Source organism: Pinus tabuliformis, chromosome 3_1 (genome assembly GCF_031772625.1).
Source record: "Pinus tabuliformis cultivar Carrire ecotype Pingquan chromosome 3_1, CPIR1, whole genome shotgun sequence".
NCBI lineage: Eukaryota > Viridiplantae > Streptophyta > Pinopsida > Pinales > Pinaceae > Pinus > Pinus tabuliformis.
In genome coordinates this window covers 36,479,074-36,623,252 of record NC_142301.1, presented here as the reverse complement: position 1 = coordinate 36,623,252, position 144,179 = coordinate 36,479,074, and the positions used below count along the sequence as shown (strand labels likewise).

General features: G+C 39.1%; 1 protein-coding gene and 1 pseudogene across 1 annotated transcript; one reads left to right on the top strand and one right to left on the bottom strand.

Moving 5' to 3' along the window:
* Nucleotides 1-44,443: 44,443 nt before the first annotated feature.
* On the bottom strand, nt 44,444-127,870 carry LOC149185650 (Methylthiotransferase). Its single transcript, XM_089410757.1, has 3 exons — nt 127,321-127,870; nt 67,041-68,101; nt 44,444-45,514 (listed from the first exon to the last, which is right to left on the bottom strand). Exons 1-3 carry the CDS (start codon nt 127,701-127,703, stop codon nt 44,928-44,930), a joined length of 2,031 nt encoding a protein of 676 aa, XP_089266883.1. The 5' UTR covers nt 127,704-127,870; the 3' UTR covers nt 44,444-44,927.
* Nucleotides 127,871-132,689: 4,819 nt separating this feature from the next.
* Nucleotides 132,690-140,196, top strand: LOC149185649 (FT-interacting protein 3-like; annotated as a pseudogene).
* The last annotated feature ends 3,983 nt before the right edge of the window (nt 140,197-144,179 follow it).

The window sequence follows — 144,179 nt, the reverse complement described above, 5'->3', positions numbered from 1 at the left end:
TGTGGAATCTTCAGCGGATAAGTTCTTCCACTTGATAAGGTACTCTGAAATTGATCGATTTCGTAGCTGTCGAGTTCTTATTTCTATAACTGCTTCCGGTTCCAATATAATTTTTCCTTCTTCGTCAAGTTCTGGCAATATTGTTTGAACTGGGAGCTTGTCGCCTATAACCTTCTTTAAGCATGAAACATGGAAAACTGGGTGCAATCGAGAAGCTGCAGGAAGCTCCAATTTGTATGCCATAGTACCAATCTTTTGCAACACCTTGTATGGACCATAATACTTTGGTGATAATTTATTATCCTTCTTAGCTTGCTTGAGGGACATTTGCTTATATGGTTGTAGCCGTAGGAATACCCAATCACCTACATCAAAACTTCTTTCACTGCGATGCTGATCTGCCTGTTGTTTCATTCTATTCTGTGCCAACACAAGGTTATCCTTTAAGAGTTGGAGGACTTGTTGTTGATGTTCGATGTGATGTTCCACTGCCTGAACCTTAGAATTTTCTCTTAAATATGATGTGATGGATGGTGGTTGATACCCATAAAGTGCCATAAATGGGGTCATTTTTGTTGCTGTATGAAAGGAAGTGTTATACCACCATTCAGCCAGAGGCAACCATTTGACCCATTGTGTCTGTTTATCAGATACAAAGCAACGAAGGTATTTCCTGTGTATTTCTGTTATTTGGTTGACAGCCAGAGGAAGGAAAAACAACTGGGTTTTCCTGCTTGCCTATTCTTTTCCAATTGTAAACGGGTTCTTGTGAGGAAAAAGTTGGGTTCTTCAATGATGGAGGACTATAATCGATGCATGATAAAAACACAGAGAGTACAAATTCTGAAGGTAGCTGAAGGTTGCCGAGGGAGCTAGAGGACTGAACAAGGTCGTTGGAAGGTTGCTAAGAGTCGCTTGGAGGTCAAGCGGACTACAGAGGCATGCAGAGGCTGAGAGAGAGCTCAGAGAAGACAGAGCCAAGAGCCAGAGCCAGAGCTAGAGCCAGAGCCATGAGCCAGAGCCAAGAACCAGAGCCAGAGCCAGAGTCGAGAGCCAGAGTTAGAGCCAGAGCCAGAGCCAGAGCTAGAGCCAGAGCCAGAGCCGAGAGCCAGAGCTAGAGCCAGAGCCAAAAAGCCAGAGAGCTTCAGAGCCAGGGAAAAGATGGTGTTCTAAGCCCATTGTGTTCTATGTAAACCAGTGGAGTTGAGTGTGGAGATTGTAAAAGGACTTTGCCATAATCCCAGAGGGCCTAGTCGAGTTGACTAAAGCTCAAGGAGACTTAGCCCAAGAGTTTTGGGTGAACTCCATATTATATTGTTGTTATGTGTGATTGCTTGTTGCTGCATTGTATCTGTTGCTTTATTTGTTATTATATGCTTTATATCAGTTCAAGAAAATAAACTTCAAACACATAAACAGTTTAAAACCAAACACAAGCATACACCAATTTTCAAGCATTATTAATTCTGCAATTAGTTAATCATAATATCTTGGGAATATCTAAGCTTTGGAAGTGGGAGAGGTTCTTGTAAGCTTGACAAGAAGCCTTTAGTGCCTCATTTTCAGATTAAGTGGTATCAGAGCCTAAGATTGGTTAACCCCACCTTCAAAGAAGGTTACACCAGAATGCTTGATTGACAGAGCAAAGATTGCTTGTCTGAAAGGTGTTTAAACAGTCAGAGGTTGATTGTATACTTGTTTGCAGACTGACTATTGTTGGAGTTTGTAGAGGTGAAGGGAAAGCTAATGATAGCTCAGTCTAAGAAGGACAAGAAGGAAGAAGGGTTGAAAGCATTCTTCTATCCCAAGGGACCTCAAGGCAATCCTTGAAGCACAAGAGTTTTGTTGCAAAAGTTTGCTGAATAAGCTCTTTATTAATCTTGTTTGAAGTTCCTTTGTTCATTGGCATAATGAAAACTTCTACAAGTGAGTCCTCAAATTCTTCTTTCTTCACAAGAGTCTTTGATGAAGACATGAAACAACACTTGTCCACCATGATGGATATGGTGAGAGAAATGTATGAGGATGGAAGGAAGAGCAACATACTTAGAGAGCAGTTGAATTCCGTGGAGGAAGAGAAACAATTGCTTTCTGACAAATTGCAAGAAATGGAGAGGCAACTTCATATTGCAAATATGAACCTAAAAAGAATGCATGAGTTAGAGTCACAACTCTTTGTTTCCAAGGAAGCCTTGGTCAGGTATCAGCTTGAAGAAGAGGTACACCATTCTAGTTTGTCTTTAAATTCTTCTAAGAATGCTTGTATTGGTTCTTTTGAAAAACATACTAGAGACATAGGTTCCAAGCTAATGTCCAAGATGGGCTATGAAGGAAAAGGCTTGGGTAAACATGCACAAGGTATTATTGAGCCAATATTAGTTGAGGAAAGGCCTAAGTATTTGGGTCTCGGCTATGGACAATCTTATGGAGAAAGTTCCAAAGCTGTCATGAAGGCCATTGAAACAGCTCCAAGAAGGAGTTGCATTGCAGGTCTTCTATCTCAAGAGTGTGAAGATTGTATTAAGGAGGAATGCAATGGCTTGAAACATCATTTGCATGATGCAGGTGTTCAGAAGCACACACTTGAACCAGAGAGTTGTGGAAACTCTAACAACGTTGAAGAGATTGATGGTGTTCCAAGGGAGCCACTTCTTCATTTGCTTCACCTCCTCATGAAGGCAATAAAGGTGAAAGAGAAAGGTATAAATCTAGTTCTAACCATATTCCTTTTGATTTCGTAAAGCATGATAAATTTCCACATAGATATGGGAAAAGAATTGCATGTTCCTTTTGCGGTTTGGATAACCATAATGTTTCTAGATGTTGGAAGAGGATAGCCACATGCAGGAAACTTTTGAAGGAAAGGAAGAAAGAAGCCAAAGGTCCATTGGACAAGGAAAATCATGCTGTTAAGAGGATGCACATGTGTTGCACTTACTGTAGTAAGCAAGGGCATCTTGCTAAAAGGTGTTGGACTCTGAGTCCAGCAATGCTTCCACGAAAATTGAAGAAGGTGGTAAGAGAAGATGGCAGAAATGGAAAGGAAGTTTCCATGAATGATGTGTTTCAGGATGATTCACATGTTGATGCTGACGTGCAGACAAAGGAGAGACCTTTGAAAGGGATTGGTGAGAAATGGTTAGAGTTCTTATCCAATTAAGATTGCATGTCTATTGATGCATCTGTTTGCATTTCTTTGTTAATGGAATGCAAGTTGCAGGATTTTACCAAGAAGGTGAATGGAGAAGTTGAGTAGGAGACTCACTTTGTTGCTGCAACATTATATTTCATTTCAACTTCAAAAGTACAGTGTGCTTAAGTGAAAGTTGAAGGATGAAATGCATGCGTGAGGATGATATGCATGAACACAGGGATGTTGATGATTTCCTTGTATTTGAACATGTATGTGTAATTAACTTGAAGGGTTGATTGCTTTGTTGTAACATGCATGTGGTGTTGACTTGGGAAAAGTTAACTTGGTCTCTAAAATGGAGATAATGATGGAGTGCTTCACCTTTTGAAAAGAATCCTTGAGATATTTTCTACATGCTTGACTTGAAGGGTCATTTGTTTTAAAGGCATGTTTTGTGGGCTTGTTATCTAGTTCGTCATTTGTATGTAGATGTAAAGACATGGAGGTGTTCACAAGATGTGAAATCTGTTTTTTTTTATTGAAGCAGGAGTTTAGGCCATCCAGTTGTTGTCTGTATTTATGTTGTTGTTAACAGTTATTGTTGACAGCTTGTCAAACAGGGACAAATGAAAATTTTGTGGAGAAAATGAGACTTCACATTGGTTTGAGCCACCTTGGATCAATGATCAAGGCAGAGAAGTTCAAACTACCTTTTGTGACCATCTCAGCAGGAGTTCTGCATGAAGTCAAGAACGAAAACAGTTCTTCCCCAAGAGGACCAACACATCCAGGAAGGAGAGTGGTCAAAGGCTTTGGTTTAGAGGCACTATGCAAGGCAAGTGTATGGAGGCTGAAAGAAGAGGGTGCTATTACTCTCATTTACTGTTTAGATCAGTATGTCAGTATTTTGGAGACCAAAAGTTCTTTTAGTGGGAATGTGTGATCCAAAATGGATCTTGAATAGACTTCTAAGCCTAAAGTGTTCCTCACAGAGGAAAATTAAAGTCCAAGGATGCTCTTGGAAATAGCCCCATTGCGTAGATATTTCATTCTAAATCTACTACAACTTGAATGGGCTAAAATGGACTTCGGATGAAGAAGTTATCGCAAAAAGAAGTTTGCCTTTGTCCTTTGAAAAGGAGGCAAATTCTTATATAAATGGGACTTAAGGGAAAAAATTGTTTTTTAACATAAAAACCCTTAGAACCCATCGCATCGCAATAAACAAAGGGAAAGGACTTAAAACAGGTGCAAAGGCCTTTGACGGACCCAACGGATTTATAAATCAAACAGGTGAACCTTTTGAATTCCAAAAGGAAGGTCGTAAGTGGTATTTCAGGCAGGCCTCGAGCAGTAAGCAGTATTGGACAGGCTCCGCCCGATTCCATACACTGACTAACGTGTCGCACGACAGAGGAAAGAGGAAACCGCTCTTTTGGGAGGTTAAACCCTGTGTAAGTTATGCGCCTGAAATCGAATGTGAGCCGTCGGATTAGTGACCGCGAATCAACGGTCAGGATCTGATCGGCAGATCGGCGATCGGCATGACCAAAGGAAAGACCCCCAGGCCAATGCGATAGTGATATGCGACGTACGATATCAGCCTCCGAATTGGGAAAGGAATGGATGGTCCAGATTTAATCAGCGATCGGTGATCCTCGATGCCAGGGCCAATACGATTGCGATTGCGATAAGCGATTAAGGTCTGGACCCAATGGGAATTATAAGCTTGATTGTATAATATTTGAAATCCAGAAATTCAGATTTTCAATGTATTTTTAGTGTAAATGTGTTTTTGGCCATTTGGCCATACAACGATGCGATTGCGATATTGCAATGGATAGCGGACTCGAAAGGGATTATAGACCCGATTTCATAGATTTTGAAATCCAGGAATTCAGGATTTCTGTGTATTCCCGTGTATTGAGGTTTTTATACCTCCCACCTAAGCGATAGCGATAAGCGATATTTGGACGGACCCGATAGGTTTATAGGGCCGATTCCATAATATTTGAAGTCCGAGCTAAAGGCCCATGATGTATTTTGCATGCGTTTCCTATGTATTTTCGTTATTTGGCTGACATGGCCAGAGGAAGGCAAAACAACCGGGTTTTCCTACCCGCCTGTTCTTTTCCAATTGTAAACGGGTTCTTGTGAGGAAACAGTCAGTTCTTCAATGATGGAGGACTGTAACCGATGCATGATAAAAACACAGAGAGCACAAATGTTGAAGGTTGCCGAGGGAGCTGGAGGACTAAAAAAGGTCGCTGGAAGGTTTCTAAGAGTCGCTTGGAGGTCAAGCGGACTACAAAGGCATGCAGAGGCCAAGAGAGAGCTCAGAGAAGCCAAATTCGAGAGCCAAGAGCTAGAGCGAGAGCCAAAACCAGAGCCAAAATGAGAGCCAGAGAGAGAGCCGGAGCCAAAAAGTCGGAGAGCTTCAGAGCCAGGGATAAGATGGTGTTCTAATTCCATTGTGTTTTGTGTAAACCAGTGGAGTTGAGCGCGAAGCTTGTAAAAGGACTTTGCCATAATCCCAGAGGGCCTAGTCGAGTTGACTAGAGCTCAAGGAGACGTAGCCCAAGAGTTTTGGGTGAACTCCATATTGTATTGTTGTTATGTGTGATTACTTGTTGCTGCATTGTATCTACTGCTTTATTTGATGTTATATTCTTTATATCATTTCAAACAAATAAACTTAAAACACATAAACAGTTTAAAATGAAACACAAGCATACACCTATTTTCAAGCATCATTAATTCCGCAATTGGTTAATCATAATATCTTGGGAATATCTAAGCTTTGGAAGTGGGAGAGGTTCTTGTAAGCTTGACAAGAAGCCTTTAGTGCCCATTTTCAGATCAAAGGTGCGGGAAAAGAGAACTAGTACAGGAAGGGTAGAGTTGGTGTTGGAACAAGAAGAGGTACCTGATGAAAGTTTTTGCAAAGTTGACAAAGTAGCATAAAAATTGAAAATTACAATATGCAAGTGCTACAAGTTGCTAAGGTATTCAAATATTTCAAGGTATATATAGTATATTGTTTTAGTGTTATGATTTAGTTGCAATATTGGATGAGAAGTTAAGCCCCAAGGTATTAATATAGTATCACCTTCATAAATGAGTTATGCATGCCAGTCACATACATATGAAAGTAACTTTAATTTTTGGTACATGTGATATATTGGTGCACTTGATATTTGGCAAGTATCTTACATTTTATTAGATATGGTGGATTTCCTGATTTTATAAAGTAGGATAGAAACATTGATTTTGATATATGGTGACTTGATACTATTGTCAATGCTTATAATAAGCATGGTGACCTTGATAGCAATGATGTGGCAATAAGATTGATACTCAGGATTTTCTTACTATCTTCTTGTTGATCTTGCTAAGGTTTTGATAAGTTGTAATTTCCATGATAACTTAACAACATAGTAAATTTAACTATGTGACAAAAATGGATTCCTTGACTTGATGATGTTAGGATTCTGAAGAAAAATAGTTGAGTAATGTGATAAAGAAGTGATGTTGTGATTGTGATCCTTAAAGTATGAAGATAAACTTATCAATTGCCCTAATTATATGACACTAACCTTTGATAAATGTTTGACGACATGTTCATATGTGAAAATGAAGCAATTGATGATGGCTTGTCATGACTATGATATATATGAGAACCTCATATAGTTCGACTCTGTGATCTGAAAATTTTGTTGATGCATGATCTTCCTCCAAGTGATCCTCCTGCCAATAAGATACCATATTGACTTTGCGATATGTTACAAGATGTTGAGATATATGTTCCTACCAAAAAGGTCCTTTAGAGAAAGCAAGAAGCCATGTTGATACCAGGGATACATTGTACCAATAAGATCCATCATTCAGGCTGAACCTTCTACCTTTAAGTAATTTGTGACATAATAAGTTTAGAAGGATGCCATGGTTGAAGAATATGAATCAATTATGAAGAATGATGTATGAGGTGTTGTTCTGAGACCTAAGGAAAAGTTTGTAGTAACTTCAAAATGACTATTCAAAATCTAGCATGAAATTGACAGAAGTATTGTGAAGTACAATGCAATATTTGTGGCCCGAGGCTCCTCCCAAAAAGATCGAGAAGACTATGACAAAATATTTTTCTCCCATTTCACGCTATAATTCTATTAGATCAGTCATTAACCTTGTTTCTAGTCAAGGATGGACTCTTCACCATATGGATGTAAAGACGACATTCCTTCTCGAAATACTAAAGGAAGAAGTATATGTTGAGGAGCTTCAGGGATTTGAAGTATGGGATAGGAAGATTCACATTTGCAAGTTGAAGAAAGCATTATAAGGTTTGAATCAAGCTCCCCAAACCTGGTATGCTCATAATGACAGTTACCTGGTAAATATTGGATTCACAAGAAGTAGTATTGACTCCAACCCCTACTTTAAGGTGGTCCAAGGGATGCCTTTGATTTTGGTTTTATATGTTGATGATATATTCTTGAAAGGTAGACAACCTATGATGATCGAGTGTAAGAGGGAGTTGGCCTCTGAGTTTGATATGTAGGATCTTGGTATGATGCATTATTTTTTGGGACTAAAAGTTTAGCAGAGACCTGGAGAGATTTTCCTTTCTCAAGGAAATAACGTTGTGAAGTTATTGGAAATATTTGGAATGTCAGAATGTAAATCCTTGGCCAACCTGATGGACATGAACTTCAAGAATTTATGTGGAGATGTTGTTGGACCTGACCTGAAGAACCCCTCTAAGTACCGACAGTTGATTGGGGCATTTGTTGGGCGCGGGATCCCCCAAGGCAAGTTTTGGGGCTTAAAGCCCAAATTTTGACCAAATCCAATGTAAAGACTCTGCGCTTTGCGGGCCCAGAACGCGAGGATTGTAAATGAGTCATAGGGTTGTCTGCCCTCATTTTTGTAATGTAATGTTGGATTTAGAGATCTACCCATGGTTCGTGGACCATGGGATTGTATAAATAGAGCGAGGCTCTAAGTTGTAAAAGGGAATAACCACGGAAGTCTGTAAGATCTAATTATGATGAATTGAGTCTAAGTTGAAGTGTAAAGTCGAGTCTTTGGGTTGTAGAGTAGGAGAAGGCTCTGTAGCTAAGTGCGCAGAGGCCTAGTAGTCCACAGTTGAGTGCGAGGACACCTGTAGTTGAGTGCGCAGGGTGAGTCGAGTCTGTAACCATTGGAGAAAATAATAAAGAGAAGTGTCTTATCATTCTATGTGTCTTTTTCCTATTTTATGCATTGAAGTATATTGGGTATGAATTGCAAGTTTATTGTTTATTTGTTGCACAGACTTATATGAATGTATTGAATAAGCGAATATAAGATAAGTATCTGTTTACGTGAAGTTAACTAACAATTATAAGAAGATAAGTAAGCTCCGCAATGTAACTTAGGGAAAGAGCTCAGACCGCTTCCTTAGCATCGCGAAATCTCCTCAGCCCCTGATTAGGGCTGCACGAAGGCGATTATAACAGAGCACGAAGGCCTCGCTGGACAGGAGAGTGTGTGAAGTGACTTGCGCGAAGGTATTCAAAATTGGACTAAACCGACCCCTCAGACATCTCAAGGGTGCGAAAACTTGGTTCCAGCATCCCCCCATACTGCTTTGAGTAAGACCTCAGTCCGGGCTCCGCGAGCTGTTGCTAAAAGGGGCCAGTAGTACAGGGATTTGTTTGGCTAAATAACTCTGAACCTGGGTTAGGCCCCCTCAAGCCAACAAATGGTTTCGTTGTCGGGACCAGAATCTGCATAGAGATGTCCGATGTCGTATCATTGGAATCCAACTAAGAAGGAAATTGAAGGTTGGTTAGATAGGAGAATTCACGAGTTTGTGGCGCAGGAGAACAGGAATCCACGACTGAAAAAAGAAGAGTGGTTAGACTGCTACCTATACACAGAGATCCACGAAACTTTCTTCGCATCTTTCCCTATTGAGTTGTACGAGTGGATCGCGAATCTAGCAAATAGCCAAGGAAGGTGGAAGCTCGAAAATCCTATTGTGTGGACCCCAGAGTTGGTGCGCAGATTGGAAGCATCAGAGGATAAGATCATGCATGCTATTGATCACTGACTCGATCAGATTATAGGAGGATTCATTACTAAGTTTGCGGTGGATACTTTAGTTAGCTATAGCGAGGTAGAGTGACGCTTTCTCAAAGGACCGCGAGGTAAGTACGTAAAGTCTCTGAATACTTGGATTAAAATGTTATTGGGTGAAGAGAACTTTATGCAATTACCTTGATGTTCGGAGCTATGCGAAGTGGAAAAACCTACAGAAACGAAGGAAGTAAGGGACCAAAGGATAGTCCTTTGATTTCACCTCTACGAAGGGACAAGGAAGAGCTCGCAAAGGTCTCACCGCGAAGTGCGATCAATTTTATTAGGCAGAGGATTCCACGCATACCACCACCAGCTTCACTGCCTTCACCTCCATCTTCACCCGTACCACCTCCGCCATCACCGCGAGTCAATATGGCAAGTGCAATAAAATTGTCTGTGTTCAAGGGAGGAGGAAATGAAGATCCAGACCAGTTTTGGTTCGTGATAAGAGCCATATGGGAAGCGCAGGGAGTTACAGATGATAATATAAAGAAACCAACGTTGGTCAGCGCTCTGCAGGATTGCGCGCTGACCTGGTATATTAAGAATTATAATGACAATCCGAATGCGGGGATCACAGATATCCAAATTGCGCTGAACAGAGAATTTAGCAGGATGAAGTCAGAGGCGTAGTCGATCATTGGATTCAAAGAGATCACAATGCTACTAGGCGAGACTCCTTGGGAGCTGGATCAGAGGCTGAAGTGCACGATTCGTGAAGCTAATATGACTTTGATGGATGGACAACACCGCAAATGGTTTGTAGCATCGTTGACGCCGCATTTGAGGAACGCGTTGTTGCAACAGAGGTTAATGACTTAGGCAGAGGCCTTGGAGATCGCGATGAGGCTGCATGAAACCCCGATACAGGATCCTAACTTGGGAGTTCAACAGATCCACGCGTAGTTGAAAAACTTATGCCTTGAGATGCAGAGTTTGAAACAGGACAGGACAACCCGACCAGAAGTGCGCGAAGAGGTATGGTGCATTAAATATAAGGGTCAAGGTCATGACAAGGACCACTGCCCGGTATCCGCAAATTACCGCGCGGGAGGAGGAACGATGTCGTTAATACTGGAGACACAAGCAAGACCTAGCGCGACGCCTGCTTTGTGGTGCGCGATTTGTCAAATAGGAGGAAAGCATGCTATGGACAACTGTAATTTGTTACAGAAGTACAATCATAATTCACAACAGTTGTTCTGTAATTTTTGTAGATCGGTTGGACACGATGAGCGCACTTGTAGAAGCTATGAGCTGATGATGGATAGAACTTCTACCTACAGAGTTCAATGTGAATCGCGGCCCCTTAACTAGAACGCAGGAATGGCGTGAACCAGATTTCAGAGGCGTGGATGAGGCCAAGGTGGAGGAGGACCTGGAAGAGGTCGTGGAAAACTGATATGCTACAATTTCGGAGGGCTAGAACATTATGCCCGTGGTTGAACGAATCCAATGCGTCCATCATGTCTATATTGTACCTTGTTTGATCATGAGACAGAGGATTGTCCTACACTGACAGCTAGGATACACGACAAGGGAGCACTACCACCTCCCCCGACTCAGAACCTGTAGATGATGAGGTCTGAGCCGCGCGAGGAAGATATAAATGTGAACATTGTGCTCCGAAGTGGAATTGCGACGGGAGATGATAAAGGCAAACAACCCGAAGATAGTACTTGGGTTCGAAAGGCTCCAACGAAAGAAGTAGAGTTTGATTTGGAGCGCGCTAAGGAAACCTTCATGGAAGCTAAGAAGAGCTTCGTTGATGCCTCCACTTCAGGAAGCAAGGATAGATCGGAGCTAGAAATGGACCCATCTATGCTTACAACGTTCCTAGAAACATGCATGAAGCTATTGCACGACAGTAAGGCTGTAAAGGGATTGCAAGAACTCATTAACAGATGCGCTGGGACCGCGCCAGGAGAACCGCGTGTAGTCCGGAAGATTGGAAAGCATGTGACGAGGATGGGAAGAGAAATGAGGTTGACCGTGCAGATTGGAGAATATGAGATGGACCAAGTAATTCTGGACCTAGGATCAGACGTGAACATTCTGCCGAAGCAGACATGGGAGCGCATGGGAAGACCTACGCTGCAATGGTCTCCTATCCAACTGCAAATGGCGAACCAACAAAAGATAATACCTATGGGGAGATTGCAGGGAATCACCGTGGATATTGAAGGGGTGAGCGCGCTAGCAGAATTTGAAGTGATAGAGATTGTTGATGACAACAATCCCTACCTTGCGCTCTTAGGAATTGATTGGGCCACTGACATGAACGGGGTGATTAATCTGAAGAAGCGCAAGATAATTTTTGAGAAGAAGTCTCTGCGCGTAGTTATACCCTTGGACCCCGCTGAGGGATCACGCTATACAGAGCTAGTGCGCGACTATGAAAGCGATGACGATTTGGACTGCATCTACAAGATAACCGCGCGAGAGAAAGATTTGGTAAATCCCACCACGGATGGACGAATCTCATGAAAGTGTGAAAGCTCCTGTACGTCGGATTTGGATGAAAAGATATAGCGATGGTAGAATCGGTTACACGAGGTAAGCATGCTGAACTGTAATATGATGACAAGATTGTTGCGTTGTGTATCGACAGAAGTGAGGGATCTACCTACTTATGATGGATTAGGTGAGGTATATGCTTTCTTGGACAGATTTGAAAGGGAGGTGCCGAAAAAGCAACATTTCCAGGCTTTGAAGTCGGTATTGCACGTTATGCCCGCGAGGTGGTGGGGTACGCACCAAGGAAGCTTTGAGGACTGGCTCGAATGTAGGAAAATGATGCGAATGCGTTTTGGGAAGCTTAGAGTGCGATTAATAGAAAAATGCAATGGGAAGGATGATCCACGCACGCATCTGGCTAAGTGGACGCAAGCCTATGGGGAAAAGCCACAACCTGAGTGGGCGCATCTGTTCTGTCACACCCTGGATGTTATACCAATGAACTCGTATATAGAAATAGAGCTCCGCCACAGAAAAAACGAATCGGATGTCCTACACGAAGGGTTCGTAATGACTTTCAACTTTGAGGATGGATGGGATAGTATTGATGAAGCGCTACAAGAAGTAAAAGCAACCATATTTAGGATGTTGCAGGAGTCAGTAGAGATGATTTAGCCTGACTGGGTTGCTCAGCTAAGTTGCACGCTGGAGTGTTATAATGTAACTACTGAGGAAGAAGATGAAGATCCGAGGAACATTGATATTCCAGAGACAAAAATCTAGCGCGAGGTTCAAGGACCTTAGATCGAGAACCCTGACATAACTGCGCCAGTAAAGACTAAGTAGGTAAATATTGGTACAGAGGTGAAACCTAAATTTGCGAAGATTAGGGACTACTGGGACTCTGCGACAGTGGATAAGGTCGCTAAACTACTCTGCGAGTATCAAGGCTTATTCCCGACCAAGTTCACGGACTTAAAGGGAATAATCGAAGACTTAAGGGTAATGCAGATCATGTTAAAACTTGGTGCGAAGCCAGTGAAGCAGAGACCGTATCGCTTAAATCCAAAATACAAGACGAAAGTCCGTGTAGAATTAGATAAGATGCTCGTGGCAGGCATTATCAATCCTGTCGAGGAATCCGATTGGGTAAGTCCGATGGTGGTACAATAAAAGAAGCAGAAGGATGAAATAAGAATATGCGTTGATCTCAGAAAGTTGAATGACGTGTGTGTACATGATCCATTCCCAACTCCGTTCACAGATGAGGTGTTGGACAATGTAGGCAGTCAGGAAGAATATTATTTCACTAATGGGTTGTCAGGGTACCACCAGATTAGGATCACACCGGAGGATAGAAGCAAGAAAACCTTCGCGACGGAGTAGGGTTTCTTTCAATACATTGTCATGCTGTTTTGCCTAAAGAATGCGCCGAACATATTTTCGCGTGTAGTTGTTGCGATGTTCAGGGAATATATTCATAAACTCTTGGAGGTCTATTTTGATGATTGGAATGTATTTGGGTTTGTTAGGAACCATGTAGCGAACCTGTGCTTGATGTTGGATACATGCCAAAGATACCAAATCGCGCACAACCTTAAGAAATGTATGTTCCTCGTTCCTTTTGGGAACCTCTTGGGGCATGTGGTTTGTAAACAAGGGCTGATGGTAGACCCTGCGAAAATTGCGGTGATCCTAAATTTGGAAGCACCACGCAGTGTGAAGTAGCTGCGCGCTACCCTGGGACATACGGGGTACTACAGAAAGTTTATCAAGAGTTATGCCCAAATCACCACGCCGATGGAAAAGCTATTAAAGAAGGATGTCATGTTCTGCTGGGACGATGACTGTAAGAAGAGCCTAGATATATTGAAGGAGAAAATGGTTACCGCGCCAATTCTTGTCTTCCCAAACTGGAAGAAAGAATTTCATGTTCATGTTGATGCGTCATGTATAGCGTTGGGGGAAGTACTCACACAAGAAGGTGGAGAAGGCTTGGATCACCCTATCGCGTTCGTGAGTCGCAGACTATCTAAACGAAAAATAACTATTCCACCACTGAACGTGAGGGACTGTCTATGGTGTACGCACTCCAGAAATATCGGCACTATTTGCTAGGGGGATACTTCAAGATGTATACAGCTCATTCCGCGTTGAAATACTTGGTCAATAAGCCTGTGTTGAGGGGGCGCATATGCAGGCGGCTTCTATTGTTCCAAGAATATGATTTTGAAGTTGTTTTGAAGCCTGGACGACTGAACGCGGGACCAGATCACCTATCACGCATTGAGACAGGAGAGGAACCTACTAGTCTGGAGGAAGGATTACCTGATGCAAAAAATCTTTGTTGTGCGCATAGCGGATGGATACTTTGAAGATATAATCCACTTTCTCACAACTAGAACTGCACTGAAAAGATAAAATGTGAACAGAAATGAAAATGGAGATGTAGTCACAGGTGAGGCCTACACCTGGAGACTACACTCAGAACAAAGAGATCACTCTCGTACACTCTATATTCATGAATGAAAGAATACATCATTTAAGTACAACACTAGGAATTAGGAAGTTGCAACCAAACCCCTAAACTCTAGGAACTAATCCTAAACTAGGGAGATACGTTACAACTATGTAACCATTTTCTCCATTAATACAAAATAAAATAATTATTTTCAACTCCCCCCCTTAATGGAGAAAGGATTATCCTGGTCTCCTAGCATCCCTCTAAACAATTCAAACTTTACACGCCCAAGAGGCTGAGTAAACATATTAGCCATGTTATCACAAGTTTTACAATATGCAACACATATCTCTTTTGATTGTAGTTTCTCTCGATGAAGCAGAGCTACAGTGTGCTGCTTTTTACTGCTCCATGCTATGACCCCGGATCCAATGTTGAATGCGTAACCTGTGATAGATCTTCGATCATCCAAGTTACCTGCCCAATTGGAATCTAAAAAACCTGCTAGAATAACCATTATGAACCTTTCCAACAAGCTTCTGGCATACTTTCCTTGAGTAAGAAAGGTTTGTCCAGAGTCTTTCCATCTCATACACTTGTGACATCTGATTTCTTTGATCAGATTGTTAGCATTCCCTGTTGCAATCATATCATCTACATACAAAGAAATCAAACTAATTTGCCTCTGTTTATTAAACTTGGTATACAGATTTGGATCATTCAAGCTCCTATGAAAGCCATGTTGTACAAAAAATGAGTCAGTTTTCTCATACCACGACCTGGGTGCCTGTTTTAAACCATAAAGTGTCTTTTTCAATTTACACACAAGATGTTCCTGCCCCTTTTTCACAAAACCTTCAGGCTGTACTAAATAAATTTCTTCCTTCAAGTCATCATTCAAAAATGCAGACTTAACATCTAGCTGGTGTAGCTGCCATTTGTGTTTTGTTGCTAAGGAAATTAGCATTCTAATGGTGTTTAATTTGGCTACAGGAGCAAAGGTGTCATCGAAATTTATTCCCTCTTTCTGTGAGTAACCCTTTGCTACCATTCTAGCTTCAGGTTTCTCTATACTCCATCTGCATTTATTTTTGGTTTATACAGCCATTTGCATCCTATGGGGGTTTTAACTTCAGGCAATTCAACCAAATCCCAAGTATGGTTTCTATTTATTGATTCTATTTCCTCATACATTGCAGCCCTCCATACTTCAGATTTACTTGCTTCCTCATAATTTGCAGGTTCTACAATGTTTAAAAACTTTGACATTAAAGCATAGTCTCTCAATTTTAATGGTAATTGAGTCTTCCTACCAGATCTCCTTGGTAGGGGACTTACCTCAAATTTGTCAGCTCTAAATGGGCTTGCTTTATCACCTTTTTCCTGTTCTTCTTTCTGCTCTTCTTGTTTCTGCTCCTGCTCTTCATCTTCCTTACTGTTTTCTCCCATTAGCAATGGAATGTGCCAATCACTGTTAGAGTCATCCTTTCCTTCTTCAATCTGTTCTAGTTCTAACATTGTAAATTCCCCAGGATTCCCAAGATTGAAAGGACCAACATGTTCGCCCTCCATAAGTTGCATAAGGCCTTCAACTTGATCAGAAGCGAACTGGAAGCTTCATGTATGTTCCCCATTTCCATAGACTGTCAAAGGCTCCTTATGAAAAGCCTGAGCAAAAAAATTATTTACAACTCGACCATCATCACGTCACGTTCGCGGATTAAAAATTCGAGCACTCCGAACCTCAACATTTTCTCCCATAGTCAGAGTTTCGGTTGTTCTCTTACCCTCATCATCAACCTCCAACAATAAGGGTTTCACAACATCATGTTCAAACCTCAGATTGCCAAAATGATGCAAAACATTCTCCTTCCTCCCTGTGAAGAAATTGTTGACAACAATAACACTGTCGCCTCTTGCCATGAGCCTGTCAGCTCCACCCGTCACGAAAACTTGCAGGGACTTTCTCTTCAAACTTAGGATCACTCTAGCCCCCGAATTCACCATCGAACTCGAATGATACTGAGCACACCGAGAAACAGGCATCTCATAAACAACCCGATGAGGTTTTTTGGGCACAAACCTTTCATTTTCATTAACATTAGAAGCCAAAAACGACGCTGAAGGATAAAGAAAGTCGATGTGATGGCGATTCCTATCAAAATTAACAGCAACCGTTGCTCCCTGAGTAAATAATCTACTGGCCTGATAATAGACCACGTCTTTTCTGGCTTAAGAGAGTACTCATTACCGTTATTCATATTGGACTAATAAATTTATGATCCTCTGATGAATAAGTCTTCAATGCGCCACCACCGGGCAAGTCTGATCTGCTGCCACGGAACAGATCAGGAACTCCAATGCGCCACCACCGGGCAAGTCCGATCTGCTACCACCGAACAGATCAGGAACTCCAATATGCCACCACCGGGCAAGTTCGATTTGCTGCCACCAAACAAATTAGGAACTCCAATACGCCTCCACCGGGCAAGTCCGATATGCTACCACCGAATAGATCAGGAACTCCAATACACCACCACTGGGCAAGTTCGATCTGCTGCTCTCGTGATCTACTCATTGATTCAGATACGGCAATATCTGACAACTCAGCAAGATCAATTCTGCTCCGATGAGAAAATTCGTCGTTTTTCAATACAGCCAAAAAATCGATCTGATCAAAACTGATCTGATCTGCCTCTCCTGGATAGATCTGCAACTTCTCTGATCTGCTCCCTTCGCAAATTTCCAAACGAAGATGAGACTTCCCACAGATCTCCTTGAAGGTAGGTTGGCGCGTTCCCGAGCGAAAAATCCGCGCCAAGAAAAAATCGGTGTAAGTAAAATTTGCTGGCGCGATTTTTCCATGATTTTCCACGCCAATCGGGTAATTTGGCGCTCTGGCGCGATTAATAGACGAACAGTCGCGCCAATTCTGCTCCTGGCGCTGCTGTCATCGTGAAAAGCGCGCCAATCTCCTTCTATTTAGAAAAATAAAAAACATCCAGTCTGAGCCAGGTGTTCTGCAGTCCACCTGCTCAATTGAGCACACAGCTCTTTGTGCACACGTGGCCATAGAGGCACCTCAAACCACACAGGCAATTCTGCCACAAGGCAAGCTGGCCACAAAGGCACTTCAGTCACAAGAGGTGATACAAGATCATGCTCACCCAATCTGAGCTCTGATACCAAGATAAAATGTGAACAGAAATGAAAACGAAGGAGATGTAGCTCACAGGTGAGGCCTGCACCTGGAGACTACACTTAGAACAGAGAGATCAATCTCATACACTCTATATTCATGAATGAAAGATTACATCATTTAAGTACAACACTAGGAATTAGGAAGTTGCAACCAAACCCCTAAACTCTAGGAACTAATCCTAAACTAGGGAGATACGTTATAACTATGTAACCATTTTCTCCATTAATACAAAATAATATAATTATTTTCAACTCGAAAGAGTACTTCGTCCAGCAGAAGAAGGAACTGGTGGTGTGCGCGGCAGATTTTTCTGTCATTGCTGGGCACCTATATAAGATGGGCAATGATGAGATACTGTGAAGGTATGTACCTGAATTTGAACGAAGCCATATCCTCACGGACGCGTATGGGGGTGCTGCGGGAGGACACTATGCATGGAGAGCGATTGCGCAGAAAATTCTTCATGCAGGGTTGTGGTGGATGACCCTTCATCAGGATTCAAAAGCACATTGCAAGGCCTATGATGTGTGTCAAAGAATAATTAAAGCATCACAGAGGGACGAGATTCCTTTGAATCCGCAAATGACGCCGCAGCCCTTTGAAAAGTGGGCGATCGACTTCGTAGAATCTATCAAACCTCAAGGAAAAATGGGCGCGAGGTATATTATCATTGCGACAAAGTACCTGACTCGTTGGGAAAAAGCGCATCCGGTAAAAGTTGCACAGTCGCCACGACCGCGAAGTTTCTGTTTGAACACGTATTGACACGATTTGGATATCTGAAGATCTTGATGAGCGATCGTGGTACACATTTCCTGAACGAAACAATCAGCGCGCTGACAGAAAAATTTCAAGTGTATCATCAGAAAATCACATCGTATCACCCACAATCCAACGGGACAATAGAAGCATTTAACAAAATACTAGAGACTGCGGTGACCAAAGAATGCAACACACAACGAAGTGATTGGGACCTGCGCGTACCGGCAGTATTATGGGCTTGTAGGACGACACGCAACAAACTAACGGGATAGACACCTTTTCGGCTGGTCTATGAAGTGGAAGTTGTAATGCTAATGGAATACATCGTGCCTAGTCTATGGATAATAGCGCTCACAGGTATGATGGACCATGGAGCCTTAGAGGAGAGGCTCGCGTAGTTGGAGGAACTCAAAGAAGAACGGTTTTTGGCTAGATTCCATCAGCAGGTACAAAAGCAGTGCGAAAAGGTCTGGCATGCTCAACATATTAAGTTTCGCACCTTCAAGGTGAACGATTTGATGTTACTGTATGATAGTAAGTTTGATAAATTCCCGGGAAAATTCAGAATGCATTGATTGGGACCGTATTTTATTAAAGAGGCCACCGACAGAGGTGTGATGCAGTTGGTAAAGCTAAATGGAGAACCTTTCCCAGGAAAAGTGAATGGTAGTCGGTTGAAGCCATACACGAGTGGCCCGACTATCTGACTAGTCGACAGAAGCACAATCTTAGCGCTCCAAATAGCTGAAAGGAGGCGCGGGACTATAAAAAGATGCAGGGAACGCAGGAGCAGATACAAGGAAGTAGTTTAGATACAGCTGTCTCTGAACAGCGTGTGCAGGAGGTACAATAGGCAACTGCTCAGTGCGCTGCCGAGCTTGCAGCAGTTCAGTCAGGGTTGGGAGGTCTCCGCGCAAAGATCTCCACACCGACAGAGTGACTCGAGGGTGAGTCACGATGTTTGTGTTGGGGGCCTATTGGGTGCGAGATCCCCCAAGGCAAGCCCAGATTTTGACCAAATTCGATGTAAAGACTCCGCAGTTTGTGGGCGCAAAGCGCGAGGATTGTAAATGAGTCATAGGGTTGTCCGCCCTCATTTTTGTAATGTAATGTCGGCTTTCGAGATCTACCCATGGTTCGCGGACCATGGGATTGTATAAATAGAGCGAGGCTCTAAGTTGTAAAAGGGAATAACCATGGAAGTCTGTAAGATCTAATGATGATGAATTGAGTCTAGGTTGAAGTGTAAAGTCGAGTCTTTGGGTTGTAGAGTAGGAGAAGACTCTGCAGCTAAGCGCGCAGAGGCCTAGTAGTCCGCAGCTGAGTGCGCGGACCCCTGCGGCTGAGTGCGCAGGGTGATTCGAGTCTGTAACCATTGGAGAAAATAATAAAGAGAAGTTTCGTATCATTCTATGTGTCTTTTTCCTGTTTTATGCATTAAAGTATATTGGGTATGAATTGCAAGTTTATTGTTTATTTGTTGCGCGAACTTATATGAATGTGTTCAATAAGCGAATATAAGATAAGTATCTGTGTACGTGAAGTTAACTAACAGTTATAAGAAGATAAGTAAGATCTGTAGTGTAACTTAGGGAACGAGCGCAGACCGTTGCCTTAGCAGCGCGAAATCTCCTTAGCCCCTGATTAGGGCTGCGCGAAGGCCTCGCAGGATAGGGAGTGCGCGAAGTAGCCTGCGCAAAGGTATTCATAGTTGGACTAAACTGACCCCTTAGACATCTCACGGGTGCGGAAACTTGGTTCTAGCATCCCCCCATACTACTTCGGGTGAGACCTCAGTCCGCGCTCGGCGAGCTGTTACCGAAAGGGCTAGTAGTACAGGGATTTGTTTGGCTAAATAACTCCGAACCTGGGTCAGGCCCCCTCAAGCTAACAACATTGATGTCCCTGTTGAACACTTGTCCATACATATGTTTTCCAATGAATAACTTGAGTTAATTCATGACCGACCCACTTCATGCACATTGGGTTGCTACCACACACATTATGAGATATTAGAATGGGGAGATCATGTTAATTTTTGGCAACTCGAGGATAAATTCACTCCTTTGGACAGTCTTCCTCATCAAAAAATACCCCTCGTAGCCCTTTGAAGAATTTAATTTGGTTAAGGAAAAATATATTTTAATATGGAAACCCACATGTGCACAAGGACAGACAGGCCCAAAAGGAAATTGGACTCCCATGGATGGCTATAAATACAAGTCAAGTGATCCCCATTTTGACATCATCATCATCATTCTTCTTTCTTTGGTTTGGCTCGCATAGATCTAAAGTGGTTCGTGAAGATTGGTTCGTATAGTTCCGAAATTGCAGGGTCTGAAGCTCGCATGTATGATCTAGAGTTTTGATTTGCAGCCACAGGGTTGTCACAGGAAATTTTCGGTTGCAACTGCGGGTCCACAGGCTTATCCGTGCAGTTGGAGGGTTTCAACAACATGCACGTACACTCTCTCTGTGTGGCTGGAAACTAAGGTTTTATTTCATCAGTTGACTATAGAATTTAGCAGTTGACCGCAGGCTTTGGAATCGACATTTTTTATTATTAGCATTCTAATGGGTTCATCTCTTGGATGTTGTTTAGTTGATTTTGATGGATAGTTTTGTGGTTGAAGATATGGATCATTGTACTCTCTATTTTTTGAAACATTCAATGAAAATCTAATAAGAATAAGAATTTGAAATGGTTTCCCCACTTGTGGGGTTTTTCCCTGGTCTCCGACGAAGCCACGTCTATGTGAATGTTTTTATTCTATTGTTCCTTTATGTTCTACTTCATTGATGATGATATTGTTTTTTCTATATACTATTGTTGAATAATGCTATGATGATATGGGATGAATTAAATGAGTAAAATAATGAAATGAAATTATCTAAAGAAAAGAACAATATAGCCCTAAGAAAAATTAACATATCAACCTTGGTCTGAGATATCCCTCCAGAGACATGAGAATGCATGGATACACCAATGCTACCTAGGTTGGAAACGTTATTGAGAGGAAAAGCACATTTTGTGCTGCTTTAGCTTGGGATCTACCATGATATCTTAGATGAGCAGGAATATAAGTTTATGACTTTGAGTATGTCAAAGGCAGAGTACATTGTTGCTAGCATGGCTAGTTGCGAGATAGTTTGGTTAAGGAAACTCTTTGGAGAATTGTTTGATCAAATACTTGATACAACAATGATATATTGTGACAACAAGAGTGGGATCCGATTGGAAAAGAATCTCGTATATAGCTGGGACAAAGATATCTTCATGTATTGAGTGTTGAAAAATGTAACTAGGTTTGGTCTTCATTAATGTATTTGAATCATCATAAAATGTACTTGTCAAAAGAATAAAGAAAAGATTTTTTATTATTGTATCAATGACTTATTAAAGCATAGGTTTCATGCTTGGGTCATCATTATATTAGTCAAAGTCCCCATTGTGGACTCTCAGGATTAATATTGAGTCAATAGAGTCATTGTATATTTAAAGAGACCCTTATTGGGCTTTTGAATCAAATGTAATTTATGTAATCTCCACACCAATTTAGAGTAAAGGAGATCAAGTTGGCATAAGGAAACAAATTCAACCTCACTTGGAGCATATAAATAGAAGGAAGTCGAATTCATTCGGAGGATCTCATCTCGAGAAAGTTAGATATCTCTAAGGAAGCTAGAGAAGTACGAAGCGGGTCAAAGAAGTCTAAAGGAAGTGTGAGTTGGTTCAAGTATAAGGATAAGGAATAAATCGAAGTTTTGGAACTACTATCTCTCTGTTTCGTGCCCTAGTTGGGGAGATCGAAGTCTTCCAAGTGTTGCTTCTGCTAGTTGCTGCATGATGTCGTAAGTTGTTGCATAGTCGAAGTTGTTGGGGTGGAAGTGTTGTTGTAAAGGGGTTGAAGATCTAGAAGGTTGACTTGGTGCAAAGGGAAGGTTTGGTCTTTGTCTAGTTTGAAGAGTCTCAAAGAATACTATTGAAGGAAGAGAATTTTTTCACTGAGTTTTCCCCTCGAGGGGGGGGGGGGTTCCCTAGCATAGTGCCTACCTCTTATGCCTTTTGTTTTGTGACATTCATATGCACACAATATGGTAATTTCTTGATGAAAGATAAGATAATAAATAAGTAAAAGAAGCCAACATAACTCACAAGTAATTATCAAGAAAGAGGAATCAAACCCTAATCTAATTGTATTGATTTCTCAACATGGTATCAAAGCTAAGGTCAGGAAAAGTTAAATATCACTTTGTTGGCATGGATTCTCCCTCTTTGATAAACTACATGAAGATGGGTATCAACACTGCTGGAAGATGGATCAAGAAGGTCATCTACTACTTATTCAACAAGGTCAAAAGTTAAGGATTCTTGTATGCTCTTACAGGTTCTGTTAATAATGACAATGCATGGATCATTGATAGTAGAGCATCAAGACACATGACAGGAGAAAGTAAACAACTTCATACACTATCAAAGGAGCCATATTCTCATGCAGTGGAATTTGGTGGCAACAAAAGCTATGTTGTTAGAGGCCTGGGATCAACATCGTTGAAGCTAGAAAATTTATTGAAGCCGCACCTCAACAACATACTATATGTTCTAGGTTTGAAAAAGAAATTTCTTTCTATTTCTTGTTTAGAAGATAAAGGGGATATAGTTTCTTTTATTGATGGAAAAGTATTGGTTTGTGTAAAATAATCTAGCATTGATAAAGCTAGGGTTATTGGAGTTCGTGAAGGAAGCCTTTATCGAGTTATTACACTACCTCCTCAAGCTTTGGTTCATATGGAAATCTATCTCATTGAGCTATGGAATAGGAGGTATGGTCATCTATACTATAAGGTCATCCCTACTCTTAGTCAATTGGTTCATGACATCCCCAATATGAAGTTAGATCATGAAGGAGTGTGCAAGGGATGCTCTTTTGGAAATCATACAAGAAATCCATTTTCAAATAGTGAAACTAGGTCTAAAGAGATATTAGACCATTCTTATGTGTGTAGGCCCATGTCTGACAAATCACTTAAAGGTCGTCTCTACTTTGAACATTCATTGATGACCATTCTAGAAAGACATGGCTCTACCTTCTCAAAACAAAAGATAAAGTATTTGAAAAGTTCAAAGAGTTTAGGTTCGAAGTGGAAACCCTAACCGAAAGAAAGATAAAAACCCTAAGGTTCGACAATGGTGGGGAATACACTTCTAACGAATTCATTTCATATTGTAAGGAAGCAGAAATTAAGAGGGAGCTCATTGTTCCCTATTATCCCGAACAAAATGGAGTGGCCGAAAGGAAGAATAGGTCAATTGAAGAAGGCATTCGAACTATGCTCCTTGATCAAGACCTACCAAAATTCTTACGGGGAGAAGCAACAATGAAAGTCGTGTACTTTAAAATAGAATTCTTCATAGAAGTCTTAATAAACAATGTAAACTTTGAAACGGGAACTATAAACTCAAAAAGGGAACTATGGCCAAAAAACCCCGAAAAAACATCAAAAACAGTGCTAAAAACGAAAAGTGTTGATGCTGGAATAACATCTTTTTTTTTTCTTGAGTAAATTTTCAACATGTTTTAAAAATGGTGGTGAAAACCATTTTTTTGCGCAAAGATTATCCAAAAAACACCCTCAGAACAAAAGGTGTTCATGCTGAGAGAACACCTTTTTTTTTCAAAAGTAAAATTTCAACATTTCGAAATAATGGCATAAAATATTTTATCATGACCCCAAAAAACATTAAATTTAAAAAATAATGAAAACATAAAATAAAATAAATAAAACAATGAAAAAACACAAAACAAAAACAAAAAAAAGTTTAAAAAAAATAACAAAACATAAATTAAAATATATACTAAAAAAACAAAAATCAATCATAAAAATGTAAAAAAAAAAATAATAATAATAATAATAATGATAAGAATTAAAAAACTAAAAAAAAAAATTATAAACAAATAAATAATAAAAAAATATTTTAAAAAAATGGGGAAAAAGTTATCTTGTAAACCATAAAAAAAATTGGCAAAAGCAAAAAAAAAAAAAAAACATTTAAAATAAACTAAAAATTAAGTAGGTAAAAAAAAAAAGAGTAAAAATAAAAATTAAAAACAAACTAGATCTAAAAAATAGAAAATTAACAAACAAACAAAAAAAAATCTACTAAAATTAAAATGTTGATTATTTAAAAAACAAATATAAAAATATATATAAAAGACAAAAAAAAATGTTAAAAAAAAATTATCTCGCAAACCATAAAAGAATTTGAAAAAAATAAAAATAAAAATATATATATATATATATATATATATATATATATATATATATATATATATATATATATATATATATATAAGCAAAAATAAAGAAATTAAAAAAAAAACATTAGCAGAAACTGGGAAAAAAAAAAACAAACAAACAAACAATTATTAAAAATATATATATAATTTTTTTTAAAACAATTATTATTATTATTTTCTTTTTTTATTTAAAAATACAAATTATTAAGAGAGTTGTTTGACTAAAAAAACGCGCGCTCTGCTCCCACCGCCACCTACAAACTTTAGGTCTGAACCGATCCTCGGCCGCTCGGGATGGCCCCTCTGGAGGCTTCGTCGGAGGAGGCAGCTCACCAACACGCCTTCTCTGCCTTGATCAAGTCCATGCCTCCTCAGCGAGCTCGCCCTTCAGTCTCAAAGTTCGTGAAAAAACTTGATGGGTTACAGGAAGTTTCTCTCCCTCCAACTTTGCCCAGAATGGCTGCTCTTGCCTTAGCAAAAAAAAAAGACTTATTGGGCAATTTACAGGACTTTGGCCCTCTCCAAAAACAGTCCAGAGGTGGGTGGAAAGGAATTGGACAGACAAAATACAAAGGAAAATCTCTATCAGATTTTGTGGAAAGTGATATTTTACATTTCATTTTGAGACAAAGGAAGACAAGGATTTAATCTTCTGTAATGGGCCTTATTTCATGGATTCCAGAGGTTTATATTTAAACAAATGGACTCCGGATTTTGACCGGAAGCTTGATATTCCTAATGCGGTCCCTGTTTGTTTCCGGCTTCCTCACCTCCCCTTGCATTGCTGGGGAGACAAATTTATGCGTGCTATTGGGAATGTTGTTGGGAAATACATTGATTGAGTGAACCGAAAGATAACATGCAGGCCTGTGCCCGCATTTCTGTAGAAGTTGATTTGGGTAAAGGCCTGCCAGAAGCCATCAAGCTCAAGGTTGACGACTGGACACACATTCAGCAACTTGACTATGAACAGATCCCCTTCAAGTGCAAGGTATGTCACCAGTACGGTCACTTTGTTAATCGTTGCACTAAAATTTCTAATGTAGAAAGTAATCCATAAGAAGAGCAATGGGAAATTGTTAAAAAAAAAGACAGCCCCTAACCCTAAACCATCCCATGTAGCAGGTCCTTCCTCTCGACCTCCCACAATTTCCCCTCCCTCTTCTTCCCCGCCTTTATTTCCTCCCCCTTCTTCCCCACAACCTTCCCTATCTTCTGATCCCCAGGTCATTTCCTCTTCCAATCCCTTTCACATCCTCTCTCTTCCCGAGGAATCCCCTCCCTTGATTCAATCTGTTCCTACCTCTTCTCCCCTTCCCTAGGTCATTTCCTCTTCCCTCCCATCTGATCCTTCCCCTCTCAGAATCACTAGAAGCAATTCCAAGGAGCATGGATCCATTCTAGACAATCAAAAGAAGCCTGGAAGAAAGTCTGCCAAACAGAACAGGGATGAAAATGCGCAAAAAGACATAGCATTGGGGCTCCAGAACCCCATTGAATCATACATTCAAGGACCAATAGACAAAGACATAGCAAACAAAGACAAGGGAGGGAGAGCAACTCCTCGCACCTCTCACCTGAAATGATTAAAATCCTTTCATGGAACATCATGGGATTAGGGCACCCCTCCAAATCAAATGCCTTAAAAGATCTTATTAACCAAGAGAAACCAACCATTGTTTTACTCCAAGAAACAAAGCAGAGACAACCAGAGATGAACAAGATTATTGAACAACATAAGCACTACAAAGGATGTATATGTGATTCCAGAGGAGCCTCGGGAGGAATTGCTACACTTTGGCTTCAAAATGAATGGAACAGCACAGCAGAAATAGTAGAATAACATTGGGTCAAGATTGTATTGCAGAATATTATCAGCAGTCAACAGATAGTAATTTACAATGTTTATGTCCTGAATCATTACAAGGATAAAGAAGTTTGTTGGGACTCTCTCAGCAATAATATAGCAGAAGAAAACAATAGCAACATCATTTTAGGAGGTGACTTAAATCTTATTTTACATGCTAATGAGAAAAGGGGAGGCAGTTTTACACATGATCCATATAGAATACAGTTGGAAAATATCATGCAGGAGCATGATCTTATGGATGTCCCTACAAAAAAGCGTAGATACCCCTGGAACAACTGCAGGATGGGTGTTGGTAACATCATGGAGTGGTTGGATAGAATTCTCATCAATATTACACTTCTCTCTACTTTCTCCGTCGGATATGCTAACATTCTAACGTGCTCTGCCTCTGACCACTTCCCAATAACTCTAACGCTGGAAAATCATAGGCCACTTGGGCCCATCCCATTCAGATACAGTTCTCTCTGGAATGATATACTAGCAGTTGCAAGAATTGTTTACAGCTCTTGGATCCAACACGTGGAAGGCTCTCCCGGTTTCATTTGGGAAACAAAACTACGGAAAACAAAACAAGCCATCAAAGAATGGGCTAAAACAAAGTATCAAGAACCAGAGAAGGTAAAAAAATAAATTAAGAACAATCTGGAGAGTATCCAAAGAGCAATAGAGGAAAATGGCCTTTCCCAAGAGAACAAACAACAGAAAAATGAACTCTACTTACAGCTATACCGAGTTAACGGAGAAGAGGAAACAAAATGGAGGCTCAAGTAGATACAATTATGGTTACAAGGGGGTGACAACAACTCAGCCTTTTTTCACAAGAAAACGACAGCCAGAAAGATAAGGAATAATGTTAGCTCCATCCTAGATGCAGAAGGTGATAGAAAAGGCACTCAGGAAGCCATACGAAGAGCTGCTATAGATCACTATCGGGACCTACTAACTGAAACAAAGGAAGCAGAGGATTATACAGATTTATTGCAGCATCTCCCAATGGGGATAAGCAGGGAAATGAATGACATTTTAAGTAAGGAGATAGATGAGGAAGAAATCAGGAAATCAATCTAGACTCTTCAATCTGATAAAGCCCCGGGACCGGATGGCTTTCCCATTTGCTTTTATCGAGCATTCTGGGGAATTATTAAAAAGGACTTGACAAAAATGCTCAATTGGATCCAACGAAAAGGCAAAATAGGAGGATATACCAACGCTACTCATCTAGCACTCATCCCCAAAGAAAACAGACCATCTTCCTTTGCTCGTTTCAGGCCCATATCACTCTGTAACTCCTCCTATAAAATCTTAACAAAAAACATTGCTACCCGCTTAAAGCCTTTGCTCCCTTTTCTCATTTCCAAAAATCAAGGGGGATTCTTAGCCAACAGACAAATAACTGATTCCATTTTACTTGTGCAAGAAACCATCCATTCGAGTCAAACCAGAATGAGAAAGGGTTTATCCTCAAGCTTGATCTGGCCAATGCATTTGACAGAGTGAGACACTCCTTCCTCTTGGAAGCTTTGAAGAAGATGGGATTTGATGGCCGCTTTCTCAACCTCATTCGAGTCTGCATTTCGGGGCCATGGATCTCCCCTCTTGTAAATGGCAGGCCTGGAGAAGCTTTCCAATCCTCCAAAGGCCTCCGACAAGGTTGCCCCCTCTCCCCTTATCTCTTCATTCTAATGGCTGAATCCTTCAGCAGAGCGTTGGACTTCAGCCGGAGGGTTGGCTTAATCACAGGAATAAAATTTGGCGATGGGGTCAAGAACATAAATCATTCACAATTTGCCAATGACACCCTACTGATTGGAGGGGCCTCCACCACAATAGCCAAGTGCTTCAAATCTCCCCTTGACAAATACATGAGCTACTTTGGCGGAATGGTAAATAATTTGAAAATCTACATATATGGCTGGAACACAACAGTATAGGTGCTTCGCAATATCGCCAACATCTTTGGAGTCACATGCAAGTATGATTGGACTCACTTCTCTTACTTGGGCATGCCTATAAGTGCTGGACCTTTGAGAGCAGAAGTCTGGGACACAGTAGTCGACAAAATGAAAAGAAAAGTGCAGTAGTGGGGATCTATTTGGCTCAACCCAGCTGGTCACCTCACTCTTCTTAAGTCAGGTATATCTTCTCTCCCCCTATATCATTTTTCTCTTCTTCAAGATCCGGCCTCCTTCCACAACAAAATGTAAATAGTCCTTCGCCAATTCCTATGGCAGGGGGGGGAAATGATAAAAAGAAATTCAACTTGATTAATTGGAAGCAGGTGATCCAGCCCCAAGACCGAGGAGGTCTTGGAATTAGATCTCCTAAATTTCTCAATTTAGCCTTTGGAGGCAAAATTGTCTGGAGATTCATTACTGGACTCCCAGCATGGTGGAAAAAAGTTCTGGAAATTAAATACCTCAATTTTCCTAGACAGCAGCTTCTTGATCGAGATATTCCCAATAGAGAATCTTCCAAAATTTGGCGATTATGCAAGAGAGCAATTCCACTAATCGCTCAAAATACTTCAAAAATCCCCAAGGGAGGTGCAAGCATCAATATTGGAGCAGACAGAATCATGGATCAGCTGCCAATAAACAGACATGGGGGAGTCCACCCTATCCTTTCCTTTTTTGAAAGAGCAGGCATTCATTACCTGGACCAGATCTCCCAGTGGGATCCTCACACCCTTCTTTGGTCAGGTTGGGCCTTCCCAACCATACTCAATAGTCTTAACGCAAGTCTTTCTGTCCTTCAATCCCATTTGCATAGTATAGCCCCTGTCAAAAAGAACGATCTTGATGGGTTTTGTTGGGACCCATCCGGATCCTGTTACACCATCCAAGCTGCTCACCATTATATTTGCAACATCAGCTACCCCATGCCAAGTTGGCACCACTGGAAGGTGGTTTGGAAATCCGAGGCAATTCCAAAAATTAAGTTTTTTCTCTAAACCCTCCTCAAAGGGAAAGTCCTCACGGCCGAAAATTTGCAAAAGAGGGCAATTAATGGCCCCTCTCGTTATCCTAACTCCTTAGCTTCTGAAGAATCAATGCATCATCTCTTTATTGAATGCCCTTTTGCCATCAATTGTTGGAGGAACTTGTCTCATAACAATCAAATCCCATGGAACACCCAAAACACCATAGGAGAAATTCTTTACAAATGGAAAACAAACTACCCCTTGCCGCACAGGAAAAATAACACAGTGAAGAGAGTCTGGGACATTCCTCCCCACAATATGCTATGGAATATTTGGCTGGCACGAAATTGGAAGGTTTTTAAGGATAAGGACTCGACTGTTAGAAGCCTTTGCACAAAGGTAAGGAATCTTGCCCTTGAGATCATCTCAGTTAAGAATCCGAGAAGTATAAATGTCAGTGAACTCAGCATAGAAGAATGCATTTTCATTGGACCCCTGTTAGACCAAAACACCAGCAATCAGAAGGGCAACGCTGTTAGCAACAGAAACAACAATGTTTCCCCTAATTAGAAGATTAGGCTGAAAGAGGGCGAATTTGCAGGTTGGCTTAAAAACAACAATAGGCATTATCTCTGTTTCGATGGGGCCTCAAAGTTAAATCCCGGGGCAGCAGGGGTGGGAGGAGTTATTTTTAATGCTAATGGGGATAACATACTCTCATACGAGTGGGGTCTTGGCCACACTTCCAATAACAGAGCAGAAGCCCTAGCCCTTTACCAAGGTCTTAACCAACTTGGGAAGCTTGGTATAGACACAGTCACGATATTGGGAGATTCGGCGATAGTCATCAGTGCAATGGTTCAGAACAGGGATCTTCCCAATGCTCTCCTTCAGCAGATTATCAGATGGTGCCAAATTTTAGGACACACCATGAAAGATGTGCGCTACTATCATGTCTTGCGATCACTCAACAAAATTGCTAACAGTCAAGCCAACAAAGCTTGTGCCAGATCACTGGGCTGCCTTATCTGTAATGGCGTGGAATCATTTCAGGATATACCATAATGAAGAGACTTCCTAGATCCGAACACCATCTCAACTCATCCGATATACCTTTGGTTTCTGCTGTTCCATTTTCCCGAAGGAACAACAGAAAAAACGGAACAGTAGAAAAGGAACAACAGAAAAAACAGAATAGCGGAAAAGGAACAGCAGAAAAGAAAAACGCAGCTCCAACAAGTTCGTCAAGCTTGAAGCAAGTCGGCACCGACGACAAACCTGAAGAGTCCACTGCTCGACACATCAGCCACAGTAATATAGATTGATATGCTTTGTAAATGTTGTTATTTACTACTGCAGTTTGTTAGGATTTACCTTTGGTCTTTGGCTTTTAGAAGCCCAAAAGGGGGGATTAAGGAGGATTTTTGTTTAAGTTGTAACTCCTTCTTCCCTAGCTCTTCTTGGCACCTCAACATGTATTTCAGGAGCTCAGTCTCCCTCATTTTTTCAGATTTATAATAGCAACCGAATTTGTAAAAAAAAATACAAATTATTAAACCTACATTTTATATTTAAAAATAATAATAATAATAAATATAAATAAAAAAATTACATTTTTTTTATTTTAAACAAATTTTTTTTATTAAAAAAAATTATAATTTTTTTTAAACAATTATTTATTTATTTATTTAAAATACAAATTATAAAAAATATTTTAATTTAAAAAAAAAAAATTAATTTAAAATTTAAAATTTAAAAAAAATATTAAAAAAAAAAGTTTAAAAGTTAATGTTGTTGTGTTGTTTTTTTTTAATTAACAAAAAAAAAATTGGTGGCCCTCTGCCCCCCGGCCGCCCCTGGTGGCGCGGTTGTGGGCAGAGGGGCCTGCACGCGCCACTACGGGTGGCCGAGGGCAGGCGGGCGATTTCGGGGATCACTTGCCCACCCCCCAGCCGCCCGTGGTGGTGCGGCCGTGGGCGGAGGGTCTGCGTGCAAGCCCCTCCGCCCACGGCCGGCCGAGGGGCGGAGGGCCACCAATCAATATATATATATATATATATATATATAATTCAAAAAAAAAAAAAACAACAACAACAACATCAACATCAACATCAACTTTTAAACTTTTTTTTTAAATAGATTTTTAAATTTTAAATTGAAAAATTAAATTTGTTTTAAAAAAATTAAAATATTTTTTATAATTTGTATTTTTAAATAAATAAATTGTTAAAAAAATTATAATTTTTTTATAATATAAAAAAAAAAAATGTTTTAAAAAAAATTAAATTTTAAATTTATTTATTTATTTATTATTTTTTTAAATATAAAATGTAGGTTAATTTTTTTTTAATATAAAATGTAGGTTTAATAATTTGTATTTTTAAATTAAAAAACTAATAATAATCATAATAATTGTTTAAAAAAAAATATATATATATATATATATATATTAATAAAAAAAAAAAATTGTTTAAAAAAAATAATATTTTTTTTTTTTAAATATGTATGTTTAATAAAAAATAATTAAATTTTTTTTTAATAAAAAATACACATTTTTTTTGTTTTTGTTTTTTTATAATTTGAAATTATTTTTGTTTTTATTTAATGATGATGATGGTTAACATCCACTGAGACCAAACATTGGTCTATCGGACCTAAAGAAACAAATTATTTATTTTGATTTAAGATTTTATTTCTATGCTCAAAAAGCTTGGAGAGAAGCCTCCCGAACTCACTATAATTTTGACATTGTAAAAGGCTAGGAAGGTCAGTGTTGTAACAAAGATTGTGAAACTGAGATCTAATGTGGTTGTACGCTGGGCACTCTAAAAGGAAGTGGTTTTCATCCTCGATGTTCCTATTCTCACATATATGGCAGATCCTTTCCATCCATGGCGTTTTAGGAACTGTCCAACGACCTGTTTCACTATGGAGCTCATGAGAATTCGTTCTAATCTTTGCTATATTAATTTTCTTCTTTGAGCTAGTTAAAATAGAGAGATATTTTTGATCTTCTAGGGTGGGGTTGATGACCTTCTTATAATAACTTAATTTTCTTTTACCCACTAAATCTTTCTCACACCACATTTTTTTTTTGAAATTAGAAGTAGCAATATCTTTAATGTTATTTATGTTTTGCAATGCATCATTCTCGTTGATCTCCCAATAGTTTAATCAGGCCCATGTGTCTTTATGCCACCCCCGATTGAGTCTTAGGTGGTTTTTGCTGGAATTTAAAGCTAGCTTAAGAAGTCTATGATAGTCTATGTTATTGAGTTTGTGCTTGTACAGCAGAAACATAATCATAGCTAGTCTCTCAATAGGGGAAATACCTGCTTCTATAAGGAGAATATTAATTTTACCATTTTTTTATTTTTTTCATTAATTTTTCTTTTTACTAGTTTTTTTTTTTTTTTGCTAATGTTTTTTTTTAATTTCTCTATTTTTGCTTACTATATATATATATATATTATTTTCCAAATTCTTTTATGGTTTGCGAGATAATTTTTTTTTTTAATTTTTTGTTTTTTTTTTTTAATATTAATTTTACTAGTTTTTTTAATTTTTCGTTAATTTTCTATTTTTTTTAAACTAGTTTGTTTTAATTTTAAAAAAAAATTCCCCCTATTTTTGCTAATGATTTTTTTTAATTTCTCAATTTTTACTTACTTAATTATATATATATATATATATATATATATATATATAATTATTTTATTTTTTTTCCAAATTGTTTTATGGTTTAGAGATAAAAAAAAATTTACATTTTTTATTTTTGTCTTTTTTATGTATATTTTTATGTTTGGTTTTTAGAAACAATTATTTCATATGGATTGAAAATTTAATTAACGATGTATAAATATGTAGAATATCAAAAATGCAAAATATCGACCTTCTTTTTTAAATATGCAAATCAATAAAAACTTCACTACAAAAAAAATAAAAATAAAAATAAAAACAAGAAAATATGAAGAAGAAGACCACTTCCAAAATTATTAAATTTAAAAAATAATTATTTACATTTCATATATTAGAAAATTTAAAGTCAAAAAATAGGTCTTTTAAAAAAAGGGTCTAATGCAGAATAACCACTTTTTAAAATTAGCATGAAAATCACTACCATTTTAAAACGCAATGTACATACAAAAAATTAAAGTGTCAAAAACTATGCTCTAAAAAAAACGTGTTCTGCATCACCCCTTTTCAAAATCATGTCACTTTTTTGCTATCTCTACAAAACAGATAACAGTATCAGTTCCCATTTCAAAATTTACGTTGATAATAATATAACATATGAAGAAGTATTCACAGGAAAAAGCCAAGTGAGGATCACCTTTGAATCTTTGGAATTCCAGCATACATACATGTTCCAAAGGGAAAGCGAAATAAGTTGGACTCTACAAGTATCAAGGGAATATTCATTGGATATAGTCTCTTCTCAAAAGCATATAGAATCTACATTAAGGAAGGAAGACATATTGAAGTAAGTTGGAATGTCATATTCAATGAAAATCAAACCTACAAGAAATCAAAGGATATTCTTAATGATTCTATGTAACAAACTAAATTTATATAAAAATAAACAACAAATAATATTAAATAATTAATTAGTTAGCAATTAACGAAAATGTATGTCCCTAAAAGGCATAACTGTTTGTAAAATGGTGCTTACTTGGCTATATATATAGGTCCCTCATTCTCAATGTATCATCATTCTTAATACATTTTAATATATAATATTTGTATCCTCAATAGATATCCTTATATTCCAAGTTTTCTGGAGTATTTAACGAAAAGTATGAACTTTGTTCGCTTCTTTTGGTAACAACGATGTTCGATCCTTTGGTCGCCCAACCACTGCACAAAGTCGTATTCTCCTATCCAGGTCTTTGAATGTCAAATTCATCAACATTGTTGCCGTTGAAACGTTTTGCTATAAGAATTTGGAGTTTGTTCATTTCTCTATCAAACATTTGACCATTCAATAAAAAAGAGAAAATAATAATAATAATGATAGTAAATTAATATATATGGAGAGAAAATAAAAATAAAAAAATATAAATATATATATAATAAAAAAATCAAACTCAAAAAATATATATATACTTAAAAAACATTAAATAAAAATAAAAAAATTAAAAAAAAAAGCATATAAAGTTTTTTATTTTAAATAAAATAAAAAAGAATCAATATCAAAAAATTATGTTCAAAAAGAAAAACCAAAAAAAAACCCATGACTTACCTGTGGCCGTGACCATTTGCAGCCATCGTCGACTACTCGATAGCAAGCAATCGTTGCTTTCGCCCCCTCTTGCAACCCTGTCGTCAATCAAATGTGCGCTTCGCCTAAGACCACCGTTCTTAAGCCACCCCATCTGCAACTGCAACAACCCTGCACAACCACTCATCTGCCATAACCATAATCTCCAGTTCACCCAACACTAGTAGTTTCCCACACGTTAAATGTGGTTTCCATCTAACTAATCAAACAATCAGTCCTGGCTTACTCTATCTTTCAACTACCAACAATGTCATTGTACAACTACACCACAACCATCCCCACCCGATCGACATAATATTTTTAGCACACTTGAAATTTGTGGCCACTAATCCATACAATTGGTTTTAGTTAAAAAAAAAAATACATCAATTGCAAATAATGTACCAGTCGTTTTCAAAAAGTCGTACTCTATATAAGAATTCAAAGGTTGCTTTGAGTTAAGGAGAATGGGCATGACTTTTCATGCATTAAGACTTGACTTTTTTTTACGAGCAAAGAAAGTTATAAAGTGAAAATAATAATTACTAAAGTTATTAAAGGGGTATTTAATAAAGGTGGAGCAGACGGTCAAAAAAATAAAATTAAGGTGATCATATCTAAGTGAAGTGACGGATAGTATTAAAACCATATATATTAAAAGAAGTTATGAAAATAGGTACTAAATAATTGGAAAAATATAATTACAAAGAGGAGAAAATATCAATATCAAATTATTATAGATATTAATAAAAAGGGGAAAGTGAGAAAAATTTACAAAATATATATATATATATATATATACATTAAAAAAATAAACTATATTATATAATTTTTAATATAGTTATATATTTTTAAAAAATTAGATTAAAAAAAAGCAAATAATATATATATATATATTAAAAAAAATTACTTAAAAAAAGGTTTTTATTAAAAGAGAAAAAAAGGGGGCAATTACATGATACTTTAAGTCTTCTCAACATAACAAATGAAATCAATCATTTGAAAAAAAATGATGGAACTCAATTTTAAAATGACAAAGAAAGAAAGCTTTTCCTATAATGGTCTTTTAGTTACATATCACAGAATAATTACATTAAAAGGAAGTATCCAAGGCAGAGAAGTTAATGTCGCCATCAACCCAATCAACAATAAAAATTATATCAACATCAACTTGGCAAATCGGCTATTAATTTCAGATCTAAACATTGATGTAAGTAAAAATATTTTTGAGCAAAAATAGTATAAATTAGCAATCTACAAGTAACAATAGGTCATTATGCATACATATCTCAATTTCATGTTGTAAGGATGGATAAAAACACTGACATCATACTCGGTCAAACTTGGTTTAAGGATTTTGGTATATTCATGTTAAACATAGAGAAACAAGTTTTGACATTTCCTTGTAAAGGGAAGATGGTCACGTTTCGAGACATAACAAGTAAATCAAAATCGATAAAATCTTCATTAGAAGACCTTAAGGATATCTCAAACTTGATGTTTCAAGATAACGAAAAAACTATATCAAAAAAGCAAAAAGAGTTTGAAAAAGTCAACTGCAGCAAAGACAAAGAAATTCCGCGCCTCAAAGATCACCAAGAAAAACTACTTGAACAGGTCAAGAAAGCTAAAGCATCAAAGAAGGAACTTAAGGAGTGTTTATTAGAACAAGAAGAAGAAAATTTATGTTTAAGGAGTCTTAACCAAACATTAGTAGAACAAATCAAGTGTATAAAAGACGAGAAGCATCAAGGCCAAAATAAAGTTAACTCAAAGAATGAGGAAGGCTTACGTCTCAAAAATCATAATCAAAATCTACTCAAACAGATTAAAAAACTTAAGGACGAAAATAAATCATTGACAAATAGGCTCAAAGAACTTGTCGCAAAGGAAGCATCAAAACCTCTAGATGTAGTAGTCCAAACTGAAGAAACAAACATCAATACCACTAACCTCGCAGTTCAGGGAAATCCAAAGCCTATTGAAGTAAAAACTTACTCAGAGGTTGTCGTTCAAACAGAGTACACCCCAAATAAAGATTCAGTAGTTAAGTCAACAACAACAATGCCTAATGGAAATCAGGAAACTGCCATGCAAAGTCGTTTCAAGAATTTGATAATCAGATTACACATCTTGAAGGGGGGATTCCTACTCTAGATCAATATGTGGAATCTTCTTCTGAAGCACTCTCCCCCACATGAAGCTCCAGCCACTGATGATACTTTGAGTGATGTGATTGACAAAATTGGGAGACTCAATCTTGATTCGGTCCCAACACAGTGAACTGAGCAGCCTAGGCCATCTCAGAAAGGTCCTCCAAAATGGTTGACAAAGACACTTGAAAGTGTTCATCCTGATGAGGTTGGAAAGGCCAGAACAAGAAGTTCAACCAAGCAAAATGGAGGTGATGTAGACGATTCTAATTCACCTATTGATATGGATGTTTCTTATGGTTGTGAACTGAATTTGTCTACAATTTTTGAACCAACTTCCTTCAAAGAAGTCGCTTCTGATGATGAATGGAAAGAAGCGATGCAAAATGAGTATGATGCCTTGATAAAGAATGACACTTGGAAGTTGGTTGATCCCCCATTATGAACCAAACCAATTGGATGCAAGTGGGTCTACAAGAACAAGTATAAAATTGATGGCTCACTTGACAAGCACAAAGCCAGGTTTGTGGCAAAGGGTTTTGCACAAAAAGAAGGGATCTATTATGAGGAGAATTTTTCTCCCATAGCAAAATGGGCTACCATTCGAACACTCTTTGCCTTAGCAGCTCAAAACGGTTGGAAAGTCCATCAAATGGATGTAAAAACTTCTTTCTTGAATAGAGATCTGAAAGAGTGTTTTTATGTTCCATCCAAAAGGATTTGTTGTGAAGGGCCAAGAACACTAGGTATGTTGGGTGTGGAGCATGATTATTTAGAGGTCTTTGTTTCAGCCGAATGTATACCCCAGAAAGATTGTACACCCCTCCACACGAGGGGTGCGGGGAGGGACTTGTCCCCCCCGCGGGGGTTCGAGGTGGCCGATCCCCCCCGGCTAGGGGGTCCGGGGGCCAGCGGTTCCCCGAAGGGGTTTCGGGGGCAGCACCCCCGAAGCTAAAAACAAATGTAAAATTGCCTTGTAAAAGTATGGTAATTTCTAGTCAATCTGGGCCGTTCATTAGGCGGATGATATGACGGTAGAACTTATATTTAGTTTAGGGTTTTTTTTTGCCCTAGAAGGCAACCCCTCTCTTTGTATGAGGGTATTGTATTGAGGCTGTATAATAGATGTGTATTCTCCGAGCGAGAAACAGAGAGGTGAGATTGTGAGAGAAAACAAAGGATATTACAGCGGATCTGTTGTAGGTTGTGTCTCTTCATTTTGCTGAATAATAGAAGGAAAGACTGGCTGTTCAGGGTGGACGTAGCCCAAACTGGGTGAACCACGTATATTTGTGTCTCTCTGGTTTTATGTGTTTGTGTTTTTCCGCATATTATATGTCTTGCATTTCTCTGTCATATATAATATTTTTCTAACAAGGTATGCAAGCTTGTGAAATCCTTGTATGGCCACAAGCAAGCACCGCGAGCCTGGTATGAAAATTTCACTGAACATCTTCTGAAACTCAACTTCAAATATTATGATCTTGATGATGCAACTCTGTTTGTCAAGAAAATTGGAAAAACAATTGTATATTTTGTGTTGTATGTAGATGATCTTTTGATGTCAGGGAACAATGAGAGCTACATTGCATCCATAAAGAAGGAATTGATGAAAGGTTTTGAAATGACTGGCTTGGGCTATGTTCACTACTATCTTGGTATTGAAGTAACTCAACATCTGAAGTTTATATTCCTCTCTCAGAAGTACATTGGAAATCTATTGAACATGTTTGGCATGGTTGAGTGCAATCCTTTGACTACTCCAATGGAACAGAACTTGAAGCTCACATCCATTGAAGGAAAAGAATTTGAGGATGCAAAAAAGTATAGACATCTTGTAGGAAGTCTCAACTACCTGACTACTACCAGACCGGATATTTCATTTGTTGTTGGAATCCTCTCCAGGTTTATGCAAAAGCCTTGTGAGGGACATTGGTTTGCTGCAAAAAGAGTTCTAAAGTACTTGAAGGGAACTCAAGACTTTGGACTCAAGTATACACAGGTGGGTGACTTCAACTTGATTGGATACTCTGATTCAGACTTCGATGGAGATAAAGAAATTGGGGTATCTACTTCAAGTTATGTTATGAGTCTTGGATTAGGAGTTGTCTCCTGGAGGTCACGCAAACAATCAGTTCCAACAGATTCCACAACAGAGGCAAAATATGTGGCAGCAGTTGAAGCAACAAAGGAAATTGTGTGGCTCAGGAAAATTCTGGAAGATTTGCAGGTGAAACAAGTGCATTCAACTCCACTCATGATTGACAACACTTATGCAATAAAGTTGGCCAAGAATCCAAAGTTCCATGATCAAACGAAGCACATCAATACAAAATACCATCTGATTTGACATCATGTTGAGGCCAATACAATCCATCTATGCCATTGTTCCACAAATGAGCATATTGCAGACATCTTCACCAAAGCGCTTGGAAGAGAAAAGTTCGAAAGATTCAGAATGATGCTTGGACTCACTAACGTCCCATCAGATTAAGTGGGGGAATGTTGACACCTAATCATTGGGATGGGGTGAATATATGTAAAATAGTGTAAATAGTAAATAAAGAGAATAGGGTTATGAAAAGACATTGGGAGGTGAAGCCTAAGAGTCTCTCCTTCCATGTATATATCCATGAGAAATCTTAATGCAAAATCACAATTCGCATTGTGGAGTTACCTCTTGGCCTACATCTTATGATCACTAATTTCAGGAAGTTGAGGGGCTCTGACTCTAGTCTCGTGGATCCTACCTCCTATCGACAGTTGGTGGGTTCCCTAATATATATGGTAAATACTAGGCCAGATATATGTTTTGCAGTAAACATTATTAGTCAGTTTCAGTTGGAGCCTCGTTGTGATCATTGGACAGTTGCCAAACACATATTGAGGTATCTTCATGGAACTATACATCATTGCCTAAAGTATGATAGTAAGGAAGTCAAGCTAATTGGCTTCACAGATTCTGATTGGGGTGGCAGTGAGACCGATGGAAGGAGCACTTCCTGAGGATGTTTTAGTCTGGGAGTTGCTATGATCTCATGGATGAGTAGGAAGAAAGATCTTGTTGCGTTAAGTAGTGTTGAGGCAGAATATGTGGTTGCATGTGAAGTATAAAAGAAGGTTGTTTGGTTAAGGAAGATTCTGATAGATTTGTTCAAAGAGTCTCTGGGTCCTGCTGTGATTAATTGTGACAATCAAAGCTATATCCAGATGTTTGGAGATCCCGTGTTTCATGCTAGAATGAAGCATATCAACAATAAGTTCCACTTTATTAGGAACTCAGTGCATGATGGGATCGTCAAGTTGGAGTATGTCTCGACAGATGAATAGGTAGCAAACGTACTAACAAAGGCTCTTCCTAATAATAAGTTTGAATATCTAAGGAACATGCTTGGTTTAGTAGATACTATTGATTGTATTGAAGATAAGAGATTGGAATAGATTTGTTGAGGCTTAGTGAGTAAAGCATTGCTTGGGAGGACATATGGTCGATACTTTGTGTTGATGTCTCGGTCCCAAAGTGGGAGGGTGGCATGGGTCGTAGAGCTCTGACTGTGCAATGTGGATACACGTCTAGGTCCCTAGGTTGGTAGTTATGAAGTAAGCTTGATGGTACCTAGAGAGGTTGAAAGCTTGAGTCCACCTTATTCCCACTTGGATAGATTGTCCTAGTCATGAATCTAGTATGTGGTATCGCGATGCCTAAATTGTTGAGGGACCAATGGATATATTGCATTGGTTAGGAATCTAGTCCACGATATTGCAGTGCCTAAACTGTTCATCGTTCATATAGTTTGAAATCTTCCATTGTATTTGCATATTATGAATACCTCCCTAGTTAAGAGGGAGTGTTGGATTATGTAACTAGGTTCGGTCTTCATTAATGTATTTGATTCATCATAAAATGTACTTGTCAAAAGAACAAAGAAAATAGTTTTTATTATTGTATCAATGACTTATTAAAGCATGAGTTTCATGCTTGGGTCATCATTATATTAGTCAAAGTCCCCATTGTGGACTCCTACGATTAATATTGAGTCAATAGAATCATTGTATATTTAAAGAGACCCATTTTGGGCTTTTGAATCATGTAAAAAGGTTTATTATTGAGTCAAATGTAATTTATGTAACCTCCAAACTAAGTCGGCCTAAAGGAGATCAAGTCAGCCTAAAGACACCAATTCAATCTCACTTGGAGCCTATCGATAGAAGCTAGTCGAATTCATTTGGAGGATCTCATCTCAAGCAAGTTCGATATATCTAAGGAAGCTGGAGAAGTGTGAAGTGGGTCAAAGAAGTCTAAAGGAAGTGCGAATTGGGTCAAGTCTAAGGAGAAGGAAAAAATCATAAGTTTTGGAGCTACTCTCTCTGTGTTTCATGCCTTAGTTTGGGAGATTGAATTATTCCAAGTGTTGTTGCTGCCAGTTGCTGCTTGATGTTGTAAGTTGTTGCATAGTCGAAGTTGCTGGGGTGGAAGTGTTGTTGCAAAGGAGTCAAAGATCTGGAAGGCTGACTTGGTGTGGAGGGAAGGTTTGGTCTTTGTCTAGGTTGAAGAGTCTCAAAGAATACTACTGAAGGAAGAGAATTGTTTGACTAGGTTTTCCCCTCGAGCGGGTTTTTTCCCTGGCATAATGCCTACATCTTGTGTATTTTGTTTTGTGATCTTCATACACACATAATATGGTAATTGTTTGATGAAAGATAAGATAATAAAGATTTAAAAGAAGCCAACATAACTCACAAGTAATTATCAAGAAAGAGGAATCAAAACCTAATCTACTTGTATTGATTTCTCAACATTGAGACAATGTTGTTGTATGAAACAAGCTTAGGCGTGTAGTTGTCACCTCCATGAGAGGGAGAAAGGATGAATAAGGTATCCTTTTATGACATGTATTTTTTTTAACATAATATTTGATTTGATGTCCGATATGAACAGGAAAATGGAAGATTGTTTCTCTTGGTAATGCATGAGGCAGTGAGATTGAACTCTTCAGTGAGTTGTTTAAGCTGGTACCGGATACAAGCACTTTGATATGTTTATGATCTTCAGATAACAACATGGATTGATGGATGTGACCCTCTTGGGTAAGGGTCTGAGCTGATCGGGGACATTGAGCTATGCTCTTAACCCCCTATTTGAGCTCCCAAGGTGAGGAATTGAACCTTAGAGCAATTGGTTTTGGGGGACCTCTGGATTTGATAGAGTATACCCTAGTTGGCATCTGTGTTTCCAAACCATCTGGCCAATGGGTGTTGGTTGCTTGAGTTAAGCGTGATCCTCATCATTTATGGTAAGTGACATCCCACTTAAGCTAGATATGCAATTGTTCTACCACTGACTCGTTAGGGTGATGTTGGGAAGATAAACAAATAATAGGATAGGTGTGATCCTTACCATTTATGGTGAGTGGTATCCTTCCTATTATCGCCAAGCAGTATGATAGGTGTGATCCTTACCTCATAAGTTAAGTGGCATCCCTCCTATTATCGCTAGGCAGTAGGATAGGTGTGATCCTTACCTCATAAGTTAAGTGACATAGCGTTGGCTCCCAAATGATGAGGTTCCAGGGTAGTAGCATTGTCTCCCCACTAGCAGTTTTCTTGAGTAGTAGCAATGGCTCCCCGCTGGCAGTTTTCCCTGGTAGTAGCATTGGCTCCCCAATGATGAGGTCCCAGGTTAGTAGCATTGTCTCCCCACTAGCAGTTTTCTTGAGTAGTAGCTTGGAAGCAAGTCCCTGGTTAAGAGGGAACTTGGACAAGTCCTGAGATGAGAGGGAACTTGGGCACATTCCTTTTGTAGGAATGGATACATTCCTTTTGTAGGAATGGATACATTCCTTTATAGGAATGGGTATATCCTCCTTAGTTGAGAGAGAGAGATAGACACATCATTTTTGTCTTCACTTTGGGAAGAAAGAATGGAGGATTGGGTAAGAATCTTATATTCGACACTCTTTGAGGATGTGGTAAGGCATCCAAGATAAGAGTATTCATAGAGGACCGATATTCTTTGAGGACTGAAAATCCAAGATAAGAATAATCCTGGAAGGACATACCCTGTGAACACCCGGGTGGGGTATGTTCCTTGAGAAACAATGATGATGGTGTATATAAATCATTGGTATCGCCATCATTGTGCTCTGATCTTGTAGAGAGATAGATCTCTTAGTCAAGGCCTTGTTATGTGACAATGTTGGATGATATGATGCTAAACAGATGAGTTACCAATCCGAACTTCTTATGAGAATTCTCCAGATTGAGAATGTCCAAGTATCTTGTATGGATTATGAATACCTCCCTAGTTAAGAGGGAGTGTTGAAATATGTAACAAGGTTTGGTCTTCATAATTACATATGCAATCATGATTTTATGTATTTAATGAAAAGAGAAAAATAAATTATTATTGTTATTCTTGAGGCATGGGTTTCATGCTCAAGGGAGATTTATTTTTAGTTCAAGCACCTATTGAATGCTTCTAGGGCTTGTCATTGAGTCTACAAGTCAATTGAGTCATTGTCATGTATGAAAGACCCTTTCAGGCATGTTATATATTGTAAAGAAATATTTATTTGAGTCAAAAGACCCTCCAAGACCTCGTCATGGTGCAAAGATCAAGTCAGCCTACATGAAGGGACAAGTCGGCCTAAAGATAGCAATTTGTACCCCTCAAGAGCCTATAAATAAGAAGGAACTCGACCTCATTTGGACACACTCTCAAGCAAGTTCGATCTCCACAAGATAGAAGTTGGAAAAGGACGAAAAAGGAGAAGAAGAGCAAGATCGAAGTTTTGGGCCTCTCTCTCTCTCATGTTAGGGTTTTTACAGTTACTGGGCAAGATGAAATTCTGAAGTTGCATCGAAGCTGTGAAGTTGCGACGCTGCATCAAAGCTATGAAGTTGTGAAGCTGTATAAAAGTTGTGAAGTTGCAGCTAGGTCGAAGCTGTGAAAGGTTGAAGTTGTGAAGTTGTTGGGTCGAAGTTGCAGAAGAATATGTTGGTCTAAGTTTTAGAAGAATTTGTTGGGGATCAAAATTGCAGAAATCACTGGAAAGCAGGAAAGACTTGACTTGGTATTGGCGGGTCTTGGTCAAGGGTCATAGGTCTTGGAATTCGTCAATTGAAGATCTCTAAGAAAAGAAGAATTCTTGCGGGTTTTTCCTCTGAGTTGGAGAGGTTTTGGCCCTCGCTGATTGCCTATAACTTGTGTCCTCTTGTCTCATTGTTTTTCATTGTTTGGTAGTTGTTTAATAGTAAGAACACTAATTATAATCAAGTGAAAGAAGAAGCTAATAAAGTTAAGTAAAAATACATCACAAACAATTAACAAAGTAAGAGAAATCGCCTATCTTTCTGCCCCTAGATTTCTCAACACCACAGATAGTGATACTACTAAAGCTATCGACTTGGAATCCATTGCTCCATAGCTAATGTGCATATAATTACCCAAAATAGTTTAAAATCTTTTGCAAGGAGCCGATTAATGGAGGAATCAGTGCTAAAGAAGAAATGCATTCAACAATGCCAACAGGAATAAAAACATCAAATATTAGTGTTTTAGAACCACATAGGCCAGAAGCAATACATGTGAACCTTTAAAAGAATGCATCTGACCATGCAGACAGGAATACATGTTTTATAACTAGTAAAGGCCCTGAGTATACTTTTGAATGTTCTGTAAGTTGATACAAGCATCACACCATTAACAAAGCACATTTATATGCAAAAAACAAAGCAAACCTAGCAACTTTATTTATGTTTGCAATATAGAAAGTACGAAACACGTCATCTAGTTGCAAGAAATAAAATCAAGTGGGAAAACTGTGGAAATTAATTGGTAAAATATCAGCGTAGCGCTCATTAAGAACACATCCACTGTCAAGTTGTCTTCGGTATTCAACAGAAAGTACAGCCAAATGTGAATTGCCTCTTTATGTCAAAACTGAAAGTACTCCAAGTTGAGTGTATGTGTGTTAATTACAAACTTAAATTTGTCACCTCATTTTACACAGACGAATCTATGGCATTTGCTAGACAATCCCTACAGATTCCTATTAATCTGTAGGATTCTGATCGTTTTGATGGTTGGCAACCATCAAAGAGAATTCTCATAGGGGAAAGGTTATCTTTCGATGAAAATGAATATTCCACTTAAAAATGTAGATTCCTTGCCCCGGGCCACTCAAAGGTTATACATAAGAATACAAAATGGTGAATTTTGGTCAGATAATACATCATGCTTAATTCAATGTGCCAACACGGCATTTTCTAATGAGTCTAAGAAATCCTAAATTACTTGTTGCATTTGTGCTAATTTCTCCATTTCTCTACTCTTCTGATAGAAACTGGTTAAATTTGTCAAACCAAGTGCCTCTCCGAACAATGTTGCTCGACTTGAATTTCTAATAAGAACTTCAACATAATCACCAATAAGTGGGTTCCTTTTATTACCATTTAGAACTGGGTTGAAGGAATCCTCTGCAGGTCTGTCTCCAAGACCAGCTATCTCCATTCTATGGAGTGGCAAGTTACTCACATCTGTTAGGGGCACATTTCGAAAGCTTATCCTATGTCCCCTGTCACTTTTTCCAATTAATTCACTTTCTGGAGCTCTTTTATTGGGTCCCTCAACAAGCACAAGTTGAGTCGTACCAACCTGTGAGTCATACCTCTGACCTGTTGATTCCCGGAAAGCACTGATGAGCTCTGACAGCCTTCTTTGTTTGACATCATATGGAACATCATCTACATAGTTCCGATGAGCATGTGTTTTCTCCCGTAGACTGTAGGCAAACAAGTATGCCATATCGTAACCTACGGAGTTAATGAGGCTCAATGTATTAGCATGGTCCTCTTCTGTTTCACCACAGAATCCTGTAAGAAGAAAAAATTGTAAGATACCGCATTCTCTAAGAGTTTATTGTGAGCACAACAAATTTTCAATCTTTTTCACAATTTTTCAATACTTTCATGAAGAAGAAAAAAGACAACTGTCACTTTAGTTGGTAATAATACTACTCCAAGGGTTTGATGAGGCATATGAAACATCTAGAAGAAAGATGGCCAATGCAATAAGAATTGAAAGTGTCAAGATTACATCTATTATGTGCACTAAAATAGAAAAACAGGGTTTTCGTAATTACCATGCTATAAGTACATTCATGGCTACACTCTTTCAACTTTTTAAAGACAGCAAGGGAATGTGAAAAAAGATAATACTTAGTATTCAGACAATGGAATAAACTACCGATTTCCAAGTAATGGCCCAAAAAAGGCATAGTAAAACTTTAAACAGACCAAATTCAATGATATAACGAAAACTCCATGAGTAACAGATGCAAGAGGACAGATATCTTAAAGCGTTCAGATAAACAAGGAGCATAGGTATGATTCTAGGGTGCAAAGTGCTCCCAAGTCATAATTATTGTTATGATGAAGTAAATAGCTGCTCTGCAAAGGATCTCTGTTTGGGCCTTCAATTGAAGCTTATGCAGTATAGAAAAATAACAAGACTCATAGAATACCACCTGGGGATGCCATGTAGAGAAATGGAAGTTTGGCTAGCAATCAAGTATTTTTAGTACAAATTTGGCACTCTTATATTGTATCAGGTTCCACATTGTGATTTTCATCACATTGATGGGGATTGTAGCTGGTACCCATGGAGCATTTGGATGGATTTGAGGGTAGATACCTACATGGAGCCTTTTCTCTTCTTGAGAGTGGATTATTTGATGGAGATCTTTGGAGAAGATTCACTTCTCTATGATGGACGGTCATAGTTGATGGTCATCTAGTGGTTTGGCAGTACTTTCGTACCTTTGTTTGATGGAAGCACTTTTCTCATGTTGGATCACTGGTGGGGAGATCACCTTGTTATTTCCCCTTTCTCACAACATTCTAGTCACTAGTCTCACTTGGTTGTTGCATGGTGGGTTCATGTCTTATTCTTAGTTGTTTGTGTCCTCTAGCACATGGTGGGGTGTTTTCCTTGTATTTTACCTTGGTATTATTCATATTTCATCATATTTTCACTTTGTACCTTGGTATAATCCACATCACACTCATATTCCATTATATTCCCATTCCTAGGATACACATAAGTCATTTCATCTCTATTAATATAGGTTTCACTTCATAATTAGCTTTTCAATTCACATATCTTATTGTTTTACAATTTCCATGTGTCAAAACATAAAGTGGTTCAGGATTTTTTTAACTAATTATTAAACCCAAACCTCAGCTTGAGTGTTAGATTATTGGCTTAATAATATTTATATATTCTAAACCTCCATTGAGGCTTCATTCCCTAAGTTTCACCTTAAAATGTTTTAATCATTCACCATGGAATGCTACTTTATGTTCAATCTGGTACAACACATGAAGGTAGCACTCCCCCTTGGTACACAATGTTGAGGCAACATGAATAATAATAATAATAATAAAGAAAAGAAATTTATGATTTACTAATGGTTGCCCTCTTTATCAATTCATCCTTGTCCCTTGGCACACATGTTGAGGAGGTGGTTAAGCATTGCACATGGTTTGAGAGGTTAGTTATGCATGCACCCTAGTCATTTATTCACACCAATCATCCTTATCCATGTGGTACAACCTGCTAGACCTATCCAAATGCCCCGACTTCTTGGCACATTCTTCTAGTCTAGTAGGTGGTGCACTCCACTAGAGGGTCCACATGCACCTTTGAATGAGCCATGTTCACATCTTGTTTCAACTTATTGACTTTTAAAGTGACTATGAACTAATTTAACCTACTTTGGGAGGAGATCCATTGTACATTTTTTGATATTGCTTTATGGAGTGACTTCATGAGAGAGAGGATCTACTTATTGCGTCTTAACATGATCAACCACCTTGGGAGGCATACCTTCTTTCTTGAGCTTATCAACCACCTTGGGAGGCATACCATCTTTCTTGAGCTTATCAACCACCTTGGGAGGCATACCATCTTTCTTGAGCTTATCTTGTTGGAGGTTGTTACATGGCATAACTAACCACTCATTATTTTATTATTGTTTGTTTTGTCACATGAGTTGGTTATGTGAGAGAGCATTAAAATAATGTTTTCATTAGAGATAAGGATGTAGCTAGATAATTGCAAGCATATTTTATTGTTTCTTCCAGGATAAGAAAGCTAAACTTGAACTTGAAGAATGGAGTGGAATAGGGGCTTGTAATGTAAGATGGAAAGTGGTAAATATGGAGTAGAGAGAGATGGGGCTATGCTATCTCAATCATGGCTTCCCAAGTAGTGCCCCTCCTATACCCATTGGGCCATTATGGGAGGTCCCACTGGACTATGATTGAAAATTAACCCCCCATTTAAGGTGAGGGAACATGATCACAACCAAGACCCTTCTTTCTTCCAAGTTACCCCATAATCCATGTCAAATGCCTAAATATAAACAAGCATAAGCACCCATTTGCAAAATGAATAAAATATATTTTGATCACAAACCCACCTTCCAACATGTGCTCTTGCCAAATGGGCGAGGAAACATATGACTGAAGCAGGTGGCAGAGATATGAATGGCACGTCATATCGGATACTAGTGGCTCCTAGGGGTTGTTCGCTATCGACTAGAAGAGATGAATAGGAGAAAAGTTTCTCCTATGGGTCACCCACTTTTGGTGGGTAACAGGTACTTTGATCATTTTGCAATCGAGTGCTTATGCTTGTTTGTCTTTGGGCATTTGGTATGGATTATGCGATGATTTGAAAGAAGGATGGGCTTCAACCATGATCTTGTTCTCTCATCTTAAATGGAGGGTTAATCTTCGATCCTAGTGCAATGGAACCTCCCATAATGGCCTAATGGATATAGGAGGGGCACTAGTTGGGAAGCCCAGATTGAGATAGTGTAGTTCCATCTACCCCTATGTCATACTTAACACTTTCCATCACACATTACAAGCCCCATATTTTTCCTCCATTCTTCGGGTTCAACATGTCATGAGTTCTTTGGGATTTGGCAATCATATGTTTGCAAACCTAGGTAGGGCCTCGAAACTTTGCCCTAGGAGATTGATGAGCTAAGAGAAACATAAAGAAGCATATCATGGCCACAACAAAACAAAAGGAAAGAAAAATCAAAACGCAAAAGATGGCCAAGGACATAAAGATTAGCACATGGGCAAAAGCCTAACATGAGCTCTACCTCACTTATTATGCCCATCACCCAGTTTCTAAGCACATGTTGCTCCATTACATCAAAAGAAGGAACCCTTGCATGTCCCAACCCCGATGAGCGATGAAATGACTGATCATTGAGGGGTAATACAACTACCACAACATTCAAAGCAAGCTCTAACCCTTGAGCTATGAGCAATAATACAAATAAAAATCAAGAATAAGTAAAAGGCACACAAGAGGGGTGGAAAAACAAACGTTGAGTTGGTAACTCGTGCATCCACAAATGCTTCCTCGTAACATATATACACTCAGGATGCGTACACCCCCATCAACTGGTCCCTTTGACCATGGCACTTAGCCATTAAGTCTTTTTCTCTCTACTACCATCATTATTATTCACTAACACCTATCAATTGAAGGGTGTACTAAGGAAATGTTACTTCCCCTTAGGGGCTGGAAACACCTATTAAGGTTGTCCTTTAGCCCCTTCTACCTAGGGAGAAAACATTGTTACGAGTTCAAGGTCCTAATTTTGGAAGGGGGTTCTTATTTGAAGTATTAAATAACCCATGATACTCAAGCTTGGTTCACTTAAATGCAATAATGATTTTTGTCCCTAATGAGTAGTTGCTTTCACTAGAATCTATGTTGTGATTGTCAGGTGGTTCAGTAGCCCATGTCTTGGGCACCTTCCCACAGGTACCCATGCCATTAGATAAGTATATTGGCACAAACAGATGAAGCATTGAGTGTCTTCGACATCCTAGCAGTAGCAACAAATGGCACATGTTCCAAGGCACCTCTTGCACCTAGGATGTTGGATGAATTTGCACCTTATTTGATAATTCTTCAGGATGACACACCTAGACGTAGCATGCCCCCGAGTTGTCCTTAGCACCAATTGATGAATGGCAGTTGATTCAGGGCCGAGAAGAGGATGGTCTCACCTTCAAAGACTAAGGAGGGTTAGTTGCACCTAAGAACCCTCAACGTTGGAGCAGAGAAGGCCACTTTGAGCAGTTGGAGACCCATGGAGACCACTTTGTGTTGCCCCAGCTGGAGCTTAGGAGTCGGGACCACACAAGAGCTAATGAGGTTGATTTTGTAGGAATTTACAGGGTAAGTTCCTCAGATATTACACCAAAGGACACTGCTCACAAACAGATCACAGATCAATACAACAGTATTCTTGACGTGGTTAAAACCCTCAAAGAGGGAAACAGTCCACGGCCTGAGCCAAAGCAGCCACTTCAGGCAATTTATTAATAAAAGAATGAAAATTTACATAAGCTTCTCTCATGAACGACTACCCTACAAATGACCCTCCATGCTCTTTAAATAGAGATCATGGACCAATCAGGTGTTAAGCCACAGATCAAGTGTCGGTAATACCGAGGAGAGAATGAACCGTCGGATTACTTCATGTCTAGAACATATCGTGACCATCGGATTGTAAGTTACAAATGTACATAGTAAAGAAACACACTTTAACTAACTCTACACTAGACCAAGTTATACTTAACTATTTCCTATGTGTCGGAATATCCTAACATCCCCCCTTAAGAACAACTTGGGATAGGATTGAAGGATGTACAAATATGACACAATAGGAGAAGGAAGGAGGCATTAGAGCCTATCCCCCCTTAGTGACAACTTCCGGAATTCCAACCATAAATCGAAGTTCAGTAAACTTCGTCTCTGTGAGAGCCTTTGTAAAGATGTCTGCAACTTGATCATCGGTTGAACAATATTGCACTTCAAGAACATGGTCATGAATGAGCTTTCTGATGAAGTGCATGTGTAGTTCAATGTGTTTGTTGCGCTGATGTTGGACTAGATCTTTGCATAGTTGAATGGCACTTTGATTATCACACCAAAGTGTAGTCGGATGTTGCTGCTGAAAGCCAAACTCTGACAAGATCTAACGAAGCCACAGGGCTTCCTTACTAGCTTCTACGGCGCCACAATACTCTGCTTCTGCTGAAGAAAGAGAAATGGCACTTTGTTTCTTGCAAGCCCATGTAATAGGTCCAGAACCAAGAGTGAAGACATAACCTGCAGTAGACTTCCGATCATCAGGGTCACTAGCCCAATTGGAATCAGTGAAACCAACCAATAGAGAAGATGCTTCTACACTATAATGAATCCCAAACTGAATTGTACCTCGAACATAACGAAGTATTCTTTTAGCTGCTTTCCAATGACTTTCATGTGGGTTTTGCATAAACTGAGCAATAAGGCCAACAACAAAGGAAAGGTCAAGACGAGTATGGGTCAGATACAAAATTTTCCTACAAGCTGATGGTATAAGGTAGCATCAACTTCAGGGGAAGTACAAGTGACTGAAAGTTTGGCTCCAGACTGAAAGGGAGAAGGGGCTGGCTTACAGTCTTCCATGTGAAAGTGGCGTAGAAGATCACAGGCATACTTGGACTGGGAAAGGGAAATACCTTCCTTGGATTGCAAGACTTGAAGACCAAGAAAATAATGCAAGTGTCCTAAGTCTGTCATTTCAAACTTCTTTTTATGGATGGACTTCACATGGTTTATAAGGTTGCGATCACTACCAGTAAGGATAAGATCATCAACATAAAGAACAAGAATGATAAGAGATTTACCCACTTTCTTGGTGTAGACAGTATTGTCAAAATGACACCTATAAAAGCCAATATCTAAAAGAAAGCTATCCATTTTGGCATACCAAGCCCAAGGGGCTTGCTTGAGACCATAAAGGGATTTCTTAAGCTGACATACAAGGCTGGAGTTTGGTTGTATAAAGCCAGGAGGTTGTTCCATATAAATTTCTTCATGCAAGTCCCCATGCAAAAAGGCAGATTTAACATCCATCTGATGGACTTCCCATTTGAAAGAGGCAGCAAGGGAAAGAACAAGGCAGATAGAGTTCATTTTGGCAACAGGGGAGAAGGTTTCAGTATAGTCAATGCCTTCAACTTGTGAAAAACCCTTAGCAACAAGACGAGCTTTATGTTTATCAACTTTTCCATCTGGTCCATACTTGGTTCTATAAACCCATTTGCATCTAACGAGTTTTCGTCCCTTTGGAAGAGGAACAAGATCCCATGTGTCATTTGACAATAATGAACGATATTCTTCATTCATAGCTGCGTCCCAATCTGGATGGCCTGAAGCTTTTGCAAAGGTGTTAGGATCACAATTCGTTGAAGCTTGAGCCAGTAAGAAGAGGCTCTATCGAACTGAGAACGTGTACGTCATTGATCTGTAGGATCACCTGCAAGAGCACCTGCTGCATACCGAGTAGCAGGGACCTATTTTGGACGCTGAGGAGCTGAAGGAGGATCCTGAGAAGGTGGGGGAGGATTGTCATCCTCGCTGTCATCATCTGAAGAAGAAATATTTTCAGAAGTAGAAGGGATAGAGAGAGGTGGCACATCCGCCGAACTAGGCTTGTAGGCCGATATATTTTCAGCAAACTTTACATCTCTTCTAATGATAACATTTTTGGACTTAAGTGGAATAAGTCTGTATCCTTTCACAACTTCAGAATATCCAACAAAAATACATATTTCACTCTTAGGTTCTAAAGCTTTATGTTTCTCATCTGGAATATGGGCCCATGCTTCACTTCCAAAAACACGAAAGTGACTTACATTTGGTTTAATTGAGCTCCATGCTTCTTCTGGAGTGATATTCTTTAAAACCTTAGTAGGAGTGCAATTTACTATGTAATTTGCACAGTTAATTGCTTCTGCCCAAAAATTAAGACTAAGTCCTTTAGATTGAAGCATACAATTAGCCATTTCCTTTAAGATGTGATTCTTCCTTTCAGCTACACCATTTTGTTGTGGAGTATATGGAACAGTATGTTGCATTTGAATTCTATGCTCAGTGCAAAAGTTGATGAATTTGTTGTTAACATATTCTCCGCCATTATCTAATCTTAGCTTAAGAATTTGATGTCCAAATTGTTTCTCAACAAAGGCCTTAAAGGCCAAGAACATGTTAAAGACTTCACTCTTGAGTTTTAAGAAGTATACCCAAGTGCGTCTAGAGAAATCATCAATGAAAGTTAAGAAATACTTGTAGCCAGAGAATGAAACAACTGGAAGTGGACCACATAAATCACTATGCACAAGTTGTAAAGGGGCTGAGGCGTGCCAAGAGGCACGTTTTTCAAAACTATCCTGATGATGTTTTCCGAGTACACATCCGGAACAAACACCATCTCTGCAAGATACCATAGGAAGACCTGTCACCATATTTTCTTTACATAGATTTTGAAGGGAGCGATAGTTTAAGTGACCAAATCGCTCATGCCAAAGTTTGCTCACTTCATCATTATGAGCAACAAATACCGAGGGAAGTGTTGATGACCCAAAGTTGTTAAACTTATACAACCTTGTAGAATCATCAACAATGCCAGTAGCTAAAATCTGTCTAGGATCTCTTAGGTCCTTAATTACAACATCGTGAGGTGAAAATTCAACGATTTTACCTTCACCTAAATGAGTTATCTGATATACAAATAGAAGGTTGCAGGATAAGGTTGGAACACATAATACATCATTAAATTGACCATTGTCTAGATGAATAGCTCTAGTCCCTACAACACTAAGAGATCTATAATCACCAACATATATATTTTTGGTGTTACAATCATTTAAAGAAGAAAACATGGCTTTGTTTTTGGCCATGTGATAAGAAGCTCCAAAATCAATGAGCCACTCATGAGAATGAGAAGAAGAAGATACATTTAGTGCATAACCAGACCGAGATGCTTGACAACCACATGCAGAAAGTGATATTCCTGAAGATGAAGTTGAAGTTGAAGAGTGCTCCAAATGGATGTTATGCTTCTTCATTGCTGCTTCCAAGGATTCCATCTTCTTAAAGCATTTGGATTCTAAGTGGCCATCTCAATTACAAAAGTTGCAATGTCTATCAGTCTTCTTCCCTTTGTTTTTATTTGCCTTATCATTTTATTGAAATGATTTTTCATTTTGAGACTGAAATTGCTTAGGACCCTTGTTTGGTTTAGGACCATTCTTTTTAGGATACTGCTTCTTAGGATTCTTTGAATTTGGTTGTTGTTGGGCAGCTAAGGCTTTCTTAGAAGAGTTTCCAAGATTAAGAAGACCAAGATGTAAGAGTTTTTCTTCTTCTCTTATTAAAGAATCACAAAAGGCATCAAAAGAGGGGGGCTTGTAGTCTTGTCCTTGAGAAATAAATACTTCTCTAGTAGAATGGAAGGTGGAAACAAACACAGGGTAGGCTGGTCCCAACTTAGTAAGAATGGAATAGATAAGGCTACCATCTTCTTTCTTAACCTTAACACCTTCCAAGAGAAGTCTAAGGGTTTTGAACTTGGACAAAAAATCTTCGATGGAAGAAAAATTATTGGGGTCCAACGTAAGCAACTCATTTTCAAGTTGATGGGCTCTAATTTCATTTTTAATTCCAAAAACTTTAGTGAGTTGTTTCATTGCTTCATTAGCGGTATCAAATTCTGCAATATGGAATCTAAGGTCTGGAGAAATAGACATCCCTATCAATCCACGTGCTTGATCTTATATATTTTCCCATTTGGCTGCCCTATCTTCATCTTTAGGTTTAGTTTCTTGGCCTGAGGCTATTCTGTAAAGACCTTTACTTCTAAGTAAATCCACAATGTAGGACCACCATTGAAAGTAGTTGGTGCTATCAAGAATAACTTGGCATGGAATTTCCATTTTAATAGAAACTGAAGCTATAGATGTTGAAACTAAGTGTTCCAATGGAAAGATCTCGAAAAATTAGGCTGATTAAAAAAAACAGCTCTGAAAACGGCTTTCAGATGAAGAAGTTATGGCTTTTTGAAGAAAAGTTGTTGAAGATGTCGACGAAGTGCGTGAATGTGCGGAAATGAATGATAATGTTGTATTTAAAAAAAAAATTCTCCCCTTTCCAAACTTAATCTAATTAGCCCACTTTAAAAAAAAATATTTTATGTGACTCACTTTTATAAATAAGTGAAAATCACTTTTACAATGATACTTTATGAGCTACCCACTAAATTGTAACTTAAATAAAAGATAAAGAGACTTTAAAATTATAAGTGACTCACTTTTTATAGTGGGTAAGAATACTTTTACATAAAGTAACTTTAAAACTTAAGTTACATGTGCTTTTTGAAAAAGTAATTCAACAAAAAGAAAGACTTGAACCCAAGACCTCTATTCTCATAAAGTAACTTTGGACCAAGTGAGCTAGTTTAAAAGGCTAATAATTTTTGGAAAAGAGGAAGGGTTTGTTTCTTTTCTTTTTTTTTTAATCACTGAAGCTTTGGGGTGCGTGCTTACTTGAAAAAGCTTTTTTTGCCTACAAAACAAAAAAACACACAACCCAACACGGACATGCAAAAAAACCAAACCTTATGGCTTGAAGTTACCTTTCGCTAGAAACTAAATATTTTCCTCAATGTTTCTGATTTTCCGAGATCACACTAAGGCGCGACAAAAAAGAGCATACGCATGAGGAAAATCCTTCCTTTCTGTTATTGATTTGCCCAGATCGCACAGAGTCGCAGAGCAAAGAGCATACGCAGAAATGAAAGGTATAGATCCGGTAATAAAAAACTAAGAGCTAAATAAACCGAAATAAACAGAGAGATGAATAGCTAAAACTGCAAAAAAGATTGTATACCTCCAGATCTTAAAAATGACATAGCTAGGGCTATCGAAAACCTTTTCGCATGAAACGAAATGGGTTCCTCACTGGAACGGATGCTCCTAACACAATAGAGCAGTCCTCTCAGCCCAAAAGCAGTCAAAAACAGTGGATCTAGGAAATGACAGTCAGATGCAGTTGTACCGGCTTCCGATTTGGATCACCAACGGAGGCGGCCCTCAAATAGCTCTGAGATCATGTAGGAATTTACAGGGTAAGTTCCTCAGATAGAACACCAAAGGACACCGCTCACAAACAAATCACAGATCAATACACCAATATTCTTAACGTGGTTAAAACCCTCAAAGAGGGAAACAATCCACGGCCTGAGCCAAAGCGGCCACTTCAGGCAATTTATTAATAAAAGAATGAAAATTTACATAAGCTTCTCTCATGAACGGCTACCCTACAAAGGACCCTCCATGCTCTTTAAATAGAGATCATGGACCAATCGGGTGTTAGGCCACAGATCAAGTGTCGATAATACCGAGGAGAGAATGAACTGTCGGAACACTTCATGTCTAGAACATATCGTGACCGTCGGATTGTAAGTTACAAATGTACATAGTAAAGAAATACACTTTACCTAACTCTACACTAGACCAAGTTATACTTAACTATTTCTTATGTGTCGGAATATCCTAACATCCCCCTTACGAACAACTTGGGATAGGATTGAAGGATGTACAAATATGACACAATAGGAGAAGGAAGGAGGCATTAGAGCCTATCATTTGAGGCCAACCCTCAAATCTTGATTTTTACATGCTTCTACATCATCTTGGACACCTCATAGCACTTGGACATCCCATTTGGAGCTTCTCTCATGCATGATGTTACCTCTATGGATCTTGCGGCTCATACTTGTGGGCTAATTAGGGCAATTATTGTTTAAGCTAGTGGGTTGGCTTGTAACCCAAGGTTGTGTTGTAATCAAACTTGTTTTCTAGGGGCTTTTAGGCTAATTAGCTCTTGTCCTCCTCATATAAATAGAGGAGAGGCTCATTCATTTCTATTCATCATCAATCATGACTATTTTGGCCCTCTTTGGAGATTTTCAACCCTCTTATATCTTAGAGAGATGTGATCTATGGAGAACTTTTATATTCGTGCTATTTTCTTGGCATTAGAGAAGTTATCTTAAGATCAATAGTGGATTATACATGCATTTTATCTTGTAAGTGAATATTGTTCTTCATAAAAAATTTATCTTATGTCTAATGTATGGAATGCATTGATTATCTAGGGTTTTTCTATTGCACCATTTATTATTGAAGATCAATTGTATAGAATCTAGATATCATCATTGTATGCATTACTCATGTATGAAATGTGAATGATAATCCCCTTGGTGAATCTTTGTAATAGCTCTCCCAAGTGATATTGATCCCTCACAAAGATAATAGTTAGGGTTTTGTGCTAAGGCATCAAAACATCCTTACTCCTTTGCAAGATTTAGCTAATCTATCACACCCATAGATGCCATCAACCCAAGGAGTGTTGAAGAATCAAGGGCAATTAGGTGTAGTGTGATTCTTCTCGACTTGATAACAATTTGTGAAGTCTTTACAATTTGTCTTGTTAGCTTAATCTTCTTCTTCTTATTATTAATGCATGTGTGTGTACTTCATCACACTGCTACCAAAAACTTAAGAACAAGAACACAAGATGTTGGCTCTCTGTCAGGGCCAAAACCTCTCTTCTCTTGAGAGGAAAAACCTTCAGTAAATATCTCTTATTGATCAAAGTCAAACCCTAGACCCTTGACAAGAAGATCCTCCAAGCACAAGTCAAACCCTTTCAAGATTACTTCCTCTTGCAACACTTTGTCCTCCTCCTTCCAGCACTTTGTCTTTCTTCCTTCGACACTTCTTCTAGCAATTGTAGAGACCTTAGATTGTATGCTCTAGAATGATCCTTGACCTTTTCTTCCTTCGCTTGAGATGGAGCCTTTCTAACTTAAGAAGATGACCTTGTTGCCTCCCAACCGAGCCTTCTTCTCTTTCACAAAGATTGTAGACTTAGAGTAGCAATAATGCAATCCTAGTTCTTCGTACGTGTGAGGGAATACCCTCACAAGAACTATGTTAGACTTCTCCTTCTTCCTTCACTTGTATAGCCTTCTTCCTCACTTGAGTGAGAGGCCTTATAGGCCTAATTATCTAGCCCAACCAACAAGATTATATGATTGTGATAGTAGTGTTGTAATGATCGCAGGAAGAGGCTCCTTTCTTCGCACATGTGACTGTAACAACCTTATTATACTTCGGCCTTCTTCCTCGTTTTCGCATGTGTGACTATAACAGCCCTATTATACTTCGGTCTTCTTCCTCCTTTCTTCGCTGCCCTTGAAGACTCTTCTTTTGTCCTTCAATTACCTTTACTGCCTTTATCTCGCCTTCTACCTTCCTCGATTTCAGAGATGAGGAATGCTTGACGTTGGAGGAATGGGCAACCTCTATATATAGAGGCTTGTCCCTCCTTTAGGCCGACTTGCTCTCTTTATTTCAGATTGCTTCTTTTGATGGTGCCATTGCTTGGAGGAGACTTGACTTTGTTTGGAGGTATATTCTTTGACTCTAATACATAAGTATACATAGTGTAACATGCCCTTAAGGTCTTCCATAATTTCTTTTGACTCTTTGACCCACCTATAGCACTTTAACATGTGCTAAACCTATTTCAATGAGCAAAAAACTCATTGACAAATATAATAAAAATAATATTTCTTTTCTTGAATAAATACAAATATCAAAAGTACATTTATGAAGACCGAACCTAGTTACATTTCCTTCAACAAGGACTAGAAATTGGCCTTGTCAATTTGGTGATCAAACCTCATTTTATCCATATACTTAAATTTCACACTCTTTCTCTCTCCCAATTTCGGCCCTCTTAACAATAACTAGCGTAACTAGGGCTTAGTGCGAATTGGTATAGAGGAAAAAAATTGGGTGGTGGAAGGATTCAACATCAAGAGAAGATTTGGTTGCCTCAAAATCAACCTTCTTTGGTGGCTAATCTTTCCATTTTAAGCCTTAATTCTCTTGCCCTAGCTAGTTTTCCCTAAGTAAACCCTAGTTTTGCTAAGCTTCAACTTGAGGACTTTTTGAAGGTTTCTTGTGCCATTGGCTTGCTAATATTCACTATTTGGAAACCTTTTCTTAACACATTGACCTTAGCATATTTCCATTTTGCTTGTTATTCCTCAAGCCTTATGTCTAGTGTGCCCTAATTAGGCCTTTCTAGAGGATGTGAATTGCCTTATTTCCTTTGTTTGAGCCTTGTACATAAGAAGAACTATTGATTTTTCCTAGTGCCTCAAATCAAGTCTATGTCTAATCACAATCATAAACACACTGAAATACATAACTTCAAGCACTTTGCACAGCAGAAATGTAACCACAGTTAATCAACAAAGTACACAAGACAAATATTTGACCCAAAACTTATTTTTATTATTCCTTCAATAAAACAAATGTAGGGCTCCCGTACTAGGGATCATGACCCTTACAAAACCCTGATACAAGACAACTAGGACTTGAGGTCAACTTCTTTTGACCCTCAATCTGCCCAAAAGACCAAGAATAAAACTTAACTTACTTGTTGTAGCTAGCTTCCAACCCTTTCAATCCACTTTTTCTTGACACCTGGTAATCCTTTGCCTCCTTTACTCACAGAGAAATTGCTCCATCAAGATATATGCATATCAATTGCTCATAATGTTCTTTGTCCTTCAAGAAATATGGCATATATCAACCCCAATTTGGTCAGCTTCTCATATTAGATTTTCCCTTCAAATCTTTGTATACTCAACCCTTTACCAGTAGTTCAAACACTCCTTTGTTGAATAGGCTTCAGAAATCCACTTGAGGTGCCTCCCAAGCTACACTTCTCAACAATCCCTCTTCGCAAGGGAGGTACTTCAATTCCTTGGAAGTAACTAGTCGGGAACACAATCCCAATCTCTCGCGTCCACCACTGCAGCATACCCTGAAGAATGAACATGTTCCTCAGAAGTGTCCTTGCTACTAGAAGCCTCTTGCTTCTTCCTCTCCTTATGCGCCTACAGGCCATTCCATGATTCCTTCTTGCCAATTGCGGAAGTCTCCTTGCTCCCCATTGACTATGCGCTCTTCTTGGGTTGTGGATTCTCCCTCAGAACCTACAAACTCTCACTCGAACTTGACTCCCTTTGAGTCTCATAAACCTGCTTCTTCCCTTCATCTATAGGCTTTCCCTTCAGCCTATATAGACCACTCTCCATAACTCCAATGACTACTCCAGTAGAGTTAGAGCCTCTGGGCTTGAGTATTGCCTTCCCACCCCAAAGTATCACCTCAAACCCCTTCGCCTTGACCATTGAGGCAGACAACACGCTGCACGTGAGCTCTAGTATCCACAGTACATCTTAGACTTGTAGTAGCCCTCCTGAACCCATCTTGAATGGCACCATGCCTGACCCTTTGAAAGTCTTCTAACTTTTATCGCCAACCCTCACATGCAATTTCGAGTCCCATTTTGTTAGAGTCTCAAAAACTTCCTGCGGTCCTATCATATGCTTCAATGCTCCGCTATCGATGAACCATGCACCCTCATCAATGGTGCCCTCAAAGAAATGAGAAACTAGAGCAAAGTCTTCCTCAAACCTTCTTGAGAAGGCATTCAGATCAGCTAAAGATGTAGCAGCCATTGCTATCTCCTTCTTCTTCTCATTATCTCCCTTCTTTCGGCGTGGACACTTACTCGCATGACCATGCTCGCCACATGTGTAACATTTTACCTTACTCAAGTCCTTCATCGCTTTGCCCTTCATCTTTCCTGCAAAAGCCACGTTCTCTCCATCAAACTTCTTCTTATGAAGATCCTCGTCCCGCAATTCCTCTTAGATAAATGCATCCCATAACCTGTTCCAATTTGGTAGCTTATCTCGAGCAATTATGCCTTTAATAAATGGCTTCTAAGTTCAAATTAGGCCTCTTCTAGGGCTCGGCCTCCCATAGAAACACCTACACAATCTTTGAGGCGTTGCGACCCTCCACAACGGACTAGACTGAGGCTTGTTAGGATTCTTTCCAAGGCTTGGCCCTCCTCCCTGTACACAGAATAAAGAACAAACCTCAATCATAATTTTTGGTGGCTTGTTGCTCCTCAATTCGACCTAGACAAAGCCCTTTTAGGGCACGGATCTAGCACATAAAACTCGACCTAGCTTCTAGGGAAAAACTCGACTTCTTTTCATCACAAACAAAACATAAACTTGCTCCTTCTCCAGCTACAATTGTTCCTGAGGTTCTACCTCTCTCCTTAGCTCGTTATGCTTCTTGAGATGGGTTGCTATGATGTGGTGAGACCTCTCCTTTGGTATCCTATATTTATACTTCTCTGACTAGTGACTTAGGAGCCCTTAACTCCATTCATGGTGTCCTCTTTCAATAATTAGAATAAAAAATAATTAACTTTAGGTCTTTAACGCACAAAATTGGGTCCAAGGCCCACCAACTTGGGTACTTTGCACACAAAGATCCATTTTTGTGGGTCAAATCCACACAAACCCAGTACCCCAAGGTTTGTGGGAGTACCTCCCAAGCTACATTTTTCAACGAGAACCATCCTCTAGTAGCCTCTAATGTCATCTTAACCCTTAAGCCCAAAATATATCTCATAGGTGACCTATATAATGTTGAAATTCGATTGTAATGTAGAATTTTTGATCTTGATAATTACTTGTGAAGAAATTGTTTTTCTCTTTTTTGCTTTTCTTTGTTATTGGACAAGCAATTATCAACTTAACCATTCAAGTACAAGAAAATAAATATCACAGTGCACAAGAGACAAGAGACATCAAAAATTAGGCCAGAGGCCAGGGCAAAACCCACAAGGGGAAAACCCAACAATCCTTTCCTTATAGAACCTTTGTCAACAAGAGAGAAAACCAAGTCATAGACCAATTACCCAAGTGCCAAATCAACCCTCCAAGCAACAACTGTCCACATGAAGTTTGTCCACAAGATACCATATGTATGTCCATAAGTTTGCCACAAAGATGTGTCATAGGTAACTCGAATTCCACAAAGATGTAGTGTCATTGGTAGGTTGGATTCCAAGAAGTAGTGCCACTGGTAGCTCAAATTCCACAAAAGTATGTGCAACAGATAGTTGGGATACCACAAAAGTATGATGTCACTGAAAACTCACTTGACCATAGACAGGTGTGCCTCGGGAAACTCACTTGATCACAAAAAGAATAGTGCTTCAAGTAGCTCACTTAATTACAGAGAAGGTGCCTTAGATTGTGCTTCAGATTCGCATGTCACAGACCCAAATTTCCTTCCACAAATGAAGTGTGAATTGGTTTCCAAATGGTGGAGTAATGGTGTCGATATATAGTTGTTTCCTCATCCGAAAAGATGCCTCTAAAAGCTGAGCCGACTTAACTTCTGGAAGGCTAACTTGGTCAACTTGGAGACACAAAATCATGCTTTAAAAAAAATCAATTTTCTTTCTTTTAAATGTCTAAATAGGACATGATAAAAATAACTTTTCCTTTGACTCATATACATTCTTTTTTACTCTTTACAAGATCATAATTATGAGGACCAAACCTAGTTACAATTTCAACACTCCCTTTTAACTAGGGAGGTATTCATAATTACTCATCGAGATATTCTCAAGTTGAAGACTTACATAAGAAAGGAGCCAGATTGATAAGCATCATCGATGATAAAAACAGCATTGTCAAATTACCAAGGCCTTGACAAGTAAGCTCTATCTCTCCACCAGATCAGAGCACAATGTTGGGAGGCATTCAATAGGACACCACACAACTGCCTCTCCAAGGCACATACTCCACCTAGGTTCACCAGAGTATGTCTTCCACGGGACCATTTCCTACTTGTCACTAGGAAATATCGGTCCACCAAACCATTTTTAAATCGAGTCAATGTACTTGACTTAGGGTGTTAATGCTAATCAACCATAGTACATGACACAAGAATGTCAATCCAATATCCAATCCACCATTCTCCCTATCCATGTACTTGACTTAGGGTGTTAGTCCTAGCTACAATACATGGCACATGGAGAACTGGGTGTCCATCCTCACTCCCTCTCAACCTGAACACCTAGTTCTCAGAAGTACTCATACTTCCCTTACATTAGCTACCTGTTCATCCATGGAGATCTATTGTAGCTTCTTGGTTCCCATTTGCATTACATCTCGAATCATAATGTGCTTCGACGTTCCATGTAAAATCAGGTTCTCTGACAATCTTTATACAATGAAGAATCACAGTCGAATTCAGTATGCCATCAAAAAGTTCATCAAATATTTTATGGAGCCAAACTGCTTAATTGCACAAACTTCCATATCTTTTGCCTCCTCAGTGCTTAGTGCAACAAAATCTTGCTTCATGCTCTTCCAAGAAACCATAGCAAATCCCAAGCAGAAACAACCACTAGTAGTACTTCTTTATCATCAACATTGCTAGCCTCGTAATCAAATCAAATACATCAGAGAACCTATCAACTTCCATTATTCAAATTCCGAGAGGATCTTGATTGCATATGTCCCTCGACTAAGGGAGTTTTTACCGAGTTTCTGTCAAACCTCAAGTCTCTAGTAGTGTATCAATCCAAGATTCTTTATGTCGAGTTATGCTTCTAACTCCATCTTTTCCTTTACCTCAAGAGTCCTTCTATCGTCAGAAAACAAATCATTCTTGCTCTTAATCAATCAATCTCAAGACACGAGGTCTTTTTCAATCATGAAGTGCTCTCAAAATTCTTGGGTAATTCTTCCAACTAAGATAAATGTCTTATCATGATCCTCTCCCTCTTACTGGAAGAATCTTCTTGCTTCCATGATACTATCCAGTGCATGCTATATCTTGACTTCTCAAAAAATGCATATTTCAAACTGCCTGCTTCTCCTGTATTTAGGAACATCCTCTTGCTTTACTACATTCTTCCAATTTTTTATCTGTTGTCAAAGCCTAGGCAGCTCTTATCATTGACCTATGAGCTTTATTAAGAGGCTATGGAAGAACACATACAATTAACCAAAGTACATAGACAAGAGACTATCCAAAGATAAAGACAATAGCAACAATAGCAATAAAAGAAAGGAGATGTAGAGTACTTATCCTTTTGAGAAAAGTCAACTCCCTCTTAATCTTGGACCTTTTGTAATTTTCACCGTCCTTGTCCTCACATCAGCATGATGTCATTTTTGTCATTCCTAAGAGATAGAGCTTCTTCTTTCAACAGAAACGATTAGTCCTAGGGTTTTCTTAGTTCAGAATTTTGCTAGGGTTTACAAAACCTAGATGCTTCAATATCCAAAGTCTTCAAGACCTGTCATCTTTCAAATTGCAAGTTCTACATGTATACTAATGTGTTAGCTACAAATCCTAAAAATGCCATTGACAAGCCTTGAACTTTCGTTCCAATTTTCATCACAAAAACTTAATTTTCATATGCATGAATTTGAATACTCATGAGAGCAACACCTATTAATTTTGATTGTCTTTGTCCTCAAAAGAGAGGATACAGATCCTCATACTACATCAGATGTCAACAATGTCTAAATGTGATTCCTTCATAGTAGAGCTAGCAATGTGAATGACGAGGTCTTCTAAGAGCATACATCTTAGGTTTGATGAACTTAGGAGACATTGGCTGCAAGAGGATTTTGAAATGGTCTACAACATAAATCTATGCCTAGCTTTTGAGATATGATAACAAAAGATTATGTGTACATCTTGAGAAGCATTATTTCAACCTTACCTGTCCAACCTTATAATCCTTCTATCACAGAGATCAGCTACAGAAGCTCGGTCCTCTTTTCACGAAGTTTCGGTCCATTGCAACATAGATAATTTATCTTTCTTCAACTGATATATATCGTTTCTTCCAACACAAATACCTCAGGTCTTTCGGCCTTCAAATTAGGATACGAATCACAGTGAATACAGCCCTTAAAACACAGAGATGAACCTTTAGGTCCTCAAGAGAGATCTTACAGAGAGATTCGCTGCACTTTAATCATAATTTCTTCAGTCTGCTTTAAGATATCAAGTCTGTAATGTCTTGAATAGTTTATGCTTCTTCCATATACAAGCTCGGATTTGTCTTGATTCTGATTTCTTGTTTAGTCTACAGATTATTGAAAAATGAACCTTGCACAAGATATATGACTTGGTTACCAGATTATTCTTCAGTCTTGTATCGAAAGAAACTCAAACTCGCACTTGTCCTATTTCCTATAAAGAAACTAGATCTTGACTCCTCAGGCTCTTTCGTCTTACACAAGAGTACAATACTACAAACTAGAGATTGTTTATGACACAGACCATCCTTCATTTGGGGCTCCTTTACAATTTGGGCTTGAACAGAGATATCACAACTTTGATTCGGATGCCATGTACCACAGAGAGAACTCAGACAGAGATGACTTGATTCTTCAGACTTTGGTATGCACAGAAATCGGATCAATTGCAGACCTGATAGAGCTCGTACTTCTGGTTATACCTCAGAGAATTTGACTTAGAATTTCGGACAGAATTTCGACTTGTTTCAACATTAAGGAGTTTGGATCATCACAGGTCATTGGCATACAGAGATTACTCAACTCGGAAAACACAGACTTACAATTTCATAGAGAACTCGGCCCATTACTTCAGATGCCACTGTTCTTCAACTTCCTTCAACCTCGCTCTGAAACCATGTTGAAATTCGATTGTAATGTAGAATTTCTGGTCATGATAATTACTTGTGCAGAAATTATTCTTCTCTTTTTGGTTTTTCTTTGTTATTCATCAAGAAATTATCAACTTAACCATTCAATTACAAGAAAATAAAGATCACAGTGCACAAGAGACAAGAGACGCTATAAATTAGGCTAGAGGCGAGGGAAAAATCCACAAGGGGGAAAACTCAACAATCCTTTCCTTATAGAATCTTTGTCAACGAGAGAGAAATCGAAGTCATAGACCAATTACCCAAGTGCCAAGTCAACCCTCCATCGAGAAGCAACTGTCCACATGAAGTCTATCCACAAGATGCCATATGTCCATCCATAAGTTTGCCACAGAGATGGTGTCATAGGTAACTCAGATTCCACAGAGATGTAGTGTCACTGGTAGCTTGGATTCCACAAAAGTAGTGTCAGTGGTAGCTCGGATTCCACAGAAGCATGGTGCAACAAATAGTTCGGATACCACAGAAGTATGATGCCACGGAAAACTCACTTGACCACAGAAAGTTGTGCCCCAGGAAACTCGCTTGATCCCAGAAAGGTGTGCCTCAGATTGTGCTTCAAATTCGCATGTCACCCACCCACTTTCCTTCCACAGATGAAGTGTGAATTGGTTGCCAAATGGTGGAGTAATGGTGCCAATATATAGTTGTTTCCTCATCTGAAAATGTGCCTCTAAACGCTGAGCCAACTTCACTTCTGGAGGGCCGACTTGGTCAACTTGGAGACACAAATTATACTTAAAAAAAATAAATCAATTTTCTTTCTTTTAAATGTCCAAATGGGACATGATAAACATAACTTTTCTTTTGACTCAAATACATTCTTTTGGACTCTTTACAAAATCATAATTATGAAGACCGAACCTAGTTACAATTTCAACATATTACAGGAAGCCTCCCATTGGTGAAAGTCCATAAAGAGCAAAGGGTAGTGGCTGTGGTAAGAGTGGGCCACACCTCATTGCTGTCACTTAGTCTAGTGCTTGCCTTGTAGATTACCCCTCTAGAAGACCTGCTAGATTTTGAGGCAACACGGGGTTCTTTCCTTATTTCAGGATTCACTTGCCCAGTATTAATAAAGGATTAATATGCCTCATCCTTTGGGACTTATGTATATTAGAATACCCCATTGGATTTCTTCATTATCATTCAGACCCCTGTTCTGACTCATTTTGAATCCATTGCCCAGAGAACAGGCATCATTTATGACAGCTTCAACCACCAAATATCTTATTTCATTCTTGTATTTTCATGTAACTTGTTGAATATTTGAGGATTCGAGGCTCACTGAAGTTGATTCACAGAAGCCCCCCTTGAGTTGGGAAAAAACTAGCAAAAGTTAAGAGTAGTGACTGCTGTGACAGTGGGCAGCACTCCTGCATACCTTTAAAGTTGTCCTGATTCGTATTAGGGACTTAATATTCCACAGGGTGAATTTGGATGGTAACATAGCCAAGGATTGGGTACATGTACCCATGTTACAGTGCCAAGGGCAAGAGAGATAAGCCAGCAAGTCCTATCCAACTGACTAAAGAAAAAAAACATTGAGGATACATTATGGACCAAAGAAAAGCCCCGGGTGAACAAAAAGCCTAACCCAACTAACAAGACAGAATAGGCCTGTCATGACAAACTATCTTACATATATTTAGTAATGTTGAAAAAAAAGACTTCCCATGAGTCCATGTCAAAAATTTCATCTAAATCGTGCAATGCATAAGTTTCATGGTCAATTTTCCATGTACTTGCTTACTATTCAGAGGGATAAAATTTAAGAGCCACTTGAGGCTTTCAAGACATTACCACAGATAAAGTCACTGCTTAAGCCAACATCAGGAATAATATTCCGTATTCTTTCTACAAGATCCAGATAAGCTTCTCGTGTATAACCTCGTCGCATTCTTTCAAGAACAGCTGTACTCCCACTCTGTGCTGGTAAATGAATGCTTTTACAGATGTTCCATCGATCTTTCATCAGGAACAACAAGTCATCAGGAAAATCCTTAGGATGGGGAGATGTGAATCTGAACCGCATTTCAGGAAATTCAATAGATAGACGGTCTAATAGATTGGAAAAACGCAGTCCAGTATTCTTCACCTTGCATATGCTGGAAAAGCCTTGACTAAGAGCCCAACTGATCCCTGTAGGAAATACACCATTCCCATCAAGGATAGAGATATCATTATAACTGTTCACATTCTGACCAAGAAGCATTACTTCTTTCACACCTTGCTCCCAAAGCTCTCCCACCTCTCTCACAATGGACTCTACTGGCCGTGACCTCTCTCTCCCTCGTGTAAAAGGTACAATGCAGAATGAACACATATTGTTACAGCCACGCATTATGGAGACAAATGCTGTAACTGAATTGCTAGCAATTCTTACTGGACTGATATCAGCATATGTTTCTTCAAGGGACAGAAGTGTATTAACTCCCTTTTGACCATAATCTACAGCTTCTAGCAAGCGAGGCAAGTCCCTGTAAGCATCAGGCCCACAAACTACATCAACCATCTTGTCTGAATCAATTATTTTTTCTTTCAAGCGTTCTGCCATGCACCCCAGCACAACCACCTTCGGAGGCACAACTGACTTTGCTCGTCCCTTTTTAACATTGCTTTTCCACTCTCTCTTTAAAAACCAGAAATAGTTGAGCCTCTGCCACACCTTTTGTTCAGCATTTTCTCGAATCGCACATGTGTTGATGAAGATGATTTCGGCATTCTCTGGTGTATCTACAACCTCTGTATATCCAGCACTTTTCATGACTGCCAGGACAACTTCCATGTCATTGATATTCATTTGACATCCATATGTTTCATGGTAGATCCGTGCTTTTAGTGGATTTTCAGCAGCCAAAGACCTGCCATCCAACAAGAAAAGATTATACACAAATTTATTCACAGTGGTGGAATCACATCAGTTCATACATTTACCAAACATCTCAAAGGTGCAGAAAATAATATATAAAGAAGCATAAAGCTTCTAAATGCAATGAAACAAATGATTTAAATGAAATTTGCATAACAAAGTTTTAGAAATTAAAGAAATTATTTGACAGTAACTGAACCTGCTTTATCCCTGTTACCTTCTACACCTGCACTTGTAAAGTATTCAAGTCCAATATAAAGATGCAAACATAGGGCAACTTAGAAGTTCCACCCACTGTCACCTTGGTGGTACTTCTCTCACATTAGGCCGTCTCTCCTCTGGCACAAGAGGGGGTTCCCAAATAGGATTGCTAACTCTGTCTTTTAAAAACTTGAAACAACTTCTAGAGTTAGCAAAATGGAAATCTAAGATATGAAATAGATGTATAATGGTAAATTCAAGTAGATCAGTGCCTTAACCTTAGTATGCAGCAATCCAAATATATATATGAATAACAACTTGATTGAGAAGGTGTTAAAATTGGCAACTAGGGCCAAATTCCACCTTGGGATAGCTCATTTGATGGAGATGATGACTGCATTGGATTCCTCTTTTCGAGAGGTCCGAGATTGATATAAATATCATCTCATTCGGACAGCAGAAGTGTGATTTTGAATTTATGACCACACATGTGCAAATTGTTCAGGACGGCCTCACAGCGTAATGTAGGCTCAAGAAGCCCAATGGATGTGTCTCTTCACCCACAACGAAGTGTATAAATAGAAGAGACCTCACACCTCATTTGGACATCCATCACTCACACATTCTTCTCTCTCTTCATCAGATTGGTTCGTACAGCTTGGGCAGCCTCTCTCGCTCTCACATTTGACAAGGAGGATGATTTTCTGGGCAGAAATTATAGGCCGAATTTCAGACTTCAGGACCAGCATTAACCAGCATTGACCGAGGATATTTTGACCTGTTTTGACTGCGGTTTTGAGGGCAGAATTTCGGTTTCTTTAGGCCGCATTGACTGGCACAGAAATAGAGTTTTTTGGGCTGTTTGACCTGAGTTGACCGCAGGTTGACCAAATTTGACCAGAGTTTTTGTGACTGTTTGGGTTGAATTTGACCACTGTTGGAGGCCGAATTTGACTGCCTTTGACCAAGCTTCAAAGGAGGTATTTGACTATTATTTTGACTAGCATTGACTTTTTGGTTAGGGCTGAAGTTTGACTGCAGTTGACTGCAGAATTTGGCAGGGCCGAAGTTTGACTTTGAATTGGGCTAATCAATTTGATTTTTGTACTCTCTGTTGAACTATTGAATAATAATAAGAAGATTTGATCAAAGGGTTTTCCCCACATTGGGGTTTTTCCTTGGCATCCACCAAATCCGGTGTGCCAAATCCGGTGTTCTCTTGTCTTGGCTTGTCTTCTGCATCTTGTTTTATGTTCTCTCTGCATTTACTGTCAATGTGATTAATGGTTAATGTGATTGCTACTGGAAATAATTGGAAATTGTTATTGGGATGCTAAAGGAACATTGAAGTCAATTGTGCTAAGCATAGAACATGCCATTATCTAAAATTAACATGGTATCAAAGCTCAGGTGAAGGCAAAGCCCAAGCAAGGGTGAGAAAAATAATCACTAAGTATAGTTGTTGGACAAGAATTTTGAGCTAGTGTCAATGACGACTAATACTTCAAATCCGAGGATAAGCTTAAGGATAAATCCAACTATCATGCATAGAAGATGTCTCTCGATTTGACTTTGGAAGAGAATGATGCTATGGACTATGTCAAAGGAAGAGTGGTGGATCCTCCTTCAAATGCACCCGCCGCTGCAAAAACAAAGTACAAGAAAGGTCAATCAAAGCTAAGAAAATTGTTTTAGATTCCATTCACAAGCCTTTGGTTGCCTATATTTATGATTTGGAAACATCTAAGGTGATATATGACAAGCTAGTTGGGATGTTCAAATTTCAAAGTAAACAATGCAAATCATGTCCTCATTCTCAAGAACAAGTTCAAAGACATCAAGATGGAGAGAGGAGAGACCATTCAATCCTACTTCATGAGGATTACCGAAATCAAGAATGATCCCCTATCTATTGGAGAAGTTGTTGGTGACAGGGATCTCATTCTTATTGCACTTGAGGTCTTACAAGAGAATGGGATGTGTTTAACACCACCATCCTCAACAATGACACGATTTCGGGTTTTGATTAATTATTGGCTAGATGCACTCAAGAAGAAATAAGGATGATGGAAAGAGATAAGCCCTCAAATGGAAATAATCCTATCGCTTCTTCCGCTCATGCTAAAAGGAAGGACAATGTTGGTCCAGGAAGACAAGGTCAAGGATTTAAGTCAGGATTCAAAGAAGGAAGAAAAGGAAGATGTTTTTGCAACAGAATTGGCCACTATGCTAGAGAGTGTCCTCACGAGAAGGATACTCCAAGGGATGATGACAACAACAACTACAAAGGCAATGGCAATCAAAGGAATAACAAGTTCAACAACAAAGGAAAGAGGAATGCTCCTGCTGCTCAATATGGTAATGGTCATCCTCCCAAAAGATCAAGAAACTCTAGGTATGAGGAAACTAATGTTGTAGGTAAGAAAAAATAATTTTATCTTATTTCTGCCCTCACCACTGCCTCTTCTCGGGATTGGATCATTGGTTGATTGATAGTGGTGCCTCAAGGCATTTCACTGGATACAAGGAGGCCCTCTCAAATTTGATTGAAAAGAAGACAAATTTGGAGATCATACTTGGAGACAATGTCACCTACCCCGTGAAAGGGATAGGGAATGTCATCCTTCACTTAAATCAAGGTCAAAACCTTCATTTACAAGAAGTATTGTATGTACCTGATTTGAAAAAGAACCTAGTATCTATTTCTGCAATGGAAGATAAAGGTTTCAAGGTGACATTCATTGATGGGAAGGTACGTGTTTGGCAAAGGAACCCAAAAGATGCATTTACACTTGGATTTAGGGTTGAAGGTCTCTATCAGGTTGGAGGAAGTCCTTTGGGAGCTATGACTTGCAATACTTCTCTTCAATCTAAATTATGGCACCGAAGATTTTCTCACCTTCATTACAAAGCCTTACCTGATGTAAGGAAGATGGTCACAGGTATGCCCAAATTCAACATAGATCATGAAGGAATTTGTCAAGGTTGTGCAACTGGAAAACATACAAGGGGACCATTCCCTTCAAGTGAAAGTCAAACTACCGATATTCTTCAATTGGTCCATTCTGATCTATCAAGTATGTTGCCCGTAACATCTTTAGGAGGATACTTGTACTATGCAATTTTTGTGGATGACTTCTCTCACAAAACATGGATCTATTTCTTGAAGAAGAAGGACGAAGTGTTCAAATGGTTCCGCTCTTTCAAAGTCTTGGTCGAGAATCAAATAGGGAAGAAGATCAAAATATTGAGGAACGATAATGGAACCGAATATGAGTCAAATGAATTCAATGACTATTGTAGAGGCATTAAGAGGGAGACCACTACTACATATACTCTTGAGCAAAATGGATTTTTCGAAAGGAAGAATCAAACAATCTTCATGACCAAGGCCTACCGAAGTTCTTATGGGGAGAAGCTGCCAACACCGTTGTATATGTTCAAAATAGGTTCCTGCATCAAGCATTGGACTTCAAGACACCCAAAGAAGTTTTCACCAGTAAGAAACCTGATGTTTCGCATTTTAGAATTTTTGGTTGTCTCATATATTTTCATGTGTCGAAAGATAAAAGAAACAAGCTAGATGCATCTGGGAAGAAAGGAACTTTTGTGGGCTACAGTGAAACTTCAAAGGCATATAGAATCTATGTGCCTGGTCAAAGAGAAGTGGAAATAAGTCATGATGTCACCTTCGATGAAGATTCTGCCCTTGGGAAAGTCAGATTATTTCTATCCCTATGAAGAACAATGATGATGATGCAGGAAAGAAGGATGAATCTCCAACAGATGATCTGATGCCTAATGTTGAAGGCCCGATGGATCCCATTGATCCACCTCGTGGTGAGCCCTCTACCTCAAGGAAAGACCTTTGTGGCTCAAAGATACTCTTGAAGATGTTGAAAGACATGTTGCACCAAGGGGGACATTTCGTGAAAGCAAGCAGCTGAACAGGTACCAAGGGTACTTAGCTACTATGAGTAACATTGTTCAATCTGAGCCATGTATGTTCAAGAAAGCCGTGAAGCACCAAGTTTGGAAGGATGCGATGAATGAGGAAAATGAATTGATCATGAAGAATGATGTCTGGGATGTGGTTCCTAGACCCAAGGGCAAGTCAGTGGTCACTTCAAAATGGCTTTACAAAATCAAACATGGAGTTGATGAGAGTGCTGAAAAGTTCAAGGCCAAGTTCGTTGCTTGAGGCTTCTCTCAAAAGGAAGGAGTGGACTATGATGAGATATTTGCACTGGTTGCCCGATACACCACTATCTGATCCATCATTGCTCTTGCTGCCTCTCAAGGATGGAACCTACACCAAATGGATGTCAAAATTGCTTTCTTGCATGGCTCGCTTAAGGAGGAAGTCTATGTAGAGCAACCTGAGGGGTTCGAAGTTCAAGACCGAAAGACACATGTATGCAGGTTGAAGAAAGCCCTCTATGGGTTGAAGCAAGCCCCTAGGGCTTGGTATGAGAGGATTGATAACTATCTTATGAAGCTGGGTTTTACAAGGAGTGAAGCTGACCCGAACCTATACTTCAAGGTTGAAAAGGACAGGCCTCTCATTTTGGTTCTTTATGTGGATGATCTTTTTCTAACAGGTGCAAACCCTCTCATTTATCAATGCAAGAGGGAGTTGGCTTCCGAATTCGAGATGAAGGACCTAGGTTTGATGCACTACTTCCTAGGCTTGGAGGTCTGGCAAAAGCCAAGTGAGATTTTCCTTTCTCAAGGAAAATACATTGTGAAGCTACTCAAGAGATGTGGGATGGTGGAATGCAAGTCTGTGTCTACTCCAATGGAACTCAACTTCAAGAAGCTATGTGGAAGTGTTGCTCGGCCTGCATTGGTGAATCCTTCCGAAATATAGACAACTTGTGGGGGCTCTGATGTTCTTGGTAAACTCTCATCCGGACATATGCTTCTCTATGAATACATTGAGTCAATTTATGGTTGAGCCTCATCACATACATTGGATTGTTGCCAAGAATCTCTTGAGATATCTTCGTGGCACAATCAACTATGGTTTGAGATATACTGCCGGGATTTTGAGGCTACATGGATATACTGATGTTGACTAGGCCGGCGGTGTGGTGGATCGTAAGAGCACGTCTGGGTGTTGCTTCTCTTTGGGGTTTGCTTCAATTTCTTGGATGAGCAGGAAGCAAAAATCGGTTGCTTTAAGCACCGCCAAGGCCGAATACATTGCTGCTAGTATGGCCTATTGTGAAGTTGTTTGGTTGAGGAAGCTCTTCAGTGAGTTATTTGAGCACGTGTTGGATACCACCGTAATCTTCTGTGACAACAAAAGTGGGATTTTCCTTTCAAAGAATATCGTGTTCCACGACAACTCCAAGCACATTAATATCAGGTACCACTTTATCCGGGATATAGTACAACGGGGAGCAATAAGGCTCCAACACATTAGGACGGATGAGCAGGTTACAGACATTCTCACGAAGCCCTTAGGGAAGGTCAAATTATTAGCCTTCCGTGAGAGACTTGGAGTCGTGGAAAGACCCTCCTATGAGGGTCCCGCATGAGTTCGACACTGAGCTCTAGGAGCTCCTAGGGGCTTGGGGTACTTCTTGGAGCTATGAGCGACCATAGGGTGAGTGGTTCACCTTCCCTTGTGATACCCCATGATGGTTGACATGTGTGTAGGGTGAGGAGTTTACCTTCCCCTACGATTGCGGACACATGTATGTAGGGTGAGTAGTTCACCTTCCCCTACGATTGACATATGCATAGGATGAGTGGTTCACCTTCTCATATGGCAGATGAGCAAGATGAGGGGTTCACCTTCTCTTGTCGATGCCCCGGCATACATCCTACCCATGGAGTTCGGGACTCATGGGAAGTACCTCTCATCTAGCCAATGAGTTGGGAAAAGAGGTTAGGGACCACAGCACTACTGACAAACGCATCGTGTACTGTCGTACTCCCTATGACTGGGATCATTTGAGGTTCTACCTCTGGATTGACTTTTGTTAGTGGAGAGTGGTAAGGTCTTGTGACTCACTCTTGATCAATTCTTCTTCATTATTACTTCATGGTTCAACAGAGCAGAGCAGAGATGACAGAGATGCTACATGATGACGACAGATGGATTGGCAGGTGGAATTCTCCCTAGTTGAGAGGAAGTGTTAAAATTAGCAACTAGGGCCAAATTCCGCCTTGGGACAGCTCATTTGATGGAGATGATGATTGCATTGGATTCCTCTTTTCGAAAGGTCCAAGATTGATATAAAGATCATCTCATTCGGACAAGTAGAAGTGTGATTTTGAATTTATGACCACATGTGAAAATTGAGCAGGTCGGCCTCAGCTTAATATAGGCTCAAGAAGTCCAATGGATGTGTCTCTTCACCCACAACGAAGTGTATAAATAGAAGAGACCTCACACCTCATTTGGACATCCATCACTCACACATTCTTCTCTCTCTCTTCATCAGATTGGTTTGTATAGCGTGGACAGCCTCTCTCTCTCTCACACGTGGCAAGGAGGACGATTTTCTGGGCAGAAAATTACAGGCCGAATTTCAAACTTCAGGACCAGCGTTGACCAAGGAGATTTTGACCTGTTTTGACTGCGGTTTTGAGGGCAGAATTTCGGTTTCTTTAGGCCACATTGAGGTTTCTGGGCTATTTCACCTGCATTGACAGCGGGTTTACCGAATTTGACAAAAGTTTTTGTGACTGTTTTGGGTTGACTTTGACCACTGGTGGAGGCCAAATATGACTTCCTTTGACCAAGCTTCAAAGGAGGTATTTGACTGTTGTTTTGACCAACATTGACTTTCTGGTTAGAGCTGAACTTTGACTGCAGTTGACTGCAGGTTTTGGCAGGGCTGATTTGACTTTGTATTGGGCTAATCAATTTGACTTTTGTACTCCTCTCTCTACTGAACTATTGAATAATAATAAGAAAATTTGATCAAAGGGTTTTCTCCAGTGTTGTGAAAATCGCGATTTTTTCCTTCTGCCGATCAAATCGCGATTTTTATATGAAAAAATCGCCGGTATTTTTTTTTGCCGATTTTTACTGAAAAAATCGCGATAAAAACGAAAAAATCGCAATAAAAACTTAAAAAATCGCCGGGGGTCGCGACAGCATAGTTTTATAACGTTTTTTTGGGTTTTTTCATGCAATTTTTTTTGAAAGAAACAAATAATTTTTGAGTGGGGCAGCTTAATGATCAAGTCTAGGCCCTAGTATGGATATGCTATTCATGGTAATGTTAAATTCTTAAAGTAAAAGTGACATTCTCCTTAATCTTCATTTTCATCCTTTTACTTAAATTTTTAACATTACCATGAAATGACTCAGGATGTTTGAGAGTGGTTCCAGCCTCATTGGATTTCATATGGAGAAAGTAGAATTTTAGATTTCATTTAAAATCCAGCAGACTTATCAGTTTTTCAGGATTTCAGGATTGGGAGATTGTAATGTTTCCACGTGACACCACCTGCCCGGGCTACCCCTGCCACCAGTAGAGGACGTGGTATACCTCCTATAGCTCCTACTTCTAGTTCTTCAGCTTCTAGAGCACATCAGACTCCACTGCCATCTCCACCAGCACAAGCACCAGCATCTACGTCTAGAGGGAAAGGGAACGCTGTGGCATTTTCTCGCAAGAGGGGCAGAGGAAATCAATAGGATTAGACTTTCATTTTATTGTATATGACATTATGACATGATGAGATACATTATCATATTTTTTATTGATATTTTGAGGCTGAGTTGGGACTCAGGAGTCAGGACTTACTATTCAGGACATGATTCAATGTTATGTGTGATTTTAGCGCTAGAAATGATATTAAACATCTTATATATTAGCTTTTTTATCATATTTATGTGTCAATGTATTTATTTTATGTTGTAGATGGTTTAGATATTAAAAAAATTGAAAAAAAATGAATATTTTTGTACCAAACGATTTTTTCCCGATTTTTTTCGATTTTTTCCCGATTTTTCCGATTTTTTCCGATTTGTTCCCCGCGCCTATTTAATCCCGATCGCGATTTTCACAACATTGGTTTTCTCCACATTGGGTTTTGTCCCTGGCATCTGCCAAATCCAGTGTTGTCTTGGTTTGTTTTTTGCATCTTGTTTTATGTTCTATCTGCATTTACTGTCAATGTGATTAATGGTTAATGTGATTGCTACAAGAAATAATTTTAAATTGTTCTTGGGCTGCTAAAGGAACATTGAAGTAAATTGTGCTAAGCATAGAACATACCATTGTTATCTAAAATTAACAGAAGGATATTAAACCAAACAAAATGCATAAAAAACACTGCTTGCAAGTATAACAGATCTGAAAAGTGCATTTACAGCCAACTATAGATACTCAAAATGACACACCAACACAGTCATCAACTACCCAAATGAGTTTGGGATATCATATAAGGCATAAGCAGCAACAGAGGATAGCTTTTTATTGAATAACCAGCCTTGAATACATACATCTACAATCTGATATCATAAACAGTCAAGAATAAGGTCAACAGATCTCTCTTTCCACTCTTCAGTAGGTAGACCGTAGCAGTAACCCATTATAGCAGTACAATATGATCCCAGCCAAGAAGAAAAGACCTGAAATGAAATGACGACAACTTCGGAAGTAAATCACCATGAATATTTCTACAATCAAGCTTCAAACCTGCAGATTTATGTTCAGCCCCAAATACAAGTGCCTAGGGTATTTCTCTACAATGAGCTCACCGATCCAAGTGAAGGGAAGGCCTCCTTTTTGCAGGCTTTCCTTTCCACTTTACATAAAATAATATGATATTGGAAAGATCCAGACTACCGTCGAAGTAGGGTTCCCTGCTACCAAATCCTTCATTCATTAGCTTACATGCTTTGAAAGTGTCAACCATGCCACTTGTCAACACCGCAGGCTGAGTGCTCTGCCAAAAAATGTTTTTTCTTGATATCAGTGTCATTCTAGATTTTTCTCTATTGAATGTTCCCCTAAAGCTTGGTTTATTTATTGATAGGGACACTCATAGATGTCTTCTAGACCCTTTCAAGCAAGGCGCTCCACAAATAATTTTTAAACATTCCTTTAAATATAGATTTCATAGATATCTGTGCCACATGTGAGCTCAAATGTGAGGCGACTTTATCAAATTAGCTCCGCAAGGCATAAATACAACATAGCATTCTTCCTTAGATGATGGACATTTCACTCAGAAGTATGTGTTCTCCCTTGGAGATGGGATTTTGCATAACATATGTCATGAACTTGTGAAGGGCATTCCACATAACCCCTTGTAAAGAATGCCAATGAACCTGCCATGCCTCCAAATATGTAGAGCATGCCAATATGATGTATTGGGTTTTACAAAACAAATTACAAGGGGATTTGATTTGTATTCCAGTTGGCAAGTCAAAATTGCCCAAAGTATCTACACTATGGATCCTATAGCAACTTAAATATTGAAATTGATGTATTTTCACCATGATACTCATGTTGATTCCAATTTTTCAATTAACTGCAAGTTGCAGAGAATAAAAGATACCAAAGATCCACAAATGTGGGAATTATAGCCCACACAGCTCACCGACATATATCTCTGCAAAAAAGTAATTATTTTCTCTGCAATTACAAATAGGTTGCATTACCCCCCATTTTGTATGAGGCTTCACTTGTGATTTTTATTACAAGAGCAGGTTTTTACAATGGATTTGATGGAGCATTGCATGGCTTAGGGGTACAGGGTGATTCCATTGATACATGAGCCTAGTATGTGAATACCCTAGGGCCTAGCTTATATGGCTTGGTTTATTGCCAACATTCAATGATGAGGAGATCTTTTTGTGGATCTGTCTCAAGCATATCAAAACAGCCAGCAGTAAAGAAACCATCTCTAGTATAATTTAAGGCTCATCTTCCAGCACTGGATCAGGCTTAAAATCTGAATGCAAACCAATGAAGGTAATTAGTTCACGTCAGTGGCATGTTTCAATATTCAGAAATCAATGACTATCTATAAGGGTAGTTTTGGATCAAAGCATTCCCGTATTAACAGACCATTGTTATCTAAAATTAACAGAAGGGTATTGAATCAACAAAAGCATCAGAGCAGTAGAAAACGGAAACACCCACTGAAAAGGAATCAGGAGGCATAAAGAGAACACATGTATCTGAGAGCTCGGACTCAAACAAGGAAGTTTCCTCGAAGGTAGATGGTAATCCACTGGCAATGGTAACAGTCGCCCCCAATCAAAGAGTCTAGCGAAAGGTGGAGAAAAAGAAAGGCAAAAAGGAAAAGCTAAGTGATTTTTACCACACTTAGCCCCGAAAATTATGCAAAAAACAAATTTAGTTTCTTCTTCTTATTGTGCATCAGTCGACAGGCTGACATGATCGAATGCTTATGAGCATCTGCAAAATGTCAGTTTGTTCCTTGTTTTCAGGTTGAATAAAATTACAATTTTTTCTTCGGGAAAAAAAGTAAAATGTGAGCAATCGTATACAGAGACCTTTCCAATGGTGCAAGAATCGCCTCAATCAGAGTCCGTATGCAAAAGTTATGCTAGTCATAAGTTGACCTCCCTGTTTTCATACCATAATTCGAGAGGTGCCACATCAACCCCCATAAAACATGGAAAAAGGGGCTAGCCATGTGATTATGATCACGCAGACTCTAGAAGAGTCCATATTGTAACTCTGGTTAAGAGTTTATGGAGTCAAACTTAACCACTAGTAGGCTATCGGATTGTGTTATAACCAGGCCATTAGGACGAAAAGGGGTTCCATTCTTTTTTAGTGTATCTTGTTCCATAGACGAGCAGAGTAATTGAGAGGGATAGGGAGAGAGCACACAAAGAAGATTTGTACACTGTAGTAGCCCACGGGCCACAGGCCATACTTCTATGTACTTGCAACCACCTTCTATTCAAAGAAAGAGAGCAGAGCAGCCTCACCTTCTAGCTGGGTTTTCTCTCAAAAGGGTTTCCCAAGATATATCTTGTGCCAATCGTGGTTTGATAGTTTTTATTTTGTTGTTCTATATTTTTTGCATAATTATAATTTACATGCATACATAATAAACAATAATTTACAAATCAAGAAATCTAAAGAGAAATAAACCCTCATAGTGTAGATTTCGGATTTTTTTAGTATAATTTATCAGATTTGAGGTGATGAACTGTCCAATAGAATATCCACGGCAGTTTACGGATCATATTGGTATCAGAGCAGGTTTCTTTGGTTATATTGTGGAGATTTGCAGGGGATCTAGATCAGCTAAGCCAAAAATTGTAAAACCATAGTCATGGCCTATAACTCTATGAGTAACCCTCATGATCCTGCAAAGGAGAGGTTTTCACGGTTGGAAGCACAAGTTGCAAATATAAATCATAACGTGAATCTCCTCATGACAAGCCTAACTAAGCTTGGCTATTCGGAGAAGATGGGAGTTCTAACACAGAGGTCTGATCAAAGGGGAGATCAAGTGATTGGGAAGAAATAGAGAACAAGTTGAAGAAAGGACCCGAAAAATATCAACCCAGTTCGAGTGTCGTGAACCATTCACAGTCCCTATTCAAAATGGAATCAAAGGTCGATATCAAGTCATACCAAGGTGAGATCGACGCTCTTAAGTTAAATCATTGGTTACAACAATTAGAAATTTATTTTAGTGTTCATCATATAGGGGAGGAACAAAAGATTTCATTTCCAAAGCTAAAATTAGAGAGTCATGCCCTGACCTAGTGGGAAAGCCACACGAAGACCTTGAGGTCGGAGGAAGATCCTCCAATGACTAAGTGGGAGAACTTTAAAACCCTCATAAAGTCACAATTTTAATCTATTGTGTATGTAGAGGACCAATGGATCTGGTGGTACTACTTCAAGCAGAAGCAAGGGCAAAGTGTACAAGAGTAAACCACAAAGTTCAAAAATATGGTCATAATGTTGGGTATCTCCCCAAGGAGCCCAGATGTACTCCTCAAGTATTTGGGGGGTCTACACAACCATTTGCAGAAGCAAGTGATGTTATTTAAGCCTAGATCGGTGGACGAGGCTTGTGTACAAGCAAAGTACCTGGAGAACATAGGCCAGAAGAAAGGGCAATAAATTGGATCGAAGCAGAAGCAGCACCAGGATGCTTCTAAAGAGGGGAAGAAGAAGTGGAAAGGGGGAAAGATAAAAAGACTGCAGCCACAACACACCAGTGCAAAAAACCTAGCAACCACTACAACCACTATAATATTCACGGTCATACAAAGGAGAAAGTGTTGAAAGTTGCATCTGGAGCTTAACTCGAAGAACAAAAAGAAAGATAATAAGAAGAAGAATCTCATGGCCACTAATTCTAGTATCCAAGTTAAAAGTAGCTCGGATGTGGATGAGAAAATCGTTTGTATGTCAGTGCAAAAGGAGGTGAATCTCAATAGCCTTCAGCAACAGGAAGAGAAAGAAATGACCAAACTCTTCCACATAAAGATACAAGTCAAGAAGACAAAGATTGATGCTTTGTTCGACTCAGGATTGCAGGTGAATCTCATTGCAGTAGAGCTAGTCAACAAATTGGGATAGGAAGTTCATGATTATCCAAGCTCATATCCATTGGGATGGGTAAATAAGGATGCAGAGTAAAAGGTAACAAAATAGTGCAAAATTAGATTTGCTATCAGTGTTGATTTTATTGATGAAGTAAAACTAGATGTAGTTCTCCTTGATGTATGTGAAGTGTGTTAGAAACTTTTGAGCAATACTGAGAAGGGAGGGTGAATCAGTATTGTGCCTTATGATCAATTTTTACCACTTTTTTTCTTTTCTCTTCAAACCCTCATTCATTCACTTATTAGCATCATAACACATAAGCAGATATATGCATAACATGAGCCATAAGTAGCATATTAAAGCACATAACCATCAAACCATATAATCATGAGCAGCTAAACATCAAACAACCATAAGAGCAGCAAGATACAACACATCAATCAATAGCATGCACACATAGAGACACCGAATGTAAGATGGAAACCATAAGGGAGAAAACCACCATCGTATTGTTTTGCTCTGCTCTTATTCTATTATGAAAATTATTCATTACATATGACCACTGGCCACCACCAGTGTGCAAGCCACAACTTGCATATCATGCAAGCCACCACTCGCTCCAGGCCACAACTTGTATGAACTTTGTAGGCCAACACCTGCAGGAAGCCACCACTCCCTCGACTTTGCAGGCCACTACCTGCTAGAAGCCATCACTCCCAATAAGCCTCGCCTAGCCACCACTGGATGGAAGCCACCATTCCCACTTTCTCGAGCCACCATCTGAAGGATGTCGCTACACCCTGAATATGCAAGCCACCACTTGCGACATTGAAGGCCCTAACCTTCAAGCTCTCCCGTGAACCATGTTTTAGAATATTTCACACTAAATCCATGATCCCTGCATACAAACGCTTGTGCCCCTCATTTCGTCCATTTTCATACTGGTCTCACAATACCAATCTATGTTCAGCAACTTAATCAAACACATGCAACACAATCACCAATCTGCATACAAAACTTTGCAACACAATCTCATCCAAAATCTACTCAACAAAACCAAACCCTGCAGCAGCACATAATGACAATCTGATCTACACACTCAACCATAACAAAACTCATGCAGCCATACAAAAATCATATACTGAAGCCACAACAAAGAACTCTCCAATAAAACCCCTGCAACACAAATGCATCAGCAATATAAAATCTGATGAAATCTCTACAACAACAGCTACAGCAAAATCTCTCCTCTCCATATCACTAGCAACTGGGAGCCACAATCTGCAACACAAATAGATTAGACATATAGATTTATTGTAGCTCCATCATCCTCTGAAATATGCTCCAAGTCTGAGCTCTGATCCACTCTCCAACTCTGCAAACCTATAGCATAACCTCTCTCACAATCCTATACTCTCTAACCCCTTCAACTTCAATCTCTGGTATTTTATAATTGATGGAAGATGAAATCAATAGACATCACTAACCTCCCTATCTTTGACTTGATCACCTTTTAGATGATGGTTAACCTTTTTTGACCTTTTTATAAAAAACCCGAACAAAAACCATCGGAAACACCAATAAAAACATTTGTAGTGCACACATATTTAGGAAATTTCACTTCCAGGAGGTATACGCTACTTTCATTCACAAGAGTAGCGTATGTAAGCTAATTTCCTTCACAAGAGTAGCGTATGCCACTCAAACTTCAAGTTTTCAACCTCCTTTGACCACTATTCGGAGGTGAGCTTCAGGGGAGAACTGGGACATCATGACAACATTCCACACACAGTTACAACTCTTTGATAAGCATGAACAAAGCCTCCAAACATGTTCAAATGATCAGTATGTCAAGGCCTCCAAACTTGTTGATTTCAATGCCAACACAATCACCTCCTCAATTGACTCCTCAGGACGACACCTAGGTTGACATCCTAAGTTGAATGCCATCAATCAATTGACTCCACAGTTGAGTCCATAGCCAAACACCTCTGTAAAAAAATGATCATGAGGGCCACCACAAGTAGGTTGACATCAATGCCAATGCCATGAGACAACATGTCCAACAGAGTGGTGTTTGGAAGTCTCTACATGTACAGGTGGGATGCAATCTTTATGTGAAAAGCTAATCAATATCGGCTCGTTAAGGATAGAAAATCATTCACCATCAACGCACATAAAGTCAAGTCAGAAACTCCGCTAGTAAGTTCCAACCAAGCCAAGAATCTAATCAATTCCAACAAGAAGTATGCTTTACTATGTTTAAGAGAAAATTAGTCTATAGAAGAGTTGGTAAGAGGCAAGGCATCCCTAAAGGGATGTACTAAGAAACAGAAACAACAACTAAAAGAGTTGGTCCAGGCATACAAGGATGTGTTCCAGGAGCTTAAAGGGTTACCACCCAAGAGGAAAGTGGAGCACGAGATCCAACTATTACCGAACTCCCCATTACTCATCATTGGGTTGTACAAGCAATCTGTTATAAAAGCAAGTGAGGTGAAAAAACAATTGCAACAGCTACTAGAACAAGGTGTCATTTGACTAAGTACATCACCATGTGGGTCACCCATCATCATTGTACTCTGTAGAAGAGTTGGTAAGAGGCAAGGCATCCCTAAAGGGATGTACTAAGAAACAAAAACAACAACTAAAAGAGTTGGTCCAGGCATGCAAGGATGTGTTCCAGGAGCTTAAAGGGTTACCACCCAAGAGGAAAGTGGAGCACGAGATCCAACTATTACCGAACTCCCCATTACTCATCATTGGGTTGTACAAGCAGTCTATTATAAAAGCAAGTGAGGTGAAAAAACAATTGCAACAGCTACTAGAACAAGGTGTCATTTGACTAAGTACATCACCATGTGGGTCACCCATCATCATTGTACCAAAAAAGGACGGGGTTTGGTGAATGTGTGTTGATTACAGGGCACTGAATAAAATTACGCTCAAGAATAGGTACCCCATGCCTAGGATAGATGATCTATTAAATCAGTTGCAACAAGCGAAATACTTCATCAAGCTGGACTTAAAGTTTGGATATCGGTAGGTTTGAGTCAAAGAAGAAGATACCTAGAAGACTGCCTTCAAAACCATGCAAGGTTTGTATGAGTGGTTAGTCATGCCATTCGGCCTATGCAATGCACAAACTACATTTATGAGGTTAATGAATGATATATTGTGCCCTTTTATAGATTCATTAGCTATTGTCTACTTGGATGATATACTTAAAAATAGTGCTACCTGCGAGGAGCACATCTCACAATTGACGCAAGTGTTGGAGACATTAAAAAAGCAATAACTGCTAGCAAATCTCAAGAAGTGTTAGTTTTCACAGTGATCTTTGGTGGATCTGGGGTATGTGATAGGTGGAGGACAGATGAAGATAGATCCTACCAAGATGAAGGCCATCATGAAATGTTCGATGCCTACTAATGTTTCTAAGGTTAGGAGTTTTGTTGTGGCAACACAATACCTAAGGAAATTCATAGCTTCATTTTCAGCAGTAGCAGCACCACTCCACGCAATAACAGCAAGTGGAAAGAGTTTCCAATGCGGAAAGGGTCAACAAAGGGTCTTTGAGGAGCTAAAGAAGACCAGTCAAGCAACAATTCTAGCATTACCAAACTTGTTGCAACCCTTCGAAGTGGAGACAATTGCACGTACTTATGCTATGGGAGCAGTCTTGATGCAGGGAGGAAGGCCTGTATGCTACCACTCTGAAGTATTTCATGGGGTAATTCTTAACTACCCTACCTATGAGAAGGAGCTCTATGCCCTAGTGTAAATTGTGAAGAAGTGGAAGCACTATCTGATGAGAAAGGAGAGAGTAATCCACACAAATCACTAGCCACTACAATACCTACAAGCCCAAAGTAAGCTACAACAAACCAGGCATTACAAGTGGATGGGGTTTCTACAGCAGTTTCATTTAGTGATCAAGTACAAGAAGGGCAGCACAAACAAGTTGGTCAACATGCTTTCAATGCTACCCACATCAAAGATCACAGCTTTGGGAACTCTAATGCACATGGATCCATTCACCCATGATGCATCCAGAGAGGCATATTTCAAGGATGAGGACTTCAAGGAGGTGTTTCAGCAATTGCAAAGTCAAAGTCGTGCATGATGGTGACAGCATCATTGACTACCATCCCCAGGATGGGTTACTCTACAAACTGGATAAGTTATGTGTTCCTAAAGGTGAGAGATTGCAGCTAATTAGAGAGGCTCACACCTCCAAGGTTACAGGGCACTTTGGTGTAGGGAAGACAGTGGCCAACTTGCAGATGTATGTGTATTGGCCTAAGGTGCAAGAACAAGTAGCTAGGTTCATAAGAGGATGCATGCTTTGTTGTATCAACAAGCCTAGTAATAGGGAACAGAATCTATATCATCCTTACCTATACCCACCCATCCCTGGGAAAGCATTTCCATGGACTTTGTGGGTGGTTTACTGTTAATTTTAGATAACAAAGGTATGTTCTATGCTTTAGCACAATTTACTTCAATGTTCCTTTAGCAGCGCAATGACAATTTGCAATTATTTCCAGTAGCAATCACATTAACTTAATCACATTGACAGTAAATGCAGATAGAAGATAAAAACATGTATAGAAGACAAGCCAAGACAAGAAGACACAAGAGTTGGCGAATGCCAGGGAAAAACCCCAATGTGGGGTTATCCCTTTGATTAAATCTTCTTATCATTATTTAATAGTTCAACAGAGAGAGAGAATACATAGTTCAAATTTACTTGCCCAATACACAGTCAAGATAGCCTTGTCAAAATCAGCAGTGAACTACAACCCTAACCAGAAAGTCAACGTTGGTCAAATCAACAACAAAACATCCTCCAAGCAGCTTGGTCAACAACAGTCCAATTCGGCCTTCAAGAAGGGTCAAAGTTAACCCAAAACAGTCCACAAAAAAACTCAGTCAACCTTGGTCAAACAGCCCTGCAGTCAACACAGGTCACACAGCCTTAATTGCCTCAGTTTCTGTGCCAGAGAATGCGGCCTCAAGAGATCGAAATTCTGCCCAGAAAAACACAGTCAAAGACAATCAAACAACCCCTAGTCAAAGCTGGTCAACTTTGGTCTACACTCTGAAATTTCGGCATGTACTTGTCTCTAAAATTTTCGGCCTCCTGCCACGTGCAAGAGAGAGAGAGAGAAGAACCCAAGCTATACGAACCAATCTGATGTGAGGAGAGAGAAGGATGTGTGAGTGAGTGATGTCCAAATGAGGAGAGAGGTCACTCCTATTTATACAATTAGTTGAGGTTGATGAGACACATCCATTTAACAGAGGCCGACCTTGACAATTTGTGCATGAGAGAGAATAAATTCAGAATTCCACTTCTGCTTCTCTAAATGAGATGATCTTTATGTCAAAATTGAACCTCTCGAAAAGAGGAATCCAATGCAATAATCATCTCCATCATATGAGTTGTCCCAAGGTGGAATTTGGCCCTAGTTTCCAATTTTAACACTCCCTTTCAATTAGGGAGAATTCCACCTGCCAATCCATCATCATGTACCATCTCTGTCATCACTGCTCTTCTCTGCTCCACTGAACCATGAAGTAATAATGAAGAAGTGATCGAGAGTGAGTCACAAGACCTTACCACTCTCCACTGACAAAAGTCAATCCTTGATCCCAAATCAAGTTGTTGAACACCATGCATCCTAGTCATAGGGAGTACAGCAGTACACGATGCGTCCATCGATAGTGCTATGGTCCCTAACCACTTTTCCCAACTCATTGGCCAAATGAGAGGTACTTCCCATGAGTCCCGGACTCCATGGGTAGGATGTGTGTTGGGGCATCGGCAAGAGAAGGTGAACCACTCATCCTGCTCATATGCCATAGGAGAAGGTGAACCACTCATCCTATGCATATGTCAATTGTAGGGGAAGGTGAACCACTCACCCTACATACATGTGTCCGCAATCGTAGGGGAAGGTGAACCACTCACTCTATGGTCACTCATAGCTCCAAGAAGTACCCCAAGCCCCCAAGAGCTCCCAGAGCTTAGTGTCCAACTCATACGAGACCCTCATAGGAGGGTTTTTCCATGACTCCAAGTCTGTCTTGAAAGGTTAAGGTTTGACCTTCCCCAAGGTCTTCATGAGAATGTCTGCGACCTGCTCATCTGTCCTGATGTGTTGGAGCCTTATTGCTCCCTGTTGTACCATATCCCGTATAAAGTGGTACTTGATATCAATGTGCTTGGAGCGATCATGGAACACGGGATTCTCTGATACTCCCACTTTGGTTGTCGCAGATGATCATGATGGTATCTAACATGTGCTCAAATAGCTCACTGAAGAGCTTCCTCAACCAAACAGCTTCACAACAAGCCTCGACGGTGCTTAAACCGATTTTTGCTTCCTGCTCATCCAAGATATTGAAGCAAACCCCAAAGAGAAGCAACACCCAGACGTGCTCTTACGATCCACCACACTGCCAGCCCAATCAGCATCTGAATATCCATGTAGCCTCATTCCTGGCAGTGTATCTCAATCCATAGTGGATTGTGTTGAAGAAAGTGTAACTAGGTTCGGTCTTCATGACATTGTAATTATGATTTTTGTAAAATTAATTTATTATTCCTTACTGCATGGGTTTCATAAGCAAGAGGTCTATTTATTTAGTGGCTCCCATTGAGAGCTTTAGGATGTCAAAGAGTCAATGTCATATGTAATAGAAAAGTTTAAACAACCCTCCAAGACAAGCACAAGAAGATAGTCATGTCGGCCTGCAAATATATATAAAAGACAAGTCGGCTCAAATAATAGTCACATTCTTTCAAAGGACACGTCGGCTAATTATGGAGCACGAACTACTATAAATACCCAGCTAGGGTATCCGCAAAACAATAGTGAAGAACTTGGACTTGTCTGAGATTTTCGGAGGTCTGTCACAACGTGATCTTCGTATGGGTACCTGACAAAGATCCGCATTACAGGAGTAAGGATACCTCTGCAACTTCGGTAGCAATTACAGTGATAAAAATCTCAGTCTCCTCATCACAGTCTCAACATGCTAAACATAGTCATCGTGTAAGATATTCTCGGCATACTTACTGTTATAGTCTCGGCATACCTGTGGATGGAGAGATACAATCTCGGCATACTTGTAATGAAGAAGATTTACAATCGAAGTCTTGGGATAGTTGTAATAAGAGAATCTTGGTGATCAAACAGAGACATACTTTGTCTCGATATTTTGAACCCAGTCATAATCAAACACAGTCATAATGAAGACTTTGGTACAGTAGTCACATGTATACACATACATATCTCATTATGAAAACCTCATCTATATGATGATGATCTTGGTGAGTAGGAATGAATGAAGTAAAGATGGAGATATGGTGCCGCAGTCATGCTCTCATGAATATCTCAGTGAAGGAAGCATATCTCGGTGAAGCAGTAATGATGATGATGATCTCAATAGTAAGAAGAGGATTGGTGACTTGGTCTTGGAGTGGACTAGTAGGTCAAGGGTCATGGTCTTGGTATTCGTCAATTGGAATCTCCATAAGAAGAATTTTGTGTGGGTTTTCCTCTCCAAGAGGGAGAGGTTTTGGCCCTGGCAGGATGCCAACATCTTGTGTTCTTGTCTCTTTGTTTTTGGTAGCTATTTGATAAACTAACGAAGACACACTCTAATAATAATAAGTGAAGAAAAATTGAAAAACACCTCAGAAATAGTTATCATGCATAGAAGAATCTAATTAACTATAATTGCCCTAGATTCTTCAACATGGTATCGGAGCTAAGGTGTTGAAGTCAAAGGGCAGCAAAAAGAGACATTCAAGGACCAGCTTCAAGAAGGGCATCAAAGCAAGTTGAAAGGCTTTGACAAAATTGAAGGATCAGTCTACAACCGCAGTCTACATCAGCAAGAGTTTTTGTCTATGCAATCAAGGAGACAATTTACAACAACAAGATCTTTTGTCTCCACAGTGATCATCAAAAGACCACCAAGACTCTCATCAAGATGTCTACAAAGCAATGAAGCTCAAAGGACCTCAAAATCGAAGAGTACATCATCTCGAAGAAGGTTGAGGTCCTAGAAGCAATCTTGAACTAAACTACAAAATAAGGCAAATTGAAGGCAATAAGGCATGAACATCTTCAAAGGATCATCTCCTTACCAGAGAAGAAGATCATCCGAGGAAGCAACAAATCATCCTCATCAAAAGGAGCAACCTTTTCTATTAAGGAAAGGCTCTCTCATTTGTAAGAAGGTCATCCAAGTAGAAGCTCTAATATATCTTCTTCAACCATCATCAAAGCAATCAAGGTGAAGATTTCATCTTCACATGACAAATAAGTATCTTTTCATTCTATAATCAAGTTTGGTTAAATGACTTCATGATTTTAAGAAAATCTATAGGTTGGATGGGTCATCAAGATTCCTTGCATAAAAAAGGAGGATAGATATAGTCCCCAGAAGAGAAGTCATATGAAATCAGTGCTAGGTCTTCTCATCCCTACGTAGCAGGAGAGGTGACATAAAAGAGAGATATGAAATGCTAGAAGATATACTCTCTGAAATAAAGTGAAGAAGGTCATATCACTTAGACCTGATTGAAGGTATCAAAGAATGAAGGAATATCTTCATAAGATCTCAATTGGGAGATGAAGATAATCATCATTGTTCTAACTGATAGGCAAGGTAACAAATGTCCATGAACAAAAAGGTTACCTCATTCAACAATTTGTGGTCTCTATGCTAGATAGAGAAAGACAAGTTGATGGCAAAAGTGTTGAAGGTTAAAAAACTCAAACATGTGCAGAAAAGAAAGGAAAGGGTCCTCAAACAAGACAGAACAGTGCTATGGAAAGATTATAAAAAGAAAGCTCATATCACCGGACAGATGGAGGAAGCTGGAGAAAGGGATAAAGGAAAGAGGGAGTAACAGATCTCTACAATGATTGAGATGGTATCCCTCACAAAAGGGTCCTATCATAAGCTCCTAAATCTTTAGTTACAGATATGACCATGATAATAAGATGCATCGTGGCATCATGAAAGCATTAGAAACAAGTGCTCGGAACATCACCATGAGAATCATGGAGGAAAAAATCCATGGCAGACAAACATGAAGGATATAGCTCTTGGGAACCTCATTGGACATTGAAGAAAAGGATGAAGTCATCTAGGACAACGCTCATCATACAAAAAGGAAACATCTACCAGATAGGGATATGCAAGATCCTCAAGATTCTCTAATGGAATCCTTAACGAAGAGTTTACTAATCTAGAGAGGAAGCAAGTGTTTCATCAAGAAATCCAACTTATCGAATTCATGAGATGATGGTATGGTGACATGAGAAATGAAGCAGATCAAGGGATTGAAGATCTTTTCAATCAAGGAAGCTGTTGGAAGAAGCCTAGATGACCTCAAGGTAAAATGAGGTATGTATGCTAGTATTTAATATTATAAAGTCATGTCGTATGGTTGCTAGTAACATGGATCACTACTTCTATCTTAAGAAGCATGATCAAGAGAAAAAGGATCTCCTCCTCTGAAAGGATGCAAGAAGGCATAAATCACACTAGATGAAATCAACATAATATGTCCTCATATGAAGTATGAGGTGGTTGACTACAATCAAGAAACTCTGATTGAAAGCTCCTGGGAATGGAATGTGTGAGGAAGGAAGAGATCGTGAGATATGCAACCATGATGAAGGCAATCAACATCCAAAATACCAAGAAGATTTGACTAGGAAATCTCTCGGAAAGATATGAAGACTCTGATGGAAGTCTGAAAAAGATGAAGACCCTTGACAATGGATATTTTTGGGAGATGTTTCAACATGTATGTAGGATGCTAATACCTACAGGAAGATGTCATGATGAAGAGCCATCTCGAAAGGTACAATTTGATTTAATGTTATGTTTTGATTTCTTGAATAATATCTAGATGAGTTCATGCAGGGCTACTGGCACAAGAGTTGTAAGTACAAGTACAACTATCATTCATGTGGAGGATGGAAATTCCTGAAAGAAACATGATAAGGAAGAAGTAGCCATATGACGAAGGTTCCAGATATGTATCAAGAAGGCCACTTTCCATGAAGAAAGGAATGACATGACGAACCAAGAAGGAAAGTGATCGATGGCTAATGCCCTACAAGGAAGAAGCTCGATTGAATTTCATGACATCAAGGAAATTGATCAAGCAGCTGAAGGACCCACGAAGAAGAAGTTGTTGATGAAAAAGAGAGTCCCTAGTTAAGAGGGAGCTCTGACAAGTCCCTAATTGAGAGGGAGCTTGGGCAAGTTCCTGGTCAGAGGGAACTTGGGTACATTCCTTTACAGGAATGGGCATATCCTCCCTAGTTAAGAGGGAGAGATAGACACAACATTCTTGTCTTCACCTGGGAAGAAAGAATGGAGGATTGGGTAATCATCTGGCATCCGATGCTCTTTGAGGATGTGTAGGGCATCCAAGATAAGAGTAGGTAAGAGGACCGATATTCTTTGAGGGTTGGGAACCCAAGATAAGAATAGTCCTAGAAGGTCATACTCAATGAACACCTGGGTGGGTATGTACCTTGAGAGACAATGATTAAGGTGTCTATAATCATTGGTCTTTCCAACATTGTGCTCTGATGTAATGAGAGATAGAGTTGTCAGTCAAGGCCTTACTGTGGAAACAATGTTGGTTACTATGATGCTATACATATGGGTTACCAATCTGATTCTTCTTATGATAAATTGTTCAGATTGAGAATGACCAAGTACCATTATGAATACCTCCCTAGTTATAAGAGGGAGTCTTGAAAGAAAGTGTAACTAGGTTCGGTCTTCATGACATTGTAATTATGATTTTTGTAAAATGAATTTTTATTCCTTGTTGCATGGGTTTCATGAGCAAGAGGTCTATTTATTTAGTGGCTCCCATTGAGAGCCTTAGGACGTCAAAGAGTCAATGTCATGTGTAATAGAAAAGTCTAAACAGCCCTCCAAGACAAGCACAATCCTCCAAGACAAGCATAAGAAGAAGTCTGCAAGCTAAACGATGAAGAAGACAGTCACGTCGGCCTGCAAATATATATAAAAGACAAGTCGGCTCAAATAATAGACACATCCTTTCAATGGACACGTCGGCTAATTATGGAGAACGAACTACTATAAATACCCAACTAGGGTATCTGCAAAACAACAGTGAAGAACTCGAACTTGTCTGAGATTTTCGGAGGTCTGTCACAGGGTGATCTTTGTATGGGTACAGGACAAAGATCCGCATTACAGGAGTAAGGATATCTCTACAACTTCGGTAGCATTTACAGTGATAAATATCTCGGTCTCCTCATCATAGTCTCAACATGCTAAACACAGTCACCGTGTAAAATATTCTCAGCATACTTACTGTTATAGTCTCGGCATACCTGTGGATGGAGAGATACAATCTCGACATACTTGTAATGAAGAAGATTTACAGTTGAAGTCTTGGGATAGCTGTAATAAGAGAATCTCGGTGATTAAACAGAGACATACTCTGTCTCGACATTTTGAACGCAATCATAATGAATACTTTTGTCTCGACATTCTAAACGTAGTCATAATCAAACACAGTCATAATGAAGACTTCGGTGCAGCAGTCACATGTATATACATAAATATCTCATTATGGAAACCTCATCTATATGATGATGATCTTGGTGAGCAGGAATGAATAAATTAAAGATGGAGATATGGTGCAGCAGTCATACTCTCATGAATATCTTAGTGAAGGAAGCATATCTCGGTGAAGCAGTAATGATGATGATGATCTCAATAGCAAGAAGAGGATTGGTGACTTGGTCTTGGAGTGGACTAGCAGGTTAAGGGTCATGGTTTTGGTATTCGTCAATTGGAATCTCCATAAGAAGAATTTTGTGTGGGTTTTCCTTTCCAAGAGGGAGAGGTTTTGGCCCTGGTCGGATGCCAACATCTTGTGTTCTTGTCTCTTTGTTTTTGGTAGCTATTTGATGAACTAACAAAGACACACTCTAATAATAATTAAGTGAAGATTGGAATAAGAAGAAAAATTGAAAAAGCCTCACAAATAGTTATCATGCATAGAAGAATCTAATTAACTATAATTGCCCTAGATTCTACAACAGATTGTGCCCCGGAGATATCTCAAGAGATTCTTAGCAGCAATCTAATGAATGTGATGAGGCTCGACCATAAATTGACTTAATATGTTCATAGCGAAGCATATGTCAAGACGGGAGTTGACCAAGAACATCAAGGCCCCCACAAGTGGACGATACACTGAAGGGTTCACTAATTTGGGCCCAGTAGCACTTCCACATAGCTTCTTGAAGTTGAGTTTCGTTGGAGTAGACATGGACTTGCAATCCACCATCCCACATCTCTCAAGTAGCTTCACAATGTATTTTCCTTGAGAAAGGAAAATCTCACCTGGCTTTTGCCAGACCTCCATTCCTAGGTAGTAGTGCATCAGTCCTAAGTCCTTCATCTCGAATTTGGAAGCCAACTCCCTCTTGCATTAATGAATAAGAGGGTCATCAGTTGTCAAAAAGAGATCATCCACATAAAGAACCAGAATGAGAGACCTATCCTTTTTAACCTTGAAGTATAGGTTCAAGTCAGCGTCGCTCCTTGTAAATCTCAGCTTCATAAGATAGCTATCAATTCTCTCATACATAAGATAGCTATCAATTCTCTCATACCAAGCCCTGGGGGCTTGCTTCAACCCATAGAGGGCTTTCTTCAACCTGCATACATGTGTCTTACAATCTTGAACTTCGAACCCCTCAGGTTGTTCTAAGTAGAGTTCCTCTTTAAGCGAGCCATGCAAGGCAACAATTTTGACATCCATTTGGTGTAGGCTCCATCTGTACAAGGCAGCAAGGGCTATGATCGAACAGATGGTGGTATATCGGGCAACCGGTGCAAATATCTCATCATAGCCCACTCCTTCCTTTTGAGAGAAGCCTCGAGCAACAAATTTGGCCTTGAACTTTTCAGCACTCCCATTAGCTCCATGTTTGATATTGTAGAGCCATTTTGAAGTGACCACTGACTTGTCCTTAGGTCTAGGAACCACATCCCAGACATCATTCTTCATGATCGACTCATATTCTTCGTTCATTGCATCCTTCCAAACTTGGTGTTTCACGACTTCTTCAAATGTACAAGGCTCAGATTGTACAATGGTACTCATGGCAGCTAAGTACCCTTGGTACTTGTTCGGCTTCTTGCTTTCACGAAATGTCCCCCTCGGTGCAATATGTTTCTCAGCATCTTCAAGAGTATCTTTGAGCCACAAAGGTCTTTTTCTTGAAGTAGAGGTCTCACTAGGAAGCGGATTAATGGGATCCATCGAACCTTCAACATCGGGCATCGGATCATTAGTCGGAGGTTCATCTTGCTTTCTTGCATCATCATCATTGTCCTTCCTCGAGATAGGAAGATCTCGAACTTTCCTAAGGGAAAAATCTTCATCGAAAGTGACATCAGGACTTATTTCCACTTCTCTTTAAACAGACACGGATTCTATATGCCTTCGAAGTTTCACTGTAGCCCACAAACATTCCTTTCTTCCCAGATGCATCTAGTTTGTTTCTTTTCTCTTTCGGCACGTGAAAATATACGAGACAACCAAAAATTCTAAAATGAAAAACATCAGGGTTCTTACTGGTGAAAACTTCTTTGGGTGTCTTGAAACTCAATGCTTGATGTGGGCATCTATTTTGAACATACATAGCGGTGTTGGCAGCTTCTCCCCATAAGAACTTCGGTAGAACTTGGTCATGAAGCATGGCACAAGGGGCTTCTATGATGGTTCGATTCTTCCTTTCGGCAACACCATTTTGTTCAGGAGTATATGCAGTAGTGGTCTCTGTCTTAATGCCAGCGTCTCTCAATAATCATTGAATTCATTTGACCCATATTTGGTCATATTATCGGTCCTCAATATTTTGATCTTCTTCCCTGTTTGATTCTCAACCAAGGCTTTGAAAGAGCGGAACCACTTGAACACTTTGTCTTTCTTCTTTAAGAAATATATCCATGTTTTGCGAGAGAAGTCATCCACAAAAATTGCATAGTACAAATATCCACCCAAAGATGTTACGGGCAACATACCTGATAGATCAAAATGGACCAATTGAAGAATATCGATAGTTTGACTTTGACTTGAGGGGAATGGTCCCCTTGTATGTTTTCCAGTTGCACAACCTTGACACACACCTTCATGATCTAAGTTGAATTCGGGCATACCTGTGACCATCTTCCTTACATCAAGTAAGGCTTTGTAATGAAGGTGAGCAAATCTTCGGTGCCATAATTCGGATTGAAGAGAAGTATCGCAAGTCATTGCTCCCAACGGACTTCCTCCAACCTAATAAAGACCTTCAACCCTAAATCCAAGAGTGAATGTATCTCTCGGGTTCCTTTTCCAAACACGAACCTTCCCATCAACAAATGTCACCTTGAAACCTTTATCTTCCATCGCAGATATAGAGACCTAGTTCTTTTTCAGATCAAGTACATACAACAATTCTTGTAAAGGAAGGGTTTGACCTTGATTTAAGTGAAGAGTAACAGTCCTAGCTTTCACGAGATAAGTGGCATTATCCCCAAGTATAATCTCCATATTACTCTTATTTTCAATCAAGTTTGAGAGAGCCTCCTTATACCAACTGAAGTGCCTTGAGGAACCACTATCAATCAACCAACGATCCAATGTATCCGGAGGAGAGGTGATGGTAAGGGCAGAAATAAGATAGAATGATTTTTGCTTTTCTACAACATTAACTTCTTCATACCTGGAGTTTCTCGACTTCTTGGGAGGACGACCATTTCCATTTCGAGCAGCGGGAGCATTCCTCTTTCCTTTGTTGTTCAACATGTTCTTCCTTTGATTGCCATAGCCCTTGTAGTTTTTGTTATGGTTGTCATCCTCTCTTGGTGTATCCTTCTTGTGAGGACACTCTCTAGCAAAATGTTTAAACCTGTTGCAATTGAAGCATCTTCCTTGTTCAACAACTTCCCTTAGTGATTGCTTTTCCTCACTCTTGCTTGGGCTTTGTCTTCACCTGTTGTTGTGATCCCATGTTAATTTCAGATAACAATGGTATGTTCTATGCTTTAGCACAATTTACTTCAATGTTCCTTTAGCAGCCCAATGACAATTTCCAATTATTTCCAGTAGCAATCACATTAACTTAATCACATTGATAGTAAATGCAGATAGACATAAAAACATGTATAGAAGACGAGCCAAGGCAAGAGCACACAAGATTTGGCAGATGCCAGGGAAAAAATCCAAAGTGGGAAAAACCCTTTGATCAAATCTTCTTATTATTATTCAATAGTTCAGTAGAGAGAGAGAGTACATAGCTCAAATTTACTTGCCCAATACACAGTCAAAATAGCCTTGTCAAAATCAGCAGTCAATAGCAGTGATCTTGTTAATTTTAGACAACAATGGTATGTTCTATGCATTAGAGCAAATTTACTTCAATTTCTATATTAGCCCAGTATCAATATTCAGATTAGCAATCACATCAACATGATAGTAAAATGCAAATAGAACATAAAAATAAACAGTAAAAGACAAGCCAAGACAAGAGGACACAAGATGTGGCACCAGCCAGGAACAAACCCCAATGTGCGGAAACCCTTGATCAAATCTTCTTTTAGTCTTCAATAGTTCAACAGAGAGAGAAAATACAATTTACAAATCTGATCATTTATAACAGCAGCAAAAGAGCCCTCACCAGAAAAGTCAATGCTGGTCAACAGGGCAAATTTGATCCTCAGCAAATCAGTCAACTTCGACCTCCAAACAGCAAGATAAAACAACCCTCAAAACAGTCAAATTCAGCCCAATCAAAGTCTAGTCAAACAACCCACCAGCGGTCAGCGCTAGCTGCAGTCAACGCTAATCAACAGTCAACGTTTAGCCTCGATTTCTGTGCCCAGAAATGCGGCATACCCAAACAGAGATAGCCCTCACAAAAACACAGTCAAAGGAGGTCAACACATGCTGGTCAAAGTGTCCAAAAATTCGGTCTCTTGAAATTTCGGACATGTGGAGAGAGAGAGGCCCAGAAATTCGTACCCAATCAATGAGGAGAGAAAGAGAGAAGTGTCAAGATGAGTGTGTCCAAATAAGGCTAAGTCACCTTCTATTTATATGCAATGTTGAGGATGAATAGACGTGACTGTTGGGCTTCTGAGCCTACATAAGTTTACAAGCCGACCTTGACAATTTGACCATAATCAAAATAAATTCATAACTTCATTTGTACATGTCAGAATCGAATAATCTTTAGATCAATCCTACACCTCCTGGAGAGAGGAATCCAAGAAAAATAGCAGTTGTCATAAATAAGATGACCCATGTGGATTTTGGCCCTAGTTGCCAATTTTAACACTCCCTCTCAACTAGGAAGAACTCCATCTGTTAATCCATCTGCCAATCTGTACAATCTTTGCCATCAATGCACTGCCTGCTCTGCTGAACTATGAAGAAGAAAAAGTGATCGAGAATGTATCATACCATTCTCTGCTGACCTGAAGTCAGTCCCAATCAAAGGACAGTGTGTCATACCACTCTTACTAACTCAAAGTCAGTTCCAATCAAAAGAGAGTGTCTCATACCACTCTTACTTGACCCAAAGTCAATTCCAATCAAAAGAGAGTGTCTCATACCACTCTTACTGACTCGAAGTCAGTTCCAATTAATCCCAAATCAATATAGGTCATCCTAGCATATGGAGTACGGTAGTACACGATGCATCCATCGGTAGTACTATGGTCCCTATCCTCATTTCCCTACTCATTGACCAGATGAGAGGTACTTCCCATGAGTCCCGTACTGCATGTGTAGGATGTCTCAGCAGGAGAAGGATGAACCACTCATCCTGCCTACATGTCGCCAAGGGGTATCGCAGGGGAAGGCTGAACCACTCACCCTGTAAGGAGCAAACCACTAGGGGAAGGCTGAACCACTCACCCTATGGTTGCTCATTGCTCTAAGAAGTACCCCAAGCCTCCCGAAGCTCCCAGAGCTCAATGTCCATCTCATAAAAGACCCTCATAAGAGGGTCTCTCCACAACTCCAAGTCGTTCTCGGAAGACCAAGAACTTGACCTTCCCCAAGGGCTTTGTCAGAATATCGGCGACCTACTCATCAATCCCAATGCGATGGAGCCTTATTGCTCCTCGTTGTACCATATCGCGGATAAAGTGGTACATGATATCTATATGCTTGGAGTGATCATGAAACACGAGATTCTATGATAATCAGATCCCACTTTGGTTGTCGCAGAGGATCACGGTGGTATCCAACACATGTCCAAACAGCTCACTGAAGAGCTTCCTCAACCAGACAACTTCACAGGAGGTCATACTAGCAACTATGTATTCGGCCTCGACAATGCTCAAGGCAACCGATTTCTGCTTCATGCTCATCCAGGATATCAAAGTAGAACCCAAAGAAAAACAACATCAATAAGTGCTCTTGTGATCCACCACACTGCCAACCCAATCAGCATCAGAATAACCATGCAGCCTCACATCTCCGGCAGTGTATCTCAGTTCATGAGTGATTGTGCCTCGAAGATATCTCAGAAGATTCTTGGCACCAATCCAATGTATATGATGAGGCTCAACCATATATTGGCTCAATGTGTTAACTGCAAAACATATGTCTGGACAGGAGTTCACCAAGAACATCAGTGCTCCTATGAGTTGACGATACTCAGAAGCATTTTCCAATCCAGGTCCAGCAACACTACCACATAACTTCTTACAGTTAAGTTCCGTCAGAGTATTCAAAGGCTTGCAGTCGACCATCCCAAATATTCACAACATATTTTCCTTGAGAGAGGAAAATTTCACCTAGCTTTTGCCAGACCTCCAACCCTAGGAAATAGTGCATCGGTCCTAGGTCCTTCGTCTCAAATTCAGAATCCAGCTCCCTCTTACATTTGTGAATGAGAGGGTTTTCACTTCCATCAGCTCCATGCTTGATTTTGTAGAGCCACTTAGAGGTGACAACCGATTTGTCTTAGGGTCTAGGGACCACATCCCAGACATCATTCTTCATAATTGACTCGTATTCTTCATTCATAGCATCATTCCATACTTGATGCTTCACGGCTTCTTCGAATGATGAAGGCTCATTTTGAATGATAGTGCTCATGGCGGTCAAATATCCTTGATACATGTTCGGCTTCTTGCTTTCACAGAAAGTCCCCCTTGGTGCAATGTGTCTCTCGACATCTTCGAGAGTCTCCCTAAGCCATGAGGGTCTCCTTTTGGAGGAGGAGGATCAAGAGGATCCATAGGTTTATCAACATCAGGTATTGTTTCGTCTTCTTTTGCACCCTGATTTCCGGTGTCAACTTCTTTGTCCTTTCTTAGGATAGGAAGGTTGTTGATCTTCCTAACGGCCATATCTTCGTCGAAGGTGACATCATGACTTATCTCAACTTCCTTTTGACCAGCCACATAAATTTTATATCCCTTAGAATTTTCACTATAGCCCACAAAGATTCATTTCTTTCCAAATGCATCCAATTTGCTTCTTTTCTCTTTCGACACATGAAAATATAAGGGACTTCCAAAAATTCTAAAATGAGAGACATCGGGTTTCTTACCAGTGAACATTTCTTCGGGAGTCTTGGAGTCCAATGCTTGATGAGGGCATCGATTTTGAACATACACAACAGTATTTGCAGCTTCAGCCCATAGGAACTTCGGAAGGCCTTGATCATGAAGCATGGCACGAACTACTTCTACAATAGAGCAATTCTTCCTTTCAGCCATACCATTCTGCTCAGGAGTGTATGACATTGTAGTCTCCCTCTTAATGCCACCTTCTCTGCAATAATCTTGCAATTCATTGGATTCGTACTCGGTCCCATTATGATTCCTCAATATCTTGATTTTCTTCTTGGATTGGTTTTCGATCAAGGCTTTGAAGTGTCGAAACCAGGTGAACACTTCATCCTTCTTCTTCAAGAAGTAGATCCAGGTCTTGCGAGAATAATCATTCGTAAAGGTGAGATAATATAAGTATCCTCCCAAAGAGTTTATGGGCATCATACTAGATATGTCGGAGTGGATCAATTGCAATATATCTGTGGTCTTGCTATTACTTGAGGGGAATGGTCCCCTTGTAAGTTTTCCTTCGGCACATCCCAGACATACACCTTCATGCTCTACTTTGAACTCGGGCATACCTGTCACCATCTGTCTCACATCAGGTAGGGCCTTATAATGAAGATGGGCAAACCTCCAATGCCATAGTTCAAATTGTCGAGATGTGTCGCAAGACATGGCTCCCAATGGACTTCCTCCAACTTGATACAAAGTGTCAACCCGTAACCCAAGAGTAAAAGCATCTTTAAAATTTCTTTTCCAAACACCTACCTTTCCATCGATGAATGCCAGCTTGAATCCTTTGTCCTCCATGGCTGAAATGGACACCAGGTTCTTCTTGAGATCAAGGACATATAGCTCTTCTTGCAAATGAATAGTGTTACCTTGATTCAATTGAAAGGTAACATTCCCTACTCCCTTCACGGGATAGGTGGCATCGTCTCCAAGGATGATCTCCAAGTTTGTCTCAGTTTCTATTAGATTAGAGAGGGCTTCCTTGTATATGGTGAAGTGCCTTGAGGCACCACTATCAATCAGCGAATTTCCCAACGTGTCCGGAGGAGAGGCAGTGGAGAGGGTCAATATAAGATAGTACTCTTTTTGCTTATTGTTAACAACATTTGATTCTTCATACCTGGAGTTCCTTGATTTCTTAGAGGGCCAACCATTTCCTTGATGTCCCACATTCCTTTTTCCTTTGCCATTGGACCTACCATTCCTTTGATCGTTGTTGTTGAAGTTGACCCTGGTGTTAGGATATTCCAACACATAGGAAATAGTTACGTATAACTTGGCCTAGTGTAAAGTTAGGTAAAATGTGTTTCTTTACTATGTACTTTTGTAACTTACAATCCAACGGTCACAATATGTTCTAGACATTAAGTGATCCGACGGTTCATTCTCTCCTCGGTATTACCGACACTTGATTCGTGGCTTAACACCCGATTGGTCCATGATCTCTATTTAAAGAGCATGGAGGGTCATTTGTAGTGTGACTGTTCATGAGAGAAGCTTATGTAAATTTTATTTCTTTTATTAATAAATTGCCTGAAGTGGCCACGTTGGCTCAGGCAGTGGACTGTTTTACTCTTTGAGGGTTTTAACCAGTGTTGATAATATCGGTATCGGGAAAATATCGGCGAGGGTCCAGAAAATATCTTATCGGCAATATCGGCGAAATATCGGCAAGCATAAAAAATATTTTTTCCAAATTTTTAAATATAGCCGATATTTTGCCGATATATTCAAAATATCGCGATATTTTGCCGATATTTTCCGATATTTGCCGATATTTTGAAAATATCGCGATATTATCAAAACAGAAAATATCGCGATATTTTCTCGGCGATATATCGTTTTGCCGAAAATATCGCGATATTTTCGAATATCGCCGATATTATCAACAGTGGTTTTAACCATGTCAAGAATACTGGTGTATTGATCTGTGATATGTTTGTGAGCAGTGTCCTTTGGTGTTCTATCTGAGGAACTTACCCTATAAATTCCTACACGGTATCAAAGCTATTTGAGGGCCGCATCCGTCGGTGATCCAAATCCGAAGCTGGTACAACTGCATCCGATTGTCGTTTCCTAGATCTACTGTTTCTGACCACTTTCTGGCCGAGAGAACTGCTCTATTGTGTTAGGAGCATCTGTTCCAGTAAGGAACCCCTTTCGTTTCACGTGAAAAGGTTTCTGGTAGCCCTAGCTATGTCATTTTTAAGATCTGGAGGTATACAGTGTTTATTTGCAGTTTTAGTTATTCATCTCTCTGTTTATTTCGGTTTATTTAGCTCTTTGTTTTTTATTACCGGATCTATACCTTTTATTTCTGCGTATGCTCTTTGCCTCGTGACTCTGTGCGATCTGGGCAAATCAAAAACAGAAAGGAAGGATTTTTCTCATGCATATGCTCTTTTCCGTCGCGCCTTAGTGTGATCTCAAAAAATCAGAAACATTGAGGAAAATATTTATTTTCCGGCGAAAACTAACTTCACGTCATAAGGTTTGGTTTTTTTTGCATGTCCGTGTTGGGTTGTGTGGTTTTTAGTTTTGTAGGCAAAAAAAGCTTTTTCAAGTAAGCACGCACCCCAAAGCTTCAGTGACTAAAAAAAAAAAAAACCCACCCCCTTCCTCTTTTTCAAAAATTACTAACCTTTTAAACTAGCTCACTTGGTCCAAAGTTACTTTATGAGAAAAGAGGCCTTGGATTCAAGTCTTTCTTTTTGTTGAGTTACTTTTTCAAAAAGCACATGTAACTTATGTTTTAAAGTTACTTTATGTAAAAGTGTTCTCACCCATTATTAAAAGTGAGTCACTTATAATTCTAAAGTCTTTATCTTTTATTTAAGTTACAATTTAGTGAGTAGCTCATAAAGTACCATTGTAAAAGTGACTTTCACTTATTTATAAAGGTGGGTCACATAAAATATTTTTTAAAGTGAACTAATTAGATTAAGTTTGGAAAGGGGGGGATTTTTTTTAAATATAACATTATCATCACTTCTGCACATTCACGCACTTCTTCGGCATCTTCAACAACTTTTCTTCAAAAAGCCATAACTTCTTCATTCGGAAGCCATTTTTAGAGCCTTTTTTTTAATTCGGCCTAATTTTTCGAGATCTTTCCATTGGAACACTTAGTTTCAGCATCTACAGCTTCAGTTTCTGTTAAAATGGAAAGTCCATGCCAACTTATTCTTGACAGCACCAACTACTGCCAATGGTGGTCCTACATTGTGGATTTACTTAGAAGTAAAGGTCTTTACAGAATAGTCTCAAACCAAGAAACTACACCTAAATATGAAGATAAGGTAGCCAAATGGGAAAATAAGCAAGATCAAGCACGTGGGTTAATAGGGATGTCAATTTCTCCAGACCTTAGATTCCATATCGCAGAACTTGATACCCCTAATGAAGCAATGAAACAGCTCAGTAAAGTTTTGGGAATTAAAAATGAAATTAGAGCCCATCAACTCGAAAATGAGTTGCTTACATTGGACGCCAATAATTTTTCTTCCATTGAAGATTTTTTGTCCAAGTTCAAGACCCTTAGACTTCTTTTGGAAGGTGTTAAGGTTAAGAAAGAAAATGGTGGCCTTATCTATTCCATTCTTACTAAGTTGGGACCAGCCTACTCTATATTTGTTTCCACCTTCCATTCTACTAGAGAAGCCTTCATTTCTCAAGGACAAGACTACAAGTCCCCCTCTTTTGATGTCTTTTGTGATTCTTTAATAAGAGAACAAGAAAAACTCTTACATCTTGGTCTTCTTAATCTTGGAAACTCTTCTAAGAAAGCCTTAACCGCCCAGCAACAACCAAATTCAAACAATCCTAAGAAGCAGTATCCTAAAAAGGATGGTCCTAAACCAAACAAGGGTCCTAAGCAATTTCAGTCTCAAAATGATAAGGCAAATAAAAACAAAGGGAAGAAGATCGATAGACATTGCAAGTTTTATAATCAAGATGGCCACTTAGAATCCAAATGCTTTAAGAAGATGGAAGCCTTGGAAGCAGCAATGAAGAAGCATAACATCCATTCGGAGCATTCTTCAACTTCAACTTCATCTTCAGGAATAGCACTTTCTGCATGTGGTTGTCAAGCATCTCGATCTGGTTATGTACTAAATGTATCTTCTTCTTCTCATTCTCATGAGTGGCTCATTGATTCTAGAGCTTCTTATCACATGGCCAAAAACAAAGCCATGTTTTCTTCTTTAAATGATTGTAACACCAAAAATATATATGTTGGTGATGATAGATCTCTTAGTGTTGTAGGGACTAGAACTATTCATCTAGACAATGGTCAATTTAATGATGTACTATGTGTTCCAACCTTATCCTGCAACCTTCTATTTGTATATCAGATAACTCATTCAAGTGAAGGTAAAATCGTTGAATTTTCACCTCATGATGTTGTAATTAAGGACCTAAGAGATCCTAGACAGATTTTAGCTACTCGCATTGTTGATGATTCTACAAGGTTGTATAAGTTTAACAACTTTGGGTCATCAACTCTTCCCTCGGCATTTGTTGCTCATAATGATGAAGTGAGCAAACTTTGGCATGAGCGATTTGGTCACTTAAACTAAGGTTTTAAAGAATGTCACTCCACAAGAAGCATGGAGCTCAATTAAACTAGATATAAGTCACTTTCATGTTTTTGGAAGTGAAGCATGGGCCCATATTGCCGATGAGAAACATATTCCACTTATTCCACTTAAGTCCAAAAATGTTATCATTAGAAGAGATGTAAAGTTTGCTGAAAATATATCGGCATACGAGCCTGGTTCGGCAAATGTGCCACCTCTCTCTATCCCTTCTACTTCTGAAAATATTTCTTCTTCAAATGATGACAGCGAGGATGACAATCCTCCCCCACCTTCTCAAGATCCTCCTTCAGCTCCTCAACTTCCAAAATGGGCTCGTGCTACTCGGGATGCAGCAGGTGCTCTTGCAAGTGATCCTACAGATCAGCGACATACATGTTCTCAGTTCGATAGAGCCTCTTCTTTACTGGATCAAGCTTCAGCGAATTATGATCCTAACACCTTTGCAAAAGCTTCAGGCCATCCAAATTGCGACGCAGCTATGAATGAATAATATCGTTCATTATTAACAAATGATACATGGGATCGTGTTCCTCTTCCAAAGGGATGAAAACTTGTTAGATGCAAATGGGTTTACAAAACCAAGTATGGACGAGATGGAAAAGTTGATAAACATAAAGCTCGTCTTGTTGCTAAGGGTTTTTCACAAGTTGAAGGCATTGACTATACTGAAACCTTCTCCCCTGTTGCCAAAATGAACTCTATCTGCCTTGTTCTTTCCCTTGCTGCCTCTTTCAAATGGGAAGTCCATCAGATGGATGTTAAATCTGCCTTTTTGCACGGGGACTTGCATGAAGAAATCTATATGGAACAACCTCCTGGCTTTATACAAACAGACTCCAGCCTTGTATGTCGGCTTAAGAAATCCCTTTATGGTCTCAAGCAAGCCCCTAAGGCTTGGTATGCCAAAATGGATAGCTTTCTTTTAGATACTGGCTTTTCTAGGTGTCATTCTGACAATACTGTCTACACCAAAAGAGTGGGTAAGTCCCTTATCATTCTTGTTCTTTATGTTGATGATCTTATCCTTACTGGTAGTGATCCCAACCTTATAAACCATGTGACATCCAGCCTTCAAAAGCAGTGTGAAATGACAGACTTAGGACACTTGCATTATTTTCTTGGTCTTCAAGTCTTGCAATCCAAGGAAGGTATTTCCCTTTCCCAGTCCAAGTATGCCTGTGATCTTCTACGCCACTTTCACATGGAAGATTGTAAGCCAGCCCCTTCTCCCTTTCAGTCTGGAGCCAAACTTTCAGTCACTTGTACTTCCCCTGAAGTTGATGCTACCTTATACCGTCAGCTTGTAGGAAAACTTTTGTATCTGACCCATACTCATCCTGACCTTTCCTTTGTTGTTGGCCTTATTGCTCGGTTTATGCAAAACCCACATGAAAGTCATTGGAAAGCAGCTAAAAGAATACTTCGTTATGTTCGAAGTACAGTTCAGTTTGGGATTCATTACAATGCAGAAGCATCTCCTCTATTGGTTGGTTTCACTGATTCCGATTGGGCTGGTGACCCTGATGATCAGAAGTCTACTGCAGGTTATGTCTTCACTCTTGGTTCTGGACCTATTACATGGGCTTGCAAGAAACAAAGTGCCATTTCTCTTTCTTCAGCAGAAGCATAGTATCGTGGCATCGTAGAAGCTAGTAAGGAAGCCCTGTGGCTTCATCAGATCCTGTCAGAGTTTGGCTTTCAACAGCAACATCCGACTACACTTTGGTGTGATAATCAAAGTTCCATTCAACTATGCAAAGATCCAGTCCAACATCAGCGCAGCAAACACATTGAACTACACATGCACTTCATTAGAAAGCTCATTTAAGACCATGTTCTTGAAGCGCAATATTGTTCAACCAATGATCAAGTTGCAGACATCTTTACAAAGGCTCTCACAGAGGCGAAGTTTATGAAACTTCGATTTATGGTTGGAGTTCAGGAAGTTGTCGCTAAGGGGGAACAGGTTCTAATGCCTCCTTCCTTCTCCTATTGTGTCATATTTGTACATCCTTCAATCCTATCCCAAGTTGTTCTTAAGGGGGGATGTTAGGATATTCCAACACATAGGAAATAGTTAAGTATAACTTGGTCTAGTGTAGAGCTAGGTAAAGTGTGTTTCTTTACTATGTACTTTTGTAACTTACAATCCGACGATCACGCTATGTTCTAGACATGAAGTGATCTGACAGTTCATTCTCTCCTCAGTATTACCGACACTTAATTCGTGGATTAACACCCGATTGGTCCATGATTTCTATTTAAAGAGCATGGAGGGTCATTTGTAGTGTAACCATCCATGAGAGAAGCTTATGTAAATTTTCTTTCTTTTATTAATAAATTGCCTGAAGTGGTCGCGTTGGCTCAGGTCGTGGATTGTTTCCCTCTTTGAGGGTTTTAACCACGTCAAGAATACTAGTGTATTGATCTGTGATCTGTTTGTGAGTGGTGTCCTTTGGTGTTCTATCTGAGGAACTTACCCTATAAATTCCTACACCTGGAATGATTGTGATCATCATCATGCAATGTGTCCCTTCTATTTGGACATTCCCTTGCATAGTGGCCAAACTTATTGCAAACAAAGCACCTGCCCTTCCTTCCTCCCTTAGATCCAGGCTTTCCATGGAAATGACCTTTAGACCCTGCATTATTTCTCCTTTTGGCATGAGCGGAGAATGCAGTGGGGTTGCTTCTATTAGAAGGCATTTCTTGCTCCACCACTCTTGTTTCTTTCTGAATACATCTCAACATCAATTCTTCAAACCCTGGAATTCGATCATTGTTGAGGACGGTGGTTCTAAATACATACCACTCAGGTGGGAGTCCTCCAAGGGTGGTGAGAGTAAGTTCCCTGTCAGGAATGACTTCTCCAATCGAGAGTAGATCATTCTTGATCTCAGTAATCCTCAAGAAATAGGATTGAATATCCTCGTCCTTGCCCTTCTTAATATCCTTCAACTTATTCTTGAGAAATAGAATTTGATTAGCATTACTAACCTTGAACATGCCGACCAACCTGTCATAGATCTCCTTGGAGGTCTTCGATTCGGAGATGTAGACTACCAGATGCTCGTCAATGGAATCCCTGATAATCTTCTTTGCTTTGACTTCAGCCCTATTGTAATTGGTTTTCGCAACCGCCGGTGCATTTGAATGAGATTCAGGGATTTTACCCTGCACATAGTCCATCACTTCTTTTTCTTCCAAGGACAAATCAAGAGACATCTTCTATCCATGATAGTCAGATTTATCATGGAACTTGTCTTCAGCCAGGAAGTACGATGAGGAACCCATTGAACCTTTTGTCCTTGTCCAACTGTCTTTGGTGATTGCTCTTTCACTCTTGCTTGGGCTTTGTCTTCACCTCAGCTCTGATACCATGTTAATTTTAGACAACAATGGTATGTTCTATGCTTTAGAGCAATTTTACTTCAATTTCTTTACCAACCCAGTATCAATATTCAAATTAGCAATCACATCAACATGATAGTAAAATGCAGATAGAACATAAACATAAACAGCAGAAGACAAACCAAGACAAGAGGACACAAGATGTGGCACCAGCCAAGGACAAACCCCAATGTGGGGAAACCCTTGATCAAATCTTATTTTAGTCTTCAATAGTTCAGCAGAGAGAGATAATACAATTTACAAATCTGATAGTTTATAACAACAGCAAAAGAGCCCTAACCGGAAAAGTCAACGCTGGTCAATAGGGCAGATTTGACCCTCAGCAAATCGGTCAATTTCAATCAACTTCGGCCTCCAAACAACAAGATAAAACAGCCCTCAAAACAGTGAAATTCAGCCCAGTCAAAGTCTGGTCAAACAGCCCACCTGCAATCAACCCTAGTTGTAGTCAATGTTGGTCAACAGTCAACGTTTAGCCTCGATTTTTGTGCCTATAAATTCAGCCTGCCCAAACAAAGATAGCCCTCACAAAAACACAGTCAAAGGAGGTCAATGCTTGGTCAAACTGTCCAGAAATTTCGGCCTCCTGAAATTTTGCTCTCCTGAAATTTTGGACGAGTGGAGAGAGAGAGGCCCAAAAATCTATACCCAATCAATGAGTTGAGAGAGAGAGAAGTGTGAAGATGAGTGTGTCCAAATGAGGCTAAGTCACCTTCTATTTATATGCAATGTTGAGGATGAATAGACGTGACTGTTGAGCTTTTAAGCCTACATAAGTTTGCTCGCTGACCTTGACAATTTGACCATAATCAAAATAAATTCATAATTTCGTTTGTACATGTCAGAATCGGATGATCTTTAGATCAATCATACACCTCTCAGAGAGAGGAATCCAAGAAAAATATCAGTTGTCATAAATAAGATGACCCATGTGGAGTTTGGCCCTAGTTGCCAATTTTAACACAACTGCAGCCCTAACCAGAAAGTCAATGTTGGTCAAATCAACAATAAAACATCCTCCAAGCAACTCGATCAACAGCAATCCAATTTGGCCTTCAAGAAGGGTCAAATTTAACCCAAAACAGTCCACAAAAAAACTCAGTCAACCTTGGTCAAACTTCAAACAGCCCTGTGGTCAACACAGGGTAAACAGCGTTAATTGCATCGATTTTTGTGCCAGAGAATGCGGCCTCAAGAGATCGGAATTCGGCCCAAAAAAATGCAGTCAAAGACAGTCAAACAACCCCTGCTCAACGCTGGTCTGCACTCTGAAATTTCAGCCTGTACTTACCTCTGAAATTTTCGGCCTCCTACCACTTGTGCGAGAGAGAAAGAGAGAAGAACCCAAGCTTTACAAACCAATCTGATGTGAGGAGAGAGAAGGATGTGTGAGTGAGTGATGTTCAAACGAGGAGAGAGGTCACTCCTATTTATACAATTCGTTGAGGGTGATGAGACACATACATTTGATTGAGGCCGGCCTTGACAATTTGTGTATGAGAGAGAATAAATTCAAAATTTCACTTCTGCTTGTCCGAATGAGATGATCTTTATATCAAAATTGGACCTCTCGAAAAGAGGAATCCAATGCAATCACCATTTCCATAATATGAGTTGTCCCAAGGTGGAATTTGGCCCCAGTTGCCAATTTTAACATTTACCAATAACCAAGAAGAGACATGACTACCACTTTGTGGTAGTTGACAGGTTCAACAAGATGTGTGTCTTGATGCCCTATAAAAAGACCATCAGTGGGCAAGAAGCTGTGAACTTGTTCTTTGGACAAGTCTCAGTGCACTTTGGGATACCAAAGAGCACCCTTTCAGACAAGGACACAAGATTTCTCAATGCATTTTGGACTACATTATGGGAGAAGATGGACACAAAGTTGAAGGTCTATGTCATTCCATCCACAGACAAAAGTCGTCAACAAGACTTTAGTGCAACTTTTGAGGGGTTATAATAAGAAGCATCTGAAGACCAAGAATGAAAATCTGGTATATATACAACACTCTTATAACAGAGCAGTTCACACTTCTACTGGTAAGTCCCAGTTGAAACTTGTTTTGGATATTTGTCACCTTCACCTTTGGATATTGCATATGAACAGAAAGGAGTAAGGGAAACTTGTTTTGGATATTTGTCACCTTCACCTTTGGTTATTGCATATGAGCAGCAAGGAGTAAGGGAGAATCTTACAAGGGATGTCTTGAGGGTTGAAAAAATTGTTGAGAAGATCAGGCAGATCCATATACAAGTACAGGAGACACTGTAGAAGTCACAGGAAAAATATAAGGCCAGGAATGATTAGCACATAACAAAGAAGTCGTTCAAGGTGGGAGACAAAGTATGGTTACAATTGAACAATGAGAGGCTACAAGGTCCTAGTAAGAAAATCAAGGCCTGTAGTATGTTCCCTTTGAGACATTGGAAAAGGTGCGAGATAATGCCTATAAACTCAGTCTACCCCCATACATGCATATTTACTTAGTTGTGAATGTAGAGAATCTGAGATTCTATGAACCTTCCATGTTAGATCAGAAAGAGAAACAAGTCCTACCTTCTGTAGAGTATTAGGAACCAGATGCTCAGACAGAGTTAGCAAAAGATATTGTTTTGCAAAAGAGGTCCAAAACTACAAGACAGGGGCAGCATGACCTTTGGCAAATTGGTTTGAAAGGACAACTTCCAAGCAAAGATAAATGGTACACCCAAGAGAAGGTGGAGGAAAAATTTCCTCACCTCATTTAGTAGAAGCTTTTGAGAACCAAAAGCCTCCCAAAATGGGGAGATGTGATCTGGATTGGATCACTATATTGTTTGTCATCCATATTGATGCTTTTAGAGTGGAAAAAGTGGAGGAATCAACTCACAAGACCATTTTACAGGGGGGAACCAGTTTAGCAAATTGGGGTCTGAAACCTTTCGGGAGCATTTTGAGGCATCAAATGACATTTTCTGGGGGTAAAACTTTGTCGCTTTAGCGTCATACATTATATTTCCTATTCTACACAAAGATCTTTCCAACGGCACAAAAATCACATCAATCGAAGTCCATATGCAAAAGTTATGCCACTCGAAAGTTGACCTTCTTGTTTTCACTACCATAATTCGAGAGGATGCCACGTCAGCCCCCATAATTCATGCAAAACGGGCTAACCACGTGATTATGATGAATAATACTCTAGAAGAGTCCATATTGTAACTTTGATTAAGAGTTGAGGGAGTCAAACAGGCTATCGACCTGTGTTATAACCGGTCCACTAGGACGAAAAGGGGTTCCATTATTTTCAAGTGTATCACGTTCCATAGATGAGCAGAGTAGCCAAGAGGGATAGTGACAGAGCACACAGAGAGTGCACTAAAGTAGCCCCCGACCACATGCCAAAATTCTTTGTACTCGCAACCATTTTCTATTCAGAGAATGAGAGCAGAGTGACCTCACCTTCCAACTAGGTTTTATCCGTGAAGGGTCCATATTGTAACTTTGATTAAGAGTTGAGGGAATCAAACAGGCTATTGGCCTGTGTTATAACCGGGCCACTAGGACGAAAAGGGGTTCCATTATTTTCAAGTGTACCTCGTTCCATAGATGAGCAGAGTAGCCAAGAGGGATAGTGAGAGAGCACACAGAGAGTGCACTAAAGTAGCCCCCGACCACATGCCATACTTCTTTGTACTCGCTACCATTTTCTATTCAGAGAATGAGAGCAGAGCGACCTCACCTTCCAACTAGGTTTTATCCCGGAAGGGTTTCCCAAAATATATCTTGTGTCAATCATGGTTTGTGAGTTTTTATTTCATCGTTCCCTACTTTCTACATAATCATAATTTACATGCATACACAATAAATGTTGACAATATTTGTCATTGATGTCAAAGCCTAGAATATTGAAGAGTCAATGTTGGGGTTGCTATCAAGTCTAATTCTACCTCATCACTTGAATTGCTAACCTTTGGGAAATTTGGTAATGAAAAAATTATCTTTGTTATATATTGTTGATCTAATGAAAGACATGCCTGATTAAGCCTCAATTGAATTTGTAATAATGTGGCTTTGTTCAACAATGTATTCAATGGAAGAATATGGGCAGTCCAACAATGGAAGCAGTTGCAAATTTGAGAGAGAAGCCCTAGAAATGATTTGAAAACATGCACAGAAAGAGGAGCTCATTTGATGGTCTTGAGGTTTCCTAATTAAACAAAGAAATAGTTGAATACCAACATTATATACCAGGTCCAATTGATGAGGAGGATTGCTATGGAGGAGAACTTCATGCCCAGAAGGAGGCCACAAATGAAATAACAATGAAAACCTTAAACCTTAAGTCAAGACACTTGTAGCAACCTTATCGACCCTTGAAATTAATTTAAATAGATATACTTGAGCACAGGTCGGCTAAAATGGTCATGTCGGCTCTCCATCCCAATGGACATGTTCTTTCAAACATGAACGAACAACTATAAATTGAAGCAAGACCTCTCCATTTCGATTATCCAACTCGGCTAAGATAAGACAAACGCAAAGACATAATTCGGATCTAAGGTGAGAAGGAGCAAAAGAAGACGAAGTCTAGTGTTGGGAAAATCTTATATGGTTTCTTGATATATTTTCTATAAGTTTTGGCATACACTTCAGAATTTTTGGATCCATGTTCTGTTAAGGTCCTATAAATATAGTAATCCACATATGGTTATCTAGCCATTTATCCCACAAGGATATTGTAAATTATTTTTCATTTTATGATTGTCTAGTCTATAAAAAGAAGAATAGAAAGGAAAGAAAAAAGAAAAAAGGAAAAATAGAAAAGAAAAGCAAAAAATAGAAAGGAGAAAAAATCAAGATTAAAAGGAAAAGAAAAATAAATAAAATAATAAAACCCCAAAGAGGCGCGCTAGTTCAAATGTCGCCAATAGTTAATGTATATTAAATTTTTATCCGCCTAGCAAGTTGCTTGCCCACGGAAAGGAAAGGAGAATGGTTTTGATTATGGAGGCGATTCAGGCTAGGGTTTCTGAAGAATGCGCCGCCGCGATACCTGGAGCCTTGCTCTGCTCTGGAGCGGCTAGAAATCGGATTGCTGGAGACACAAAATACCTCCGGTCCTGGGCTGGTTTCTTCGAGGGGAAAGAGTTCAAGGATCCAAATCATAGGAAAAAGAAAGCATTATGTTACGCCCAACGCGAGGAGCAGGACGACTATCTCAGGGCGGCACCAGATCTTCAACCGGAGGCTTTTACCCAAAATCAATCGATCCTTACCCTGTCGTGCTTGGATGCGCCCCTCTTTGCGACCGCATGGCACAGATCTGGCAGATCTGTCAATGGGAAACAGAGGCGCATGGTTTTCATGTTCCATTTCGATAAGAAGTGGATCCGATTTGTTGATATAGGGTTGTTTTTAACTGATATGGTTGAAGATCAAGTAGGGCTTGGGGTTTTGAACCTGGACCCTCGATGTGTTAAGCTTTTACTGCTCTATGCTGCGCAGATCTGGGATAAGATACAAAGCCCCCAGCATATCTTCAGATGCCCTGATCTGGGAAACGGCTCACCAGAACGGGCCAATCGCTATAGTTCCGGGGTGGAACGATCGGATCTGGCCAGATCTAGGCAAAAGACAGATGGAAGCCAGCCAGACCCAGAACTCAAACCAGTAAAATGGGACCTGAACAAGGCAGACACAGCAGATCTGAAGCAAATCTTTATCAGATCAACAGAAGGAAGACACGTTTGTGTGCAGATCTGGGAATGGATGACTGTATTGGAATTAAAAAAAGAGATCCAGGTCAAACTGGGTACTCCAGTTGCATTACAAAATCTTTTATTTTCAGGGCTCTGCATGCAGGATCAACACACACTCCAGCATTACAGGGTTGCAAAGGACTCAACTGTTATCCTCAATCACCGACTGCGAGGTGGATCTAAGGGATCTACATCAAAACCTACAGGATCCTACAGAGACGCAGCAAAAGGGAAAGAATCTCCAAAGGGGAAAGAACATGCAACTGTTAATATACCTCCAGGGCAGTATATCGTGGATGAAGTACCAGAGAGCCCCTCCATTCCGTTGGATATCCCAGAGGTAAAGTGCATATTCTCAGATCTACAAAAAAATGCCGTTATTTGTAGATTTAACGGCTTCTGGCCTAGATCGGATGCTTTGTATCAATGGATTCACACGGCATGGACAAAAAACTGCCGGATCCACCTATGCTCAAAAGGTTTCTTCATAGTAGTCTTTCGCGTTGAAGAAGAGAGGGAAAAAGCTCTCACCGAAGGACCATGGTTCTGGGGCAGTGCGGGATTATTTGTTACCCCTTGGTTCCCGGAGTTTGATCCAAATACCATGGTGGTGTCAAGGATGCCGGTATGGGTAAGGTTACATAATCTTCCGATGCATTTTTGGCATTTTACATCCTTATCAGCTATAGGGAATACCCTTGGAAGAATGTTAAAGATTGATACAGAGAGACATTTAAAAGGAATCTTTACCTTTGCTAGAATTTGTGTCGAGGTAGATCTCAGCCAAGGGTTACCGGAAAGCATCATCCTGAATTTCAACAATACTCAATGGAAACAACCTTTGGACTATGAGAATACAGCATTCAGATGCAGGGGATGCCAACAAACAGGTCATCTGTTCAATGCATGCAAAAGCCTTAACAAGAGCAAGCCACAACAAAGGAAGCACAAAGGATGGCAGAACATAGATAATGTCATAAAGAAGAGAACCGCGGAAAAGAAAGCCACCACAGTATCAGAAGACGAAGAAACAGAAGCAGAGGAGGATGATACCACCATAGAGGAGGTTGAAATAGAGAACCAGAAGGAAAATACAGCAGTCAACAAGGAGCTACAGCCACACTCAATTCAGGCAGAGACCCAGCAAAATCAGACAGAGATGACAAGTGTGGATCAAAGCATGGGAGGCATCAAACGGCAGCATCACTCAGATACTTCAGACTCAGACAAAGAAACAGGGCAACAGAATGTAACAACCCAGTTAGTCATTACTTCGACCGAGCCCACTGTGGGAGAGTGGCACAAGGTTGAAAAGAAAAAGGGGCGAAAAACCTGAAGCGTGAGTTTTACTCACTGCCGGAAGTCAGGCTTTTTTCCCCTTTTTCTTTCTCTTTTCTCTTCTCCTTTTTATTCTTTGTGCACGTTAGTTTACTAACGCTGTGAGCCCATGTGGCAACATACTGAATGCTTCATTGCATCTGCTAGTGTAACTTTTCATTAATTTTTTTAATAAAAGGTTACCATTTTTTTTCCTTGGAAAAAATATTAAATTTTATTTTAAAATTTAGAATAAAGATGATTTGATTGTTTTTGTCGCTTTCCATAAAGCGTTTTTACTTTTGAGCAATTGAGATCGTCCCCGCCCAGATCAACGGTGGGGGACAATTTTCGAACCCCCCCCCCCCGACCTTTCGAGATTTAACGAGGGGGGGGTCCGAAATATGGTTTACAATGAAACCCCCTGAGGTAACATGGCAACTACACGTTTGTTTCGGGGGGTCCCTTCCCTTTACCGCTTACCACTCCTACCCCCCCCCCCCCGGGCGAAAAACCACCTTTCAACGCTCCTTTCGCCTATTTTCTCCCGCTCCATCCTTGACACCATGATTCATTGCTCCGTACACGTCACCCATCCTCCATGACGTGTAACCATTAGCATTCAAATCTCCCGCCAACAATCATATAGTCATTAACCATTAAATTTTCTCCCGCCAACATCTAAAAACTCATAAATGCTATGCTCCAAAACAGTAATAATCTCGTTGATCGCCCTCAATTCCCATTATAAAATCCTGTATCAACCTATATTATCCCCTTTTTCTTGTTATTTTATCCACGCAAGTTCAGATTGAAAGATTTCCAAGCTCGCCAGCACCATCTACAAAGTTTTTCCCTTTTGCAACCAATCAAATTGCGACCTGGTAACACGGTTTTCTGAATTTCCTATTGAAATTAAAGATATCTTCGCACAAAGGAAAGGGAAAGATTCCTGATGAGAATCCTATGGTACCTCTTGTCCCTGATTTAGATAGGTCCCCTTTGATTGATACCCAATACAAGATAGTAGAAACACAATGTGAGTTTGATCTGTATGAGCTTCATAATTGGGCAAAACATAAGTATTTAGACCATAGTGATGATTTAAATATCTGGGAATCACTTCTACCTCAATTTACCTTTCCCCAGACTCATATTTTCCCAAAATTCGCTACCTGGTGTCATCTTAGGTACCTCCCTAGCCAGAAAGCAATAATTGCTCAGAACAATGAGATCCTATTCTCAATTACCCCAGAAGCCATTTGTCAAGCTCTCCAGATTAATACTCAAACCTCTTTACATCCATTTTCCACTGATGCACTCATGGAAATATATAAAAATCTTACTTTCCCCCAACGAGCCCATATTTTTGAATGTTTTCTGCCTGAGAATTCTGAATTGCCTAGAACAAATCCCCCATACTTTGCTTCTATCTTCCCTGAGATGTCAAGACAAGTCATTTCCATGGTTACTTGCTTATTAGGTTATCATACAGACCAGTGGGTAGATGAGGTAGTGTTAGGGTTTTTATCAGTATTTTCAGTTGGTCAGAAGCCTTCAATTCTTTTCAATTACAGTCAGTACTTATCAGATGTTATACATGAGCAGTTTCTCAAGTTTAAAGTTGAAGGTGCATTCAAACACCAATCAATTTTAGTATATCTGATGCTATTCTACCAAGCAGATAGGTTCAAGTTCCAGTTACAGAAGATGGATGATCAGGGAAGTCCATTACCAGTCATTCACTGGACTTCTTTAGTCAGAAGGAATTCAGAAGATTATTCATTCAGCGATTTTGTGGATCAGTTTTTACATACATCCTTGTGTCTACTTAGTAGTGATGTTATACCAAGGATTTCACCAGAGATCAAGAAAGTTTTGCATCTTTCAGAATAGGCAAAAGTTGGAGACTGGTATCTCTACCAGAACTATATAGAGATTCGGATCTATGGGTGTGAGCTTCCTCCCTATAGATTACCAGTTTTTGTACCAGTAAGGATTTTCGCTTTGGAATACACTAGACAGATGTTAAACATGGATGAATTACATTTTGTATCAAATAAAAAGAAAGCACAGTTTAAATTGAAGGCACATGTTGGGCCTTATATTGTAAATACCAGAGCAGCAGCAAAGGAAGTGGAGGAAATATTAAAGCAGATGAAATTTAAACTAAGCTTCACATGGTCTTATGATCCATTAGGGATAATTTCAAAGTTGAGAGTTGAGCAGAAGACCACTCCATATGCACATACACCTAGGCCAGAGATAGAGCAGTATGCTAATCAAGAGCAATGGACAGAAAACACACTACAGGAGGTTGAAGAGCAAATAGTCATTCAATCATCTCTGCAAACTCCTATTCCAAAAGACAAAGAAATCAAGAGACCAAGGGAAAGTATGTCCCCTACAGATTTAGAAGCACAAGCTGCAGACTTCCGTGTCTTCAAGAGGAGAAAGAAGGATCCAAAGACTAATACTAAGAGTGATCCTCAGGTAATAAATATTCAAGAAGAATCCTCAGAAGAAAAGGATTCATAGGAGCAAAGTACAATGGTTTTGACAGGTATTCCCACCACTTCATTCCCATATGTTGAGGAGACAATTGAGTCACCTATCTCTTCTACATCTCAAATTCCAGCACAACAGAATATTTTTGCAAGATACAAGGAGATCAAGAGGAAGAATGAAGCATTGAAGGCTTCAACATATTCAGAGTTTTGGAAGCAAACTGCCACCACTCAACACAGGTTGTTGTCTGCATTTGACACAGAAAAGGGGCAATTCCAAATGGCCTTTTTGGAACCTACAGTTCCAGCCCCCAGAAGTGCAAAAGACTACAAAGCTTCAATATTTTCTGTTGATACCAAAAAGGTTCATGCAATCAATCAAATCGATTTGCATAAGCAAGCAGGTGAGATGATTTATTCAACACTAACCAGTTCAGCCATGGCTACCTCAAAGTTGCAAACCTCTCTGAATAATATGCATTCACAGTTGAAGATAGAATGAATGTCTTCTCTGGCCAAAGACACTAGAATTAAAACTTTAGAAGATTTAATAATCAAACTAGGATATGATCCTAGTGATGTCAAGGCAGCCGAGGAGATAATTAAAAACAAAAAATGCAGATATTCAAGCCCTTAGGAAACAGCTTAAGCTTCCAACCATAGAGCACCCTCAGGCCAAAGAAGTAACCAATCTGGAAATGGAGAAAGAAAAGTTGTTCAAAATAATAGTTGAACAGAATATTCAAATCCAGAAGATGGAACAGGACATGGAAGCATTGTTGAAGGAAAAGGAACAATTGGAAGTAGCAGGTACATCAACACAACAGGAAGTACAGCAAACAACACAAGCATCAACTTCAGATTCTTCTGAGAAGCTAGTTCAAGCTTTAGGAGAATTATCATTAACAAATAAGGAAAATGAGAAGTTAACAGCAGCACTCACAAAGATGGAGGAAAGCAAGATAAAAGTAGATAATGCATACCTAACAGAGGTGCAAAAGAACTACAAATTGACACAACAAATTCAAAAGTATGAGAATCAGTCTCTAACAGCTCAGATGTTGGCAAAGGCCAAAAAGAGTATATGGCATAACATAAATGCAAACATCACAGAATTATGGTCATCCATTCAAATCATATTTGAGCAGGAAGAGTTAGTGCATAATGTCAAGACAGCAATTGAACAAACAAAGATTGAAATAGAGCATAGGCTAGCAGAAGCAAATAGAATTATTAAAATGTTGAATTCTAAAACTAAGGAAGAGCTTGAAGAACTCCAGATTCAAGACAGAACAGGCACAGTGATGGAAGTAAAAAGAGTATTAACAAAGAGGAACCTCATGATACAGTTGGAGAATAAGTGCAAAGAATTGGAGTTACAGGTAAAAAGATTTAATAGAAAATTTATGTATTGCAGGAGAAAAGGCTCCCAGCCTTAAGAGCTTCTAATGGACAAATTGATTCCATTAGAAAATTATCAAGATCAATTATGTAATATAGTTGCAGATGCATCCAAGTTTGCTAAAGTAAGAGGAACTATAAGTGGAGAAGCTTTCATGGAAGGCCTACAACATGATCTCTTCATTCAACATCAAATCCATCATCTATTTTTAAACAAACCAACTTTCCAGACATACACAAAATTAGATGAGATTTCAGAGCATGGTGAATTTTTCAATTCCTAGTGAAGAGCGATGGGATAAGTTGTTGGAGCTAGTTGAATAAAGACAAACAGAAATCCTACAGTTTTGGGGATAGACAAACAAAAGGAGCAGAAAAGTAGCTACTGTCAACACCAATTCACCTCAAAGTCTAAACAGAAAATCAGAAATAGTCTAGATTTCCTATTACTTAGTTCTAGTTTAGAAATATCTACATGTTTTCAGTACATATTATTTTGTAATAAAGTTTATTTGAATTTCGAATTAATTCGAGACCAACTCTATAAATATTTTGTAAGACTTAGTAATGGTTGGATTATGAAAGAAGAAAAGTTTTTTCTATGATTGTAAGCAATAAAATATATTTTGAAGTAATCAATTCAGTAATACAGAGGCAGTTTGGTTTCAGGATTCTTGTGTCAAGCAAATGGTGATGTTTCCCTCTTTGTAAATATGTTTTCCTTTCAAGTTTCACATGAATGTTTTCCTTCTTAAGTTGTTTACAAGAAGATTAAGAGCCAAATTTACTTACAGTACTCTGCTCTGGCTTGTTAAGCAATCTCAACATTTTCTTTCTGATATTAAGTATAGAATTCATCTGTGTATGCTCTATATTTAATTGATCCTAATTCTTATTCATCTCATCCACACCACAACAGCTCTACGAGATCCAGGAGTTTGCCTACCTCACCCTGTTTTCTGCTCCTCTGTTTATTTTAATTGATTACTGAAGACCTTATGACTCCATGCCCAATGGACTTCTCTTCCATTTTACAACCAAAACTTTAAAAAATCTATCTTGTCCTTTCATACCTAGCCTAAAATATAAACACTAAGATTAAAAATCATACAGAGAGATCCCTCTCTGAAGCTGGAAGGGCTAGATCCCAGCTTTGAAAGTGGTTTGTGGTTACCTCTGCAGTTTCCTCTTCAGCCTAGGAAAACTACGGAGTGCTAACAGGTTCTTCACCTCTTTTGGAGCAGATCACTCAACAAATAAGGTCGTAGAACTAGACCTTTCTTTGATCAAATGTTAAGTTCAAACTTGTGGCACTGAGGCTTATATAATATACATTGTAACTTCCGGACCTGTGGGTGACTAACTGAGGCATTCAGATATGTACAGTTTGGACCTGTGATTTATCCATTGCAACAAACTTGTGCATAAAATCTCAGACCTGTAGCATTTGACAACTATTCGGACCTGTGGCAGAGGATCGGTGGCATATAAACTTTGGACCTGCGACATCTATTGAATCCAGACCTATAACTACTATTCGAACCTGTGACCTTCACACAATTTGGATTTGTGGTCTGTCTTGTTAAAGTCTATCGAAGGCAATGTTTCAACAGAGTATTGGGCATTTTGTTTTGAGCTACCTTGTGACACTTTTGGAACAGAGTAGAAGAGCAATCTTGGTGAAGGATTGAAAAACAAACCTTACTATAGTTATTGCAGCAAACTTGGGGCATTCATTTGAGTAGGCAATTTTGAGGTGCTTTTGAAGAACCTTGTGCAGATTTGTTGAAGGACATCCTCTGGACTAGCCTTTGAAGACAACTTTGGAGCAACATTGTTAAATCCCTAACGATGTGGCTTTGTAGAAGATTATTTGAAACAGACATGAAGAGATTTGGAGATAGCTTCGATACCTTGTTGGAGTTGACATTCATCTTTGGAGTACAGTTGGAAAAGATCCTTTGCAGCAGCTATTGAAGATTTGAAATTGGTTCTTAAAGCATTGTTGAACCCTATTGGAGACATTCTTGGAGACATTTTTGAAGACTTTGTGGGAGATGTCATTCAGAACTTGTTGAAGAAGATATTGGAAGTCTTGAAGCTTTGAAGCCACCTTGAAGAACTGCAGCAGATTGAGAGGGTCGGAACCCTAGAGGATTGGAGTCCTCACACAAGGTTGGAGCCTTGTGGAAAACTAGGTCATAGCCTGAATTGTTGAGAGGATTGGAGTCCTCAAGTAAACCAAGTTGGAGCTTGGTATAGAATATGTTGGAGCCTAGTTTGAAATTGAAGATTGGAGTCCTTGTCTTTATCATTAATAAAATTATTCTTTTGTTGTATATCTTATGTTCTGGTTTTCCTAAGTGACCTTAACTGGTACAAGATAACAATTGTAAAAAAAAATATTGATTCAGCCCCCGCCCCCCCTCAATATTTCCAACAATAAACAATAATTTACAAATCCAAAAATATAAAGACAAATAAACACTCATAGTGTAGATTTCATATTTTTAAATATAATTTATTAAATTTGTTGTGACAAGTTGTCCAGTGGAATATCCACGGCAGTTTACAGATCAAGAACTCCACTAAACAAGTTTCAATCTCCACTCACTACATCAACTAGGGTTTCACACCCCACAACCTTTCTCAAATCCATGTATTGATCATTGGCACAAATATGTTCAATCACTAAAGCCTCCAGATACTGCCCACTTAAACCCTCTGACAGCTCCCTTTCCTTCAAGGTTGATCTCTTTAAACACAGAATTTTGTAAGGCTCTAGATACATCACTCTAATACCATGTTATTATTCTTCAAAACATGGTATCAGCCCTCATTTGATTTCTAACCTACCTACTTAGAACAACAAAAAACTAAAATCTCCATCAAAAATTGCAATGGATTTTTTACTAGGAACTGAAACACATCAAAAAAAAAAAAAAAAAAGTAACCAGCATAGATCCATCTTAACCACGGATCTAACATGAGCCGAGAGGGAACAAATTTCTTCAAATGCAAACTTGTTTTAGAGTGCAAAAAACACAATGTGTAATTTTTTATTGTTTAAATTGTATTTTTGAATGTTATAGAGATTACATAACATGTGCATCGAGCTATTTATCAGCCCACTGGTTTTCTTGTTATTAATATATTTCTAAATATACATCAATATTAATTCATATTAAAATATCTTATTTATAACCCATAATGGATATTTTATTCTATATGACATTAAAATATTTTCTTTTAACAGTCCAGTGTGAAAGCGATGTGTAAGTATGTCCCTCCGTCTTAAAATAAAAATAAAATATTCTCTAAATAGAAAAACAATGTTGGCTATAAAAAAAAAAAAAAAAAAATTGCTATGCATATTTAATTAGTTGTCCATATGACCTAAAATAATTTCGTGTAAAGTAATTAGAAGTAAAAAAAATATGTCCGTCTTAAAATAAAAATAAAATATTCTCTAAATAGAAAAACAATGTTGGCTATAATAAAAAAGAAAAAAAATTGCTATGCATACTTAATTAGTTGTCCATATGACCTAATATAATTTCGTGTAAAGTAATTAGAAGTAAAAAAAATATGTGAGTAAGATGTTTAAATCTTATACTTTTCAAAAAAAAAAATAACATTTGATATCAACTTCATATATATCTATATATCGAAAAAATGTGTTAAAAGAAAATATTTTAATGTCATATAGAATAAAATATCCAATATGGGTTATGAATAAGATATTTTAATATCAATTAATATTGATGTATATTTAGAAATATATTAATAACACAAAAACCAGTGAGCTGATAAAATAGCTCAAAGCACATGTTATGTAATCTCTATAACATTCAAAAATACAATTTAAACAATAAAAAATTACACATTGTGTTTTTTTCACTCTAAAACAAGTTTGCATCTAAAGAAATTTGGTCCCTCTCAGCTCATGTTAGATCCGTGGTTAAGATGGATCTATGTTGGAGCCTGAATTGTTGAGAGGATTGGAGTCCTCAAGCTATGTCACAAGGTTCGGCGAACCTTAAGGTTCAGGTTTGAAATTCGTTCAGGTTCGCCGAACCTGAAATTCGAACCTCAAGTCGAAGTTGAACGAACTCGAACCTCAACGAACCTCAACAAACCTGAAGGCGAATTTTAACGAATTTTTTAAGGTTCGATTTTTTTAATGATGCACTAAGAACTTCATTATGACAGACATGATAGCTCTTTTATCCTACCTTCATCACTGTACTCTAGACCATCACGTTGACTGTGATCATGCGAGAGTGTATTCCATGACTGCAGGATCATTGTGATCTTTCTTACACCGAGACAGTGAGATCATGTAAAGATAGTGAGGGATCCGAAGATCTTTCCATTACATATATATATACATTGATTGTTAAGAAATAGATCCACCGAGATGAGATACTATTCCTCAATATACTGAGGTCCTTACTGTCTCATTTATTCCGAGACTGTAATGGTTACTGTGGCTCTTTGTTATGCAGGGATTGTATCCTCCGAGAATGATCATTTCTGCGGCTTTGTTATTGTGCCACAATTGTAGTGTACATATATATATATATATGTGTGTGTGTGTGTGATTGAGACAACGTCTAACATCAATCTTATTAGGCCGAGAGAGAGGTTCTATCACTGCTATTCTTTGTATAGAGTCTAGACAGAGTATCACCGAGGCCTTGATGCCAAGACTGCTATGCGAGATCCATTGACACTGTGCCTTTGTCCTAGATCTTTGCTACTCCATTCAGCTGAGATCCTCACAGGTATGTCGAGACTCGAGATCACTAGCTGTGCAATTGTGATGTGTCTAGGTAGATTTGTATGCTAAAACAGATATGCCGAGAATGTCTAATTCTTCAATCTTTGCAACATCCATTATAAATGGTTATTCCTGCTCCATTAGACTGAGGTCATATATAGATATATATATATATATATATATATATATATATATATATTGAAAAATATGTATAGTCAAACCTAATGTCGAACCTCATTTGAACCTGATCGGAAAATTCGAATTCGAACCAAACTTAATTGTTGTCGAACTCGAATTCGAACTCGAACCATGTGACATGGTCCTCAAGGAGACCAAGTTGGAGCTTGGTCTAAAATATGTTGGAACCTGGTTTGAAATTGAAGATTGGAGTCTTCGTCTAGGGTTGGAGCCCTGAAGAAATTATAAGTATTATTGTACAAATTGGAACTTGGATTGTTGTAAAAGAAGATTGGGGTCCTCGTCTTTATCATTAACAAAATTATCCTTTTTTTCTATATCTTGTTTTCTCGTTTTTCTAAGTGACCTTAACTGGTACAAAATAACAATTGTAAAAGAAATATTGATTCACCCCCCCAATATTTCCAACAATAAATAATAATTTACAAATCCAAAAATATAAAAAGAAATAAATGCTCATAGTGTAGATTTCATATTTTTAAATATAATTTATAAAATCTATTGTGACGAGTTGTCCAGTGGAATATCCACGACAGTTTATGGATCAAGAACTCCACTAAACAAGTTTCAATCTCCACTCACTACATCAATTAGGGTTTCACACCCCGCAACCTTTCTCGAATCCATGTATTGATCATTGGCACAAATATGTTCAATCACTAAAGCCTACAGTTACTGCCCACTTAAACCCTCTAACAGCGCCCTTTCCTTCAAGGCCGATCTCTCTAAACACAGAATTCTGTAAGGCTCTAGATACATCACTCTAATGCCATGTTATAATTCTTCAAAACATGGTATCAGCCCTCATCTGATTTCTAACCTACCTAGGTAGAAGTTAGAACAACAAAAAACTAAAATCTCCATCAAAAACTGCAATGGATTTTTTACTAGGAACTGAAACACATCAAAATAAAAAAAGTAATCAGCATAGATCCATCTTAACCACGGATCTAACATGAGCCGAGAGGGACCAAATTTCTTCATATGCAAACTTGCTTTAGAGTGCAAAAAACACAATGTGTAATTTTTTATTGTTTAAATTGTATTTTTGAATGTTATAGAGATTACATAACATGTGCATTGAGCTATTTTATCAGCCCACTGGTTTTCTTGTTATTAATATATTTTTAAATATACATCAATATTAATTCATATTAAAATATTTTATTCATAACCCATATTGGATATTTTATTTTATACAACATTAAAATATTTTCTTTTAACAATTTTTTATATATATAGATATATATGAAGTTGATATCATGTGTTAAAAAAAATTTGAAAAATATAAGATTTAAGCATCTTACTCACATATTTTTTTTTTACTTCTAATTACTTTACATGAAATTATATTAGGTCATATGAACAACTAATTAAATATGCATAGCATTTTTTTTCTTTTTTATTATAGCCAACATTGTTTTTCTATTTAGAGAATATTTTATTTTTATTTTAAGATGGACAGACATACTTACACATCGCCTTCACACTGGACAGTAAAATGAGCCTCTCGGCTCACTAAAAGCATCTAAACTGGAACTAAACTGAGTTGGCTCATGCATGTCTGTGGCATGCATGCACCCTCTATCTCTCCCTCCTCCATAAATTTTCTTGTGCCCTCATTCACTGTTGTACTAAACTGCTGAAGTGTAACTGCTACTTTGTCACTAAGGTTGTTGTATCCACTATTTGTACTGTACTTTATCTACATGCACCAAGATCTTGTTTGCTCACTGCTGCCATTAGTGGCTGTTGGGCACTTTCTGATGTACTAAAATTCGAACGCTTTTCGGTACATATGAATTGCACTACACTGTTTGGCATTCCAGGCAGTGGGATCAAAAACCTTCCTTACTAATGGCTCTCTTCTTCTCCTTCAATGTGGACTTCATCTTGATCTCTCAATCGACCAACAACCGCCTCCACTGCTATCCTTTTGCCTTTAATAAGTGGGCCTTCTTCAAGAATCAGTGACATTTGTTATGGCAATTGAACCAATTTGGTTCCCCAACGAGTACGATCCTCAATCATTCCTGAATCTAAAGCTAAAACGATGTTCATTTGCCTGTTGTCATAAGGATGTCAGGGGCTCAAGTACCGGTTTAACCCATGCTTTGCCTTGGGACCAATGCCTTTCAGCGTCTCCGTATTTTCTTGGTCACAGTTTTATGAGTAGTCCCTGCCAGGCAAAAATCTGGCCACATTTCACGGCTACCTCTTCCCTTTTCTTCTCAGAATTTTGCCCACTAGACCTTTCTTTGAAGCAGCAGAAACTCAGACTCAAAGGACCAGTTCCCTTTCTCCTTCACATCGGTTTTTCCTTGTATATTTTTATTTCCACATTTACCAAATTTTCCCCTGCTCCCCAGGTTTTGCCCCCCAGTTTTTCTGAGTTCTTCTTATTGCCAGAAATACCCAGTGACAAATTATCGGCTCTCCAAAAGTCCACCCCAAGCAAAAATCCTTCCCCATTCAACTGCCTCGGTAATTGATGTATGTCATTTGGTTGGCGTTCAGCCCATATGTCCTTTGCTTGGCGTTCAGCCCATAGAGTGGCTCACCTCTTTGTTGAGCAAAAGATTTCCACTTTAGTCAGGCAAAGCTGCTGAGCAAGAGAGGCTTCTTCCTCTTTGCTCAGTGAACAAATACTTCACCAATACTTTGCTTCCTCGTTCTTTTGCTGCGGGAATGGTATCTCTTGCACAGTACTAAGCAGCTCTGACAGCTGGCTCCCTCGCTGAGCAGAGCCATCAATCCATCATCGAGCAAAGGCCATCAAGCATTGCAATCCTCCACCCTTTGCTCAGTGAATTGCTCTTTTACTCAGTCATCCTGCACTTAGACAAAGTTTAGCCTTTTCCTCTGTCCCCAAATTCAGCCTGTCAACGGAATAACCATTTTCCGGATCTATTTAGGACTAGGATTCCTAATTGCCTAAGAACACAAGAAATCCATAGGATCAAAAACATCAGACAATTATTTTCGATTGAGTTAGCAATATCAGCCTTGTTTTCTGCATGTGATTTCTGATGTGACCTGCTCATAAAAGTTTTTCCCCAAGAAAAATACCCCAAGGCATTTCTTTCTGCTGAATGTGACGAAAACTTCCCAAGTTGTATTCAAGTGCAATGTTTCCCCAAAACATTAAGGGAGGGTGTTACAAGGTTAATATTTATTTCTGATCTCCTCCAATGAACATGTGGCCACGGCACAGAAGACCACAAATAAGCATAACTCTTCTAACACTTTCTATCCACGAAGGAATTCTCGAGATACACCCACGCTTCAATACTGCATATTTTTAGCAATTCTTATCTCTTACAAGAAACAGTGCCGTACTATACCATCTCCGATAAGGGTTTGAAAAGTCCTCTGTTTTTTTCTGAATTGAATTTGTCTCATAGAAGCCCCCGCAACACTGCACTGTCGATGTTGAAGGTGCAGAAATTTTACCAGTACTTTATTTCTCTTAGAGCAACTCCCTTAAATTCGGGAGAAGCATTACAACAGGAGCAATTACGTTGGAATCATAAGACGAAACAGCCCTCGAGTAGCAAATGACTCTGACCACAAGCACTTTCAAATTTCAATTGCCTAGAGGTTACTGCATGGGGAATGTACTATTCTGTCAAATTCACACAGGACTTGCACCTAAGCCCAACCGCTTGTTCAGGAATTGAACCTGGCCGGTTTGCCTAACATGCCTCCGTATAAAAAAATCAAAACAGACAATACCTCTAATATCGAGGTTAAATCTCACAGGTATGAATTGTGTAATTTGAACAACTGGTTAAATGTTTGATGTGCAGCGGCAAATTGTTGTGTAGAGAAATAAATTTAGGTTCTCTTGTACTTACTGAATATCAGAGGAAAGTTGAGTTGCAGCTTGTGGTTGAACTCGTCTGATAAAATGCTGCAAATCAGGCTCCTCCGTCGTCGTCTTCGTCTTCTTCTGTAACGCCGAGCCCGAGAAATGCTTCAGAAATAGCCCCTTCGGATTGCGTGTGAGTTCCCCACCATGGCTAATCGTAGATGAAAACGTTTTTATTGCAAGGGCCTTCCAGCCAAGTGTAGAATTCCTGCACCAATTTAGCTGTCTGTGGTCGTTGTGAATGAATATTGGATGACGAGTTCTGTAGAAACACTGAATTGTAGGCATCTTTGGCAGATTGAAATTTAGAGGAATTGTTTGAGGTATTGAAGCCATGCTCTTCAGCTCTGCAAAGGCTTGAGTAGCCATATCACCAGAAACGGCTGCGTTCTCTTCATTCGCTTATCCTCTCAAAGGTTTATTCCTAAACCATGATTGTCCAGTAATATCGTGTTTAACGAGTACCTGATTATAATTGTTCCACAGACTAGACAGCGAAGTGCAAGGTTGAGAGGGCACTAGTTTGGCTTATTTTTCAATAGGAGAATGGTGGAGCGGGGTTTGTAGGTTGTAAATTAATTCTGTGTAGGCATCATTTTGAGATATTTAATATACCTAATGTGATGGTCATATAAAGACATGGATGATAAAGGATGGTTTAATTAGTATAATTTTTTATAATAAATTAAACATAATGGGTCTAAATTTATTAGGGCTTATATATTGTTATAAATTAGTCATCACAATTAATATTGGAGAGGAAGGTGTTTTATAGTCACAAGATAGGTTTAATGGACAATGGCTTATTCATGTTATTATTCACATACACATGTATTGTGATGCTCAAAGTGAAGCATGATGTTACTACTAAGTGTAAGGAGAGCGTGGAGTCGCCACTTAATTTTAAGACAAAAATGAGAGATATCGGTATGGGAAGAGAGAAAGAAAAGAGGAGAAGAGAAGATCTCAAGGTTAATTGGAGTTTTGAGTTGATTATATTACCCAAGGTTATAGATTAATTAGGATAAGTCAATGACATATTAAGAACAAACAGAAGTAATAACAATTAACAAAGGAAGGTAAACCAACATAGGTTAATTTCTTTTGGTGAGATGATTAATCTAGATGTTGAAAATGAAAAAGAGATGAAAAGGAAGGAACTCATATGAAAGAACATTGCTTTATATGTTGAAGTTGCTTGGGTTGAAGATGGGAGCTACCAATGGCCTTTAAGAGAGGGCTTTCTCCATTGAAACAAACTTACATGTGCTACTACACTTCCTACAAAATAGACTTGATTTTGATCTCAAATGGGAAGCAATAAAAACAGCTAGATCTACTATATAACTGATCAATTAATTAAGTGTTGCATGGTGACCCAAAGTGCCCTCAAAAAAGGTGGAACATATCTTACCCTAACTATGTTGGAACATAGGCTTGAGGTGTTATGGTTGTACTGTCTAAGGTGTTGGAGAGTTTTGTTGGAGAATGTAATAGCCCTAGTGAAAATTCCATGTAATAAAAGTAAATAAAGGCAAAATAATAACCATTGATGATGGCACACTTATTCCAAGTTGAATGTTGGACAGAATCCTAGTGATGGGAATCACTTGTGATTGTTTATGGCTAAGGAAATTGGCAAAGGCAATGGCTAAGGCTTTGGAAAGGCAAAACCGCATTTTTGGCACATTTATTTATGAAAATAATGGAAATTAGGAGAAAAGGGAGGTGAAAGGTCACATGTTGCATGTGAGGAGGAAATTGAAGGAAAATAATGGAAAATGAAGAAAATAGATGCCTCATTCATAAAAAGGGTTATGAGAATCAGTTGGTAACCTTTCGTCAGTTCACTTTTGGAGCTCTCTCATTATTCTCTCTATCTCTCGTACTCTTAGAGACTTAGAGTTTTCTTGGAGCACTCTTGGTGGGTGTGGCATACTTGGATTCTTGGAGCAAGAAGGCAAAGGAAGAGCAAGAAAGCGCAAGAAGGCATCAGGATCAGCAACTACATCAGATTTGCTTGCAGGTACCAAGTTGCATGTATGTTTCCTTCACTAGTTTTGGCATGCATGGCACATGCATGTGGTTTCTTGGTTGTGATTTGTCATTGGCATGGAGGATTGCTTGGATTGACAGTGGATTGCCTAACCTTTCCATTTCTTGGACAGCCTTGGTGATTGTGGGTTTACTTTCATTGTTTGTTTTTGGTTAGTTCTCATGTTTCCTTAGCTTGGGTTGAGTTATTAATTCCTAGAAGCCCTATTTGGACAAACGCTCTAGAAGCCCTGTAACAGCTTGGGTTGAGTTACTAGTCCTAGAAGCCTTGGTTGGACAAATGCTCTGGAAGCCCAACGACAATTGTGGGTTGAGTTACTAGTCCTGGAAGCCTTGGTTAGAACAAACGCTCTGGAAGCCCTAGAAGGCTTAGATGGAGACCAATCTGATGATGGTTTGTGATGTTTGACCGTGAGGTGGAATCATGGTTTGAGGGGTTGAGGTGGATGGCCTCTAGAAGCCCTGGATGAGTTTTGATTGATGTGTTCTATGAGATCCCACGTTCATGATTGGAACATGGCAATGGGGTGAATGACTAAAGAGAGATTTGGCTCAGCCATTCTATGGTCAGGTGGAACGTGGAAGTCCCATCCTAGGTTTGGATTTTGCATCATTAATGGAAGATTACTTCTCCTTGCATTTCTATGAGCATTTTGATGGATTGTTTGTGGTCTGTATGGTTGTATTTTCATGAGTATTTATGTTGCTATTATGTTGGTTATGTATGTGTTTTATGACATCAGCCATGTGTGGCTCTCATCATGTTTTTACTTGTAATTGAATTATCAATGTATCTCTGACCTAATGGATGGAATGGCAGTTGATGTGTTGAGGTATCAATGGTTCTTAATGATTCTTGGCTAAGTATGAGACCCCTATGCTCAGAACTGTTAATTACACCTATAGATTACACATTTGCAATATGTTTAACGAAATGCTTGCCATGGCTAGTAAGGGTCCAGTCAAGGTCTTAAACAAGTATTTGCTTTAGTACTATCATTTCCATGTTATTTCACTGATATGAAGAGATGGTTCAATTTTGGGCAGTGACCTAGGCTCTCAACCTGAAAAAATGGCTCAAATCTCGGAGTCGTTAGCATAGCACTGATAGTTTTGGTCTCTGGTCCTTGGCAGGCAAGCCTATGAAAGCGACTTTGGGTTATTGGTCGCACTCATGCCTATAGCATGGGAGCGATTAAGCCTTAAATTGTCCAAAATCTCAGTGGGACCCCAAGGAAAGTTGTCTAAAGTATGGGATTGGTTACTGAGGGTCCTGTAGCTGATGATTAATGTTTGTATGGTGTGCTTCCGTCCTTTCCACTTCCTTAACATGACTTAGGAGGTCGAATCATATCATAGTGGCCTCTCGTCGCATGTTTACCCCAGTTGGTCGGTTGCTTGGGTAGATGTGGGAGGAGGGTGTTACAGAGTGGTATCAGAGCATGGTTCACCCCTTGGACTGGATGGGCTATGTGTTGGTCATGCATGCGTGCCTCTCACACTTGCATTCCATGTGCTTGTCACATTTGCATGATGTTGTTCATGGTTGTAGTGATGTCATCATGTGAAATTTGAGGTGTTATTGTGGAATGCATCAATGTGAGTGTATAACTGGTTACATGTTGATTTATGTTGCTTACATGTATCGTTGCAGCATGTTTGGTTACATTCTTGTATGCTTGGTTGCATGTATCATTCTTGCAGGTTTGATTTCAAGTATTTTTCATTCATGATTGGTCATATGTGTTTATGCATATGTGTGGATGGTTATGCATCACTTATGCATGTTCATGTTTGCATGTGGTCAAGTGTATAGTGATGTAACGATGGTGATTTTCATGCATGAGGTCGTGGTGTTTGTTGTTGTTGAGGTCATGCATTAATGACTGGACCCTAGCTAGAATGACAGTTGCATGGTCATGCTTATGTTTTATGTTTCTATATGTTGTCATGATTATGTTATACATGTATCACGTTGATTTTTTGATCTTGCAGACAAGGTATCCTCCCCGAGCTATACTAAGGTACATTGGTTTATTGTGATTTGGTTTAGCTGACATGATACACCTTGCAGGAAGAAATATCAAATGGCTAGCAAGATGGTTGACTACAAAGACTCTCCCTATGAATCCGAAGAGCAGTATGGTGTTGGGAACCCTTCCAATTTGGCAATTACACTGATCTGAAATGAAGGTTTAACATCTTGTTATACTTACAAGAACCTCCCACTCCAAAGCTTAAAAACTATATGATCTAGCTTATGTTGACAATTGCGGAATTAAGTACTTGAAACAGGTGTATGTCTTTATTTGTTTTTAACTATTTAAGTGCTTTAATTTGATTTGTTTCTGTTGATATTAAACACACATAACAGCCATATAATGCAACAATAAACATCAACACATAATAGCAAATTTAATCTAGGAGTTCACCCGAATATTGTGGTCTACGTCTCCTTGAGATTTTGTCATCTTGACTTGGCTCTTTGGGATTATGGCAAAGTTTCTTTTACAAGTTCCACACTCAACTCCAAAGGTTAATGAACTAAACCAATGGGCTTAGAAAACCACCTATATCCCTGTCATGGTTGTCATCACTCTACAAACAAATCTAAGATCCCTTAGACTTGATTCCTTCAATCGGTGCACTGAGCTTCCCTGAGCTTCTTGATGGCACTAACTCCTTCATAATTCTTCAACTATCTTTGAAACCTCTTCTACTATCTCCAGCACATATCAAACATCAACAATAGACTGTTCATTTGCTCAAAATGAGCACTGCACCCCCAATCTAGGCCTTCCTCCACTGTTGGCACTAGGCTACCTAAAACTTCCCTGTAGCATCTCGGCCTTTAGAAGTCTTCAGATGCTTCTGTAAATCCTTCCAATGGATTTAGAAGGCTCATTACAGTCAGGAGTGACTATTGGTTCACTGAGAACGAATACTGGTAATTCCTACAACTGCCTCCAAACCCTGGTGGCCCTGAGCTCCAAAATCTCCCTGGATGAAAATCTCCTTGAAGATGGCTTCTTCAGCTTCTCTGGACTGTTCCATTGGCTTCAAAAGGCTTCAATTAGCATATCTAGCCTCTTCTTTTCTCTCCCTTAGGTCGAAAACTGCTCCTAGAGTGCCTTTAGGCAATTTCCCCTAGAGATCCTCCACTAATTTTGGCAAACTGGCACTTAACTCCAATTAAAATTGGCATATCCCCTAAATTTTTCCACTCCGCCAAACTAACTGTTGGAGGTGACCATAACTGTTGGCCCACATGTGATGGGTTAATCTGGCGGTTAGGGGATAATGCTAGCGGTTCTGGCGGTTGGGTTAACACGCAAACTGCGTGTAGTTCGTTTCAATCAGCGAACATGTGAATGGTTCTTATGGGACCGCTGGCGGGTAAGACTGTTGGCGGTCCTAACCCCCAAAATTTCGCCCGTTAAAAATTAAATATAACATTTAACCTTAAGTTGTTAAGAAACAATGTAGAGTGGAGTTGGTAGCGTGTTGGTTTAGCTTGTCGGAGGTCACAGGTTCAATTCCGTCGGACCCAACAAAAATTTACAATACCATTCCAGGGCCACGTGGCGGCCTCCGGGCTTGCCACGTGTCAGCACCTGATTGGTCATCCAAAAGGAATATTTTGGGGAATATTCCATGGAATTTATTTTTTTAATATTTCCCAAAAATCAATTTATTCTTGGAAATTGCAGTTTACTGGACTTTTTCAAATTGCGATAACTCCTTCATATGGTGTCGGTTTTTCGAACCGTTCACGGTGCCAGAATCAGGAAGATGAGATCTATTTGGTCGTTTAGGTTCAACACTATTTTGAACACTTTGAAATTTGATCTTTCAATAAAGTCCTGGATCAATATTTGATCACTCCTCCCCATTAGGAATCTTTTGGACCCCAAAAGACTGATATGCTGATCTGAACAGTAGATGAGAGTACAACACCCTCTTCTTTCAGCCTTTGAACCAAAACTCGAAGGTAGTCGACACTTCCCTTCCTAGATGTGCTTTTCCTCCTGTTAAGAAATGTCTTCCTTGAACTCATTCAGAATTTACAGAAGGTAGCTAAACATTGCTTCCAAGCCACTTCCATGGCAACCTTTGTTGTTGAAAATCTCCTTCAGCAGACAATGTCAGAAGAAGAAAATAACTTAATGACATAAATTCTTGCTCCATCAAAAGAAACAAATTTCACATCATGTGAATCATCATCATGTCTTTACATCTTGTGTACAAATGATCAAGTCGACTAAAATCATGCCTTTTCAAACATTTGACCCTTCAAGTCAAGCATGTACAAAAATAACTTTAACGATTCTTTTACAAAGATGAAACACTTCATCATTATCTCCCTTTTACAATCTTGGAGACCAAATCAACTCTTCCAAGTCGACATGACATTACATGCATGTTTAAACAAAACAATATGATGGTCGATATCTTTCCATCAAGTCAATTACATACATGTTCAAATACAAGGAAATCATTAACATCCCTGTGTTCATACATTCCATCCTCATGCATGTATTCGATTCTTCAACTTTCTCTTAAGTACAATCATAAGTACAAGATCCTCGATCACATGTACATGTACTTTCAAAGCTGAAATGAAGATAATTTTGCTGCAATAAAGTGAGTCTACATACTCAACTTTTCCATCCCGCAACTTGCATTCCATTAGCAAAGAAATGCAAATAGATGTGACACATTTCTTTTCACATCAAAAGACATGTAAATTAATTAGATAAGAACTCTAACCATTTCTTACCAATCCACACCAAAGGTGCTTCCTTTAACTGCACATCGATATCAACATGTGGATCATCCTGAAACACATCAATTATGGAAACTTCCTTTCCATTCTTGCCATACTCTTTCTCCACTTTCTTCAAATTTCATGGAAGCATTGTTGGATTCAAAGTCCAACAACTTTCAACAATATGTCCTTGCTTATGGTAATAAGTACAACACATGTTCATCTTCTTGACAAAATAATTTACCTTGTCCAATGGACCTTTGGTTTCTTGCCTTCTTTTCTTCAAAAGTTTCCTGTATGTGGCCATTCTCTTCCAACATCTAGAAACACTATGGTTAACCAAACCATAAAAGGAACATGCAATTCTTTTCCAATGCTTATGTGGAAATTTATCATGCTTAACATAATCAAAAGAAGTGTGATTGAAATCAGATTTATACTTTTCTTTTTCACCTTTATTACCTTCATGAGGAGGTGAATCAAATGAAGAAGTAGCTCCCTCTGGAACACCATCAATCTCTTCAATGGTTTTAGAGGTTTCACAACTTTCTGGTTCAAGTGCATTCTTATGAACACCTTCTTCCTGCAAAGTATGTTTCAAACTATTGCATTCCCCAATAATACAATCTTTACAAACTTGAGGTAGGGACCCTGAAATGAAACTCCTTCTAGGAACTGTTTCAATTGTCTTCATGGTTGCTTTGGAACTTTCTCCATAAGATTGTCCATAGCCAAGACCCAAATACTTAGGCCTTTCCTCAACCATTGTTGGCTCAACGATGCCCTTTGTTGTTTGCCCAATCCTTTTCCTTCATAGCCCATTTTTGACATCAACTTGGACCCTATGCCTCTTGTATGTTTTTCAAAAGAGCCAACATAAACATTCTTAGAGGAAATTGAAGAAAAACTAGGATTGTTTACCTCTTCTTCAAGCTGATACTTGACTAAGGCTTCTTTGGCAACAAGGAGTTGTGTCTCCAATTCATGCATCCTTTCCAGGTTCATATTTGCAATATGAAGTTGTCTCTCCATTTCTTGCAACTTTTCAGAAAGCAACTTCTTATCTTCCTCCATGGAATTCAACTGCTCTCGAAGTCTGATGCTCTTCCTTTCATCCTCATACATTTCTCTCACCATATCCATCATAATGAACAAGTCTCACTTCATGTCTTCATCAAAGAATCTTGTGAAAGAGTAGGATTTGGAAAACTCACTTGTAGAAGTTGTCATCATAAAAATGAACAAAAGAACTTCAACAAAATTCACAAAGCTTTCAAAGAACTAATGACAAATTTCTGAACTAGATCGTAGCAGAATCAAATTCTTATTCAAGCAGCCTTTTGTAAACAAACCCTCTTGTGCTTCAAGGGTTGCCTTAAGGTCCTTTGGCTAAGGAGAATGCCTTCAACCCTTATTCCTTCTTGTCCTCTCCTGGACTTAGCTTTTCAGTAGCTTTCCCTCCACCTTTGCAAACTCAAACAATAGTCAGTTTACAAACAATCAAACAATAGAATTCTTTGTATTGTTTAAACACCTTACAAGTCAACAAGCAATCTTTTACTATGTCAATCAAGCATCCTGCTCTGATACCACCTGATCTGAAATGAGGGTTTAACATCTTGTTATACTTACAAGAACCTCCCACTCCAAAGCTTAACAATATTATGATCTAGCTTATGTTGACAATTGCGAAATTAAGTACTTGAAACATGTGTATGTCTTTGTTTGTTTTTAATTTTTTAAGTGATTTAAGTTGATTTATTTCTATTATTATTAAATACACATAACAACCATATAATCGAGAAAAGAAACATCAACACATAACAACAAATTTAATCTAGGAGTTCACCCGAATATCGTGGGCTACGTCTCCTTGAGCTTTTGTCATCTTGACTTGGCACTTTGGGATTATGGCAACATTTCTTTTACAAGTTCCACACTCAACTCCAAAGGTTACTTAACTTAACCAATGGGCTTAGAAAACCATCTATATCCCTATCATGGTTGTCATCACTCTACAAATAGATCTAAGATCCCTTAGACTTGATTCCTTCAATCGGTGCATTGAGCTTCCCTAAGCTTCTTGATGGCACTAACTCCTTCAGAATTCTTCAACTGTCTCTGAAACCTCTTCTACTATCTCCAACACATATCAAACATCAACAATAGACTGTTCATTTTCTCAAAATGAGCACTGCATCCCCAATCTAGGCCTTCCTCCATGGTTGGCACTAGGCTGCCTGAAAATTCCATGTAGCATCTCGGCCTTTAGAAGTCTTCAGATGCTTCTGTAAACCCTTGCAATGGATTCAGAAGGCTCATTACAGTCAGGAACGACTGTTGGTTCGCTGAGAACGAATACTGGTAGCTCTTGCAACTACCTCCAACCCCTGGTGGCCCTGAGCTCCAAAATCTCCCTGGATGAAAATCTCCTTGAAGATGGTTTCTTCAGCTTCTCTGGACTGTTCCATTGGCTTCAAAAGGCTTCAATTAGCCTATCTAGCCTCTTGTTTTCTCTCTCTTAGGTCGAAAACTGCTCCTAGAGTGCCTTTAGGAATTTTCTCTTAGAGATCCTCCACTAATTTGTAGAATTTTGTAGAATTTTTCTACAAATCAGCTAGCTCTGATACCATGTAGAACTTTTTCTACAAATCAGCTAGCTCTGATACCATGTAGAAATTTTCCACCTATAGATCACCTAGTAATGCAATGTACTAAAGCAAAACACTTGATCTACTTCTACAAACAATTTAGCGGAAGCTTAATCAACCATGAGCAACATCAATGAGAACACATATAACTGATAAGAAGGAATCAATCACACATAACACAGAAGAATTCACCCAGGGAAAGCACATGCCTAAAACCCCATCTTTGTATTATCATACAAGTGGAAATATAGTTCGGATTACACAAAGCCTTAGCTCGGAAGCTATCCAGCTCTCAGTACAATCCCTCTACTACTCATAGACAGTCAAAGGCTTCTCACAAACCTTCTCCTCTGCCCTCCAAGCCTCCTATTTCCTTGTGCAATTTCCTTGAGGTCCAGTGCTGCCACCTGTGTGAATTGGCCTCTTCACACACTCACTAACCTCTGATCTAACTACACAAACCTGAAGGAGATGAATCCTCATCATGGATGAGCTTCCTTTATAGGAAAAATATTCATCCAACTGATAGTACATTGTCCCTTCTCTGATCTCAACTGGGTCTTTGTCTAAACTGACATGCATGAGTTACTTAAGCTATAATATTCAGTTATCTGAAAATGCCAATTGTTACATGCATGCAAGCATTAACAAACTGAATCTCATTAATTTAATAACTTGTTAAATTAATCTAACTGGACTTCACTCAGTTAACTGAGCCAACTAATTACAACTCATCCTTATCTCTTTAACTGATGGATAAATTCACCAATTAATAGATAAATTGTTGCATGTCCTCACATAGACTTCAAGTTTGTTTTTCCTTAACTAATTAACTCATGGAGATTAATTACGCCGTAAGGCGTTTCCCTCTGAGATGAACTCCCCCAGATGCCTTTCTGTCTTAATGGTAGTCGTCGGATCTTTTGTTAGACGATTGAAATAAAATCAGCCGTCCAATTTAATAGGAAATATTTTAAAACATTAAGAAAACCGTTATCGAACCAGTCATGACGCGTGGATATCAACGTTTGATGTAGAGGAGGGATGAAATTCTTGGGAGAGTAACGATTCCTGTGAATAACATAGAGAAACGACTGGATGATAAGCCTGTGAATCCTCGATGGTTCAGACTTGACAACCCTGTTGTTGCTCCGGGGGAGGGAAAGTCGAAGAAGAAAGAAGTGGAGTCCGCGAGTAGAATTTATTTGAGATTGTCTTTAGATGGGGGCTATCATGTGCTGGACGACCCTATTCATTACAGTGGCAATGTGAGGCCGACCGACGAGCGTCTCTGGAAGCCTAACATTGGTATTTTGCAGGTTGAGATCTTGCGCGCTCAGAACTTGCTTCCTACGAAGTGCAAAGATGGACGACACAGAATGGATGCTTACTGCGTTGCAAAATATGGACAGAAATGGGTTCGTACCAGGACTATGATTGATACCTTGAGTCCAAAATGGAATGTGGAATATACCTGGGAAGTTTATGATCCCTGTACAGTAATCACTGTTTGTGTTTTTGACGATTGCCATCTTCAAGGAGACGAAAAGTCTTCAGCATCCGTGAAAGATGCCGGGATCGGTAAGGTTCGAATTCGCCTTTCGACTCTCGAAACAGATCGCGTATACACGCATGCCTATCCTCTGTTGAGGTTTAATCCCTCAGGAGTCCTGAAGGTGGGCGAGCTTCATCTGGCTTTTCGTTTCTCCTGTTCGTCTCTGATGAACATGATGCTGATTTATACACAGACATTGCTGCCGAAGATGCATTATCTTTGTCCCCTTTCTCTAAGGCAGTTTGACCATTTGACATACCAGGCAATGCGGATAGTGGCAATGCAGCTGAGCCGAGTCGAGCCTCCTCTGAGGAGAGAAGTGGTGGAGTATATCATGGATGTGGATTCACATATGTGGAGCATGCGCCGCAGTAAGGCGGAATTCTTCCGCATAATGAATATCTTGGCTCCTCTCACAGCGGTAGGTGGCTTTTCGTTTCTCCTGTTCGTCTCTGATGAACATGATGCTGATTTATACACAGACATTGCTGCCGAAGATGCATTATCTTTGTCCCCTTTCTCTAAGGCAGTTTGACCATTTGACATACCAGGCAATGCGGATAGTGGCAATGCAGCTGAGCCGAGCCGAGCCTCCTCTGAGGAGAGAAGTGGTGGAGTATATCATGGATGTGGATTCACATATGTGGAGCATGCGCCGCAGTAAGGCGGAATTCTTCCGCATAATGAATATCCTGGCTCCTCTCACAACGGTAGGTGGCTTTTCGTTTCTCCTGTTCGTCTCTGATGAACATGATGCTGATTTATACACAGACATTGCTGTCGAAGATGCATTATCTTTGTCCCCTTTCTCTAAGGCAGTTTGACCATTTGACATACCAGGCAATGTGGATAGTGGCAATGCAGCTGAGCCGAGCCGAGCCTCCTCTTAGGAGAGAAGTGGTGGAGTATATCATGGATGTGGATTCACATATGTGGAGCATGCGCCGCAGTAAGGCGGAATTCTTCCGCATAATGAATATCCTGGCTCCTCTCACAGCGGTAGGGCGATCGTTTAACGATATATGCCTCTGGAAAAACCCTGCAACCACCGTCCTGGTGCACATCCTCTTCTTGATTCTCATCTGGTACCCAGAGCTAATTCTTCCTACCGTCTTCCTCTGCATGTTCCTGATTGGCTTATGGCAATTTCGTTTCCGTCCACGGCACTCACTCGATATGGACACAAGCCTCTTCCAGGCCGGACTGGTTCATCCTGACGAAATCGGTGAAGAATTCGACACATTCCCCACTAGCAAAGCCTCTAACGTTGTGAGAATGTGATACGATCGAATCCGGGAGTTTGCTGGGCGAATATAGACCATGGCGGGGGATATGGCTACTGAAGTAGAAAGGCTTCAAAATCTTCTGAGGTGGAGCGATCCACGGGCGACTACCATATTTGTCATATTTTGCTTGATAGCTGCCACAGTTCTCTATACCACGCCCTTCCAAACTGCAGTGGTTTTTGTTCTGTATCTCCTGCGCCATCCGAGGTTCCGCCACGGGCTTCCTTCTGCTCCTCTCAATTTCTTCAGCAGATTGCCTGCTCGTACCGATAGTCTGTTGTAAAAATAGCTTGGTCTTTCATGTCTGCTGAAGCTAGACCTCTGTTCTTTTAATTTAGCTTTTGTTCTGCGAATATACTATTCTAGTTGTGTATGTTTCTTTAATTTACATTTCCATGTTATTTCTTAACCGATGTAATTGACGATCTATCTATGATTTTATAGCTGCAACAGTGCAGAATTACCAGCATTCCTGTTCCGAGACTATGTCATCAAGGCTTTTCTCCTTCAGCTAATCTAATGTATTGGCACTTCCTCATGTTGTGTAGTGGAGGAGCTTGTAAATTTTCTTATAATCTAATTTCCTTCTGGAACTGCTGGAGAGTTGATGCGCTGTATAGCCAACTGTACCATATTTTTCAACACAGAAAATGGATGCTATTTCAGCTGTGATCTTTTTTAGATTTGTGATCTAGAAGAAATGCTTATGCCACAAGATTAGTAACTCTTTATTTGGTTTTTAATAGATTTAAATTTGTAACCACAGAGAAGATCCTTCCACCAGAGAGACCACCACAGGATTACCATAGTCTCGGTTTATTATCCAAAACTAAGAAGAAAGTGGAAGACCACCACAGGATTACCATAGTCTCTGTTTATTATCCAAAACTAAGAAGAAACAGTTGTAAATTAAGGTTCAAACAAAATAGTTCAATCATAAGAAGAAGCAGTTGTAACTTAAGGTTCAAACAAAATAGTTCAACCACTTCATTTCGACTAAAATAGTTCAATCACTTTATTCCAACTATGATGCTTAAAGCGAATTCAATCACTTTACTTCAACTAGGATGCTTACAGTGACATCTGTGAATTGGTTGGTGGAATTATGCAATTGATGTGAGTTATTTCTCCATCTCCATATTCTGTATGGCTGTGCAACACCATTGTATTAACTATTTCAGCATGTAAATATTTTGCATCACTGTGCAACACATATGCAACAACTATGGAGAAAGCAGGTCAGACTCCCTAAACTTCCCTGAGTTACCGTTTTGCATTGAACGAAATAAATCTTCAACCTGTAAACAGTGCTAAACATACCCTAACCCTCCCAGTATCCAGTTCAATTCTAAAGTCCTCACCAAACAGGATTTCATAAAACCTCTTCTTTTAATGAATCAAAATTTTGTAAGAAGTATCACATGTGTTTAATTTGAGTGAATAAGAAAAATTTACTTTTGGTGTTTGGAATTGCTTTACAGTAGTCCCATTAATGTGCCTCCATTTTTTGCACAGTTTCTATTTCTATAAAATGACATGTTGATATTTTATGATAAAGTTTCTGTTTATGTAAAGTGGCATGTTGGTATGTTATAATAAAAATAAAAAGTAAAGATGTCTTAATTCTTGCTGAATTAAATGAGAAAGATAAAAATTCCAAATAATATGTCTCAATTCTGGGTAAGTTTGTAAAATTTAGTTAAGTTAAAAAGATAAAAACTCCAAATAACATGCCTCAAATCTTGTTAAGTCTATAAAATTAATTGATTGTTGATATTAGCTTAAAATTAAGTTAATTCTTGTTAAGTCTGTAAAATTTAGTTAAATTAAAAAAATAAAAACTCCAAATAACATGCCTCAAATCTTGTTAAGTCTATAAAATTGAGTGATTGTAAGAATGGTTGATACCAACTTAAAAATTAAATTATAATGTCAAAATTAAGTTATAATGTCAACTAACTTGACCCAAATAAATTAAGCAGTAAAAAACATTTAAAAACATTTCATCAATATAAAATTGTGCTAACTACATACACAAGAATTTCCCCCCAAAACTCATTCCATGGATAATATGAAAAAGAATTTAATATTTCACAGCTTTTAAACTGTCACTTGTCATGTAATTCCTATGGCTTTTACGCCATCCCTTGTCCCATACTCCACTTTTTTAAGGCATCCCTGGTCACAAAACCCGCCCTTCACTGATGTAGCAATACTATGGACAAGTTAAAAAGCATGGATGAATGTGTATACCTAGAACCATCCACTAGAAAGTAACAGAGATGTGTTACCATCTAGTGTGGGGATGACACTCTCAACACCTTATCTATTTATTTTAGTAAAAAGATTCTATGTAAATTTTCTTTCCCTTATAAAATATAAATTTTGATAAAATACATTGGGGGTTCATTCAACGAAATTTTATTTTTTAGTTAAATTTCAAATCATATAATTCATAACTTAAAAAGGGTGCAAGAGAGGGATTCCAAAGTTTTATTTTATGAAGAATATCATTGTTCATTTAACTTTTTGTTTCAACGAGTTTTATTTTAGAATAAAGTTTTATTTTTATATTTGATATTAAAATTTAAATATATGAAAAAATTAATATTAAAAATTAAATTTTTTTAAGAAAAAACAATTTCTTTATATGGATTGGTTATGATGATGATAATGAATGGTAATGATGAAATGTATATAATTTGATAAATTTATTTATAAATATATATTGCATAGAGATTTTCTTTTTAAAAGATTTATAGGTGAATCTTTCATGCCTTTGCAGTCAATAAAGGGATAATTGTTGTCATCAAGCTTTTTACTCCCTAGGGGACGCGTTATCGCTGCTGACGGGGTTCTATGCCTTGTGATTTCATTTTACATATTTCATGCACTAAACTACTTGTCGATCCGATGTAAGAGATGAGAATGTAGTCAATATCGCCACTTAAAATGCATGCAATCACATGCCCACCTCAGCTTTCGATCCACTAGAAGAGATGTCAATGTTATCAATATCGCCACTTGAAGTGCCCCACAACCACATGTCCACCTTAGCTGCATACTTGGGAGTCCCTTTAGGAACAACAACGACAATGCAAGTGAGAAGCTCTTCATCAACATGAGCCATAACGAAGATGAAAAAAACTTGGGATGTTCTGGGGAAGGGTTCGATAGTTCTAGGCTTGTCTTCGTCAATACATTGTCTAGTGGTAAATGAACTATGCTCACGGATAGATATAAGGTAACCATATGAAAATATTTTTAAAGTTTAGATATGTGTGTTTCCCAATAAAATGAAACAATTGTCCAACAGTGGTTATATCTTGCCCCTTTATATATTTGAAAGTGTTATGACTTATGCATGAAGTTTTATGTTAACGTGAGTTTTGGACCATCGTTTTTTTTTAACCCAAGGTACTTTACAAAACATATAAGGGTTGTTCTTTGTATTTGTGGCTGGGAGACTTCATTAAAGATGATATTACTAATGCAAAACTATTTTGCTTTCATAAATGAGTATGATATCTGAGTTTTCACTTGTCATTTTCTTTTGTGATGAAGTTTGTGATATTTGAGTTTTCACTTGTCATTGTGTTTTGCGTTGAAGTTTGAATGTTGTATTCACCATTGATTATGATATTTACATTTTTACTTTTTATTTATTTTTAACTGAAGTTTGTTGGAATAATTTAATTTATATATTTTTGTAAGAGAAGTTAGTATTTCAACATGTTAATGGGCATGTTAGTTCATATTTGGTTTCTTGTTAGTTGACATTTGGTTGCATATTTGTTAGGTGTATCTTTGCACCTTATAGGGGAAATTGCCAGTATAGACTTTTAGTGAGTTATCTTGTATCATTTTTTTAATACTTTTTAGGTATGCTAAATGGTTTTATTAATCAGGTAATTAGAGTAATTTATAACTTTGTTGGTCTCATATGACATGGAATTAAATTAGTTGAATGATACCATTCAACTTACTATAGCTATGTTGCACTTCCTTTGGGGATAACAAGGACGAGGGGACAATTTTTCGGTGTGGCTATAACACACCCACAAATTTTCCAAGGGACGACAAGTTGGGGACGATATATATATATATATATATATATATATATATCTGATTTTAAATTTTAAATTCACCATATGCATAAAGATTGTAACATACATCCTCTCACAACTACCCACTTTCATCGGCTTACTCGGGGTAAACATGAGATGAATGGCTACTATGATATGACTCAACCTCCTAGATGCCCTTAAGGAAATGGAGTTGAAACAACAGGGCCTTGCTGACTTCCTCAGGTGCCATAGCACCTCTAGGAGAAACCCAACACCTCTAGGTGTCCAATCCCTGAGTGTTGTGAAGATAAATCCCATTTGCAAATAGAGGCAATCTCTTTAGCCCAATGAGTGGGTCTAGCAATAAACTTAACAAACTAATGCACACTTTCCTAGGTTATGTTTAAAAATGCAAAGAGAGGGAGAAACCTGTTGAAAAGTGTGCAACAAGAAATGCTTGTTG

Bases quoted from the DNA above. Each gene is read 5' to 3' on its own strand.
- LOC149185650 (XM_089410757.1), bottom strand. From the start codon at position 127,703: ATGGCTACTCAAGCCTTTGCAGAGCTGAAGAGCATGGCTTCAATACCT. The intron at 68,102-127,320 runs GTAAGTACAAGA...GTTGGATGGCAG, and splicing joins CAACTTTCCTCTGATATTCA to GTCTTTGGCTGCTGAAAATC. The intron at 45,515-67,040 runs GTAATGTCTTGA...TTCTTCTTACAG, and splicing joins AAGCAGTGACTTTATCTGTG to GATTCTGTGGTGAAACAGAA.